Genomic DNA, 144179 nt, shown 5'->3' with positions numbered 1-144179 from the left:
GCACAAATCTTCACACAGAGGGTGGTGGGTGTATGGAACGAGCTGCCAGAGGAGGTAGTTGAGGCTGGGACAAGCGCTATGTTTAAGAAACAGTTAGCCTGGTAGACATCGAGATTTGTGGGACGATGATCAAGGAAATGTAGAATGCTACATTGTTAGCTGAGGGGAAGGTGACAACGAGGCACACAATCAGTAGAATTTAATCAGGAGGACATCAGCGAGACCAAACGTAGACCACTTCCCATTCCCACACTGACCTTTTTGTCCAAGGCCTCCTCCATTGTCAGAGTGAGGCTAAACACAAATTGGAGGAACAGCATCTCATATTTCACTTGGGCAGCTTACAACCCAGTGGTATGAACATTGATTTCTCTAACTTCAAGTAACCCCGGCATTCTCCCTCTCTCCATCCCTCCCCCACCCAAGTTGCACCAGCTTCTTGTTCTCACCTAGCAAACAGCTAACAATGGCCTGTTTCCTTTATCATTGTTTTTTTTGTTGCACATCTTTCATTCATTTGTTCTGCATCTCTCTACATCACCGTCTATATCTCTCGTTTCAGTCTCCACTGAATCTAGTCTGAGGTAGGGTCTCGACCAGAAACGTCACCCATTCCTTCTCTCCGGAGATGCTGCCTGTCCCGCTGAGTTACTCCAGCATTTTGAGTCTAGCTTCGGTTTAAAACCAGCATCTGCAGTTCCTTCCTGCACATTTCGGAAGCTCCCTATATCTTGTTGAGATGGCCACTTTCTCAGATGGACATAGCCTGAAGAGGGGGCAAGGAGCTGGCGATAATCACAGGAGCTGACCAGGCGATCTCAACACCATCAAGGCACATAAATAAAATTAAATCTGTAGTAAAAACGAATAATCTTCAAATAGCTGTTAATCTGGAACACTTGAGTCGGCAAAACTGTACCGTAAAATATCTCAGTGATCAGAAGCAACGGTATTGAATCCGACTAAGCTAATAAATTAATTAAAAATATAACTGACTGAAAAATTAAGTTGCCGTCCAACAATCCAGTCGTGATACCAGCACTGCTTGTGTTATAAACCTGCCTAGATGGATGTTGCTCAGAATTTCATTCATTTGTAAGTGATAGGAGCAGAATTAGGCCATTCAGCCCATCGAGTCTACTCCACTGTTGAATCATGGCTGATTCATGATTTTTCCCTCTCAACCCCATTCTCCTGCCTTCTCCCCATGACCACTGACATCCGTATATTCAAGAATCTATCTATAATAGGAAGGAACTGCAGATGCCGGTTTAAACCGAAGATAGACACAAAATGCTGGAGTAACTCAGCGGGGCAGGCAACATCTCTGGAGAGGAGGAATGGGTGACGTTTTGGGTCGAGACCCCTTCTTCAGACTGAGGGCCGGGGGAGAGGGAAACGAGAGACATAGATGGTGAGATCGAGAGATATGGAACAAATGAATGAGTCGGGGAGCAGGAGGAATCACAGAGGGGGAACAGCGAGAGGGGCAGCATCTCTGGAGGACATGGGTAGGTGATGTTTTGGGTTGGGGCCCTTCTTTAGACTGACTGTGGGGAGGAGGATAAAGTTGGAAGGGAGGAGGGGCTGGATAAAGCTAGGCGAGTGATAGGTGGATACATGTGAGGGAGGGGGAGTGATAGGCAGATGGTTGGTGAGACGAGGTGGGAGCATATGCCTTTGTTCAACAATCTGCCTGTCAAAACCCCCCTCACCTGTATCCACCTATCACTCTACAGGCTTTGTCCTGCCCCTACTCTCTTTCTCCCCCGCCCAACTTTCGAGAAGGGCCCGGAACCGAAACGTCACCCATCCATGTTCTGCAGAGTTGCTGCCTGAACCTGCTGAATTACTCCAGCACTTTGTGTCGTCTGCTGTAGACCAGAATCTGCAGTTCCTCTTGTCTTCTATGTCAGAAGCATGTTCCTCCTTTACCATGGGTTGGGATCAGTGCAACATTTGGTTAAACAGGAATAAGACCACGAGGAACACTGAACACCTCTGTGTGCCGTTAAAAATCTTTAACCATCCTAACAGTGAAATATAATCAATACTTCAGAAAAAAAATCTGATCTTAATTAGAAAATTAGAATCAGAGCGTGGAAAGAAGGCCGTGGGCCCAATTTGCCCACACCAACCAACATGTCCCATCAACACTAGTCACACCTGCCTGCATTTGGACCATATCTCTGTAAACCTGTCCTATCCATGTACCTTGTTTCTTATATCTCTCGTTTGCCTTATCCATAACCAGTCTGAAGAAGGGTCTCGACCCGAAACGTCACCCATTCCTTCTCTCCAGAGATGCTGCCTGTCCCGCTGAGTTACTCCGGCTTTTTGTGCCTATCTTCGGCTCCCTGTTCCTATAGGCGTGTCTAAACCCTTATTAAGGGCTTGGACACGCTAGAGGCAGGAAACATGTTCCTGATGTTGGGGGAGTCCAGAACCAGGGGCCACAGTTTAAGAATAAGGAGAAAGCCATTTAGAACGGAGGCGAGGAAACACTTTTTCTCACAGAGAGTGGTGAGTCTGTGGAATTCTCTGCCTCAGAGGGCGGTGGAGGCAGGTTCTCTGGATACTTTCAAGAGAGAGCTGTATAGGGCTCTTAAAGATAGTAGAGTCAGGGAATATGGGGATAAGGATGGAAGGGGGTAATGATTGGGGATGATCAGCCATGATCACATTGAATGCCGGTTCTGGCTCGATGGGCCGAATGGCCTACTCCTGCACCTATTGTCTATTGTCTATTGTTTAAACCAGCATCTGCAGTTCCTTCCTACACATAATTGTTTCTTAAACATTGCGATAGTCCCTGACTCAACTACCTCCTCCAGCAGTTTTGAATACTTTCAAACAAGAAAAATAATAAACATATCAAAAATGTCTAAGGCTAAACAGAATCAAACAACATTGTAAACCCTGCAGCAAAGTACAGAAATCCCTGGCGAGGTACAAACAGGAGGTCCATTTCCAAAAAGCTGAACAAGGGAAATTAAAATATGCAAACCTGGAATATTCTGTCAAATTCTTTTGCAAGAATTCAGGGTCTTGTACAAGGTCGAGGAGTCACATTACAGAATGGAAGGAGTGCTGAATGAGAGAGAGTCGGGGCGCTGGAGCAAGGTTATACATACACCCACCTCTCCCTTGTCTGTACCTTAAACAAGTAGATATATCAAACACGATTTCCCTTTCATAAATCCGTTGATTTTGTCCAACCTCGTTGATATTTTCGAAGTATTTTTAATCGCATCCTTTAATAGACTCTAATTGTCACATAGAAAACATAGAAAATAGGTGCAGGAGTAGGCCATTCGGCCCTTCGAGCCAGCACCGCCATTCAATATGATCATGGCTGATCATCAAAAATCAGTACCCCGTTCCTGCTTTTTCCCCCAGAAAGTGAAGATGGTTGTGAACGATTGCAGCAGGATCTGGATCGATTGGCCAGGTGGGCGGAGGAATAGTTGATGGAATTTAATGCAGAGAAGTGTGAGGTGTTGCATTTTGGGACGACGAACAAGGGCAGGACCTACACAGTAAATGGTAGGGCTCTGGGTAGTGTTGTAGAGCAGAGGGATCTAGGAGTACAGGTGCATGGTTCCTTGAAGGTCGTGTCGCAGGTAGATTAAGCTTTTGGCACTTTGGGCCTTCATCAGTCAGAGTATTGAGGAGAGAGGTTGGGAGGTCATGTTGCAGTTGTATAAGATGTTGGTGAGACCGCATTTGGAATATTGTGTTCAGTTCTGGGCACCATGTTATAAGAAAGATATTGTCAAGCTTGAAAGGGTTCAGAAAAGATTTACGAGGATGTTGCCAGGACTAGAGGGTGTGAGAGATAGGGAGAGGTTGAGTAGGCTGGGTCTCTATTCCTTGGAGCGCAGGAGGATGAGGGGAGATCTTATAGAGGTGGACAAAATCATGAGAGGAATAGATCGGGTAGATGCACAGAGTCTTTTACCCAGAGTAGGGGAATCGAGGACCAGAGGACATAGGTTCAAGGTGAAGGGGAAAAGATTTATTAGGAATCCGAGGGGCAACATTTTCACACAAAGGGTGGTGGGTGTATGGAACAAGCTGCCAGGTAGCTGGGGGTAGTTGAGGCTGGGACTATCGCATTGTTTAAGAAACAGTTAGGCAGGTACATGGATAGGACAGGTTTGGAGGGATATGGACCAAGTGCAGGCAAGGTAGTTGGGACATTGTTGGCCAGTGTGGGCAAGTTGGGCCGAAGGGCCTGTTACAATGCTGTATCACTATGACTTCTGTGTGACTATATTCCTTTTGTCCCAAGACCTAAATCTAATTCTCTCTTGAAAGATGCGCACTGCACGGTGAAATTCTTGCACCCATCGCCATATTCTGGCGCCAAAGATTGTCGGCCAGCGTGGGGCTTGAACCCACCACCCTGAGATTGAGAGACTAATGCTCTACCAACTCTGTCTAATGGTGTACGTCAAGGAATGCCTAAAGGTTGTACAGCTATCTTAAGCTTTGTCATTCTGCAGTTTCCACACCATCTCGCACTCTCCATCCCTTCCCGGGGCATCTATAACCCCAGCTCCCCCTCCTTCACCCCCCTCACCCTTCTCTCCGATACTTCACCATGCTCGTTGTCCCCCCCTTCCCCGACCTTCTCCGCTACAGTCTTCTCTCCTTCATTCTCCTCCTATTCTGCTTCCACGTCCCCTCCCCCCTCCCCCACCACCATCTGCTCACTCCTGCTATCTCCAGCTTTCCTGATACCTTCTGCTCATCCTGCACCCTCCGGGAGTCTTGAGCTGCTGAATCAGCCACCCACTGCCTGCAGCTGCAAAGCCAAGCGTCAACAGCAAATTTTCACAGAGTTGACTAAACCTTCTGCAGATCCTGGCAACTGTCCCCTAAACACTCAGGCCAAGACTTGGAGAGGTGGGCATCTTCCTTCCTCATGGGCATTCATTCGCCTGTCCGCTAACAGAGGCAGTGAGTGTACTCACCAGAACCAGTAAAGAAGTGACCTTCGTCAGAGCCAATCTGTAGAAGGGTCCTGACCCGAAGCGTCACCTGTAACCTCTTCAACACTCTTCCTAATCAAAAAGCAATCAATCTCCGCCTTAAAATTACCCAATGACTTAGAAAACAGGTGCAGGAGTAGGCCATTCGGCCCATTGAGTCAGCACCGCCATTCAATATGATCATGGCTGATCATCCTAAATCAGTACCCCGTTCTTGCATTCTCGCCAGAGAAAACTTGGCCTCCACAGCCGTCTTAGCCTCCTTTGCTGTAATCATTAGAATGTAAACCACATAACAGTGCCATAGATGAACAGGCCCTTCGGTCCTTCACCTCTTCCACAGCCAACAATGGACCATTGTGGGCTCCATCTTTCCTGGGTCATCGGTACCGCCTCTGATCTGTTCTGTATTTTTTCATACCTCTCGTTCCCCTCTCCCCCGACTCTCAGTCTGAAGAATGGGTCCCGACCCAAAACGTCACCCATTCCTTTTCTCCAGAGATGCCGCCTGACCTGCTGAATTACTCAAGCACTTTGTGTCTATCTTGGACAGAAACCAGCAATGTATGGGGAAAATCTTTTTCATCCAGAGAGTTATTATTCTGTGGAATCTCTGCCACAGAAGGCAGTGGAGGCCAATTCACTGGATGTTTTCAAGAGAGAGGTAGATTTAGCTCTTAGGGCTAATGGAATCAAGGGATATGGGGAAAAAGCAGGAATTGGTTACTGATTTTTGAATGAACAGCCATGATCATATTGAATGGCGGTGCTCGCTCGAAGGGCCGAATGGCCTACTCTTGCACCTATTTTAGACAATAGACAATAGACGCAGGTGTAGGCCATTCGGCCCATCAATCCAGCACCGCCATTCAATGTGATCATGGCTGATCATCCCCAATCAGTACCCCGTTCCAGCCTTCTCCCCTTATCCCCTGACTCCGCTATTTTTACGAGCCCTATCTAACTCTCCCTTGAAAGTATCCAGAGAACCGGCCTCCACCGCCCTCTGAGGCAGAGAATTCCACAGACTCACCACTCTCTGTGAGAAAAAATGTTACCTCGTCTCCGTTCTAAATGGCTTACCCATTATTCTTAAACTGTGGCCCCTGGTTCTGGACACCCCCAACATCGGGAACATGTTTCCTGCCTCTAGCGTGTCCAAACCTTTAATAATCTTATATGTTTCAATAAGATACCCTCTCATCCTTCTAAACTCCAGAGTGTACAAGCCCAGCTGCTCCATTCTCTCAGCATATGACAGTCCCGCCATCCCGGGGATTAAACCTTTTCTATGTTTCTATCTGCAGTTCCTTCCTATGATATTCGATATTTACTTATTTCTCTGCTCTTTCTCACCCCCCATTTTCTTTAACCCTGCCAGGGCGCGCGTAAACTCATGTTGGGTTGTGATGCCCCTGAGCAGAAGAGACGTCTGCAGTTTGTGTAATAAGGATTTTCTTTGGTGTGTTAGTGCTTCAAAAGGGAGACGGGGTCATGAGTTATTGCGAATGCCTCCCAGCTAAACCAGGGGTGCGATAGGGGCAGGGGGGAGGGGGAGGGGAATCTGCTTGTCCGTTTTTGCAGAGGTCAATCAGGATCAGTGATGCTTCCATCCGCACTGCCTGAGGTAGGATCCATGAGCCCATTGCCTCAAGACACTGTTTGATGCTGGATGTGGGAGAGAAATGCTGCTGAAAATGTAACAAGAACAGCCGTTCTTGCGTGAAACCAGGGCAGAGCGTTGGGAGAAGTGGCACAAGATAGACACAAGAATGCCGGGACAGGTACGGTCTCTGGAGAGAAGGAATGGGTGACGTTTCGGGTCAATAGACAATAGACAATAGGTGCAGGAGTAGGCCATTCGGCCCTTCGAGCCAGCACCGGCAATCAATATGATCATGGCTGATCATCCCCAATCAGTACCCCTTCTCCCCATATCCTCTGACTCCGCTATCTTTAAGAGCCCTATCTAGCTCTCTCTTGAAAGTATCCAGAGAACCGGCCTCCATCGCCCTCTGAGGCAGAGAATTCCACAGACTCACAACTGTCTGTGTGCATAAGTGTTTCCCCACCTCCGTTCTAAATGGCTTACCTCTTATTCTTATTCTTATTCGAGACAGGTTGAGAGTCGGGGGAGAGGGAGACTAGAGATATGGAAGGTAAGGTGTGAAAACGACAGATCACAGGGAGGGGGGGGGGGGGGAAGAGGATGATGCAGAACTCCAGTTGGAGAGAGGAGGAGAACTTCTTCAAAGAAGACATACCTTGAGGAGATATCGCAGTGGGGAGGACTGAATACGTAGGAAGGAAATGCAGATACTGGTTTACACCGAATATAGACACAACATGCTGGAGTAATTCAGCAGGACAGGCGGCATCTCTGGAGAGAAGGGATGGGCGATGTTTCGGGTCGAGACCCTTCTTCAGACGAAAGACTGCAGTAACTCCGACGGCGCAGCGGTAGAGTTGCTGCCTCACGGCGCCAGAGACCCGGGTTCGATCCTGACTACGGGTGCTGTCTGTACGGAGTTTGTACGTTCTCCCCGTGACCACGTGGGCTTTCTCCGGGTGCTCCGGTTTCCTCCCGCACTCCAAGGACCTGTAGGTTTGTGGGTTAATTGGCTTCTGTAAATTGTTCCTAGTGTGTAGGACGGAACGTGCCTACGGGAGCGCATTGGTCGGCGTGGACTCGATGGGCCGAAGAGCCTGTTTCTACGCCGTATCCCGTAAACAAAACTCCATACATTCCAAATAAAATCTTGATTTGTCAGATTTTTGGAAAGCAAGATTATAAATCTCCTTAACGTTGGCCTTTGTCGTTCACATTACGTTTCCAAAAGAATTGCTGAGTTTTAACTGCGGTGGGTAAAGTTAATGCAGCAACATCTCTCCGCGTCTATCCTCCTCCCAGGACTGCAGCGTCAGACATTGTTCTCATAAATACTTCCAAAAAAATCTGTCCTTGAAATGAAAATGAGTTTTATTCCCCTAACCGAGGCATTTTCAGACACACAGAACTGTGATACAAATAGAACACCTCCGCTCAGTCCGACTAGACCTGCCCGATCTCCCGGTTGTTAAACACTTCAACTCCCCCTCCCATTCCCACACCGACCTTTCTGTCCTGGGCCTCCTCCATTGCCAGAGTGAGGCCCAGCGCAAATTGGAGGAACAGCACCTCATATTTCGCTTGGGCAGTTTACACCCCAGCTGTATGAACATTGACTTCTCTAACTTCAAGTAGCCCTTGCTTTCCCTCTCTCTCCATCCCCCCCACTTCCTAGTTTTCCGACCAGTCTGATTGTCCCCCTGATTATATTGTATCTCTGTTTGCTCCGTTGTCACCTTCTCCGAGCTAACAATGCACTATTCTACATTTTCCTTGACCTCATCCCCTCTGATGTCTCGTTTTCACACCTTACCCTTTCCTTCTCTCCCTCTCCCCTGACTGAAGAAGGGTCTCAACCCGAATTCCTTCTCTCCAGAGATGCTGCCTGTCCCGCTGAGTTACTCCAGCATTTTGTGTCTGTCTTCGGTGTAAACCAGCATCTGCAGTTCCTTCCCACACACTTTCCTTCAGACCTGCTGTTTCCAACCTCATTTCAATTGCAATCTGCAAAGACAATTCAAATAGAGCAAGAGGCACGGTGTCGCACGATGGCAGCTTCGCCAACAGCCTGTCTCCTCCTTTACTTCTCGTCCATAGATGCTGCCTCACCCGCTGAGTTTCTCCAGAATTTTTGTCTACCTTCGGTTTTCCAGCATCTGCAGTTCCTTCTTAAACATTTTGTCTACTCTAATAATAATAATAATAATGGATGGGATTTATATAGCGCCTTTCTAATACTCAAGGCGCTTTACATCGCATTATTCATTCACTCCTCAGTCACACTCGGTGGTGGTAAGCTACTTCTGTAGCCACAGCTGCCCTGGGGCAGACTGACGGAAGCGTGGCTGCCAATCTGCGCCTACGGCCCCTCCGACCACCACCAATCACTCACACACATTCACACACATGCAAAGGTGGGTGAAATGTCTTGCCCAAGGACACAACGACAGTATGCACTCCAAGCGGGATTCGAACCGGCTACCTTCCGGTTGCCAGCCGAACACTTAGCCCATTGTACCATCTGTCGTCCCAGTACTCTACTGCGAAATCTCCTCAAGGTATGCCTACTTTGAAGAAGTTCTCCTCCTCTCTCCGAAAGAAGGGTTTCGACCTGAAACGTTACCTATTTCCTTCGCTCCATAGATGCTGCCTCACCCGCTGAGTTTCTCCAGCATTTTTGTCTACCTTTACTTCTCTTGTTGTTTTTAGTCTGTTTTTACAGTATATGTATGTTTTAGGGTATCTTTAGTTTTGTATTATGTCAGGGTTTGGGGGGGGGGGGGGGGACTTTTTTTCATCTCTTTCCTCGACAGAGATGTAACTTATTCCATATCGTATCTCCGTCCGCACTGCGGCCTAACATCGAGGAGCTGGGGCCTCTTGCTGGGGATCGACTTTGAGAGCTCCAACCGCAGGAGCTTCGACCGCCCCGATCGCGGGAGCTTCGATCGCCGGCTGCGGGAGCCACGACTGCGGACGGTTCGACTGCCCCGACCACGGGAGAAAAGGAGGGAATAAGATAATACGTTATTGCCTTCCATCGCAGTGCGCTGTGGTGGATGTTTATGTAAATTTTTATGCAGTCGTGTGTCTTGTTGCTTGTTTGCTATGAATTTATGGCAAATCAAATTCCTTGTATGTTTTTACATACTTGGCTAATGAATTAATTACAATACAATACAAATCTCTGCGTAGGAAGGAACTGCAGATGCAGGATTACACCGAAGATAGACACAAAATGCTGGAGTAAATCAGCGGGACAAGCGACATCTCTGGATAGAAGAAATGGGTGACGTTTCGGGTCAAGACCCTTCTTCCGACTGATCTGTATCTGTATAGGCGCACTGCACATGTATCAATTGTAATGGTGTATTGTCTTTCCGTTGGCTGGTTAGCACGCAACAAAAGCTTTTCGCTGCACATCGGTACACGTGACAATAAACCAAACTGAACTGGTCTCCAAATGCACCATGCAAACCAGCTAAAACACAAGGAGATATTCTTTAATTAACGCCCTGTCAGATGGAGACATGTCTGTACGTTGATCGTGACTGAGAATGTTCACCACCCACATCAGTGGGATTTGGCATTGTTGCGCTGTGTCAGTCAGAGCGAATGTCACTCTCGACGAGAAAGGCTTTCTTTGTGTTCCTATGTTGCTAAGGCAACAAAGGGAGAAGAATTAACTAACGCTGGTTACTTTGCTTCACAATAAATCAATGATGGTTTGCAGAGGCGGCTGCAGAGGCCAAGGCAACCCAGAGCTGGGGCGATCTGCTCGTCAACATGTCTTCCTGTATACCCGCTCAGCACTAAATCCTCCAACACTTGACACAACCATTCTTTAAACCTCCCCCACCTTACTCCTTCCATAGCCCGCTGCTTGCCCATCTACTGACTAAGACCTTCGAACAGAAAACAATATCACTCGAACTCCCAGAGGGTTGTGAATCTGTGGAAATCTCTGCCACAGAAGGCAGTGGAGGCCAATTCACTGGATGTTTTCAAGAGAGAGTTAGATTTAGCTCTCAGGGCTAATGGAGTCAAGGGATATGGGGAGAAAGCAGGAACGGGGTACTGATTGTGGATGATCAGCCATGATCATATTGAATGGCGGTGCTGTCTCGAAGGGCCGAATGGCCTGCTCCTGCACCTATTGTCTATGTTTCTATATCTCTATGAACAACAATCGTACAATTTATTGTGTAGGAAGGAACTGCAGATGCTGGTTTAAACCAAAGATAGACGCAATATGCTGGAGTAACTCAGGACAGGCAGCATCTCTGGAGAGAAGGAATGGGTGACGTTTCGGGTCGAGACCCTTCTTCAGACAATTTTTGGTGATAGTTTAACAAATTCAATTAGATTAATAGTACGGTTGCCAGGGTCTTCTCGTGGCTGGTAGCCAGAGAGTCTACCATGCGGGCTTTGGCAATGGTTGGCCTCTGTGATAGCTGCAACAACCTCCGATGTAGAGACAAGTCCAAAGACTCTCGTAATCGCTCTCCAATACTGAGCCTGAATCGATGCTGCCTGTCTGTCCCGCTGAGTTACTCCAACACTCTTTATCTATCTCCAAAACGCTCATCGATATGCTCCTGTGCCCCACACAGAGTTGTGAACTAAAATATCCCCAACCCCAGTAAGAGAGGGTGGCACGGTGATAGAGTGGCTACCTGGGACCCAGGTTCGATCCTGATCACAGGTGCTGTCTGTATGGAGTTTGCACGTCCACCCCCCCCCCCGTAATCACGTGGGTTTCGCCGGGTGCTCCGGTTTCCTCCCACACTCCAAAGACATGCAGGTTTGTAGGCTAATCGGCTTGGTATAATCGTAAATTACCCCTCTAGTGTGTCGGATAGTGTTAGTGTGCATGGATCATTGGTCGGCAAGGAAACAGTAGGCCGATGGGCCTGTTTTAACGCTGTTTAAACGAAGAATTAATGGGAAGAAGAGGTTTAGAGGGATATTGGCCAAAAGCAGGCAGGTGGGTTTGTGGGTCAGCATGGGCAGGTTGGGCCGAAGGGCCTGTTTCCACGCTGTCTGACAATGTGGTATGGAACCTTTGGAAAGAGTGCAGAGGAGGTTTACCAGAATGATGCCGGGATTAGCGGGTATGAACTGCAGGGAAAGGTTGGATACGTTTCCTCTGGGATACCAAAGATTTCGGGGAGACCTGATAATATATACAACATACAAACTCCGTGCCGACAGCACCGGTGGTCAGGATCGAACCAGGGACTCTACCGCTACGCCACCGCACCCTACCTGTCTCAATGGTTCTTAAAATGGCGAGGCCAGACCTGCAAAATTCTATGATTCTGGTCCCGGGAATCATTTAAATTACAGGGAATTTCAATTACAGAAAACACAGCAGTGGTAATAAATAGCTCACTGAAGCATTCGACTGCCCTCAATGTCTTTTGATATGTGGCTGGGACGATTGGCATTTTGCTTCAACCAGCCCCTTCATCCAAGCCTGAAGATGAATCTTCAGTAGTCACTGCTCCTCACCGCAGTGTGGGATCAGCCTTCCACTCCGGCACTATCAGACGTGGAAACGTTGACCTTGTGGGAATGAATTTAAAACACCTCCACCTGTCACAGTAATTACTATTTCATAAATCAACAGAGTGATAAGTCGACGCTAAGGCCCCAGCATTGTCCATGGTTAATCTACCAAACTAAAAATAACCGTCACCAGAGTGTTCCAACTCGACAGAGGTTGTAAAAGCTCCAGCACATTCATCAGTCTTCCAAAGGCAATCTCCGGGGTTGCGATCTGCAAGAGTTTCCTCACCCAGAAAATGAGTTGAGGAAATTCACGTAGGAATTTGCTGGATCAAAGGTTATTTCAAAGGTTATTTATTGGTCACATACACCTAGGTGTAGTGAAATGCTTCTGCTTTGGCCACAGAGCCTTAAGTTGTGTCGGGAGGGGATAGTTGTGAAGAAGTTGGCACAAGAGCCTGAAAACCGCAACGTCCAGGTACCAGGAGCATCTTCTTCCCGACAAACATCAGGCTATTAAACACCACTGGACATTAAACACTGGCGCAGCAGGGTGGCGCAGCGGTAGAGTTGCCGCCGCACGGCGCCAGAGACTTGGGTCCAATTATGACTACAGATGCTGTCTGTATCAAGTTTTTACGTTCTCCCCATGACTGCGTGGGTTTTCTCCGGATGCTCCGGTTTCCTCTCACACTCCAATGCATACAGGTCTGAAGAAGGGTTTCGGCCCGAAACGTCGCCTATTTCCTTCGCTCCATAGATGCTGCTGCACCCGCTGAGTTTCCCCAGCAATTTTGTGTACCTTCGATCTTCCAGCATCTGCAGTTCCTTCTTGAACACAGGTTTGTAGGTTAATTGGCTTCGGTAAAATTGTAAATTGTCCCTAGTGTGTGTAGGATAGTGTTAGTGTGCGGGGATCGCTGGTCGGTGCCGACTCGGTGGGCCGTTTCTGCACTATATCTCAAAACCTAAACACTACAACCTCCAAATAGGCTCCAAACTACATAGACTTGGGGACATTATTTTTGACTTTGCCTTATTATTGTCTATTTATTTGTCTTTTTTAATATGCACTGATCCCAAAAAGTTCAAAATAAGAACCAGGACCTCATCATTCAATTAGATCACCTTTCCACAACCAGGGAGCGGTGCTGAACTATTATCTACCTCTTTGGTGACCCTCGGACTATCCTTGATCGGACTTTGCTGGCTTTACCTTGCACTAAACGTTATTCCCTCATCATGTATCTGTACACTGCAAATGGCTCGATTGTAATCATGTATTGTCTTTCTGCTGACTGGTTAGCGTGCAACAAAAGCTTTTCACTGTACCTCGGTACAGGTAAGCTAAACTAAACCAAACTTTTTCTTTTCTTTTCTTTTTATTTTTTTATTTTTTGTATGGCTTTGTAAATATTTGATTAGTGTATAAATATAAATAATTTGGTGTACATATAGTGGCTGGTGTACATGTGGTGTACATACAGCAACTACATTTGTATAAGATCATTACAAGCAGTTGAATAAGGGGTGGGAATTAATAAGCTTTGGCTTCTTCCTGCTCCTTTTCGGACACATATGATTTCATTTATTTATAGATATTGTTTATGACACTTTATAAATATTTTTGTTTTGTTTTTTGTATGCTGTTTCACACTTGCTTTTTATTCTTTTATTCTGTTCGAAATAAATAATAAAATTAAAATAAAATAAAAAATAATCACTTCCATTTCTTAAGGAAAACAACGACAACAAAACTCACAGAAACGTATGGTGCAGGAGTGCGGTTTTGCAATGTTTAGCCCAGTAATGATGCTGACTGCTCTGCTGTAACCTGGTCTTTTCCTCTACCTCTTTCAACAGCACAGCCATGGAACCTGAGATAGACACAAAACGTCAGAGTAACTCAGCGGATCAGGCAGCATCCCTGGAGAGCACGGATAGGAGCCGTTTCGGGTAGGGGCCCTTCAGAACAATAACCAGAGTCTTGTTACGTTCTTGTGGACGAAGGAACGGCAGATGCTGGTTTAAACCGAAGATAGACGCAGAAAAAGCTGGAGTAACTCAACGGGACAGGCAGCATCGCTGGAAAGAAGGAATGGGGGAAGTCTCAGGTCTGAAGAAAGGGTCTCGACCCAAAACGTCACCCATTCCTCCTCTCCAGGGATGCTGCCTGTCCCGCTGAGTTACTCCAGCTTTTTGTGGCTATCTGTGGGAGGAAACCGGAGCACCCGGAGAAAACCCACGCGGTCACAGGGAGAACATGCGAGCAGCACACAGACAGACAGCACTCGTAGTCCGGATCGAACCCGTGTCTCTGGCGCTGTAAGGCAGCAACTCTACCACTGCCCCGTAATCGCTAGATATCCCACATGACCATCAGAAACTGCTAGCAAAAGATAAAGATGACATTTAATTACAAAAAGCTGTTCACAATCTGATAACTAACTGACTTTAAAGAAATATTTTGAAAGAAACCGATTCCCTTTGAAATGGGGAGAGGAAGTAAAATATTATTGTAAATCAGGAAACAGACGCCTGGGGGGATGGATGAGGTTGAAAGATAGAGGCCATGTCTGATGTGTCCAGTATAGAACTAACCCTGTCAGTGCCACCAGCCAAACCTTATTCATATCAGAACAGTCCGACATGGACTTCAGAGTGTGATTGTTCCCATTCTCCCACAGTTGCTGCAGCTAGAGTCACGCAACACAGAAACAAGCCCTTCCACCCAACTTGCCCAATGCCGACCAACATTCCCCACCTACACCCAAATCCCACGCCCGCGTTTGGCTCGTATCCCTCTAAACCTTTTCTGTCCAGGCTGCATCGTGCAACAGCAGTAGAGCTGTTGCCTCACAGCGCCAGAGAATAGGGGTTCGATCCTGACTGCAGGTGCCTGTCCAAATGCCTTTTAGATGTCGTTATAGTGCCTGCCCTAACTACCTCCTCTGGCAGCTCATTCCATACACCCACCACCCTTTATGTGAAAATGATGCCCCTCAGGTTCTTATTAAATCTTTCCCCTCTCACCTTAAACCTGGTTCGTGATGTCCCCTGGCTCTGGGCAAAAAACTCTGTGCATTTACCCTATCTATTCCCTCTCATGATCTTATACACCTCTCTACGATCACCCCTCATCCTCCTGGGCTCCGAGGAATCTGTTATCCATATATTTCCCGTTTACAAAATGATGGAATAGTGAACCCAACAATGTGCCCTAAAATCCACTCCTGAGTTTAGATATACAACGAGGAAACATAGAAACATAGAAAATAGGTGCAGGAGTAGGCCATTCTACCCTTCGAGCCTGCACCGCCATTCAATATGATCATGGCTGATCATGCAACTCAGTATCCTGTACCTGCCTTCTCTCCATACCCCCTGATCCCTTTAGCCACAAGGGCCACATCTAACTCCCTCTTAAATATAGTCAATGAACTGGCCTCAACTACCTTCTGTGGCAGAGAATAGTAAGATTAAACGAGAACTTACCAGTTTGAAGTTTGATCTGTATTTTATGAGGAGTTACGATGAGGGATTACGTGAAGAAGCCCGCCAGGACGCATGCGTGTCATTCTTCAAAGCAGCGGTGTGAAATCACAGATAACTGTAATGACTAAACATAGTAAGATTAGAGAAGAGATACCAGTTGAGTATATGATCAAGGGTGGGAGCGGAGGGCACGTAATCCCTCATCGTAACTCCTCATAAAATACAGATCAAACTTCAAACTGGTAAGTTCTCGTTTAATCTTACTATTTTACTTCGGAGTCACGTGAGTGACTACGTGAAGATTTTAAAGCTCTGTGATTTCATGCCGTGGAAACGAGTCCATGCATCACGTCTGCCTTGATGACTGTAGGAGGAATTGTGTTAACATAATTTGGACATGAAATCCTAAAATTTATTAACACAAAATTATAACCCCTTTTTCTGGGTTTAAATTAATTTACAGAACTTAAAATTGTTTCTGCAAACGTTCCAGGTTTCATTACTGGTTTATTGTAAAATAATTGGAATGTTTTTTCCCCTGACCATCCTGCTGCCTTGAGGATTTGGTCCATTGGTACATCCAACTGTATCGCTGCCGATGTAGCTGCAGCCCTGGTGGAATGAGATTTAAAAATATTAGTATCCATCCCCAGCCTGTGTTAGCACCTGTTTCAGCCATCTTGAGATGGTCTGGACCGTCACTCTTTTGTGTGGTTGCTTGTGGCTGACCAGAAGTGCCTTCTCATTGCCTCTTATGATTTTCGTTTTCTCCATGTATAACGACAAATGTCTAACTATACAGAGACGGTCATCTGTTGGTATGACCTAAATTGTATATTGAGGCCTGCTGATCCCTGTCTGTTCTGCTTTACTAACTCATAGATATGAAACGTAATATTTTCAGTTGAGGAAGTCATGTTGTCCAGTCTTAGTTTATGCAGTGACTGTACCCTCTGTGCCGTGACCAATGCCATTAGCATGACTGTTTTTAATGTCAGTCTGTGTAGGGACAGAGCTGTTGCTGGAGACCAATTCCTGAGCATCTTCAGGACAATACTTACATCCCATATTTGGGAGTACCTGGTTCTTGGGGGATTAGTATTAAAATTCCCCTCATAAGTTTTGTTACCAGTGGGTGAGTCCCAACAGAGTAACGCTCTGTCCCCTGCCATAGGTAAGTCGATAGGGCACTTCTGGCGCAGTTGATGGCACTGTAACTGAGCCCCTCATCATAGTGGAGGCCTGCCAGATATTCCAGAACAGACGGGATGTTCATGTCTCTGTGGGTGATGTTGTTTTTGTGACAATGCATCTCCCACTTCCTGATATAGACCAGATACTGTTTTTTGGTTGACTGTCTTTGGGCCGCCGAGATCATGTTCACTGTTCGGTCCGTCAGTCCCAGTTGTAGTAGAGGTGTTTTTAAACTTCTACAAATTAATAAGTTCAAATGGTTATGGCATGGGTGGCTATCCCTTGTTACGGGATGTAGCAATAAATCTGGTCTATGTGGGATGGTGATACATGGTTCTAATACCATGTTTAGTACCACTGGGAACCATGGTTGAGTAGGCCAATCGGGTACTACCAAAATACCAGACGCAGATTCTTGTTGTATTTTCCTTAATACCCAACTGATGAGGCAGAAAGGAGGGAATGCGTAAATAAACAATTTCCCCCAATGCAGCGAAAATGCATCTGTCGCCGCTGCCCCAGGGTCTGGTTCCCATGAAACATAATTTGCTAACTGGTGGTTAAGTCTGGATGCGAATAGATCGATATCTGGTGTTCCATATCTTGCTGTAATATCAGCAAATACTTTTTTATTCAACATCCATTCGGTGTTTTCATTAAATTTGCGTGACCTGGTGTCTGCCACTAAATTTAGTCTTCCTGGTAGGTAAGTGGCTGATATCCAAATATCTCTCTGGATACACCATTGCCAAATTGTATTAGCCAGATTGTCACATGATGTCGATTTGTTTCCATCCCATGTGGTTAATGTATGCTACCATGGTGGTATTGTCTATCTGTAGTCTAACATGCTGGTGATATGACTCAGTACAATATGACTTTAGGCCATGGAATGCACCCAACATTTCCAGGTAGTTTATGCCCAGTGTGAGTAATAATGATGCCTCCTGAGCAGTCCATCTACCTCCACAGCTGGTGATGGTATTGGTGGCTCCCCACCCAAGTGCACTGGCATCAGTTTGTAGTACCATGGAAGGGTTACTGACAATGATTGGATTGGAACAAAGCCAGATGTTATCTATCCACCATTTTAGTTCCATTTTAGCCTTGATTGGCAGTTTCATAGGTCTGTCAAAGTGACCTGCATTGATTTTGAGTGCTTGTATTTTTGCTCTCTGTAAGTTTTGGTAATGTAGAGGTCCAAATTGTGTGGCTGGAAAGGCAGCCACCATTTTGCCAATTACTTTTGCTACCAATCTGATGGATGGTTTGCTGATGTCAATGAGGTTATTGCAAGCCTCTATTAAATCTCTAGCCTTTCCCTTAGGCAGAGTCACCGACATGTGAACTGAGTCAATGGTGAACCCCAAATAGTCCATAGTAGTGGAAAGCGTTAGTTTAGATTTAACTGGATGGATAATAAATCCCAGTTTTTCAAATAACTGTTTTGTGGCTGTTACGGTTTGTTTGGCCAATTCCAAAGTTTTGCCCACAATGAGTATGTCATCTAAATATGCCATGACCATGTGTTTACGTTTCCGTAGAAACGCTAGGGCTGGTTTCAAAATGTTTGTGAACAGCCTGGGGCTGATGATAATCCATTTGGCAGTGCTTTATACTGCCAGTGTTGTCCCATCCAGTTGAATTTTAAGTAACATCTGTGGTCACCTCGTATAGGCACTGAATAGTAAGCATCTTTTAAATCGATGCTGGCCATGAAGTAACCTTTGGAAATGAATTGTTTAGCAGTAACAAAGGTTTCCATTTTGAAGTGAATATATTGTACAAATGTATTCAATTTTGTCAGATCTATGATGATGCGACAACCACCATCTTTTTTGTTTTTGGTAAATATATTGGACACGAATTCTAATGGTTCGTGTTGAGTTTGCTCAATTACACCTTTTACGTAAAGCCGCTCCAGTTCAGCTTGCGCTTCTGATTTTTCTTTATCAGAAAGCATGAACATTCGGTTCGGTATATGTTGAACTGGAGGGTTGTACTTGTGTATAAACTCTATTGTATATCCCTGGATACTGCTTAAGATGTAAGTATCGGTTGTTAACATGCTCCATGCATTCAGAAAAGAGTGTAATCTCCCACCAACCTCCATGCTCCCTGTATTTTGTAGGGAACCAGACCCACCTACCTCCATAGATACCAGTGGCAGGTTTACTTCTTTTTGTAGGTTCTTCGCTGCTGTTGTTGCACTGGTGTCTGGATTTGTGGTTTGGTTGGCGTTGGAGGTCCGCGCATCTTCCAAGAAGGCCGGCCTGGGCCATGGCCTAAAAAAGACTCATGTTTTGAGTACCGGGCCTTCGAGCTTTCACCAGTCATTCTTGTTCTGCTGGTGGGTGCGTAGGGGTGCTGTCTTTGGCTGTAGTGGGTTTTTGATGGAGTCCCTTTTATTAGTCCCAGGGATTTTGCTTCCTCATCGAGCTCCTTGACTTGCTTCGATAGGTTGCCTCCAAATAATAGTATTGAGTGTTGCAGAGTAATGCCAGTGCATCTTGCAATTTGACGTCCATACTTCTGACTCCTATTCCAATGTGTTTCCATATACAGGTGTTTACTATTGGAACATTCAGGGATATGCAGTTGCCCGGTGCCAGGTGTCTTGATGTGGTGTCCAGTACAGCCTGTTCTTGTAACTGGTTTAGAGACATATAGTCTATACTGGCAGCTAGCTTTGGCTCCAGATTTTGACCAGTCTGGTCTGGCTGTATGAAATTGGACACCATGTCCAGTAGGTTCTTCGTTCCTGCACCCCTTGCACACTTGTCTTACCTTCTGCGGACCCCTCTTCCAGGTCAGCCCAGAACTGACCCGCAGTGCTCCTCTCTGATGAGGTAGAAGCACTGTGCAGCCCTTCAAGAGGTACTGCTGTGGGTTTATCATAGGGCCCACTGTGACCCGACTCCATCTCCCGGAGTCTGTCACGTTGGAGCAAATGCTCCACACACCGCTCCATCCGGCTCCAGCGCTCACGGTCGCTGGCCGCCCGCGGTTGTTCAAAGTCGGACTCCTCTGAGTCCACGACCTTGTTTGTTTTTTGTCTAGCCTTACCGCCCGGCCGCGTGGATCTGGCCGGTGCGGAGGCGACATCGGGCACAGCTGATCCCACTATCGGTGATCCAAGTGCCGCTGGCTGCTGCTGGCTGCCCGCTGCTCCGCGGTCCTCCCTCACCAGCATTGTCGCAGACCTTGTCTTCTTTGTTTCCCGTTGGTTTCTCCACCTGTAATCAGCATGGGAAAACACAAAAAGACCGCAGCTCTTACCTGCAGGTCCTGGTTTAAATTGCCGCTACGGGGGAACGTCGTTCCACCCCGCCTCCTGCCGTTATCGACTTGTCTAAAGTCGACGGCCCCATTCTGAATAGTCTCCCGCCCGGCCGTGCTGTTCTGGCCGGCGCGGGATCAGAAGTCAGCACAGCTGATCCCTTACGGGGCTTGTGCCTTCAGCTGCTGCTGGCTCCCGCAACTTCGCGGTCCTCCCCAGCCAGCTTTACTCGCAGCACTTGTGGACACTATTTTGTCCAGCTTCCCCCCCCCTGTGTAAAACAGCGCGGGGACAAACACTACCGCAGAGTAAATCACTTACCTGCAGGTCGCGGTTTCAAACTTACCGCTGCAGGGGAACGCTCTACCCCGCCTGTCGTTTCGCAAGCGTGAAAGCAATATATGGCACGCATGCGTCCTGGCGGGCTTCTTCACGTAGTCACTCACGTGACTCCGAAGTAAAATTACAGAGATTCACCACTCTCTGTGTGAAAAATGTTTTTCTCATCTCGGTCCTAAAAGACTTCCCCTTTATCCTTAAACTGTGACCCCTTGTTCTGGACTTCCCCAACATCGGGAACAATCTTCCTGCATCTAGCCTGTCCAACCCCTTAAGAATGTTGTAAGTTTCTATAAGATCCCCCCTCAATCTTCTAAATTCTAGCGAGTACAAGCCGGGTCTATCCAGTCTTTCTTCATATGAAAGTCCTGACATCCCAGGAATCAGTCTGGTGAACCTTCTCTGTACTCCCTTTATGGCAAGAATGTCTTTACTCAGATTAGGAAACGGGCCCTAAGGCCTCCGAGACCAGCGATTGCTGTAAACTCGTTCCAACTGACAATTTACATGAAGCCACTTAACCTGCAAACCTGCACGTCTTTGGAGTGTGGGGGTGAATTTGTGAAATCACCCAGAGAGTTGTGCATTGTGAATTGTCTCATGGAAACATATAAGATTATCAAGGGCTTGGACACGCTAGAGGCAGGAAACATGTTCCCGATGTTGGGGGAGTCCAGAACCAGGGGCCACAGTTTAAGAATAAGGAGTAAGCCATTTAGAACGGAGACGAGGAAACACTTTTTCTCACAGAGAGTGGTGAGTCTGTGGAATTCTCTGCCTCAGAGGGCGGTGGAGGCAGGTTCTCTGGATACTTTCAAGAGAGAGCTGGATAGGGCTCTTAAAAATAGCAGAGTCAGGGGATATGGGGAGAAGGCAGGAACGGGGTATTGATTGTGGATAATCAGCCATGATCACATTGAATGGTGGTGCTGGCCTACTCCTGCACCTATTTTCTATGTATCTATGTATCTATGAAACCGGAGCACTCGGAGAAAACCCAAGCGGTCACGGGGAGAACGTGCAAACTCCGTACAGACAGCACCGGTGGTTGGGATCGAACCCGGGTCTGTGGCGCTGTGAGGCAGCGACTCTACCTGCTGTGCCACCTGACATTCACTCTGCGAGCTTCCTCATCTTCCGCTAGAGGGCTGATTCAGAATGGAACGGGGTGTTTCCATGGTAACTCCACAAGGCCGAGAGCAACACCTGTGGCTGCCATGGCGATGTTCCTACGTCTATGTCCGCAGGAATTGTGGAATCGTAAATAGCTTTTCCACTTGGGGCTTGGTTCAATAGACATCGCAAAACTTCCCCATGTCAGGCACCAGTTCAGATATTGTCCAATGTGTTCACCCACACCTGCATGATTAGTGTCACGAGGAACTGCAGATGCTGGTTTGCAACAAAGATAAGACACAAAATGCTGGAGTAACTCAGCAGGACAGGCAGCGTCTCTAGAGAGAAGGAAAGGGTGACGTTTTGGGTGGAGACCCTTAGTGGCAGTAACATATCATACGAGAATGGATAGACAAATCATCGAGTCTTACGGCATGGAAAGAAACAGGCCCTTCGGCCCAACTTTCCCACGCCGACATACATGTACCATCCACACTAGTCCCACCTGCCTGCATTTGGCCCATATCCCTCTAAACCTGTCCTATCCATGTACTTGTCTAAATGTTTCATAAACATTGTAATAGAACCTGCCTCAACTACCACCTCCGGCAGCTTGTTCCATACACCCACCACCCTTTGTGTAAAAATGTTATCCCTCAGGTTCCTATTAAATCTTTCCCCCCTCACCTTAAGCCTATGTCGTTTGATTCTTGATTCTGCTACTCTGGGCAAAGACTGAGCATTTACCCAATCTATTCATCTCATGATCTTGTACACCTCTATAAGATCACCACTCATCCTCCTGTGTTCCAAGGAATAAAGTCCTATCCTGCTCAACCTCTCCCTATAGCTCAGGCCCTCGAGTTCTGGCAACATCCTCTAAACCCATCCTATCCATGTACCTGTCCAAATGCTGTGGATAATCCCAGCTGAGTGGAAAGGCAGGTCCATGCATAGAGCCAAATGAATTAAATTGGGAATTCAGGTCAAAGTTTAGTTTAGTTTAGAGATACAGCGCGGAAACAGGCCCTTCGGCCCACCGAGTCCGCTCCGACCAGCGATCCCCGCGGGCTAAGACTATCCTACACACACTAGGGACAATTTACAGTTATGCCAAGCCAATTAACCCACAAACGTGTACGTCTTTGGAGTGTGGGAGGAAACCGGAGCACCTGGAGAAAACCCTCGCGGTCACATAGAGAATGTGTAAACTCCACACAGACAGCACTCGTGGTCAGGATTGAACCAGGGTCTCTGTTGACGTAAGGCAGCAACTCTACCGCTGTGCCACCGTGCTGCCCTTAGCTCTTTGTTCTTAAAACATTTTCAAGGTGGAATATCCAACACTGCAAAACAAGACAAGATAAGATGAAGAACTTATTATGTATTAATCATGTCTGGCAACAAATGGTATTTTATTGATAAGTTCAGTGAAAATTTCTGTTGTAATTCCAGGCAGAGCAAGATATTTTTTATTCGTTGTGTAGTTATGCACCGCCTGAAGGAATGGCGGAAGCAGAGCAGCATGGTGGCGCAGAGGCAGAGTTGCTGCCTTACAGCGCCAGATCCCCGTGTTCAACCCTGACGACGGGTGCTGTCTGTGTGGAGTTTACACGCTCTCCCTGTGATGGCGTGGGTTTTCTCCAGGCGCTCCGGTTTCCTCCCACATCTCAAACACGTACAGGTTTGCAGGTTAATTGGCTTTGGTAAGTTGTAAAATTGTCCCTAGTGCGTAGGATCGTGGCAGCATAAGGGGTGATGGCTGGTCGGCGCGGACTCGGCGGGCCAGAGGGCTGTTTTCACGCTGTGCCCCAAAAAATAAAATGAAGGAATGTTGGAAGCAGATTCGGTTGTGAGTTCCAAAAAGGAGAAAAAGTTCGGGGGAGAAGAGCCTGAGAACTTGCCTAACTAAATACTCGGACATAAAGCCAACACTTCCTCCGGGGGGGGGGGCAACTGCATTCCTTCTGCATTATAGAAAATAGAAACATAGAAAATAGGTGCAGGAGTAGGCCATTCGACTCTTCGAGCCAGCACCGCCATTCAATATGCTCATGGCTGATCATCCAAAATCAGAACCCCGTTCCTGCCTTCTCCCTTAACCCCATGATTCCGTTAGCCCTAGGAGCTCTATCTATCTCACTCTTGAAAACATCCAGTGAATTGGCCTCCACTGCCTTCTGTGGCAGAGAATTCCACAGACTTAGAAATCTCTGGGTGAAAAAGTTTTTCCTCATCTCAATCCTAAATGGCCTAACCCCTTATTCTTAAACTGTGACCCCTGGTTCTGGACTCCCCCAACATCGGGAACATTTTTCCTGCATCTAGCCTGTCCAATCCCTTAAGAAAGTTATATATTTTATAAGATATCCTCTCATCCTTCTAAATTCCAGTGGTTAACACCTATAGTTACAGATTAGTTACAAACGCTCTATTGCCCCAGCAAGGTCCAAGTAGTAGAAACTAAGAACTGCAGATGCCGGTTTATGTCAAAGACAGAGATAAAGTGTTGGGTGGTGAATCTGTGGAGTTCATTGCCACAGACAGCGGTGGAGGCCAAGTCATCGGGTATTTTTAAGGCAGAGATTGACAGATACTTGATTAGTACGGGTGGCAGGAGCTATGAGAAGAAGGCAGGAGAATGGGGCCTGGAGTGAAAGATAGATTGGCCATGATTGAATGGCGGAGTAGATGGGCCGAATGGTCTAATTCTGCTCCTATGAACATGAGATTCACTGGAATGGCACCTGGATGAGAGGGCACTGTTTGTCAGGGGACATTTGAAAGGCTGGGCATATTCTCCTCCGACAAAGGAGGCTGAGGGGTGAGAGACACAAAGTGCTGGAGTATCTCGGTGGGGTCAGGCAACATCTCTGGAGAAAAAAGGATAGGTGACGTTTCGGGTTGGGACCCTTCTTCAGGTTCCAAGGACTCAGGTGCAATACTGACGGTGGGGGAGGTGGTGAGAGTGGAATGGGACTGATGAGATTGCTTTGCTAGGGGCTGGCATGGACCTGATGGGCTGAATGGCCTTCCTCGCTGCAATAAATAAGTAACCTCATCAGCTATATAAGTAACCTCATCAGCTATATCACACCCCAGCGGTATGAACAACATTGACTTCTCTAATGGGCAGTTTACACCCCAGCGGTATGAACATTGACTTCTCTAATTTCAGGTAGTCCCGGCTTTCTCCTCCCCTTCTCAGCTCTCCCTCAGCCCACTGCCTCCGCATCTTCCTTTCTTCTTCCCGCCCCCCCCCCCCCCCCCCCCCCCCCCACCTTCACATCAGTCTGAAGAAGGGTCTCGACCCGAAACGTTGCCTATTTCCTTCGCTCCATAGATGCTGCTGCACCCGCTGAGTTTCTCCATCATTTTTGTCTACCTTCGATTTTCCAGCATCTGCAGTTCCTTCTTAAACAGCAATCTAAAGCTTGTGACTTACTCCAGCTGCCGAGAATATTCAATATTTAATTTAGCAGAAAGTCTCATTAAAATCAAACTTCAGGATAGAATCTGTGTACGTTGGCGCAACTTTTCAATTATACTAGTCGGCAAGCGGAGATCAAGATGTTCCTCTCAGATTCTGAAGGGTGTTCAGAATTTGAATACCAGAAATCTAGCAGAAGGATAATGGCGTCTGGTTGTTAAGGGTCTTGGAAGCTGCAGGTCAGGGCCCCCACACCGCGCACTTGTTCCCAAACCCACCGTGCTTGCTGCTCTCTAAGAAGGGGATGTGTCTTCGGGTCATCAAGTCACACAGCGCGGAAACAGGCCCTTCGGCCCCAACTTGCCCGCAAACCGACCAAGATGTCCCATCTGCGTCACTCCCACCCGCCTGAGTTTGGCCACTATCCTTCTTCCTGATCCGAAACGTCAACCCATTCCTTCTCTCCAGAGATGCTGCCAGTCTCGCTGAGTTACTCCAGCTTTTTTGTGTCTATCTGAAATAAGTTCAAGTTCAAGTTACATTTATTGCCACACACACCACATGGTACTGTGAGATTTGTGTTACCATCCAGCCATACGAATAAAAAGAACTCAATACAATAGACAATAGACAATAGGTGCAAGAATAGGCCATTCGGCCCTTCGAGCCAGCACCGCCATTCAATGTGATCATGGCTGATCATCCACAATCAGTACCCCGTTCCTGCCTTCTCCCCGTATCCCCTGACTCCGCTATTTTTAAGAGCCCTATCTAGCTCTCTCTTGAAAGTATCCAGAGAAACGGCCTCCACCGCCCTCCGAGGCAGAGAATTCCACAGGCTCACAACTCTCTGTGTGAAAAAGTGTTTCCTCGTCTCCGTTCTGAATACGCGAGAGTTTAACATGAACATCCTCACAAAGCGGAATCAACGTCTCCCACTGATGTTAAATAATGGGACAGACTCACAATGGCAGCAGGAGATGGAGAAACGAGGACCAGCTCAATATATCACCCTCAACCATTGACTACCAAGGCCACTGTTCTGCCCCTGCTCCGACCTGCAATGGTGGACTAAAGAGCCAATGGCCGTGAATGAACAACACGCCCTGTGCTGCACTGTTCAATGTCCTCGTGATTTACAGCAGTAAGAATCGTCAGTCAGTAATCCAAGATGGCGCCCAACCCAGTCAGAAGCCGCCCTGTGTGCTGGTCACAGGCGTGGATCTGCAATCACTCGTTACAATCGCTCCACTCGTTTAAATCTCTACCCTGACAGCAACATTTCCATTTATCTTGGATCCGTGCACCGTGGACGGCTCGACTGTAATCACGTGTGTATTGACTTTCCGCTCACTGGATAGAAACATAGAAAATAGGTGCAGGAGTAGGCCATTCGGCCCTTCGAGCCTGCACCGTCATTCAATATGATCATGGCTGATCATCCAACTCAGTATCCTGTACCTGCCTTCTCTCCATACCCTCTGATCCCTTTAGCCACAAGGGCCACATCTAACTCCCTCTTAAATATAGCCAATGAACTGTGGCCTCAACTACCTTCTGTGGCAGAGAATTCCACAGATTCACCACTCTCTGTGTGAAAAATGTTTTTTTCATCTCGGTCCTAAAAGATTTCCCCCTTATCCTTAAACTGTGACCCCTTGTTCTGGACTTCCCCAACTTCGGGATGGCACGCAACAAAAATGCTTTTCGCTGTACCTCGGTACACGTGACAACAAACTAAACTCAACTGACAGAGAATGACTGGAAGAGGCGAAGTGAGTGGGAGGAATTGGTCAGGGGTCTTCAAAGGTTCAAAGGTTCTTTATTAGTCACATACACCAATTGGTGTCGTGAAATGCCTATTGCCATTGCAGCACATACAAAAAGAATACAAACATAACACTAATAAAGAATTTAAACATAAACCCCCCCCCCCCCCACAATGGTTCCCACTGTGAGGGAAGGCACAAAGTCCAGTCCCCATCCCCATGTCCACCCATAGTCGGGCCTATTTTGGCCTCCGCCAAATCTTGGATGGATTTGGAATGCCTGTGCGCCATGGACAGTGGTAAACACTAGTTATTGGGTCTCGAGGACTTGTCACCACCTAGAATTACAACATCATTGCAACAGAGATCAGGATCAATGATTGGGAGCATTGGATACCGTAATATTCTTAAGGTTACAAGGTCATAAGTGATAGGAGTGAACATGCAAACTCCACACAGACAGCACACAATGTCAGGATCAAACCCGGGTCTCTGGTGCAGTGAGACCGCAGCTCTCCCAGCTGCACCACTGCACTTAGGAAGATAAAGATAGAAGAGATTTAGGGTCAATGAGGGATATTTAGAGTCACAGTTTAAGAATAAGGGGTTGGCCTTTTAGGACTGAGATGAGGAAAAAAAAATCTCCTAGAGAGTTGTGAATCTGTGGAATTCTCTGCCACAGAAGGCAGTGGAGGCCAATTCACTGGATGTTTAAAGAGAGAGTTAGATTTAGTTCTTAGGGCTAACGGAATCAAGGGATAAGGGGAGAAAGCAGGAACGGGGCACTGATTTTGGTTGAAGGGCCAAATGGCCTGCTCCAGCACCTATTTTCTATGTTTCTATGTAATATCAGCCCATATTGAAGCATTGAAGATGATTTAGTTGAATTCATTAGCTTGAATCTATTTGGCTGGATTAAAGAAAAATAGCAGAGCTGTAACATTAATGGGGTTTTTATACTGTAGCAGATCAACAAAGACTGGTAAAGATATGAAGGAGAAAATTTGCACTTAAATTATGGAAAGATGCAGGAAATATTTTTTATCTCTCTTTAGTAAAGCTGCCAGTGTTGCAGAATAAGAGCTTTCAGTGTTGATAATGCAGGAGCAATTTCAATTATCCTAATACGTGTTGGGATGGCAACTCGATGACGTGAATTAGTTCCTGAAATGTGCACCCGAGGAGTTCTCTGATAAAGATGTTTCCAATCCAATGAAGCAGGAGGAGTGTTGGGTCAAAGTATGGGAAGTGAAGTTGAGCAGGCAGATTATGTTTGGGACAATGAACATGAGGTTAAGTTTAGTTTAGAGACACAGCGCGGAAACTGGCCCTTTGACCCACCGAGTCCGCGCCGACCAGCGATCCCCGTCTTCAGTCTGAAGCAGGGTCTCGACCCGAAACGTCACCCATTCCTTCTCTCCAGAGATGCTGCCTGCCCCGCTGAGTTACTCCAGCATTTTGTGTCCACCGTCAGTGTAAACCAGCATCTGCAGTTCTTTCCTATAATAACTGTCTTGCATTTTACTTGACTGTAGAAGATGCTGTCAGTGCAGTGGTACGTGAGGTTGTGGTAATATTGATAAGATGTATTGATGATATAAGGAGGTGTGGAAAAGGTTGACAATCCTCAGAGTGGAAAACTCACACTACAAATTGGAGGCCGCTCAGGCTTGGGGTCTTGAAGGAGACAAGAATAGAAATTCAAGAGGGTCTGACAACATTCTTTCAACCTGAAGAAGGGTTTCGGCCCGAAACGTTGCCTATTTCCTTCGCTCCATAGATGCTGCCGCACCCACTGAGTTTCTCCAGCACTTTTGTCTACCTTCGAGTTTCCAGCATCTGCAGTTCCTTCTTAAACATTCTTTCAACCATCACTGGATGTGGGGCTGGTGCCACCAGCTTGCAGGACAGCAAATAATACTACCCATGTTTAAGAAAGGAAAGAATACCCAAACTTCAGCAGTCATCTAATTCGGCAGTGAGGTGAGATGGGGGTGCTTTTAAGCTGCATTGACATCGGCCAAATGTAACTGGTATTTGGAAAGGCACAGGCTAATAAATGGTTCTGGACACCCTAGGGAAACATTGGTGAGTAATTATAAGAGGCTAGATGACTGATAGGAAGAACTCAGGGTGGCACAGCGGTAGAGATGGTACCTTACGACACCCGAGACCTGGGTTCGATCCTGACTGCAGGTGCTGTCTGTATGGAGTTTGTACGTTCTCCCTGTGACCACGTAGGTTTTCTCCGGCTACTCCAGTTTCCTTCCACACTCCAGAGACGTTACTGGTGTGTAGGTTATTTGGCTTCTGTAAATTGTAAATTGTCCCTATCGTGCAGTGTACGGGGTACTTTCTCTGGATACTTTCAAGTCAAGTCAAGTCAAGTTTATTTGTCACATACACATACGAGATGTGCAGTGAAATGAAAAGTGGCAAATGCTCGCGGACTTTGTGCAAAAAGACAAACAAGTAAACAACCAAACAAACTACAAACAGAATCACATATTCTTTTCCATATTAAATATTGTGGGCGGAAGGAAAAAGGGAAAAAAACAGCAATTTAAAAAAAACAGTAGAGTGGTTCAGTAAAAGTTAGTCCCTGGTGAGATAGGAGTTTACAGTCCTAATGGCCTCTGGGAAGAAACTCCTTCTCAACCTCTCTGTTCTCACCGCATGGCAACGGAGGCGTTTGCCTGACCGTAGCAGCTGGAACAGTCCGTTGCAGGGGTGGAAGGGGTCTCCCATGATTTTATTGGCTCTGGAGTTGCACCTCCTGATGTATAGTTCCTGCAGGGGGGGCGAGTGAAGTTCCCATAGTGCGTTCGGCCGAACGCACGACTCTCTGCAGAGCCTTCTTGTCCTGGGCAGAGCAATTCCCAAATCAGATTGTAATATTTCCGGACAAGATGCTTTCCACAGCCGCTGAGTAGAAGCAAGAGAGTGCTAGATAGGGCTCTTAAAGATTGCAGTCAGGGGATATGGGGAGAAGGCAGGAACGGGGTACTGATTGTGGATGATCAGCCATGATCACATTGAATGGCGGTGCTAGCTCGAAAAGCCGAATGGCCTACTCCTGCACCTATTGTCTATTGTCTAACTCAGCAGGGCTTACAGCATCTCTGGAAAAAAGGAATAGGTGACGTTTCGGGTCAAGACCCTTCTTCCATCACCTGCCTGGTGGCTGTGAATATGTACCTGACAACGCTCCAGTGGGATTTGTCCTTTAATTGTACGGAAGATGGAATTAGTCACCTTCCAAGCCTGTTCCAGTTCAAATTATGCAAATTATAGACTTTTGTTATCACCTCGCTGGTGGTGTCGAAGATGGAATTAGCCACCTTCCAAGCCGGTTCTAGTTCAAGCTTGTGAAAAATGCAAAGCATTTTTCACAAGCTTGAACTAGAACCGGCTTGGAAGGTGGCTAATTCCATCTTCGACACCACCAGCGAGGTGATAACAAAAGTCTATAATTTGCATAATTTTCCCCTGCAGTCAGCTGCTTTTTATTATAACAAACACTCCAAAAGTTAATTTTAGGATAAATAATGAGCCTGGCAGATTTATATTTCAATGACATTTATTTAAAGAAAATTGAGGGTTGCTATATTATAGCTGTGGGATATCACATATCCCTTCATCTCACTTTGCCCCATCAATAGACAATAGACAATAGGTGCAGGAGTAGGCCATTCAGCCCTACGAGCCAGCACCGCCATTCAATGTGATCACGGCTGATCATCCCCAATCAGTACCCCGTTCCTGCCTTCTCCCCATATCCCCTGACTCCGCCATCTGTAAGTGCCCTATCTAGCTCTCTCTTGAAAGTATCCAGAGAAACAAAGAAAATAGGAGCAGGAGTAGACCATTCGGCCCTTCAAGCCTGCACCGCCATTCAATATGATTATGGCTGATCATCCAACTCAGTATCCTGTACCTGCCTTCTCTCCATACCCCCTGATCCCTTTAGCCACAAGTGCCACATCTAACTCCTGCCCTATGAGGCAGAGAATTCCAGACTCACAACTTCTCCCCATATCCCCTGACTCCACTATTTTTAAGAGCCCAGTCTAGCTCTCTCTTGAAATTATCCAGAGAACCTGCCTCCACCGCCCTCTGAGGCAGAGAATTCCACAGACTAACCACTCTCTGTGAGAAAAAGTGTTTCCTCGTCTCCGTTGTAAATGGCCTACCCCTTATTCTGAAACTGTGGCCCCTGGTTCTGGACTTCCCCCAACATCGGGAACATGTTTTCTGCCTCTAGCGTGTCCAAGCCCTTAACAATCTTATATGTTTCTGCCTGTGAATATGTTTCTCCCTCCAACACAACCATCTGAATTTCACATTCATAAGATCATAAGTGATAGTAGAATAAGGCATTCGGCCCATCAAGTCTACTCTGCCACTCAATCGTGGCTGATCTTTCTCTCCCTCCTAACCCCATTCTCCTGCCTTCTCACCATAACCTCTGACACCCGTACTAATCAAGAATCTATCTATCTCTGCCTTAAAAATATCCACTGACTTGGCCTCCTCTGTGGCAAAGAATTCCAGATTCACCACCCTCTAACTAAATACATTTCTCCATCTCCTTTCTAAAAGAACATCCATGAATTCTGAGGCTATAAACTCTAGTCCCAGATTGTCCCACTAGTAGGAACGTCTTCTCCACATCTACTCTATCCAAGCCTGTCACTATTCTGTGTGCTGCAATGAGGACCATTGTGGGCTCCACCTCCCCTGGGTCATCGGGCCAGGTCTGATTTGTTCTGTAGGTTTCCACATCCCAAGTATCCTTCTCCTCTAACTCTCAGTCTAAAGGAGGGTCTCGACCCCAAACATCATCTGTTCCTTTTCTCCAGAGATGCTGCCTGACCCGCTGAGTTACTGCAGCTTTTTGTGTCTATCATCCGACCATGATCTTGGCTGCAAAGATTAGATTTTGTGAGTACAGTGTTAGAGGAGATGTAATAAAATGTGTTTAAAAAAGGCACATACTCTGATCGTGTTGGTAGAAAATACCAATTCCACTGTTTAATATAAATTATTTACAAGACAGCAGCCATGCTTCACTTCCACTCCTCATCTGTTCATACATGGTCGACCATGGCATCTAAACCTCCTCAGTGTTTTGACACGTTAGCACCTAGAGTCTTAAGGCTCTGCCGGCTTGGACAACATGCGGCTCACTTTGTGATGGAGACCCAGAGATGAGTTCATGTCAGAACTGTGCGAGAATCCGGAGAACTCGATCCTTCCCTTATAGGATCTGTTCTGAGCTTGAGGCCGAAATATCCAGCAACCTCCAGGCTAAATATGGATTCAGCTCATCTTGATCTCTACAAAGAGCCCATACGTAAAGCATCCTCAATACTTTGTCCTGGGGGAGACACACAAAGGGGAGTGGGGACAGAGAGAAACAAATGAGTACAGGGCACATTACAGCAGTAAAGCTCATCCAATTTGCTAATTTATTGACATTCGAGTGAAAGAAGAACATAAATGGAACCTTGTAGACGATCTTAAGACGACTTCATCAATAGCGCGCTTTTAAGAGAAGACTAATCTAATATTAAAGGTTGACACAGCAGTCCTAAGGCAGACATCCTATATCCTGAAATGTAAATCAAATCAACCCTCCTCTTCAATTACTGAAAAATCACAGGCTTCCAGAAAATGCTTTGAAACTACTCATAATTATTAATTATTGATAAATTATAACAAACACGTTCAAATTGAAATATTGCTGCCCTCTCAGGTGAATTCTAACTAATTTCATTTGGCCTTACGACAAGTAAACCAACTTGGCGAAAGGCCACAACATCAGAGCGGAGGACATTGGTGGTCGAGGAGGTGCGGCGACAGGAGGAGGCCGCAAGACGTGCAAAGGCGGTCTCTCTTGCCAAACAGGGGCAATGGATGCAGTGTGGAGCGGAGGAAGATCAGCTGGAAAGAACTATGGGAAATGGAAGCAAGCAAGATCAGCTTCATCATCAGAGCGACTTATGACGTGCTTCCATCACCAAAGAACCTCCATCAGTGGTACGGCGAGGATCCAACCTGTGCCCTCTGCCCAACTCCAGCGACCCTCAAACACATCATGGTAGGCTGCAAGACCAGCCTCACGCAAGGGAGATACACGTGGCGGCATAATCAGGTACTAAAAAGCCTGGCATCAGCCCTTGAGAACAGGCGGTGTGCGACCAACTCCTTGCCTCCGAGAGCAAGCAACCCCCTAAGGGCAACAACCTTTGTCCGAGAAGGACAGAAAACATCTAAACATCCTCCCACCAGATCAGAAGAAGGAAACCTATGCAGGGCCCGCGACTGGAGGATGCTGGCGGACATCGGCCGACAACTAATTTTTCCACCTGAAATTGCTTCCACCAACCTCAGGCCAGACTTGGTGTTCTGGTCCCCTTCACAGAAGACTGCTTACATCATAGAGCTCACAGTTCCATGGGAGAACTCTGTTGAGGAGGCCTATGAGCGTAAGAAGCTGCGTTACGCAGAGCTTGCAGCAGAGGCAACGCAGCGTGGCTGGAACACCAAAGTCTATCCAGTTGAAGTGGGATGCAGAGGATTTGTTGCGTCATCTACCATCAGACTGCTGAAGGAGCTTGGAATCCACGGTCAGGCTCTGCGGAAGACCATAAGATCACTCTCAGAGGCGGCTGAAAGAAGCAGCCGGTGGATTTGGCTCAAGCGGAAAGACCCATGCTGGGCCCCAAGTACTTCAGGGTGAATCTTTGGGACGGTTTGACACGGGACACGCGCTGAGGGCTGATCATCCTGCAGCGGGCCGCCCTTGTGGAGGGTGTATAGTGTTAAAAGGCCGAAACACCCAGTGATGCAGGGGTACACTACTGATGATGTGTCCTGTTCCCAACTGTCCTGAAGGTTACCCAGGCCAAGATATACGTCTCCCCTCCCCCGCCCCCCACCGATGTTGAGCGTCTACCACTCTCAACAATCAACGAATGTCGTGAAATGCTCCCCACCTATTGGCACAAGGGACTTCTTAACATCTTGTCCTGTGTATTTGATTCTGATGCCTGCAACTGTTCTTGAATGTATTTGGTTATTTTGTTTAAAATTCAACAAAAGTAAATAGCTTCCATTCTGGCAGTCAGCATTGTACACTCATCCAACTTTCCTGAACATCACATTGAAAATCAATTTTTAAATTCATTAATTTAAGCTCAACTCAAGTTGCTAAAGGTATCAAAAGTTTTTGGAGATCAGCATGTGTTGCTGGAGTTTATAAGGATGAGAGGGGGTCCTCATTGAAACTTACTGAATAGTGAAAGGCCTGGATAGAGTGGATGTGGAGAGGATGCTTCCACTAGTGGGAGAGTCTAGGTCTAGAGGGCACAGCCTCAGAATTAAAGGATACACCTATAGAAAGGAGATGAGGAGGAATTTATTTACTCAGAGGGTGGTGAATCTGTGTCAATGGATATTTGTAAGGCGGAGATAGACAGATTCTTGATTAGTACGGGGGTCAGGGGTTATGGGTAGAAGGCTGGAGAATATGGTTGGGAGGGAAAGATAGATCAGCCCTGATTGAATGGCAGAGTAGACTTAATGGGAGCAGAATGGCCTAATTCTGGGAGCAGAATGGCCTAATTCTGCTCCCATAATTTAGGAATTGATGTCTAGGGACATCTGTCAAATTCTGTTATTACATTGCATATAGTCATTGAGGCAGAGTGATAGAGCATGGAAACAGGCCCTGTGGCCCAACTTGCCCACACCGGCCCACATGTCCCAGCTACACTAGTCCCACCTGCCTGTGTTTGGCCCATATCCCTCCAAACCTGTCCTATCCATTCACTGGCGCTGTAGGTGGCTGCTATTTGTGTACATTGTGTACATTTGCAAGCAAAGAATCTCGCTCTGCCTAGTCACATGTGGCAAAAACGTATTCCTATTCCTATCTGTCTAACTGTTTCTTAAACGTTGCGATAGTCCCTGCCTCAACTACCTCCTCTGGCATCTCGTCCCATACACCCACCACCCCTTGTGTGCAAAAACTAGCCCTCAAATTCTTATTAAATCTTTTCCCCTTCACCCTAAACCTAAATACCTTTTTTTAAATTATAGCATTTCCACAATTATATCAATTTCCTTGTATAAATGTCCCTATACTATCACACCTCCAGATTCAGGGGCAGTTCTTTCCCAGCTGTTATCAGGCGACTGAATCATTCTACAACTAGAGAGCAGTCCTGAACTACTATCGACCTCTATTGTCTTTCATAGAAACATAGAAATTAGGTGCAGGAGTAGGCCATTCGGCCCTTCGAGCCTGCACCGCCATTCAATATGATCATGGCTGATCATCCAACTCAGTATCCTGTACCTGCCTTCTCTCCATACCCTCTGATCCCCTTAGCCACAAGGGCCACATCTAACTCCCTCTTAAATATAGCCAATGAACTGGCCTCGACTACCCTCTGTGGCAGAGAGTTCCAGAGATTCACCACTCTGTGTGAAAAAAGCTCTTCTCATCTCGGTTTTAAAGGATTTCCCCCTTATCCTTAAGCTGTGACCCCTTGTCCTGGACTTCCCCAACATCGGGAGCAATCTTCCTGCATCTAGCCTGTCCAACCCCTTAAGAATTTTGTAAGTTTCTATAAGATCCCCTCTCAATCTCCTAAATTCTAGAGAGTACAAACCAACATCGGGAGCAATCTTCCTGCATCTAGCCTGTCCAACCCCTTAAGAATTAAGAAAGTCTATCCAGTCTTTCTTCATAAGACAGTCCTGACATCCCAGGAATCTTTCCGCTGACTGGTTAGCACGCAACCAAAGCTTTTCACTGTACCTCGGTACACGTGACAATAAATTAAACTGAACTTGTTTGCCAATGTGTTGAATCCCACATGATGCAGCTCAACTAAACAATATGGTTTTAGAGAGGACTTGGAGTTTTCTCTTTTTCTGCTCGGTTTCTATTTAAAAATCAAAAAATATTTTTTTTTGGTTATTAGTTACAAACAAAGAAATGACAGTAAATCATGCCTGCACATACTGCTATTCATGTTCTGCAAATCAGAGTTTTATTACATTCCCATCATGAGTTACCCAGTCAACTTACTGACTAGAGTATTCTATTACTAGTCCACAAACATTAGTCAACAGTCCATGGATCACACCTGCATTTTCAAAATCACATCTTGAAAGCAAAATGCATTTTAATATTATAAATGAATTAGCACCAAATGTTATTAACATGAAAAAATAATGACAGACTTTCAATGAAGTTAGTTCTAAGTGGGATATGCGTAGGAAGGAACTGTACTATCTTTGATCGGGAAAAGTTGTATTAACTCAGCGGGACAGGCAGCATCTCTGGAGAGAAAGAATAGGTGACTCTTCGGGTCAGTCTGAAGAAGGGTCTTGACCTGAAATGTCACCCATTCCTTCTCTCCAGAGATGCTGCCAGTCCCGCTGAATTACTCCAGTGTTTTTTGTGTTTATCTAAGAGGGATATTTTGTTTTCAATTATTAGCAATGAAAGTCTAAAACCTCAAGCCCTGTTTATAATGTGCAATGTATTATTCTGCTGCTAATGTGAAGCTGTGTTTCTTTATAGTCCACTAGTTGAGTTCACTAAAAGGTGAATGAATATGCAGGGTGAAAATATAGCTACGGGTGTTCATGGAATGATCAGTTAAGAACTTGACGACTCCAGTATTTTATTTCCATTCAAAATGACTGGAGGACATGTACAATTAGTCTGTGTCAAGATAGAGAGTGGGGAAGCATATCTCTCACACGAACGGAAGTGGATGTAAAAAGTTCTGAACCAACATTTTTTAAAGTCACGCAGTTTGTTGCAGCTACATAGAAACATAGGAAATAGGTGCAGGAGGAGGCCCTTCGGCCCTTCGAGCCAGCACATTGTGATCATGGCTGATCGTCCCCTATCAATAACTGTGCCTGCCTTCTCCCCATATCCCTTGATTCCACTAGCCCCTAGAACTCTATCTAACTCTCTCTTAAACCCATCCAGTGGCTTGGCCTCCACTGCCCTCTGTGGCAGGGAATTTCACAAATTCACAACTCTCTGGGTGAAAATGTTTCTCACCTCAGTCTTAAATGGCCTCCCCTTTATTCTAAAACTGTGATCCCTGGTTCTGGACTCGCCCAACATTGGGAACATTTTTCCTGCATCTAGCTTGTCCAGTCCTTTTATAATTTTATATGTTTCTATAAGATCCCCCTCATCCTTCTAAACTCCAGTGAATACAAGCCTAGACTTTTCAATCTTTCCTCATATGACAGTCCCGCCATCCCAGGGATTTGACTACCAGAAAAAGGGATTAAAAATGTTGTTATGATGGTTGAAACCCTGATTCTGTTCAGTACTGTTCAGTTTATTGTCACGTGTACCGAGGTACAGTGGAAAGCCTTTGTCGCGTGCTAACCACTCAGCAGAAAGACAATACGTGATCACAATCGATCGATCCATTTACAGTGTATACATGATTACAATCGATCCATTTGCAGTCTGACTGGCCTCAGGGCTTGCTTACTTACAGCAACTACATCTTAAAACCTTAAAGTGACAGGTGATTAAACATTTCCAGCCCAACTATTGCAAAAAGCCACCTATTGTGTTCCCATCATGACGGAATAGAGTATCTTATGGAATATAATACAAAAAAGAAAATGCTGAAATATTCAGCTTAGCAGCATCAGAAGGGAGGGGAAAGAGCCAATGATCCCCCATCAAAAACACATATTTCTCTCTCCATAGATGCTGCCTGCCCTAATGGGACGACAGATGGCACAATGGGCTAAGTGTTCAGCTGGCAACCGGAAGGTAGCCGGTTCGAATCCCGCTTGGAGTGCATACTGTCGTTGTGTCCTTGGGTAAGACACTTCACCCACCTTTGCCTGTGTGTGAATGTGTGTGAGTGATTGGTGGTGGTCGGAGGGGCCGTAGGCGCAGATTGGCAGCCACGCTTCCGTCAGTCTGCCTCAGGGCAGCTGTGGCTACAGAAGTAGCTTACCACCACCGAGTGTGACTGAGGAGTGAATGAATAATGCGATGTAAAGCGCCTTGAGTATTAGAAAGGCGCTATATAAATCCCATCCATTATTATTATTATTAATGAGTATTGCTCGCACTTATAATCAATATTTCCAACATCTACAACTTTAATTGCTTTTTAAGTTCTTAGTCATAGAGTGATGCAGTGTGGAAACAGGCACTTTGGCCCATCTTGCCCACAGCGGCCAACATGTCCCCGCCGCATTCGTCCCACCTGCCCGTGTTTGGTCCGTATCTCTCCAAACCTGTCCTATTCTAACTGTTTCTTAAATGTTGGGATAGTCCCTGCCTCAACAACCTCCTCTGGCAGCTTGTTCCATACCCCCTTTCCATTCCTCCTTTGTGTGAAAAAGTTACCCCTCAGATTCCTATGAAATCCTTTGCCCTTCACCTTAAACCCATACATCTTCTGAATTGTCCCAGAATGTTACACTTGCAACACAGTAATCAACTGGAAATTAGTCATTTGCACTTGATGGAAAATAAAATGTCTAATGGCAGTTCTTTTTACAGTCTTATCATTTTATATACAAAGTTAGTTACTGCTGCTGTGAAAGTGAGTGCAAATTTTGAATAATTTGACTTTTAAATTTTAATATTGATATATTAATCAACCAAAAAATAATTATTTGCATTTGCAGAACACAGAATGGAAAATAAAAATTTACTGGCAATTCTATCTTTGGATTTTATATAAGAAGTTGTAAATTTGTACATTTGCACTTTTATTCAACCTTAAACTAAATATCAATTATTCTTTAACAAGTTTTTTCCAAATAGACACTAGTTAGACCCTTGGCTCAACTTGCCCATGCCGACCATGTCAGGCCGACTTGGGACTACTGATTCCCCTGCGGTCTAGGTTTAAGCTCAGGGGTGACCCCGCTTTTGCGGTTGCAGCACCTAGACTGTGGAACAGCATCCCTCTCCTCATCAAAACTGCCCCCTCCATCGACTCCTTTAAGTCGAGGTTCAAAACATAGAAACATAGAAAATAGGTGCAGGAGTAGGCCATTCAGCCCTTCGAGCCTGTACCGCCATTCAATATGATCATGGCTGATCATCCAACTCAGTATCCTGTACCTGCCTTCTCTCCATATCCCCTGATCCCTTTAGCCACAAGGGCCACATCTAACTCCCTCTTAAATATAGCCAACGAACTGGCCGCAACTACCTTCTGTGGCAGAGAGTTCCAGAGGTTCACCACTCTCTGTGTGAAAAATGTTTTTCTCATCTCGGTCCTAAAAGATTTCCCCCTTATCCTTAAACTGTGACCCCTTGTTCTGGACTTCCCCAACATTGGAACAATCTTCCTGCATCTAGCCTGTCCAACCCCTTAAGAATTTTAAACCTATTTCTACTCCCTAGCGTTTATGAGTCCCTCTGAGGGGGCGCTGTAAACAGTTTATGTATGTATTGTTAGGTCTGTGTATGTAGCACATTAGTACCTGCATTGTACAGCACTTTGGTCAACGTGAGTTGTTTTTAAATGTGCTATACAAATAAAACTGACTGACTGACTGACCAATATGCCCCATCTATACTAATCCCACCTGCCTGAGTTTCGCTCGTATCCTTCTAAACACACCCTATCCATGTACCTATCCAGATGTTTCTTAGAAGTTGTGATAGCACCTGCCTCAACTACCTTCTCTGGCAGCTCATTCCTTATACCTACCACCCTTTATGTTTTAAAAAATTGCCCCTCAGGTTCCTATTACATCTCCCCCCTCCCCCCCCCCCCCCCCTCTCACTTTTAACCTATGTCCTCTGGTTCTTGATTCCATCAACGCTGTCATTAAAGACCACTTTTTGTTTGATTTAAGTGATTGATGTACAGAGAGTACTGAGAGTACTGTAATTTAAATGTATTTTTGTACTAGACTGGCCAGATACATTACAATTTAAAAGCAGCAAGCACAGTTCTATAGGTCAGATCCTTCCACAAGATAAATGAAAGATGTTCCTGTGCATTTCTGCACATTACTTCTCACTTTTGGAATAACAGTAGAAGTACTAATGGGCGTAGCGGTAGAGTTGCTGCCTTACAGCGCCGGAGACACGGGTTCGAAGACAGTGTTAATGTGCAGGGATCGCTGGCCGGCACGGACTCAGTTGGGCCGAAGGTCCTGTTTCCGCGCTGTATCTCTAAACTAAACCAAACTACTAATGACTCAAAGTGCTGGAGTAACTCAGCGAAACAGGCAGCATCTCTGGATAGAAGGAATTCCTTCTCTCCAGAGATGCTGCCTGCCCCGCTGAGTCACTCCAGCATTTTGTGTCCATCTTCGGTATAAACCAGCATCTGCTGTTCCTTCCAGCACAACTACTAATGACTCATTGGCCAGCGCTCTAATGGGTCCAACCACTTCAAACCCCAACCACACAACGAGATCAGGTTCTTTGAACCAATATGAAATTCCTTCTTGGTGCAGAATAAAATGATAATTGGGAGCCATAAACCTGGCACCCAAAAAAAACCCAAACAGCAGGAGTGCGAAGAGACGGCTTCCTCTGACAAATAATTAGAAATCAAGGGGAAAAATAATGGGTAAAACTAGAGAAGAAATAAGGATAATGTTGAATAATAATTAATAATTAACGTGCCTGTAACGAGCAAGATTTTCATCGTTGCAGTTCGCATGTGGTGCAAATGACAAATAAATCTTGATCGTGGGAGACCACAGTTCATGATCTGTTTGCAATCTCAGACATCTCTTTGTGTGAGGATTCGTTCATCACTGCGGTTCTCAGTTTCCTTAGTATATTTATAACGTGAACATCTTTCCGTCCCGGAGGCTTTCAAGGTGAAAGCGTGACTTCTGATTCTTTCCCCTTCTCTCACGTTTAAGGTGCTGCCCAAGAATCTGGTGCCCAATCTGTTTTTTGTGTTAACGTCTACCCGTTGAATGTCAATTTGGCCTACTAAAGTTGAAAGGGAAGGAATCGCAACTGAGATTAATGCTCAGTCCGTCTAAACCTACCTGATCTAATTTTTTTATTCTATTTTATTTTTAATATGTTTTATTATTTATTTATTTTTATGATACTGACTGTAAAGGGAAATTCATTTCGTTGTCTCTAATTGAGACAATGACAAAAAATTTGAATACAATACAATACAATACAAGATCTCCCGGTTGCTAAACACTTTAACTCCCCCTCCCATTCCCACACTGACCTTTCGGTCCTGGGCCACCTCCACTGTCAGAGTGAGGCCCAGCGCAAATCGGAGGAACAGCACCACATAATTTGCTTCGGCAGCTTACACCCCAGCGGTATGAATACTGACTTCTCCAACTTCCAATAACCCTTGCTTTCCCTCTCTCTCCATCCCTCCCCCTTCCTAGTTCTCCGACCAATCTGACTGTCCCCCTGTATGCTTCGTTGTCATCTTCTTCTAGGCGGACTGAGCGTTAATCTCTGTTGCGATTCCTTCCCTTTCAACCTTCACCCTTTTCCATGTTCCACTGAGTCTGCGCCGACCAGCGATCACCACTAGCAGTATCCAACACACAAAGGACAATTTACAGATGCCAATTAACCTACAAACCTGCACGTTCTTGGAGCACCCTGAGTGAAACGCACACAGTCACAGGGAGAACGTACAAACTCCACATAGATAGCACCTGTAGTCATGATCGAACCAGGATCTCTGGCATTTTAAGGCAGCAACTCTACCGCTGCGCCACTTTAGAGAAACTAGTTGATCTTTTTTTATACAAAATCAGCTGTGAACTAACTGCTGACCCTTCAGCAAAGGAAAGTTACTCACACGCGTGTCATACAACCCCATTTTACAAGATGCAACAGAGTCTCTAATGGATACTGCGCAAAGATGAAATTTGCACGACACTTGTCACTTTCATGATTTCAGAGACTAAGTATACATACCGGGTCTCCCTCCACCACCTCTCCTTTGTGGTTCTTGATCACCATGACTAACTGAGCCTGGAAGGTGATAATTAGAACAGGTCCCTGCTCCATCATTTTCCCCATTGCCAGCTGCAAGCAAAGAGAAACATGTCAGTCACAAAACAAAACACTATTAAAAACGAAGATCAGCGCGTCAGAATGGACCACTCACTCCCACAGACCTACAAATCATCAACACATCAACAGCAAGGAAGGACCCCTGACAGTTCAATTCAATCATCAGTTTGCAGAGGTTAGTTGGAATGGCTGCTGCAGTTACAGTGCCCTTCATAATGTTTGGGACAAAGACCCATCATATATTTATTTACCTCGGCACTCCACAATTTGAGATTTGTAATAGAAAAAAATCTTTGACCCAAACATTATGGAGGGCACTGCATGTAGCAGGAAACACATTTTCACTGTGGTGACACCAGTACGGAGTAAATCAATCAGTGCACCGAATGAGGTTCTTCTTCAGTGATTATAAAGCATAACGCTGTGTGCTGCACACTGTACAGAGCAGGATGTGCTCTTTACAATGCGATTCCAATATCATTTCTCTAATTTATTGCTATCTCAGCCGCGTGCAATGAGACATTTAGTCACATCACCCAGAAGTTTCAGATGGAATTCCAAATCTGTGTCGAGTTAGCAGACTTCTATTTTATCAGGGAGTACCTCAATTAGCATGTGGATTGGGGGGGGAAAAAGGAGAATAAATCTGTAAGAGTCTCCACACGCCACTATGCAAAGGTACCCGCTGAGAACTGCATAACTGTCATTAATCAATAGTGTTTTATTTTTAATGTTTAATGTTTTATGTGTCATTCCTAACTGTCAATGTATGTCATGTTGTCACTTGCGGGCGGAGCACCAAGGTAAAGTCCTTGTATGTGAATACTTGGCCAATAAACTTATTCACTCATTCAATAATGGGAGGATTTCTTGATTAGTACAGATGTCAGGGGTTATGGGGAGAAGGCAGGAGAACAGGGTTGAGAGGGCAAGATAGAACAGTTATGATTGAATGGCGGAGTAGACTTGATGGGCCGAATGGCCTAATTCTGCTGCTATAATTTGTGAACATGATTTGGCCTATGAAGGAGATACTGGCTGCTGATGTTCATTGTTTACAGGTCGCACATGTTAAGAGAGCAGTGACTCTTTGTGGAACTATTTTCCAAGCAGCATCGAGTGGAAAATGAGTGAAATAAAATCTAAATATCTAATGAATCCAGATTGCAGAATGGAACGCTGCTGGGGATAAGACATGGAGTGGGCATCCTGGAGATAATTTCAAGGTTAAAAATAAAAAGTGTCATTAGATGTCTTCAAGTACCTTGCATTTAAATCCACATCTTGTGATTCCTCTCCATCCAACCAGTTGCCTGCCACCCCCATCCTCATCTCTTTAAACTACATTTTCCCCATCTCCTAACACAATTTTTTTCCCTGTTCATCATATCGTTTACAGAGTACTATGTTTACATATTCTGTTGTGCTGCTGTAAGTAAGAATTGAATTCTTCAGTCTGGGACAGACGACAATGTGTGACAACTCATAGAAGATTGAGGGGGGATCTTATAGAAACTTACAAAATTCTTAAGGGGTTGAACAGGCTAGATGCAGGAAGATTGTTCCCGATGTTGGGGAAGTCCAGAACAAGGGGTCACAGTTTAAGGTTAAGGGGGAAATCTTTTAGGACCGAGATGAGAACAACATTTTTCACACAGAGAGTGGTGAATCTGTGGAATTCTCTACCACAGAAGGTAGTTGAAGCCAGTTCATTTGCTATATTTAAGAGGGAGTTAGATGTGGCCCTTGTGGCTAAAGGGATCAGGGGGTATGGAGAGAAGGCAGGTACAGGATACTGAGTTGGATGATAAGCCATGATCATATTGAATGGCGGTGCAGGCTCGAAGGGCTGAATGGCCTACTCCTGCACCTATTGTCTATGTTTCTATAACTCCTGGAACCCACTGTGGAAAGCTGTAATCTATTCTTTATCACAGTGATGAATGGACTTTTTGTATTACTCATGTAAGGCAGTATCATTATCTTTAATTGCAAATGTATTGTTAATGATTTGTTTACCTTTTGTCAATTTAAACTCGGAATACTAAGTTTATTCAGTACTGTACGGCAAAATGATCCATCCATTTCAATTCTAACTCTGTTTTTTTAGTCCAAGTCTGAGTAGATGAATCTTTATGAGTTCTGACTATATATTGCTCTAGACCAAGGGTTCCCAACCTGGGGTAAATTTAAGGTCCACAAAAATGCTGGAGAACTCAGCGGGTGCAGCAGCATCTATGGAGCGAAGGAAATAGGCAACGTTTCGGGCCGAAACTCTTCTTCAGAATTTACCCCCAGGAGTAATCCCGTTCTCAATGACCTGTAGACAATAAATTTACCCCCAGGAGGTAAATTTCACTTACCCAGGGGGTAAATTTGTTGATTCTGGATTTGTATGTATGTTTTTCTCATTGACTGACTGTGTTTGGTTCTGGTATACCGGTATCTGTTCATCATTAGTTGTTCATAAATAAGTGAAATAGCATTGTTATGTGCTGTTAAAGTTGCCTGGGGTAAACGGGACAGGAAAGGTTGGGAACCCCTGGTTTAGCCCATGTTATGTACGAGAAGGAAGCTGAACCTGATTGAACGCAAGCAGCAATCCGAGGAGAAAATGTTGAAAAATACAATAACAGAGACGTTTCAGATGGATGCATTTCAACAGAAAACTATTTAAAGTAGTAATCTATCATTTCTCAGATACCGATGAAGCAGTGCATTTTCAGAACACTCTGCCCATTTCAGACATTTACATTTTTCTTTGTGGACAAAATCCATTTCTCTTGACCATATAATTCTCACAAATATGGGTTCAGTATTCATGCTGTTTTGTCAGCCCATTCTTATTAATATTAAGTGCATGACATGCAGGGAATACCTCAGCAGGTTTACTAAAGGTCATATTATTGCCAGTCGTAATATTCAGCCGCTTCAGACAACCCGCTCAAAGCTCACAATAACTCACAAAATGATAAAGCAACGGTTTACTGAAATTTGGCTGCAAACCATTTTAGAATATTAGATCAGAGCGTCTTAATCGGCAGGAGATGTCATAGCAGGCTCATTATCACCGATGAATGCTGTGATCATGTTTATTATTGTCGTTTATTTGGTGACTTGGATGCAAAGAATGTTTGGAGCGTGACTGTCAAATAAACTGCTGAGCACTGGAAACTCTTTCATCACAGCTGGATATTTGCGAATGTATCCTTTCTGCTCAATAAGCCATATTTCTGAAGAACAAAAGTAAAGAACAAGCTCCTGCTTATTTGTTTAAGAAAGAACTGCAGATGCTGGAAAAATCGAAGGTAGACAAAAAAGCTGGAGAAACTCAGCGGGTGAAGCAGCATCTGTGGAGCGAAGGAATAGGCGACGTTTCGGGTCGAGACCCTTCTTCAGACTGTCGGGGGGGGTGGGGGGGGGAGAAAGGAAGAGGCGGAGACAGTGGGCTGTAGGAGAGCTGGGAAGGGGAGGGGAAGGAGGGAGAGAGCAAGGACTACCTGAAATTGGAGAAGTCAATGTTCATACCGCTGTATGAACCCAGCGGTATGAGCATTGACTTCATTCTCATAGCATCCTCCTCAGTTCACACTGCCACCCAGATTTGTGTCATCTGCAAATTTGCTAGTGTTACTTTGAATCCCTTCATCTAAATCATTGATGTATATTGTAAATAGCTGCGGTCCCAGCACCGAGCCTTGCGGTACCCCACTAGTCACTGCCTGCCATTCTGAAAGGGACCCGTTAATCCCTACTCTTTGAACCAATTTTCTATCCATGCCAGCACTCTACCCCCAATACCATGTCAGGATCGCACCCGGGTCTCTGGCGCTGTGAGGCAGCAACTCTACTGCTAAACCACCTTAAAAGTAATGTTTCAGCATATAGGAGGAACTTGCATTTATGGAGGACTCTGATGTAACAATATGCCCCAAGGAGTTTCATAAATGTCAAATTAGATAATATTTGGCACTGAGCTGTATCGCTTCTTGAGAGATTGAGAAGTTTAAAAGGAAGGCAACTTCAAAGCTCAAAGACAGGCGAGATGAATGCACTCATGGTAGCGGGAAGGAATATGAAGACTTAGAAGAACATTGAATTCCTGGACAGTTGTAAGCCTGGAAAAGGTTGCATGAAAAGTGGCCGGCACAGACGGTGGCCGAACGCAAGACCCGGCGGACCGTGGCCTGCAGGGGAAAGCGCTGAGCCGGCCCGCGCTCGGAAGACCCGGCGGGGTCTGCAGGGGGGTGGGGCACTGAGTGGACCACGGCCTGCAGGGGGAGCCACCGAGCTGTCGCCATTCATCCCCCGAAGACCAGAGAGCAGGAGGATGAGGCCGGTTGGAGAGGAGAGGGAACCAAGGTCTGGTCTACAGCTTCCTTGAGGTCGGTTGCAGGAGACACCCCCGGGTAACAAAGGTGGACGGGCGAGGAGAGGGACGTTGGTTGCTGGTCGACACAAGGAGGGCGACGGCTGGTGGCCCACAGCGGTCTGGGGCTCGGCTGGATCGGGCACCGCTCATAACAACTCTTGGAAAATGGTTCCAAAGCATGGCACCTCTTGCATGCGGGCTCAGTACACTATCTCTGTAGAATTGCTAATCCGGGACAGTCTAGTGATACTCTACTGGACTGTTTGAAAGAAAATAATTTCACTGTGCATTTGCACTTTGCACATGTGACAATATAGCACCATAGAGTGGTATATTATTACTCTACAAAAGATATTACTCTGAACCACCGACTAGTATTTGGCACACAGTGCTGCAGGATATCATTGCCTTTGAAAGAGGAAGCTGACATAACTTGGATTGTCAGCAATTTGTACTCTGAAAGAAGAATGAAATACTTATGTTTAATTAATAGAGAAGAATTTGAGGATAAATAATTCCAGAATGTGTAAGATTTAGTGAGCTAAAATTGTTTATGGTGGGTGAAAGCGGCAGAAGGAGAGAAGGAGAGAAGGAGAGAAGGAGAGGGAAACTATTTTCAGCCAGGGCAAACAATAACGTGAACAAAATAAAGACAACAGAGTCAAAGGACAATTATACGCTGAGTAAACTTCTGATTGATCGCGCACAGTAAGCCAGGGTTTAAAAAAGGCACTGGGAAAACGGCAATTACTTTAAAATAGCTAATTAACAATGAGCTTATAAATACACAATTTATCTGACATAAAGCTCACATTTCCCTACTTCAATGTGGTTACTAAATAAAAATCAAAACACTAAAAATACTGAAGAATTGAAACCAAAAAGGCTCCACATGCTGAGCAGGTTTATGTACAATTGTAAATTATTATCTGCATAAATCTAGGTCAGTGATTCTGCTCGAAGACCCTCTCTTCAATGCTGAAGAACCAACTTCTGAATTTCTGCAGATGGGACTTTACCAGTTGAGTACCCTTGGCCTTAACGTTTTATTCTTTAATTTATTTTTACTTGGCTTCATTTTGGGAACCGACTTCTTTAGCTTATCGTCACATGTGCCGAGGCACAGTGAAAAGCCTTTTGTTGCGTGCTAACCATTCAGTAGAAAGACTATACATGATTACAATCGAGCCATTCACAGTGTGCAAATACATGGTAGAGGGGAAAACGTTTAGTGCAAGATTATTCCAATTAAACATAGTCCGAGGGTCTCCAATTAAGTAGATAGCAGCTCTGGACTGCTCTCCAGCTGTTGACAGGATGGTTCTGTTGCCTGATAACAGCTGGGAAGAAAATGTCCCTGAATCTGGAGGTGTGCATTTTCACACTTCTATACCTCTTGCCTGATGGAAGAGGGGAGGAGGGAGTGGCCAGGGTGAGACTGGTCCTTGATTTTGCTGGTGGCCTTGCCGAGGCGGGGTAAAGGTGGAGTCAATGGAAGGGGGTTCTAATGTGGCAGACGGGTGTTGGGTGCTGGAGGGGCTATATTGCAGTGAATGGTGTACTGCAGAAACCACCACCTCTTACTTTTGTTTAAGAAGGAACTGCAGATGCTGGAAAATCGAAGGTAGACAAAAATGCTGGAGAAACTCAGCGGGTGCAGCAGCATCTATGGTGCGAAGGAAATAGGCGACGTTTCGGGCCGAAACCCTTCTTCAGTGATGTGGGGGTGGGGCGGGAAGAAGAAAGGAAGAGGCGGAGACAGTGGGCTGTGGGAGAGCAGGGAAGGGGAGGGGAAAGAGGGAGAAAGCAAGGACTACCACAGCTCTCCCACAGCCCAGTTTCCGCCTCTTCCTTTCTCCTTCCCGCCCCCCCCCCCCCCCCCCCCACCACAACTTCAGTCTGAAGAAGGGTCTCAACCCGAAACGTCGCCTATTTCCTTCGCTCCACAGATGCTGCCTCACCCGCTGAGTTTCTCCAGCATTTTTGTCTACCTCTTTCTTTTGGATCGCCATAAGTGCTTGACACTGCCTTCAAGGTTGAATCTAGATGGATAAATTCCTTTAAGGCTTCCTCCCAAAGCACTTTTAAAGCAAAGCATTAATTCTAATCACCTTGGGAAATTGGCCATTAAGAAGATTAAAAGAGAAATGTGACCGCTAAACTGAATAAAAGTCACCTCAGAAAGTAAATCAGGGATCTTAATTTTCGCAATCTCATCTGCCGCTCTGTAGCAAAATAATCAACTTATCTTCCTCGGAGGAGATGGTGTAAGAATAACATTGATGTTCGTCTTCTGCAGTCCATTTTATAAATAAAATGACTTCCCGTAGAAGAGAAGCAGAGGCTCAGTTTAGTTTATTGTCACGTGTACCGAGGGAGAGTGAAAAGCTTTTGTTGCGTGCTAACCAGTCAACAGAAAGACAAAGCATTGTTACAATCAACCCACTTACAGTGTAAAGATACATGATAAGGGAATAACGTTTAGTGCGGGGTAAAGCCAGCAAAGTCTGGTCAAGGATAGTCCGAAGTAGATAGTAGTTCAAGTCAAGTCAAGTTTATTCGTCACATACACATACGAGATGTGCAGTGAAATGAAAAGTGGCAATGCTTGCTGATTGTGCAAAATAACTACAAAACAGAATGGAACAGAATTACATATTCACATATTATATATTTGTGGGAGGAAAACCCCCCCCAGCAATTTTAAAAAGACACCACACAACAGTAAATAGGTACAGTAAAGTTAGTCCCTGGTGAGATAGGAGTTTACAGTCCTCTGGGAAGAACTCCTTCTCATCCTGTCCGTTTTCACAGCATGAGTTCAGCTCTGCTCTCTGGTTGTGGTAGGATGGTTCAGTTGCCTGCTAACAGCTGGGAAGAAATTGTCCCTGAATCTGGAGGTGTGAGTATTCACACTTCTGTACCTTTTGACTGTTGGGAGAGGGGAGAAGAGGGAGTGGCCAGGGTGCGACTCGTCCTTGATTATGCTGCTGGCCTTGCCAAGGTTGTTAGTGAAAGATAGAGAAAGCAAAACAGTTGTCGTAGTCATGTGGGGAGGATTGGGGAGTGGGGGGGGAGGGGAAAGAAAACCACTGTGACACCCCCCCAACATACCCAGCAGAGAGTTTGTGAGCTTCCATGTCAGACAGGGGAGGATTCCATTTTTTTGCCCTTGAGAGAGATGGGAGCTGGGAGTCTCCATAGGGCAAGCGGCAAGTTTGATTTAATAAAAAGGAACTTGTAGAAACGTACAAAATTCTTAAGGGGTTGGACAGGCTAAATGCAGGAAGATTATTCCCGATGTTGGGGAAGTCCAGAACAAGGGGTCACAGTTTAAGGATAAGGGGGAAATCTTTTAGGACCGAGATGAGAAAATCATTTTTTACACAGAGAGTGGTGAATCTGTGGAATTCTCTGCCACAGAAGGTAGTTGAGGCCAGTTCATTGGCTATATTTAAGAGGGAGTTAGATGTGGCCCTTGTGACTAAAGGGATCAGGGGATATGGAGAGAAGGCAGGTACAGGATACTGAGTTGGATGATCAGCCATGATCATATTGAATGGCGGTGCAGGCTCGAAGGGCCGAATGGCCTACTCCTGCACCTATTTTCTATGTTTCTATGAACCTGCCTTTGAAAATGTGGGGCCTGTCCCGCTTACGCGATTTTTTCGGCCACTGCCGGCCCCCTGGCATAGTCGCAGCAGGTCACCGAAAATTTCCAGCATGTTGAAAATCCAGAGGCGACCAGAAAAAGGTACGACCCTTTGGCCGACTACTCATGACCATACAGGCGTCACGTGTCGACATGTCGTTCCTTTTTCTGGTCGCCGCTGGATTTTCAACATGTTGAAAATTTTCGGCGACCTGCAGTGACTATGACGGGTGCCGGCAGTCGCCGAAAAAAATCGAGTAAGTGGGACAGGCCCTTGAGAATTCTGTCCATCCATTATATTAAACGCAGGAAGTAGTCAATCAAAAAACTGTTCCACACAAAAATAAAATAGGGATGAAGTCACCAATCAATCAACAAATGATGTTAAAGTAGGCAGCATATATAAAGAGCTGTCACTAACACAGACATGATGGGCTGAATAACATCCTTTTCATAAATTTGAGTCCTTGTTCAGTAAGAGCAAAATCCTTTTTTTTCCTTCTTAAGATAGACACAAAATGCTGCAGTAACTCAGCAGCATCTCCATTTTCTCCAGAGATGCTGCCTGACCTGCTGAGTTACTCCAGCATTCTCTGCCTATCTTTGGTGTAAACCAGCATCTGCAGTTGCTTTTTATTGCCTTTATTTGTTGCTAACTATAATGCAGTTTAATTCATACATCGAATTATTTTTCTTTCACGCCATTCTTCTAAATTCCTTGCGTAGGAAAGATCTGCAGGTGGTGGTTTAAATCAAAGACAGACACAAAATGCTGGAGCAACTCAGCGGGACAGGCAGCATCTCCGGAGAGAAGGAATGGGTGATGTTTCGGGTCGAGGCCCTTCTTCAGACTGCCGGTCCCACTGAGTTACTCCAGCATTTTGTGTCTATCTTCTAAATTCCTTGTTTATTTTACTATTAACATCCTCTAATTCCACATTTCTGCAAACAATACCCTTTCTTATTCATAACTTTTTAACCTAGTATTGCCGGTTAGTCTAAAGTCCTGTCTATTCTGCCCTTGTAAATTGTACTGCTTTACGAGTCTAAAGGTTAGGCAATGATGTTTTTCAAGACACAATGTACTCTGGAGAAACAGCCTCTGGTTTAATCTTTAAAACACTATGTTAGAAATATTGAGTTAATACACTGGAAGAAATAAATATGCAAAACCACTTGCTGGTCATGTATTTACAAGACAACTTGCATGTACAATAAAACAATATAATTCTCTTGCTCCCACTCTAATTGCAATTGAGACCCTGTTAATCAACTCTGTGTACATAAGGGAGGTACAAGAGACTGTAGTATAGATCATGGAGTCTGAACCAGCAAACAATCTGATGGAATCAAGATAGACACAAAAAGTTGGAATAACTCTTCAGACTGGAGAAGTGTCTCGACCCGAAACGTCACCCATTCCTTCTCTCCAGAGATGCAGGCTGTCCCGCTGAGTTACTCCAGTTTTTTGTGTCTACCTTCAGTTTAAACCGGCATCTGCAGTTCCTTCCTACACAGTCTGATGGATTGTTTGTGCTCCTTCCAGATGAAGGGTCCCGACCTCTAACGTCGCCTGTTCATTTCCCTCCGCACGCTGACTAACCAGATTTTAAAAATTCAGGTTTACACATCATCATTGCTTTACAAACCGCGCCTTATATTCTGCTTTGGTAGTTTGCAAACTGAGGCCATGAACATTAAATCCTCCAATTTTAGATAATTAATCCCCCACCCCGTCGTCCCCCTCTCTTCCCCATGCCCCACCCAGACGTGCACCCATTTCTCCCTTTCCCCTTCCCTCCATCTCCTTCAAAGTATTCCCTCCTCTGGCTTCACATTCCACGTCTCTTCGATCCTTATCTCACACTCGTTGTCTTTTCATCTCTGGCCATTGTCCAACCATCCGCCAATCAAATCTCTCCCCTCACCTGTTTCCAGTCAGAAGAAGGGTCTCGACCCGAAACGTCACCTATTCCTTTTCTGCGGAGATACTGCCTGAGCCGCTGAGTTACTCCAGCGTTTTGTGTCTATCTTCCACCTGTCACTTGCCAGCCTTTGTCCCACCCCCACCTCTCTTCCAGCTTTCTGTCCCCACTATAACAGGTCTGAAGAAGACTCCTAGCCCACAACATCGCCTGTCCGTGTTCTCCAGAGATGTTGCCGGACCCGATGAGTTACTCCAGCACTCGGTATCTTTTTTTGTAAGCCAGCATCTGCAGTTCCTTGTGTCTATCATTACTTTACAGGGACTGTTCCGCTTGGGCGTCATGTGCGCGTCATTTACGCGGCATCATTTACGCGTCACGATGCACGACATTACGCGCGCATGGTGCGTGGCGCCCCAGGATTTTGGGATTCACAAAATCTTCGCGCGCCACCTACGTGACGTGCAAATGACGCCCGAGTGGGACAGGCCCTTACTATTCCTTTCATTTATTATGGATGTTCTCTTTCTTCTTTTTCCCGTGGTTTAAAAAAAAAATCTATCACAACAACATGACAGTACAATCCGATAAATGTGCACCAATGCCTTTCTTTCAAAAGACGTCAGATAATGATCAGAGGCTGGTTTCCAGACACAGGACAATTCAAATCATGTGTAGGACATTCAGTTAAGGCATGACTGAAGATTTAGTAAATGTAGCCGAGCATTTGGTCAATAATTAGAATATGGTCAAGGTACATTAAAAAAATCAGTTATGGAATGTTTGAATATTGGATGAAAAGTTGTTCATGTTCATAAGGTCATAAGTGATAGGAGTAGAATTAGGCCATTTGGCCCATCAAGTCTACTGCGCCATTCAATCATGGCTGATCTATCTCTCCCTCCTAACCCCATTCTCCTGCCTTCTCCCCATAACCTTTGACACCCGTACTAATTAAGAATCCATCTATCTCTGCCTTAAAAATATCCACTTACAATAGACAATCGACAATAGGTGCAGGAGTAGGCCATTCGACCCTCCGAGCCAGCACTGCCATTCAGTGTGATCATGGCTGATCATCCACAATCAGTACCCCATATCCCTTGACTCCGCTATCTTATAAGAGCTCTATCTAACTCTCTCTTGAAAGCATCCAGAGAACCGGCCTCCACCGCCCTGAGGCAGAGAATTGACCTGACTTGGCCTCCACAACCTTCTGAGGCAATTAATTCCACAGATTTACCACTCTCAGTTAAGTACAAAATATTCAATTAAAGATTGTCTGCTTTTACGGCCACCGAGTGGCCAAGTATTCGGTGAAGACGTGCTTGTTATTCATTTAAAATGGGTCTGACTTTCAATTACTATGCACAGTAACTTCAGTGCTGGTGAAGCCTGACTCCTGGAAATCATTTTACTGTCTTGTCACAGGCAGCTGGGGATGATCCCGAGTCAACTGTCTTGAAGTAATAAATATCAGCAGCCAAGAGACAGAAATAATTTAACAGCCATCATACATAAATTGTGCCCCAATCCTTGTATGCTATTTGTGTTTGGATGACATTGACAAATGACCTCAATTGCCAAATCTCAAGGACATAAACGGGGTTTTCAGAATAAATCTTAAAAACGGTGGCAGTTTCTATTAATTCAGTGATGGTCTATAGATTGACCAAGAGAGGTGCATTGAGAGATTTAGTTGGATGCATCCCCTCACTGACTTGTAACACAGGTCCCATGCAATAATCCAGTATAATTTTATTTTAGGAGCTAAATCATCTGTTATGTATTTCCTAAATTGTCCCCCTTTGTTATAATAAAATTATAACTGGGAGAAATTATAGTTTGGTCATAGAGTCTTACAGCGTGGAAACAGGCCCTTCGGCCCAACTTGTCCAACATGTCCCATCTACACTAGTCCCACCTGCTTGCATTTGGTTCATATCCCTCCAAAGCTGTCCTATCCATGTACCTGTCTAATTGTTTCTTAAACGTTGCCACAGTACCTGCCTCAACTGCCCCCTCTGGTAGCTCATCCCATACACCTACCAGTCCTTGCGTGAAAAAGTTACCCCTCAGGTTCCTATTAAATCCCCACCCCCCCCCTCACCTTAAACCCACGCCCTCTGGTTCCCGATTCCTCTACTCTGGGCAAGAGTACGTCTACCCGATCTATCCCTCTCATGATTTTGTACAGCAAAATTAAGTACTTTTTATTCCAGAAATCCAATAACCAGATCACTAGCAGCAAGCTAGACAATACTCAATGGATCTACTGCTGCATAGTGTGCTGGTAGAGATTGCTAATGAAGGCAGGAACTTACATCAATATTGTCAATGTCAAGTATTTTGGATCGGAACTGAAGGTTCATGCCCTTGGCTTGTTGAATAGGTTGTGCAAGCTGGCTGTAAGTCTGTATGGAAGAAAAATAAATAGCAACAGTTATTGTTACATATCAATCCATTTAACTCTCTCTCTATACACACACACGCACGCACACACGCGCGCACACACACGCGCGCACACACACGCGCGCACACACACACACGCGCGCACACACACACACAAATATACATATATATATGTAAATGTGTCATTCAAGTAACAAGTACTCAGTGTCAGCATTAAATATTCCCAGGTCTGCTAACAACCTGAATTAAATGAAGGCTAAGGCTTCCAACAGTTTTCGCATTATCAAGCATTCACACCTTAGGCATAAAGTTTAATTCATGTGTCAACTAAAATATCTCTTCCCTCATCACCAACAATTCCTCGTGTCTATCAGCATGATAGCAAAACTGGAACCATTCTGTCCCTGATATAACTCAGGCCATTGTCTACACCACTCACCCTCTATGTCATTCACTGCTTGCAGTATGTAATGCAATTTGTCTGTTTATTCCCTATTCAGTCATGGGAAAAACAAAAGCCATAAATGTCAGAGAGAATGGATTCAGTCACGCCCCAAGTGTTATCAGTAGTTAGTTGTGCTGTTGACATGGTTTTAGATTTATTGTTTCTGTTGAATAAAATTAAATTCTTCCACACCCCATTAGGTAGGGAAAAGTGATAAAAGACATGCAGATGGATAACATGCTATTCAATTGATGCAGCCGCAATGTGTGATACAACAGTAATGTTTCAATGTCTACCACTTCTTTGCTTCCCATTATGTTTGGCAAGCTTCAACTGATACATTCGCTCTGAATCCAGTTCATCTCATGCCCTCCCTCGACCAGGTGCTAAACAAGAGGTCAGTTTGCATTAGGTTTGTTATGGCATAAGAGTTGGCCATGAAGGATTGCCACCTCAGTGTGGCCAGACAGAACAGGACAACAGAGCAAAAATAACATAGTTGATAATTGTTGGTTGACTGAAGGCCAGCATCTTATCAGTTGGAGGGTGTGGAGTTAAAATATGTAAGGAATTGGTGATGGTTGTGGAAGAGGTAGAGTCAATGATTCAAGAGATTCAAGATTCAAGAGAGTTGATTGTCATGCGTCCCAGACAGGACAATGAAATTCTTGCTTTGCTTCAGCACAACAGGATATCGTAGGCATGAATACCCACCAGACCTACATTTTAAATGGCCACAAATCCAGGAAACCTAACGACTGATTGGATTTCTGGAGGAAAAAAAAAATCAAAGTGGTGAGGAGGGATCTATGAATACAGTGAAGAGAGACACAAAATGCTGGAGTAACACAGCGGGACAGGCAGCATCTCTGGAGAGAAGGAATGGGTGACGTTTCGGGTCGACACCCTTCTTCAGACTACACGGTGAGAAGGCAGCTTTGTCGATGTGAAGGGATGTACCTACTTAGATGCCATTGGGAGATTGGGTGAAATGCTAAGATGACAAGTAGGTCTACCATACGGACATTCTAGTTTGTAGAGTTGGTCGATGTAGCCTTCTCAAGCAATACCTCATCAGATCAAATCTTTACCCATAGACAGACTAGTCAATTTATTTACCCATTTCTTTTTTGTGAGGCTTTATTGTAACTAATTGGCTGTTCATATCTTCAAATATAATTCCAACCGCCCCCCCCCCCAGTGCCTCAGAAGAAAGTACATTGAAATTTGCCAAGAAAATATGAAAGGCATGATATGAACGCAGCTTTTTGCTTTTCTTCCATTTTCACTGCTCACATTAAAGAAAAAGTTCAGTTTAGTTTCAAATTTTAAAATAATCTTATTTTTAAAACTCTTAATTTTTTTTGTTGAAAAATCCATTTGCTCAGCTTCCCTAAATAATCCCCAACAACAGACCATAGACAACTGCACAACTCAAGCCAATTAATTATGAGGATATAAATGCATATTCCAGTTTCAGTGTTGAGTAACAATAAATGAGCTGTAAAAAGTAAATTACTTTTAAGCATTTCCCCTCATTATCAAATCCCATCGCACTGTCCCAGCCTACAGTGATGCGTGATCTTAACTGTCAACATTCCCTGGAGACCAACTTGCTATCAAGAAGTAATCACAAACTCTCTTACATCAGGCTCACTCTCGAAAACACAGAACAGTTCCTCTCTCCGCAGGGACCAGAAACATGCATCTGGTTAGCAAAAATGATTCACAATTGACAAGCTCATTGTGCGAACTGTATTTCAGATTTTACGTTCACACAAACTGCATTCAATTGATGATATGCATCAGCTAACAACTCAAGTGCCAATGCACTAAAAATAAATCTTCATAAACATTCCAAATATGGGATAAATAACTAAAGGCTTACATGCTTTAATAAAAAAAAATCCTCTCCCCTCTTCACTCCTTCTGAAGGTGACTCCCATGAGCATTTGTCTCGACTGGCATTCTGGTACCTTGGCCAAGTACATCGAGGCAGCTCATTCACAAAGAGGAGCATACCCCCAAGTCTAATCCCTTTCTCACACAACACCCACAAAAGATGACATTACAGGGAGTCACCGTTCGTGATCACGGGATGGAAGGGTGTTTGTCTGATTTTTTAACTTCCTCTGGAGTCAATTGGGGAACTCTTTGTATTGTCCCAGTTGTGATCAGTTGAATCATTTTAGTCATTTCTACATCATTTTTAAAGCTGGTCGGAAATAACACACAAATAAAGTGGCGCAGCAGGGACATGTCTTTTAAAAGGTCACAAGCAGGAATGGAGAAATAAATTCTCAGAAAGCACAAAATAATGTAAGTAAATCAAAATGTGGTCTGCCACCTCTTTGCGGAGATAATGCAAAGCCAAGGGTTGAGCTGTGAAGTTAAATTACTTTTTAACTGTTTGAGGACTGGTTTAACTATTCATAGGTTGTAGGAGCAGAATTAGGCCGTTCGGCCCATCAAGTTTACTCCCCCACTCAATCGTGGTTCATGTACCTTTCGCTTTCAACCCTATTCTCCTGCCTTCTCCCCACAACCCTGGTAGACTCGATGGGCCGAATGGTCTAATTCAGCTCCTATGACTTATGGACTCTCCTAAGTAACACTGGGACAGTTTCACACAACAGTCCACCTAAGCAGTCATTCCTCATGAATACAACTAGCTTGTGTTTTCCAGTCACTTGTTACTGAAGGGTAGCTCAATTATGTATAATTATGTTTTCCCCGGACTTTCACAAGAGTGAAAACATACGTTACAGTGTTAATCTCTAACTCCAGGATGCTCATGTCAACTTAAAATTGTGAATTTCAAGGTGTTATTTAGTTTTAATTTCCTCTGGAGTCAATTGGGGAACCCTTTGTGTTGTCCCAGTTGTGATCAGTTGAATCATTTTAGTCCAAGGATTAAATCATAAACCTCTTCTGATTTGTATTGTTGAATGTGTGTGTGTGTGTGTGTGTGTGTGTGTGTGTGTGTGTGTGTGTGTGTGTGTGTGTGTGTGTGTGTGTGTGTGTGTGTGTGTGTTTGTGTGTGTGCGAGTGTCTGTGAGTGTGTGTATGTGTGTGTGTATGTAACATAGAAAATAGGTGCAGGAGTAGACCATTCGGCCCTTCGAGCCTGCACCGCCATTCAATGTGATCATGGCTGATCATCCAACTCAGTTTCCTGCCTTCTCTCCATACCCCCTGATCCCTTTAGCCTCAAGGGCCACATCTAACTCCCTCTTAAATATAGCCAATGAACTGGCCTCAACTACCTTCTGTGGCAGAGAATTCCAGAGATTCACCACTCTCTGTGTGAAAAATGTTTTCCTCATTTCCTCATTCCTGTAGGTGTGAGTGTGTGTGTATGCGCGTATGTGTGAGTGAGTGAGTGTGTGCGCGTGTGTGTGTGCGTGAGTGTGAGTGTGTGTGTATGCGCGTATGTGTGAGTGAGTGAGTGAGTGTGTGAGCGTGTGTGTGTGTGCGTGAGTGTCAGTATGAGTGTGAGTGTGTGTGCGTGTGCTCACCACATTATATAACAAAAGGGATAGACACAAATTGCTGGAGTAACTGTAGATGCTGGTTTATACCAAATAAAGTGGTGGAGTTACTCAGGGGGGTCAGGCAGCATCTTTGGAAAAAATGGATATGGGACCCAACCCAAAATGTCACCTAGTCTGAAAAAGGGTCCCGACCCAAAACGTCACCTGTCCATTGTCTCCAAAGATGCTGCCTGACCCCCCTGAATAACTCCACCACTTTCTTTGGTATAAACCAGCATCTGCAGCTCCTTCTTATTATGTAGAACAAAAGGGGTTTGGTTGACTAAAATACATACCGCTTCGTAACACCAATCCTTCAGAACATCGAGTTCACCTCTCATCATAGCCTGCAAGACAAAAGAGATTTCCGGTTATATTCTCTTTGCATCAATATTAAGAGTTTTTCAATTAGTAAAATCAATGCAATCAGACCTGGAACATGCTCCTCGTAAATCTGCTCCAATAAATGATTTCAAATTTATGACCTGTATTTGAAGTTTATGTCTATACCGTGCTGTACTGTTCTGTGTTCTAATATTATGTTGTCATCCATAGAAAATGCTCACTGATCTCATGAATGTAAAGGAAAATAATATGAAATGCAGATAGAAACATAGAAAATAGGTGCAGGAGTAGGCCATTCGGCCCTTCGAGCCTGCACCGCCATTCGATATGATCATGGCTGATCATCCAACTCAGTATCCCATCCCTGCCTTCTCTCCATACCTCCTGATCCCTTTAGCCACAAGGGCCACATCTAACTCCCTCTTGGCGCCGACCTGTAGGGGATATGGCTGCCTAGCCTGCAGCTGTCTGTTTTTCATTTCTTTTTTCTTATTTTTAGTAAGTTTAGTGTTTTGTTTTTAAGGAGTTCTAGCTTTTTATGTGTGGGGGGGGGGGAAGGGGGAAACTAATTTTCAGGGTCCCTACCTGGTCGGAGATGCAGCTTTTCTCCGGGCTGCACTTTCGACCCGTCCTCGCGGCCTACCAGCGGGCCTGGAGCGGCATTTCCTGAGGGGACCGCCTGGAGCCTCGGCATCGGCAGCACCGGCATCGGCGGCGGCGGCACCGGCATCGGCGGCGGCGGAGCTGCGGGTCTGAGGACGGCGGTGCAGCGCTGGAGCGCCATTGCGGGGCGGGCGGTGCCTTGCCTGAGTCGCTGCGCTGGAACTCCGGTGAGCTGGGACCGGCGTTAAAAACATCGCGGAGCTGCAGGCGGCAGCGCTGAACTTTCCATCGGGAGCCTGGGATCTCGCGACGAGATCGCCAGTTGAGCTCCATTCGGCGCGGCCTTGTCGGCTCCGGAAGCCACGGTCTCGAGTAGGGAGGCGGCCGTTCCAGGGTTCCCATGCCGCTGAGAGGACTCTCCCGACGCCGGAACATCATCACCCGGCGAGGACGGCCTGGAACATCGGGCCTCCGTAGAGGCAACTGTGGAGGCCTCAATAGGCCCGACTATGGGTGGACATTGGGGATGGGACTGGACTTTGTGCCTTCCCCCATAATGGGAACCATTGTGGGGGGATGTTTTTATGTTAAAGCCATTTATTATTGTTATGTTTGTATTCTTTCTTATGTGCTGCATTGGCAAAAGGAATTTCACTACATCTAGGTGTATGTGACAATAAATCAACCTTTGAACCTTTGAACCTTAAATATACCCAATGAACTGGCCTCAACTACCTTTTGTTATCCCCAATCTGCTGGTCATTCCACAGATTCACCATTCTCTGTGTAAAAAATGATTTTCTCACCTCGGTCCTAAAAGACTTCCCTCTTATCCTTAAACTGTGACCCCTAGTTCTGGACTTCCCCAACATCGGGAATAATCTTCCTGCATCTAGCCTGTCCAACCCCTTAAGATTTTTTTAAGTTTATAATTTTGTAAATTTTGTAAGATGATGGGATTTTTTAAATAGAGTATAAAATATTGGTATCAGTGCATATCTGTGGAAAGGGAAGTGGAATTTGACCTGAAATGTTAACCGTTTCTCTTTTGACAGGTGTGTAGGAAGGAACTGCAGATGCTGGTTTAAACCGAAGTCAGACACAAAATGCTGGAGTAACTCAGCGGGACAGGTAGCATCTCTGGATAGAAGAAATGGGTGACTTCTCTAACTTCAAGAAACCCTTGTTCTCCATCCTCTCTCCTCTTCCCTGTTCTCCGGCCAGTCTGACTGTCCTCGATTACATTTTATCGCTGTTTGCATTGTTGTCAGCTTCTCCAAGCTAACAATGATCTATTCTACATTTTTCCTTGGATCGCCGCCCCCTTTGTCTCGTCTTCACACCTTCCACTTCCTTATCTCTGTATCGCTCTCTCTCCCCTGAATCAGTCTGAAGGAGGTTCTTTACCCGAAAAGTGGGGTGGGAGATTGCAACCTTCACGTGGTCCACCCTGTTTCAACCAATGCAATCAACCTGGCGTGCTCAATCAAATAAGATCAAATAGAACAAGTTGTCCTACAACTTTAGGCTGTGCACGCCATACGCAAGAAGAAGAAGACCCGAAAAGTCACCCATTCCTTTTTTCAAGCGAATCTGCCTGTCCCGCTGAGCTACTCCAGTATTTTGTGTCTCTCTTTGACAGGAGTTGCCTGACCTGCTAAATGTCTCCAGCATTTCTGTTTTTAATCCAGAACTGTGAAGCATCTGGAAGGGCAGTGGTGTACAATCACAGCCCCAGCAGTCTGACTAAAGCACACAGAGACAACTGTTCCCAAATAACCTCACAGTGCAAACATTTTTATTTATATCAAAATAGAAATAGCAAACTTGAGAATAAATTTCAGGCAGCAGTTAAAATAATGATGACAGTGCCCCTGAGGTTAACAAAGGGCGCCACTTGTTATCCCCAATCTGCTGGTCATTCCAAAATGCTACACTTTGCGACATAAATCACCCAATGATTCAAAGAAAACTAGGGTGCCCAAATTTCTGCTTATTTTAAGGTCAATAGACAATAGACAATAGGTGCAGGAGTAGGCCATTCGGCCCTTCGAGCCAGCACCACCATTCAATGTGATCATGGCTGATCATCCATAATCAGTACCCCGTTCCTGCCTTCTCCCCATATCCCCTCACTACTATTTTTAACAGCAGCATAAGTGATAGGAGCAGAGTTAGGCCATTCGGCTCATCAAGTCTACTCCGTCATTCAATCATGGCTGATCTATCTCTCCCTCCTAACCACATTCTCCTGACACCCCTACTAATCAAGAATCTATCTCTGCCGTAAAAATATCCATTGACTTGGCCTCCACAGCCTTCTGTGGCAAAGAATGTGTCATATATTTTTATATATGATTCTGCCAACTTCTGCCTTGAACTGAACTATCCTATCACAACTAAAAAGCAGTCTTGAACTACTATCCACCTCATTTGGAGACCCTCGGACTATCTTTGATCGGACTTTACTGGCTTTATCTTGCACTGAACGTTATTCCCTTATCATGTATCTGTACACTTGTGAATGGCTCGATTGTAACCATTGTATTATCTTTCTGCAGACTGGGTAGCACGCAACAAAAGCTTTTCGCTGTACCTCGGTACACGTGACAGTAAACTAAACTTTATGTTCCCATATTTGTTTACTCTCCTTCAGTTGAATTTTCAAGAAAGCAAGGTGCAAACTGACAAATAAATATGAACGTAGACAAAAATGCTGGAGAAGCTCAGCGGGTGCAGCAGCATCTATGGAGCGAAGGAAATAGGCAAAGTTTCGGGCCGAGTGAGTAAACATATGATAATCAACAATCTTCAAAAGCTCATGAGATAAAGAGTCAAACTCCACTAATGTCAGACACATGTGAACCGGGCAGATTAATTCTCTTCCCAGTGCTGACACGTGCAAAGGTACGGTTCTGTAGGTGCTGAAAGCTCTGTGTTCACTTTACTGGTCTCAAGAAAGAAGGCAAATGCAATGCTAGCATTTATTTCAAGAGGGCTAGATTACAAAAACAGGGATGCAATGCTGGGGCTCTATAAGGCGCTGGTCAGGCTGCATTTGGAGTATTGTGAACAATTTTGGGCATCATATCTGAGGAAGGATGTGCTGGCCCTGGAGAAGGTTTACGAGAATGATCCCAGGAATGAGTGGGTTAACTTATGATGAGCGTTTGACAGTACTGGGCCTGTACTCACCGGAGTTAAGAAGAATGAGGGGGAACCTCATTGAAATGTGTCGAATAGTGAAAGGCTTGGATAGAGTGGTTGTGGAGAGGATGTTTCCACTAGTGGGAGAGTCTAGGACTAGAGGTTATAGCCTCAGAATTAAAGGACGATCGTTTAGGAAGGAGATGAGAAGGAATTTTGATAGTCAGAGGGTGGTGAATCTGTGGAGTTCTTTGCCACAGAATGCTGTGGATGCCAAGTCAATGGATATTTTTGGTTTTTATGTTTGTTGTTAAATTGTTAATTAAGTTAGATTGTTAAATTGTTGTTACGGTTTTTATGTTTGTTGTTAAATTCTTTAATGTTGTCTCTTATCTTTATTCATGGTGTCATTCAGACTGAAGGAGGGCCTCGACCCGAAACGTCTCATATTTCCTTCGCTCCATAGATGCTGCTGCACCCGCTGAGTTTCTCCAGCATTTTTGTCTACCTTCGATTTTCCAGCATCTGCAGTTCCTTCTTAAATACATATGAACTTTGACTAACCTGGCGTTCAACAAGAAACATGAAAACAGACACATGGCCTCAAATCCACCTCAATGTACAGAATCAATGTACATTCAGTGTGCATACACATGTACATATTGATGTCACTGCAACTCTACAACAAGAATAATTATCTTGCAAATGCTGCAGTTGGTGTGCTTGCTGGACAGAAATCTCACCTGTTTCATAAGCTACTATTTGTAAAGAAAGTGCCACGTGGGGCAAGTAGAAAATTGGCCCTTGGAAGGAAAAATGCTTTGGAAATGTAAAATGAAGGATAAAGGCATGCTCCTGGAATACATTTTCAAAGGAAATTGCAGGGTTTTTACAACAGCTTCACCTCAGAATATCACCATTTACATTTTTATGTGATAAATGTAACATTTTTACCATCTCATTGCCCCCTCCTTGAGTCGTGCAATTTTGCACAATTTACGCAGAGTTCTTTATCATTTTCACTCAGCTGCCCTTTAGCATCCAAATAACTGTTACATCATTTAGAAAGTAGACACATTTATCTTCATCTCACACAAAATTGACTAAGAAATATATCTTCTAATGTGAAATGCATGCAACCTTGAGAAGGCCATCGCTGGATTCTTCTGTCACTGCTTTTGTTTACTATGCAAATAAAACATTTACAATTAGGAATTATAGGAAAACAATTACAGTTTACTGGTAATGCCAAAGTGGCAGACCATGGTTAAGTACACAAATCCTTCAACGACAGTAATGGATGCTGGAAGATATTGACTTTCAGTGACCCAGTCTGCACGCTCTTAGTTTAGAGATACACCGCGGAAACAGGCCCTTCGACCCACCGAGTCCGTGCCGACCAGCGATCCCCCACACACTAGCACATCCTACACATGGGGACAATTTACAATTTTACCAAAGCCAATTAACCTGCAAATCTGCACGTCTTTGGAGTGTGGGAAGAAACCGGAGCACCTGGAGCAAACCCACGCGGGTCACGGGGAGAACGTACAAACTCCATGCAGACAGCACCCGTGGTCAGGATCGAACACGGGTCTCTGTAAGGCAGCAACTCTACCCCTGCGCCACCGTGCCACCTCGTGGAGGACTATTTCGAGCAGTTCTGAGCTGTGAAGGAATCCGACAGCTTGCAGGATCTGACATGTGATCACAATCAGTGAGGATAGGCGACAGAACAACCTCCACAATAATTCACAACAAGGGTGCCCTGCACGGATGTGTTCTTAGCCCCCTACTGTACTCCCCAAACAATCCCGAATATGTGACCAAACTGAGCTCTACCTCCGTCTATGAGTTTGCAGATGTAGTGGGTCGGATCTCAAACTATTACGAAACGGAGTGACCGGAAGGAAACAGGGACCTTAGTAACATGGTGTCAATAACTTCCCCCTCAATGTCAGCAAGACGAAGGAGTTAGTTGTAGACTTCAGAAAGCGTGGTGCAATACGTGTCCCAATCAGCACTAATGGAGCCGAAATGGACATGTCGAAAGCTTCAAGTACCCAGACTTAAATATCGAAGCTACAGCAAAAAGCAGAGCAACTCCTCTACTTCCTCAGCAGACTAACGAGGTTTGGTATGTCTCCAACAATTCCTACCAACTCAGGAACAGCTTCTTCCCCTCTGTTATCAGACTACTGAACAATCCTCCCATCCGGAAGTGGCGGCGCTGGGAACGGCTGCGGCTCGCCTGCAGTCCGTTTGTCTTTACTTTTTTGTGTTGTTCTTTTTCGTTTTGTGTAGTTACGTTTTTGGTTTTTAAGTTGTGTTTATGTGGGGGGTGGGGGTGGGGGGATGAAATGGGGCTTGCTGTCTCTCCCTTCGGGGGAATACGACTTTTTGTCATATCCCCCTTCTCTGCCTCTGTCTGCGCTGAGGCCTAATGGCGGAGCTGGCGACCTCGAGGCTCCGGAGGCAGAGCCTGTCAGGACTCACCCTGGGCTCGCTCCCGTGAGGGCGGCCTGACGAGGGGCTGAGACTCTCCCGTGAGGGGCTGTGGCGCTCCCGTCGGAGCGGCCCAGCTCGAGGGAGGAACGGCAATCACGTGAGGGCGATCCGGCTCGGGGCTGAAACGGTGCTCCGGTGGCTGGGACGGCGTTCTGGCGGCGGTGACCTGAGTCCGGGGTTCAGCCGCGGGCCAGCGGCTGCGTCCGCTGGACTGGAGGGCGGCAGCTTCGACCACCCCGGGCCGCGGTGTTTGAGCCGGCCCATTCGCGGGGTTCGGTGAGCCGCGGGACTGATTTACCATTGCCCGGTGGGGAATCGCCTCAGCGCAGAGGGAGAAGAGGAGGGAAGAGACTGCAGCCCTAAGATTTTTGCCTCCACCACAGTGAGGTGCTTGGAGGACTCACTGTGGTGGATGTTAATTTGTGTTTATTGTTGTTACTATTGTATGATTGTATGTATGACTGCAGGCACGAAATTTTGTTCAGACCGTAAGGTCTGAATGACAATAAAGGTATTCAATTCAGTTCAATTCAATTCAATAAGCTAGGGTGCAGTCCTGATCTGCCAACCGACCTCATTCCAGACATATGAGGTGGGAATTTTTCTCCGTCACAGTAACAGGACAATACTATGAAACGATATTCTGTACTCTGGCATTTTCCTCTTTGCACTATCTGTTGGCTTGATTGCACTCTTGTGTAGTATGATGTGACATGACTGGATAGCATGCAAACAAAAGCAGTTTTCTGTATCGTGCTACACAAGACTATAAGAGTCCATTACCAGCCTGTGAACAGTAGAGTTCTAGGCTAGGTGGGCGACAGACAAAAAGACACCTGCAAAGATTGGAAATAAATGCTGTAATCCTAGGGTGGGTCAGCAAATTGTCACCATGAAGCCACAGCAACTCTCTCTCATCTGAGAATGAGTGACCTCTGCAATGCATTGACTTGGAAAATATATTAGAAGGTACACAAAATTGCTGGAGGAACTCAGCGGGTGCAGCAGCATCTATGGAGCGAAGGAAATAGGCGACGTTTCGGGCCGAAACCCTTCTTCAGACTTCAGACAGGAAAATATATTATATTCTTGACATCATATGATTTACATTACATTAGTTTACATTTGAGATACAGTGTGGAAACAGACCCTTCGGCCCATCTGAGTCTATGCCGGCCAACCATCGCCTGTGCACTAGTTCTATCTTACACACTAGGGATGATTTACAGAAGCCAATTAACCGACAAACCTGCACGTCTTTGGAGTGTGGAAGTTAAATCAGAGCACCTGGAGAAAATCCACGCAGTCACATGGAGAACGTGCAAACGCTATACAAACAGCACCCGTAGTCAGGATCGAATCCAGGTGTCTGGCGCTGTAAGGCAGCAAATTTACCGATGCACCAGTGTCGCCTCTCATGTGATCATGTTATCACTGAAAACCTTGGAATCTATTGACAGAATGCTGAACCTTGTGGAATCCCAAAACGTCCTATCAAATAAATAACCAACAGCATCAAAGGCAGCAACTTGAGCATGCATGGTAAATGACTCTCTTAAGAGTCAGAAGAAGGGACCCAACCCGAAACGTCACCTATTCCTTTTCTCCAGAGCTTCTGAGTTGCTCTACCACTTTGTGTCTATCTCTGGTATAAACCATTGTCTGCTGCAATATGTTTCTACCGTTCCAACGCTCCAACTCCTCTGCCAAGGACAAATTTGCAGCTTTGGAAAACCCTGGAGCTCTCGCTTCCATGCGGTGCCAGTCCTAGTTTTCACAGGTCAGATTCCTCTTCATCGTGCAGTCACTCTGCACCTCCCCCTGGAGTGTAGATTAATTTCATTCCTCCGAAGAGGTTACGACTTTGCAGCCGATCATCGTGCAATTTGCTCCGGTCGCCCTCATTAATCATGACAATGCACGGGCAGCAGGGAATCCATGTTCTCACTGCATTGCAATTCCTCCGCCAGTTTTCTAGGGGCGAGCTGAACAAGTGAGCTCCCACGACGCAAAACACCAGGCTTTTCTGCTGATTGACTACTTTGTTCCTGCTTCAACATATTTCCTGCCAGGGAAGACTGAGCTTCCGCAATTCTTTGGAGTGTGTTCACCACTGCGGAGAATCTGCTCAGGGCCATTATTGAACGGGCACTAAACGTTGACCTTTCCTGCATTGTCCACATCCAATGAGAACATTTTGAAATAACGTTAACTGCCCTTTATTCTGTGTGTACTGGGTCACTGCAACTGAGAATGAGTGACCTCTGCAATGCATTGACTTGGAAAATATATTATATTCTTGACATCGTATGATCCCAAATGGATTTTTTAAATAAACAGCCGTAAACAAAAGTTAAAACTGATGGTGCTGGAAGTCTGAAATAAAGGTGGATGATGCAGCACTCAGCAGGTCAGGCAGCATATGTGCAAAGAGAAAGATAATTAATGTTTCAGGTCAAAGATGCTTGTCAGAAACATTAACTCTGTTTCGCTTTACATCGATGCTGCCTGACCGGTTAAGTGTTTTCAGCACTTTCCCTTTGTATTAGATTTTATGATTGGAACTTCAGAACGTTGCTTGCAAAAGTTTGCATCGAGTTATTTTCTAGAATTATTTCTTTTCACTTACTTTTTTTAGATGTGGTTTTCAGTTTAGGTAGCCGAGTAACCTTGGAAGGTGGCCCCATTGTAATTGGGAATTCCACTGTTATCGTTAGGGACCAGTTAATTGACAATTTCAGCTTCGGCGATGAAAAACGGAGGCCCCTAAAGCACAGCATAGTTTCAACAAAGCAGCTTTGTGGGAGGTTGTGGATAGCGATATGGAGCAGGGACAGTAACAATGGCTCAATGCAGGCATCAGCTGGAAAGTCGGAGTAATCGCAGAAGAGCTGAAGAGGTTCTTGTCTTGTTGATAAATCCTTGCTTACAAGATCTCAGTACAGGAGTTAGTGAAATATTTTTTGGTGTTTGTCTGGTAAGTGGGTCTCTTCACTCTCGAATGTTTAGGTGGCAAGGTAATGAAATACATAAAACAGGAAATAACTAATCATTTGAAATAATTTAGCTATTAATACTTGAAGCATGTTTAGTTTAGTTTACTGGGTGGCCCAGTGGCACAGCAGTAAAGTTCCTGCCTCACAGCGACAGAGACCTGGGTTTAATCCTGACTGACCATGGGTGCTGTTTGGACGGAGTTTGTACATTCTCCCTGTGATCGTGTGTTTTTCTCCGGGCGCTCCGGTTTCCTTCTGCATTCCAAAGACGTGCATGTTTGTTAGGTTAATTGGCTTCTGTAAATCGTCCCTGGTGTATAGAATGGAAGTAGTGTACAGGTGATTGCTGGTCGGCGTAGACTTGGTGGGCCAAAGAGTATGTTTCCATGCTGTATCTCTAAAATAATAACCTCTGGATATTGCACACAGGAGAAATGTGTCTCAAAGACTGAAGGTAGAAGTGGGTTTCAATTGAAGGGGCGCTGGGAGTGGGAATTTTACCTTTAGGAATGTCTAGACATGAACCATGCTGGGACCAGAGTCCAAATAAACCACATAGCTAGGGAAATAATGATTTTAAATTAACTAGTAGAGACAAATGAAGATGTTATAAATCAAAGACCAGAGACAAGGCTAAAGAGAAACATATTAAAAGGGGAAGTGATTAACAATGACAGGAAGTGATGGAGAGCATGAATCTATATCAGTTGATGAGGCTAAATGCTATAAAAATAAAATAACAAAATTGAAAGGCTCTTTATCAACAAGCATGTAGCATTTATATACCAGCACATGAAAGAACACAATTATAAATAAATATGATCTGACAGTCACTGCAAAGATATGGGTGCAAGGTGACAAAGATTTGTATCTGAACTCTGAAAAGTATCTTTAGACACACATACAGCGCAGAAACAGACCCTTCAGCCCACCGAGCCCATGCCGACTGGCGATCATCCTGTACACCAGCGCTATCTTATACACTAGGGACTTTTTACAATTTTGTTTACTGAAGCCAATTAACCTTCAAACCTGTATGTCTTTGCAATCTGGTCACAGGGAGAATGTACAAATTCCGTGCAGACAACACCCCTTTAGTCGGGATTGAACCCGGATCTCTTCCGCTGTAAGACAGCAACTCTACCACGGCACCATTGTGCCACGCAAAGTATATTAAGACAGGACCGAATGCTGGCAAAAGGTAGAGGAGTAGCTGTTAATTAATTATAGTTGTAGTACCATGAAGATGGATGATCCTGGTTCAGGGATCCAGATTGCAGAGGCTATACGGGTGGAGCCGAGAAATAGTAACGGCAAGAATTTGTGTCTGTGAGTGATGTACAAGCAATAACCACACAAAGTATAATAGAAGAATCGATGGGAGCTTGTCGGAAAAGTACAGCATTAATCACAGGGGATTTTATTCTACTTGTCGACTGTAAAAATAGGAATAAATCAAAGTGTGTTCAGGTTACGTTTTGAGAACAGCAGAACGTGACTGACTTTTTTTTTAAAACAACAGGTACTGAAAGAAGCATCAGGCACTGGTTGGGTATTTTTTACATCCAGGATGGAAGAAATTCTCTTGCAAAAATTAGCCACTTCACTACATACCAGGGATCAAGTGTGTCCATTTGGCTCAGGACCATGCTGGATGCTGCTCTATACGCCAGAGGACATGACTCTATTGCGGGCAAATGAGACTAGCCCAGAATGCCGATTTGCTCAGCATGGACAAATTGGGCCGAAGGGCCTATTTCAATGTTGTGTGACGTGACTGCCAAGGAGCAATATAGTCATAACCATCAGTGCAATATGAAATAAAATGAATGGCATGAAAATGAAACATATTTGGTATTAAAAAAAAACCCAAAGACAGTAAGTAAGTGCCCGAGTGATATTCGGTGTCATAACATTTCTACATTTTAATTTACTGATCTTTTATAATTCTTATTACATTTTCTGCAGAGTCACCCCCCCTAGTTATAAACAATAAATGAAATGTCTTCAGGTACCTCCAGAACATTGGGAATAATGTCCCTCTCACACTGCTTTAGAAACGTGTCTTTATCAAAGCTGGGGTCCACTTTCAGAATCTCTGTCAGCACCTCTGACATTTCAGTCTTAGAAAACAGCCCCCCTGGGAAAAGAACAAACTCAAAATCAGCAAAGATTTACTTGATCAAAACAAGATTATTTCTAAATCGAGCAAATGAGCACAAATGTCTAGACTGCAACCTTTCACAGACTAAACGCCACAAACAAGGTGTCTCACAGCTACATCTACGGACATCGCTGCAATTTTTATTTAGCTTAGAGATGCAGCATGGAACTGGCCCTTCGGCCAACCGAGTCCATGCTGACTAACTATTACTCCCGTACACTAGTTCTATCCAACACAGTATGGACTAATTCATAATGAATGGATAAATAATCCCATTGGTATCCTCATTATACAAGTGCCCTCCATAATGTTTGGGACAAAGACCCATCATTCATTTATTTGTCTCTGTACTCCACAATTTGAGAATTTTTATTAGAAATAAATCACATGTGGTTAAAGTGCACATTGTCAGATTTTATTAAAGGCCATTTTTATACATTTTGGTTTCACCGTGTAGAAATTTCAGCAGTTTATACATAGTCCCCCCATTTCAGGGCACCATAATGTTTGGGACACAGCAATGTCATGCGAAGGATATGCAACAAGATACTAAACATGACTACTTTCATTTACATGACATTGCTGTGTCCCAAACATTATGGTGCCTTGAAATGGAGGAACTATGTATAAACACTGCTGTAATTTCTACATGGTGAAACCAAAATGTATAAAAATTGCCTTTAATAAAATCTGACTTTGTGGACTTTAACCACGTGTGATATTTTCTATTACAAATCTCAAATTGTGGAGTACAGAGGCAAATAATTAAATAAAACATCTTTTGTCAGGCTGAATCACAAGCTTGACCACACTCCCTCCATCATATCTGAGGAAGGATGTGCTGGTGTTGGAGAGGGTCCAGAGGAGGTCTACGGGAATGGTCCCAGGAATGATTGGGGTAACAAATGATGAGCGTTTGATGGCACTGGGCTTGTACTCGCTGGAGTTCAGAAGGATGAGGGGAGGCTCATTGAAACTTACCAAACAGTGAAATGGCTGGATAGAGTGGATATGAAAAGTGGGAGAGTCTAGGACCAGAGGCAATCACCTCAGAATAAAAGGACATACCTTTAGAAAGGAGATGAGGAGGAATTTCTTTAATCAGAGGATGGCGAATCTGTGGAATTCATTGCCACAGACAGCTGTGGAGGAATCAATGGGTGTTTTAAGGCAGAAATTGGCAGATTATTCATTAGTAAGGGTGTCAGTGGTTAGTGGGGAGAGGGCAGATGCATGGGGTTGAGTGGAAAGGATAGATCAGCCATGATTGAATGACAAAGTAAAGACTTGATGGGGCCAAATGGCCAAATCCTGCTCCTATAACTTATGAACTTGTGATCATGTCCTTCCACTCATCAGTAGTAACAACCACTACCCTACAGAATTAAAACAGATGAGTTTCTTTGGTTTGTTTTTTACTTAGCTTAGTCTTCTCGAGAGGTTAATATACTGTAAGCATTTTTAAATATATAAACATTCAATCATTCCAAGATTAAATGAAGCAGCGCTCGATTCAGACAGCAGTACTTGTCTGCTGATTAATCACACAAAACACCGGGAGCTATCAAAGGGAAGGGCTGGGTTGAGACTACATCATTTTTAAAGCTGGTCGGAAATAACACACAAATAAAGTGGCACAGCAGGGACATGTCTTTTAAAAGATCACAAGCAGGAATGGAGAAATAAATTCTCAGAAAGCACAAAATAATGTAAGTAAATCAAAATGTGGTCTGCTACCTCTTTGCGGAGATAATGCAAAGCCAAGGGTTCAGCTGTGAAGTTAAATTACTTTTTAACTGTTTGAGGACTGGTTTAGTAGTTGTAGGAGCAGAATTAGGCCGTTCGGCCCATCAAGTTTACTCCCCCACTCAATCGTGGTTCATGTACCTTTCGCTCTCAACCCTATTCTCCTGCCTTCTCCCCACAACCCTGGTAGACTCGATGGGCCAAATGGTCTAATTCGGCTCCTATGACTTATGAACTCTCCTGTTGTGTGAAACTGGGACAGTTTCACACAACAGTCTACCTAAGCAGTCATTCCTCATGAATACAACTAGCTTGTGTTTTCCAGTCACTTGTTACTGGAGAGTAGCTCAGTTGTGTATAATTATGTTTTCCCCGGACTTTCACGAGAGTGAAAACGTACGTTACAGTGTTAATCTCTAACTCCAGGATGCTCATGTCAACTTAAAATTGTGAATTTCAAGGTGTTATTTAGTTTAGTATTGTTTAGAGATACAGCACGGAAATAGGCCCTTCGGCCCTTTGAGTCTGCGACGACCAGCTATCCCTATTTGCTAGCACTTTACACTTGTACCGAAGCCAATTAACCTACAAACCTGTACGTCCTTGGAGTGTAGGAGGAAACCAGAGCACCCAGGGAAAACCCACAAGGTCACGAGGAGAACGTATAAACTCCATATAGACAGCACCCATAGTCAGGGTTGAACCCGGGTCACTGGCACTACAAGGCATCAACTCTACTGCTGAACCACGGTGCCACCCACATCACACCATCTTATCACATCTTGTATCACACCATCCATAAACAAAAAAATCCTTACCGCCTCTGAATGACAAAATGAATAGACATTGCATTTTTGAGTCCCATTAATTTGAAGTGTCCCACGTATTGCAATGCTGACTCAGAATTCCTCGGAGACTCATTTCTCAAGCCCTTATTTTCATTCTTTATTAACTACAATAAAACTACATTTGCTGATTATACAGAATTATGCAGCTTAGTTTATAGTAATGGGGAAGTGGAGATCATCCAAAAGGATTACAAAAGATTTATTTCACCAGCAAGAGGAATCCAACTCGCACAGTGCTAAAACATTGAACCAAAAAAATCCTGCGGATTTAAAGGTGAGGGGAAAGTAAATGAGAGAACAATCTGCCAGTGAAAGATAATTACTTTAGAAACTTTTCACATGGTGTGAGAATTAAAAACGAAATTGTAGGCTCAATGGTAATTTCCGGAGTTCATTCAGTGACTGAATCATAGACGTGGATGTACAAAACGTGGAAGAGCAGCTTCCCGATGTAAGCAGTGTTTACATGAAATTAAGACAAAGCAAAAGTTGTTTGGCACAGGGGAAGAGGCAAAGCTTCTTGGAAGCATTCTGAAGAAGTGGGAGGCGCGGTGGCTCAGCGGTCGAGCTACCACCTGACAGCGCCAGAGACCCGGATTCGATCCTGACTATGGGTGCTGCCTGTATGGAATTTCTCCCCGTGACCTGCGTGGATTTTCTCCGGAAGCAACGGTTTCCTCCCACACTGCAAAGATGTACAGGTTTGTAGATTAATTGGCTTGTTAAAAATTGTAAATTGTCCCTCGTGTGTATAGGATAGTGTTCGTGTGCGGGGATCGCAGGTCGGCGTGGAGTCGGTGGGCCGAAGCGCCTGTTTCCACACTGTATCTCTAAACTAAACAGGGAAGTGAGAACTTTAATAGATATAAGGGAAACAATAATATCATGAATATTAATTAATGAAGCACTAAAGGTAAATTAATCGCAGGGAAGAGGTTGTAAATGATGATGGAGAACTGCCATCATCTGAGCCGCTGTCTGAAAAAAGCTCTTGAGAATAGCTAAGGACAAACTGCACCCCCTCCACACACACCTGGATCTCCTGCCATCAGGCAAGAGATACCGTAGCATCAAAGCCAAACAGCTTCGTGCTAACAGCTTCCTGCCACAGGCTGAGAGGCTGCTAAACAGTCACTCTGTACTCACAGTCACCTGATTCTGCGGCTTTGCACTGACATTTTAATAACTCTGGCACTGGCCACTCAAATCAGCTGCCCTGGACATTTTAATGATTGGTTTTACTGTATTTTAATGTTGCTGTTTTACCTGCTTTTAACTATTTATACTGTTTCATCAGGGACTGGATTGTTTTTAGTGTTATTATGTGTGAAATGTTTTAAGTTTCATGTGCGATGCTCCGGTATTCCCCGGGAAACGTCTGCTCATTTTGCACTGTACAACTGTTGCTTTGCAAGATGACAATAAAGGTTGATCTGATTTGATTTGATTTGATCAATCTACAGAGGAAATCAGGACATAATGATGTAGGCACAGAGCTGCACGCTGGCTGAAGTTTGTCAACACTAAGAGCAAGTAATGTGCAGTAGGGTGAAATAATCAGTAGAATAGCAGAACACCGAGTGGATGAGGTCAGTTTACAGATGGAACAGAGGGGAGAGAGAGAACATTTGAGAAACAAAAGCAAACAGCATCAAGTGGCAACCAGTGGACTATAAAAAAAGATGATTGAATGGAGCAGCAGACAGTGAAACACAAGTCACTTCAACAACAAAAATCCTTTCTTTATCCAATGTTGTTGATAAACGTCTCGCTGGGACACTGGAGACAACCAGTAACATACACCATGCCAGCAGATGAAGAAAACGACTACTGTATGACAAAGTGGTGGGAAATGTCAAGGGAAAGACCTACTAGAGTTAAGAGAGTTTATTGTCATGTGTCCCTGACAGGACAATGAAATTCTTGCTTTGCTTGCTGAGGGATGAGTTCCATGTTAGGACTCCAGTCATAGTGTGAACTGCATCAGGACTTCCTTCCTTCCTTTCTGGTTAAGGCATCTCAGTCTTCAGAACTGCTTCAGCTCAATCAATGTGTCGATTAAATACTGTACAACCAGTATTCCACCAAGAAAATCATTGGGCTCTTTGATCAATTATTCATGGGTCGCACGTCACAAAGTTAAGTGTGGCATCATCTCAAACCTTTCATCTCTGGCATAATATTATTTAAGGACTTGTGACGTGGCCTTGGGCACGATACCGATCACGATAAAAAGACGTATACAGTACTTTGTAAAGGCTGACATATTTTCCACTTCAGCCTATTAAATTGCATCCTACAACAACCTATCAAAAGATATATTAACTGCAACATACCTTCACAACTTTGTCATTAATTTTCTCAAAAATCACCAACTCCTTATCCAAAAAAACATCATTCATCATAAGGTGCAGTGAAATGTAATTTACCATGCAGCGTTACAATTAAAAAAGGACATAATACACAACATAATTCAACACAGACATCCACCACAGCATTCTTCACTGTAGTGGCAGGCAATACAGTTCAGACAGTCCTCCTCCTCCGCTTCCCTTGTTCACCCGTGGTCATAATCAAAAGTCCCCCTACAACTCTCCCAGCACCCAAAGCACTTTCTGTCAACGTCCCCTGCTATATCTACAACATAGATCCCAATTGAAGCAACGACCAAGAAAGCACACCAGCGCCTCTACTTCCCTAGAAGGCTTAGGAAGTTTGGCATGTCCCCTGCAACTCTCACCAACTTCTACAGATGCACCACAGAAAGCATTTTATCAGGATCCATCACAGCTTGGTTTGCGAACAGCTCCATCCAAGACAGCAAATAATTGCAGCGGGCTGTGGACGCAGCAGCCCAGACCATCACACAAGCCAACCTCCCTTCTATTGACTCCATTCATACCGCACGCTGCCTCGACAAGGCCAGCAGCGTAATCAAGGACGAGTCGCACCCCGTCCATTCCCTCTTCTCTCCTCTCCCATCGGGCAAAAGGTATAGAAGTGTAAATACGCACACTACCAGTTTCGGGGACAGTTTCTTTCCAGCTGTTATCAAGAAACTGAATCATCCTACCACAACCAGAGAGCAGTGCTGAACTACTATCTACCTCTTTGATGACCCTCGGACAATCCTTGATCGGACTTTGCTGGCTTTACCTTGCACTAAACGTTATTCCCTCATCAGGTATCTAAACACTGCAAATCAATGGATTGCAATCATGTATTGTCTTTTTGCTGACTGGTTAGCACGCAACAAAAAACTTTTCACTGTGACCTCGGTCACGTGACAATAAACTGAACTGAAACTAAAATAGTTCGCAGATGCATTTTCTAATTTCTAACTTCAAAATCCTGCCTGAAATCTAGCAACAACACCATTTCTTCAGTCACATCTCCAGTCTGTTTTTATCCATTTCCCAGAACAAATGGTATCTTAATATATAACGGCAAACTATTTAAATATCTATTACTAGGAAATGATGTAATGGAGCGGAATGAAGGTTGCAAATTCCAAGATAAATGTTATTACATTCTGGTGTTTTGAGAATAATGGCTACATATTTAGTTTAGTTTAGAGATAAAACATGCCTTCATCCCTTTCGAGTCCATGCCAACAATTGTTCACCCATTCACACTAGTTCTATGTTATCCCACTTTTGCATCTATACCCTACACTAGGGGCATTTTGTGTAGGAAAGAACTGCAGATGCTGGTTTGAATCGAAGGTAGACACAAAATGCTGCAGTAACTCAGCGGGACAGGCAGCATCTCTGGAGAGAAGGAATTGGTGACGTTTCGGGTCGAGACTGATCAGTCTGAAGAAGGATCTCGACCCGAAACGTCACCCATCCATTCTCTCCAGAGATGCTGCCTGACCCGCTCAGTTACTCCAGCATTTTGTGTCTACTAGGGGCATTTTTATTTACAGTGGCCAATTAATATACACCCCAACACATATTTGGGAAGTGGGCCGAAACTGGAGTATCTGGAAACAACCAAAGGGAGAACGTGCAAAATCTACACAGACGGCACCCAAGGTCAGGATTGAACCCTGGATTTCTAGAGCAGCAGGTCTACCTCTGTGCGCCCTATAGTCTGGTACGGTCTTCCTTGTTGATCTTAGACAGGGACCTTTATTTTTGAAATCTCTAGGTCTGATGTATTTCTTTCAGCTCCCACCTCCACACCAGAGTTAGCTCCCACATCATCCCACTTACCAATCAAATCAGACACTTTGTCAGTTAAGGCTCGCGATACTCGAATAAAAGTGTTATCACTTTCATCGTATTTCATTTTCATTTCAAAGAACCCTATAATGGAAGAGAGAACATTACATTTATATCGCTGTAAGTAACTGATAGCTTGATAAATCCAAATAGTGCCAGGAGAAAATAAGTGAACACAAAGAAATTGGTCTTAACTGTTAAAGACAACGTTATTATCCTTGAATTCCTTCCATTGCTGGTACCATTTTGAGTCTTTGTGCAGCACCATTCCCATCGCTTCTCTGTAAAACAATCATTAACATTTAACATTTTTGCTTGGAGTGTGGTTTACGAAGACAAATAACTATTTAACTCTATAAATTCAATTCAACATCTGAATAGCAAATTCTTCACAATTGGGATGGATTGGTCTATAAAAGTCTCTGTGTAGATTGAAAGGATTAGGGTTAGGTTTTTACAAGGTTGCAATGTGTAGGTGCCCGCCTGTGCTGAACTAGCTGATGTCAGCTAGACGTTAGTCTGTGCAACCAGTTAGCCACAGCATTAAGGATGGTGCCCTTTGATACTGAGCAATGGTTTGCTGAACATAGACACAAAATGCTGGTGTAACTCAGCAGGACAAGCAGCATCTCTGGAGAGAAGGAATGGGTGACTGTATGAAGAAGGGTCTTGACCTGAAACGTCACCCATTCATTCTCTCCAGCGATGCTGATTGTCCTGCTGAGTTACTCCAGCATTTTGTGTCTCTCTTCGGTTTAAATCAGCATCTGCAGTTCCTTCCTACGCATTGGTTTGCTGAAAGTCAGTTCAGTTAAACAAAATAATATTTTGAATTAGTAATCCATTGACCGTACACCTACTTTCTGCAATAGAGGCGGTTCGCTTCCTTCAGGAGTTCCGAAACAAATTGTTGACCCAGCCTTCCTTGCCATTTTTCCTAATGAGCCCTTGGCATCTAATGATCACAAATATTTGGATCTGCTGTGTTCAAGATTACAAATAAAATTCACAATGGCTGTATTTGCTTTTCTTTTCATCATTATCACCTCCACTTTGAGATATGGTCATTGATTTCCTCCTACGATACAATCTTCAAAGATTTGCTGTGTATAAACACCCATTTTCTGCACTTACCACATTCAATCCATATTACTGAGATTATATTGCAACTCTCATTACTTCTTCCAAAATGAATCACATCATAAGCTTTGTTCAACTTCATTTGCCACATCTTTCCCCACTTCACCCAGTCAATTTCCTTGTGAAGTCAGTTGTTAAGATCTTTATCAGTCGCGATGTTTCCAGGTTTCAGGTTATCTGAAAACTTTGATCCACTATTAGCAACTATTCTTTTCATCGCAGCGCTTTTGTTGGGAATGATAATGAAACCTACCTGCTCTTCCCTATTTATAACCCATTAAAAAAATCCTCTGAAATCATTCGTTCAGTCTTACCCACGGATCTCCCAATTCACCCTCATCCCTACTCCTAATCCTTTTGCTAAAGGGCCTGTCCCACTTTCCCGAGTTATTCAATCAATCAATCAGTTTTATTCGTCACATTGCACATAAAGTGCAAGTGAAATGAATTTGTATGATGAATTGAATGAAAATGAAAATGAAAATGAAATGTATTCACAAATTCTCCTGAGTTATTCACGAATTCTCCCGAGTTTTCAAATTCGCAGAATGTTCGTAACGAGTCCGTAGGAGTCCGTGGATATATCGTAGCGGCTCTTTATGCCAGCCTTAGGGCATCAGGTAAGTCGGAACGATTTTTCAGCATGATGAAAAAGGTCCACGAGTAAAAAAATAGCCCCGATTACTCTTAAGATGCAGGGCTGATATGGCAACTGAATCATCCTACCACAACCAGAGAGTAGTGCTGAACTACTACCTACCTCTTTGATGAACCTTAGACTATCCTTGATGGGACTTTGCTGGCTTTACCTTGCACTAAACCTGATTCCCTTCAAAGTCAAAGTAGCCTTTATTGTCATTCAGACCTTTCGGTTTGAGCGAAATTTCGTTGCCTTGCAGTCATACATATAATAAAATTGACAAAAACACACAATAAACACAAATTAACATCCACCACAGTGAGTTCACCAGGCACCTCCTCACTGTGATGGAATGCAAAAAGTCTTGTATCATGTATCTATACACTGTAGATGGATCGATTGTAATCATGTATTGTCTTTCTGCTGACTGGTTAGCACGCAACAAAAAGCTTTTCACTGTACCTCGGTACACGTGACAATAAACTAAACTGAACTGGTGAGGCTTATAAAAGCTGGTGATCTTGTTTTGTTGTGCGGGTGAAAGGGTTGTTCAAACTTTCATGACTCAAACTTTAAGAATGATCACATGGATGAGTTACCAGAGGTTGAGCTGCACATAGTTAAAATCGTCGAGAGATAAAGGTAGACAACTAAAAAACAAAGCATCACATACTCATTTGGTTCAAATATCTTTTCCTCCTTGGTTTTATTGTTTGAAAAGTCACTTCTTTTCCTCAGCAATGACGGTGACCGGTAGGTCCCACTCTGGCCAAGGACACTCTCATCTAGTTCCTTCTTCACAGATTCAACACTCTGCAGGAAGCAAAGGAGTTAAACTGATGATGGTGCGAAAGAATCACAGCAGAAAAACATTTCACTGTCACAATTTTCCATGTCATGTCCCTCCCTTCTAGTCTTACCAATAAATAAAAAAATAGCAGCATAAGCAAGCAAGGCATCAACGGGAATTGTGTGCATGTTATCTGGGTTTACCAACATTTTACCTAAATTAATGATATTGAATGTGAAGAAGTGACAACACAGTAGCAGGGCACTATAGTAGAGCAAACTGGACCAGTTGCATCAAAGATAAACCAAGAGTCTCCAATGAGGTAGATGGAAGGTCATGATCGCTCTCCTATCACCAACCTGACCTCTCATTTACCTCATTGGAGACCCTCGGACTATCTTTAATCGGACTTCACTTCACTGGACTTTATCTTGCACTAAACATTATTTCCATATCTTGTATTTGTACTCTGTGGACGAATCATGTATAGTCTTTCCGCTGACTGGATAGCATGCACCAAAAAAGCTTTTCCCTGTACCTCAGTATGCATGATAAGAAGCTATCTTAGCCTCACCCTCAGCTATTAAATACACACAGGCTATATCCAACCCATACGTCAGTCAATACTTATATTGTAGTCAAATTTCGGAACAATCATTCTTCTGCTCAGATGCATCTTATTCAGTGAGAAACTATTGATGTCCACGGCTGAATATGAGTACACAAACCTTCAGGCAGCTCAAGAAACAAGCAAAACAATATTTGATACTATACTATGAGATTCTGTTCTATGATTTAGTGATAAGCAACTATTATTTAGTGATGCTGATGAATTGTGGTATTTATGACATTGTGGAATGAAGTTACACAATTTGAAAGAAAGTTTCAAATCGTTTTTGCTCTACTCGAGGGTTAGAATGTCGATGAAGGTTCCTTCCTCCTTGCTTGCAAACTGGATTTTAAATAAATGATATGACACTGCGTCAGGTGATCCCTTGCCTGTTCTCATTGAACATTAATGAGTTAGATTTGGAGTGTCAGCAGATGCTCCAATGCACCATGTCTCACAGTAAATAATTCAAAACTCCATCACAGCTTATCAAAAATGTGTTTCATAATAGATATCAATTTATTTATTTTCTAAACCAAGTGATTAGTTCATGAATCTAAAGTAGGAGAAGGTCATTTGCCTGCGGTTCCCCATGGCTAACAAAAGAGAAAGAAAATTAGTGACCGCTCTGACAGTGAAAATTAGTGACCCGAGATTCTGGAATATTTAAGTCAATATCTGAGTGGACTGGACAAGTGTGGTTTGCCCATTTTTGAATAAATTAATGATACTTGAAGTGAGCATGATGAATGGCAACGAGTGAAGTAATTCTGTCACAAGTCCCAACAGAATCACGTCCCACACAGATCCCATGCAAGTCGATTGCCTCCAGGAGATGGAGCAAAGCGCTAAAAATCAATTCTCTCTTAATGTGTCCAATGTCTCTCTTCAGTTATTTAGCCTCCTTGCCAGATGGCGTCTTTATACACTGCATTGAGGCAAGCGGCGGCATCAGTGTGTTTAATTCTGTAATGCTTATTGACTTTAAGAAATGTGCACTAGTGAATAGAAAATCATTAGATGGATTCCATTTCAATAACATTTACATACTTACTTACTGCTCCAACACTTGGACAAAAATCAGTCATACTGTATGAGTATTATAGTAAATGATTTCAAAACTGTTGCACCATAAAGACCTCTAAAACACCCTTGATTTAAATATAATAGCGGAACCGAATTTCCATTTACTTTTGCCTGTCCAGGTACTTTTCCCAGGATGGCCAACTTCTGACTATGTGACTCAAGTCCCAATTTCCATAAGTACTGCAAATCCAGGCATTGATACTCAGCCAACTCAGATAATAGTAATGATTCCCAGAGGCGATTAAATGTCCCGGCACTCATGTTTCCTGTGAGACTTATCCAGATTTACTTGCCTCAACATCTTTGGTGTGATTTTCGAAGGAGCAGTCGTACAAATCTGTTGTAAAGTCTCACTGTCACTTTCATTTCTGGAACACTGCCTCAGCTGAAGCGCGGGGGCAAAGAACGACAAATGAGTCACACCGTGGCGCAGCGGTAGGGCTGCTGCCTCACGGCTCCGGAGACCCAGGTTCGATCCTGACCATGGACGTTGTCTGTACATTCTCCCTGTGACCACGTGGGTTTTCTTTGGTTTCCTCCCACACTCCAAAGATATACAGTTTTTGTTTAGGTTAATTGGCTTCGGTAAAATTGTAAATTGTCCCTAGTGTGTAGGTGTGTGTGTAGGGTGATCGCTGGTCGGCGCGGACTTGGTGGGCCGTAGGGCCTGTTTCCATGCTGTATCTCTAAAGTCTATCAGATGGTTGCAAAATGTTCATTTCTTTTTGCTGATAGTTTTGGGTTGTGGTCATTTGCTATTACACTCAAAGGTGCACAACAATGCTGGAGAAACTCAGCGGGTGCAGCAGCATCTATGGAGCGAAGGCTTTATCTTGCACTGAACGTTATTCCCTTATCATGTATCTGTCCACTTGTGAATGGCTCGATTGTAACCATTGTATTATCTTTCTGCAGACTGGGTAGCACGCAACAAAAGCTTTTCGCTGTACCTCGGTACACGTGACAGTAAACTAAACTTTATGTTCACATATTTGTCTACTCGCCTTCGGTTGAAAAAACATCACACATAATTCTGCACATATTTTAAGAAAGCAAGGTACAAACTGACAAATAAATATGAACGTTGACAAAAATGCTGGAGAAACTCAGCGGGCGCAGCAGCATCTATGGAGCGAAGGAAATAGGCAACGTTTCGTCCCGAAACGTCGCCTATTTCCTTCGCTCCATAGATGCTGCTGCACCCGCTGAGTTTCTCCAGCATTTTTGTGTACCTTCAATTTTCCAGCATCTGCAGTTCCTTCTTAAATGCTATTACACTCAATCTTGGTTGCCCATAACTTTTATCAAACATTGCAGTTTACCCGAAATGTCCAGACTATTGGCTACTTGGTTCCAGTCAGGCACAGTAATCACGGCAGCCACAAATACTGGAGTGTGTCAAGAAAGAAAGAGAGAATAATTATGTGCAGGAAGGAGGTGTAGATTCCGGCTTACACCGGAGATAGACACAAAATGCTGGAGCAACTCAGCCGGTCAGGCAGCATCTCTGGAGAAAAGTAGGTGATGATTCGGGCCGGGACACTTCTTCAGACAGAGAGTCACGGGAGAGGGAGCTTAGAGGTATGAAACGGTTCGGAACAAATGAATGAAAGATATCAATTTATTCTTTCATTCATTAGTTCTTTGTACCTTTTCATACCTCTGGTTTCTCTCTCCCCAGACACACAGTCTGTAGAAGGGTCTCAACCCGAAACGTCACCTACTTCTTTTATCCAGAGATGCTGCTTGAGCCTCTGGGTTACTTCAGCATTTTGTGTCTATTTAAGAGAATCATTATTTAGCTCAACTCGCAAGTGGTGCTGTTAGGAGAGTTTGTGTCGAAGGTGGATTTATGCTCTCTTCAAAGATGAGCACACAAACCAGACAATCACCTCCTCACAGTAATGGGGGAATGATGCACTACCTAAGATGCTGTCCTTGATTGCCCTGTGTAGGAAAGAACTGCAAGATCTGGTTTAAATCGAAGATAGGCACAAATTGCTGGAGTAACTCAGCGGGACAGGCAGCGTCTCTGGAGACAAGGAATGGGTGACGTTTCGGGTCGAGAACCTTCTTCAGACTGACGCTTGATTGCCCTTTCAGATGGGAATAAAAGATTCCATGAGACTTTCCCAAAATTGGGACGTTTCCCCTGGTAACTGAGACAATATCTAATCAATCTATCAATTGTTCTGTCATGCAAGTCAACTTCACAGTAAGAAAAACGATTGCACCAAATCTCAGCACATCATTTCAATGAATCAATCTCTTCTTCCGCAGAAACTACTTCTGTGTGATCGGCAGATTTATCTACAGCCTTTGCTAAACCATTAATGACCAATTCCCCTGAACACCTGTGGCTGCACAAACCAACAAGTGCTATGATTTTCTACAGAAACCAAAAAAGTGGTATATAAAGTCAACAAGTTATTGCTTCGGTATCTGTGGGAGGTAATCCTCATTTAAATAGACTTCATGTCTTTCTAAGAGCCTGCAGCCCCAGTCAACTGAATACTAAAGATGATTTCTTATATTTAAAAAATTGCGCAGCTGAAATGCTCAAACAGGAAAGGTCAACACACCACTGTCAGGATAAATTCACTGCTGGATAATTGGACCTTTCCAGTTTTTACCTTTGATTGAAGCAGCAATTTGTGTTCTCCTACTGAAAAATGCAGGGGAAATAAATTGTTCATGGCCTAGGCGAAAATCCCATTTATTTTCTGTTTAATGCAATTGCCAGGACTTTGTTTACACAGTGACAATATCGATTCATAGAATTATACAGTGTTGAAACAGGCCCTTCGGCCCAATTTGCCCACAATTTGCCCACACCGGCCAACATGTCCCAGCTACACTAGTCCCACCTGCCTGCGCTTGGTCCATATCCCACCAAACTTGTCCTATCCATATATTGAGTCTGATTCCACAATCGCTGTTTTATCACAGTGAGTCTTCTTCAGCTTTGTGTGTTAACATGTTCTAAAGCAGGAGAAATATCATATTTGTGTTTCCCTCAGTTCAGTTCAGAAGCTGGAGCCACAGCTCTATTTTTTTTTAATCAAAAATATGTATTCAAAAATTAAAATGATACAATACAGTAAAAAACAAAACAGAACCCACCACCATAATACACAACGAACGATAAACTATTATACAACTATCTTACACTCCTTGTCAAGGATACGTTCAACCCCCCGCGGTGCCCAGCGGTCCCAGAAATCCCCCAGGGCGCCCGTGGACAGTGCAAAGCCACAGGTCTATTGCTGCTGCCTAAATTGAGACATGGTGCATGGTGCTGTAGGTCATATTGCTACTTTATAGGTACTTTACAAATTGAAATTGCTTCTTTTGGAGTTGTCAATTCTGGAACCCATATCCCAGGAAGTCGTGCCTTTTAATGATGGTGGTGAAAGGGGAGGAGGAGGAGGCTACACAACAAATTTCACAAGTGGCACCAACGAGATGCAAATCAAATTGAAGATAGACACAAAATGCCGGAGTAACTCAGCGGGACAGGCAGCATCTCTGGGTAGAAGGAATGGGTGACGTATCGGGTCGATACCCTATTTCAAATCTGACACAAAAAGCTGGAGTAACTCTTCAGACTGGAGAAGGATCTCGACCAGTTCCTTCTACTCAGAGATGCTGCCTGTCCCCGCTGAGTTACTCCAGCATTTTGTGTCCATCTTTGGTGTAAACCAGCATCTGCAGTTCCTTCCTACACACATCAAATTGAAGGTTTCCATCACCATCTCATGCTCGATGTTGAAGAGAGCACACTTCCACAGCAATGAAACAGCTACATTATTAACCCCTGAACTGGGCATGTGCTTCAACACATCTATCTCCACTTAGAGTCACAAGAACTTGCTGTTGGTCAACACAACACAAGGCACACCCAACAAATGCAGAGCGGAGAATGGATTTAAACCACACAGTGGTGAAGTTCAGGAATAATGGCAAGAAACAGCATCTTATATATTAGTTCGACGGTTCAAAATGAAAACTGAATCTCGCAATTAAAGAGAGCATTAGTGCCCCCTGGTGCACAGTGTGTGCTGAACCACTCGACATTGAACGGAACCACAGAATGGGAAGTTCCTAAATTCCATTCTGGACGATTTAGGCAGTGCTGTTGGTGTTAACATTAGTATTTCAATATGCTGGATTAAGGAAAATACTTTTTTTTGTCTTAATCCAGTACATTGATGTATTTGTTTTAACACAAACACTGCCTAAATCATCAAGATTGGAATTTGGGAACTTCCTTTTCTGTGGTTCCGATCAAATACCATAAGGTCATAAGTGATAGGAGCTGAATTAGGCCACTCGGCCCATCAAGTCTACTCCGCCAGCCAATCATGGCTGATCTATCTCTCCCCCCTAACCCCATTCTCCGGCCTTCTCCCCATAACCCCTCATGCCCGTACTAATCAATATCCTTGAGTGAACAATAATTCATTTATGATGATCCATAGTCTAAATATCTGTCATGTTCTTTAGCATAGGTTATCTATACTGAATGGACAATGAAATGTTAGAGGTACATTACAACTAAAGAGTAGTGATCTAACAAGAGTCTGGCGTGGAGGAGAAGTGGAAGAGTATTAAAAGCAATCTTTTCCTAGTTGGTATTTTTTGGTCATTGATTTTGTTTTCTCATCTGTGAAACACAAGTTGCATTTCTTCTGTGCCAATCTAACCTTGGACCTGTTTCTGTTTAACACTGTGCTTATGGATAAAGCATATCAGCTTGTGCAATTTACCACAACGAACCAGAGATCAAGATATTGCATGTGCACATACATTGTGCTGGAACATCCGCATGCATTATCTTGATCTCTGGTTTGTTGTCAGAATTGGGGAAGACTGCATTTATCATTATTCCGTGGACTGTCACCTTGTCGTGGTGGAGAAGCTTGTGTGGACCTGAGATCCTGAGAGCGATGCCGTCTGGAGCTATGCTCCTGGTAGGGCCACCCATGGCGGTAAGGTCGAGGGGGAGGTCCCTGACAAAGAGCAATCCAACCAAGACCTCAATGGTGGAACAGGCGGAGGACGATGGCTGACCTTAGTGGAGCTAACGTCACAACGGCTGGGAAGGCGGATGAAGGCTGCAGCAGAAAAGAGTCTCTGGTCGTCTTGGACTCCATGCCACTGGATCCTGACCCAGATCTGTCAAGGACCGTGGGGTGGCTGTCTGTGCACCAGTCTCCCCACGTTAAACAAAGTCACGCACAGGCGTTCTCCATATAGGGAATAGCACCCTGGAGACACCCATGGTCAGCCCATGACCGAAGGGGGCCTAAGAATCCAATTATAGATTAATCTTAAATGAACTATTTCAGGAAATGAACTACAAGTAAAGCAAAGATGGATTTAAACTTTATAGGTGTCATAAGACTCCACACTCCACTTCTATATGGCCGACAAAGACAGCTGTGGTAACCAAATTATTACAAGAATAAGCTTTTCAGCAGCAGTATCCTAGTTTAGTTTAGAGACCCAGCATAGAAACAGGCCCTATGGCCCACCGAGTCCACTCCAGCTATCGTTCACACTAGTTCTATGTTATCCAGCTTTCACATCTTCCACCCTCAACACACTGGGGGCAATTTACAGAGGGCGATTAACCCACAAACCTGCTTGTTTTTGGGATGTGGGACAAACCAGAGCAACCGGAGGAAACCCACGCAGTTTCCTACTATTAACATGTATACAGTTAACCTACATGGCCTATATTTCATTTTATATAGATAAATTCTATAATGTATAAATTCTATGATGTATTCAAGAGAGAGTTAGCTCTAAGGGCTAACGGAATCAAGGGATATGGGGAGGAAGCAGGAACGGGGTACTGATTTTGGATGATCAGCCATGATCATATTGAATAGCGGTCGGTGCTGGCTTGAAGGGCCGATTGGCCTACTCCTGCACCTATTTTCTATGTTGAGCGCAATTTTGAACTTGGGTGTATCTTGCAGTCAACAGATTCATTGCAGCAATTTGCTGTAGCTAGAATTATTTACCTGAGAAATTGCTTTGAAAGCAGTCGTTTTCCCAAATATCTCCCCGCTCCTGCTGACAGTTTCTGCAGACTGTTTCGCTGCTTCTTCCACTCCTTCCCTGATTTTTTTACCGATATCAGATTTACCAACTTCATCGAGGCTCTGTGGTGTAGAAAACAACACGTGAGTAAACATATGATAATCAACAATCTTCAAAAGCTCATGAGATAAAGAGTCAAACTCCACTAACGTCAGACGCATCTGAACCGGGCAGGTTAATTCTCTTCCCAGTGCTGACATGTGCAGAGATACGGTTCTGTAGGTGCTGAAAGCTCTGTGTTCACTTTACTGGTCTCAAAAAAGAAGGCAAATGCAATGCTAGCATTTATTTCGAGGGCTAGAATACAAAAGCAGGGATGCAATGCTGGGGCTCTATAAGGCGCTGGTCAGGCTGCATTTGGAGTACTGTGAGCAATTTTGGGCATCATATCTGAGGAAGGATGTGCTGGCCCTGGAGAAGGTTTACAAGAATGATCCCAGGAATGAGTGAGTTAACTTATGATGAGCGTTTGACAGCACTGGGCCTGTACTCACCGGAGTTAAGAAGAATGAGGGGGAACCTCATTGAAACGTGTCGAATAGTGAAAAGCTTGGATAGAGCGGTTGTGGAGAGGATGTTTCCACTAGTGGGAGAGTCTAGGACTAGAGGTTATAGCCTCAGAATTAAAGGACGTTCCTTTAGGAAGGAGATGAGAAGGAATTTTGTTAGTCAGAGGGTGGTGAATCTGTGGAGTTCTTTGCCACAGAATGCTGTGGAGGCCAAGTCAATGGATATTTTTGGTTTTTATGTTTGTTAAATTGTTAATTAAGTTAAATTGTTGTTACGGTTTTTATGTTTGTTGTTAAATTCTTTAATGTTGTCTCTTATCTTTATTCGTGGTGTCATTCAGACTAAAGAAGGGTCGCGACCCGAAACGTCTCATACGTCTCATATCCTTTGCTCCATAGATGCTGCCTCGCTCGCTGAGTTCTCCAGCATTTTTGTCTAACTAAAAGGATGATGTCATTAAGCTGCAAGGGTGCAGAGAAGATTCATGAGATGTTACTGGGACTGGAGGGTTTACAAAAAAAGACTTTTTGCTGTTTTATGTGTTTTAGGTATCGAATATTTTAGCGATAAACACTCCTTCAATTAAAGCAGAAAAAGCATGCTTCTCCCTTGGAATAGTTGAATGTTGTGTGCGCGCCTGAGTTACCAGGTAAATGCTGCTGGGAGGGACGATGGAGTGTTCAACATCAGAACACACGCAGGAAACCTTTGGCAATCAGCTACATGGAAATTAGGGACCTCTGCTTTGCATGGGTTTCCTGAGTTTCAACACTGATACCAAGCAATTCTGCAGAAATTAGGCCATTTGTCCCATTAAAAGGATTTATGTAGTTAACAGCCCAAAGGTGAGTGATCCTTTATATAATTGCATAATATACTTGAATTCAACATCGCGCTCAAAAAGGAGAAATGTGAAATGAACTACAAAGACAGTAAACCCTCGCATTAACGGACCTCTATACAGCAAATTTCGGTTATAGCGGACCGAAGCTTCCGTCGCAACGCCCTCTCCCCACCTCCGCCAGTTACCCACCTCCGCCAGTTACCCACCTCCGCCAGTTACCCACTTCCGCTGGCACCACGTGACAGGAGCTACAAGTTGGGGGGAGTGGAGAGAGCGAGCAGCATGAAGGGGCGTGAGTACTGAGCCCGTCCCTGGCACAGCCGTGTGCAGCCGGGACTCTGCGGCTCCCTGGCCTGTGAATTGTTTATCCCTCCCCTCCACAACGCCACGTTTCTTCCCCCCCGGCTTTGGGTTAAAGTTTACACCCCTCTCTCAGTTATGGTGGACAATCGGCAAAACAGACACCATCTCCCCCACCCCCCACGTGGTCCGCTACTGTGATGGTTTACTCTATTGCATATTTAAATAAGCCTAGTTTCAAAAGAATGAAATACAGAATCCTCACGGTACACGGGGCAATTCTGTTAAAGCTTAAAACCAACTTCTATCCTTTAAGGGCAAGATAAGATCGACTTGAATGGATGATAAGAGTTAAAACCAGCGCATACGGTAAAGTTAAAACTTATCTGTAGGAAAGAACTGCAGATGCTGGTTTAAATCGAAGATAGACATAAAATGCTAGAGTAACTCAGCAGCAGACAGCATCTCTGGAGAGAAGGAATGGGTGATGTTTCCTGTCGAGACCCGAAATGTCACCTATTCCTTCTCTCCAGAGTTCCTGCCTGTCTCTTTGAGTTACTCCAGCATTTTGTGTCTACCTTCAAAGTAAAAACTTAAATGGATCCTGCCGACTAGGAGAGATATAAAGGGGATTGGAGGCTCAGGAAATGTACAGGTAGAAATTTGGTCTGTCAAATCTGCAACAGACAAAAATAAATTATCCATTCCAACGCTATCTTCCAACACAGGCCTTTAGGTCATGAATCAAGGTCGTGGCTCTTCAACTCCACATACAAGAGTCATAGAATCAATACAGCGTGGAAACAGGCCCTTCGGCCCAACTTGCCCACACCGACTATCATGTCCCATCTGCACTAGTCTCACTTGCCTAGGTTTGGCCCTTATCCCAGCGCTACTAAAACAGCATGAAAGTTTCCACCGCTACTTTTCAGGCTGCAAGGTCCAGATCTTTTGCCGAGAATAAATTCTGTTGAAATCCCTTCTAATCTTTTCAATAATTACTTCAAAATCAAAGTCCCTGGCTTTTGACCTCTTGCGAGAGATTTCAAAATAAATACAAAAGTAGACACTTGAAAATAGAGTAAAAGTGAAAACAAGCAAGAGACATTAAATGAATAAATACTTTGGGCTAGTATTTGAAGTTAGAGTAAGATGATACAATGATTAGTTGTGTTTTATTTAAATCTTATAATTTAATTTAATAAAATGCCTTCTCTTGGGCACAAGGAGATTATTTATGCTAGTTGAAGTATCTAAACTAAAGAGCATGGTTTAGAAATTAGAAGCTGGTCTTTCAGCAAAAACAGTTAGAAACACAGCCACAGAAAGAAGGTGGTCACAATTAAAGGCTTCTGTGAATGGCAACTAATGGTACATCAATTGTTAATTTTAAGATTGAGGCTGATGATTTTTTTTATTAACCAATATTGGATTTGGAGATTTAGATCCCAGATTAGCCATCATCTGATAGAATTAAATGAAGAACGTAAATGGCTCGCTGCCTGCTCCTTTGTTCCCATAATTAGGAATTGGCAAGAGTCAATATGCAGCATGATATGCCATTGGTTGTAAGGCAAGAAACACTAGTGCCATCAGTGCCATGCTACCCGATACAACAGAACGTGTGCTGTAAATTTTTACAGTTGAGAAGCAGTAATTGAGAAAATTACCAACTTTGAAAACAGTTCTCTGATATTGTCAGTTAGCTCATGAGCTAAACTCACCTCTTTTACTGTTTCTGAAAACTCTTCCAGTTTTTTCTTTAAAACTTCTGAGGTTTTTACTGTTTCAGATTCAATGGTTTTCTGAAAAAATAAACAATACTTAATCACAGTAAAATTCATGACTGTACCTAACATATGAAGAATTTAAAAAAACTTACATATTTTTTCCTTGCTCTTTGTAAAGCGTCTGATTCTTCTAACCTTTTTGCTTCGTCTCGAAATTTCTTAATACTATCTTTCATTTCTTTGTTTTTTGCTAGTTCTTGTTTGATATTGTCCAATAAACCACCGAGAAAACCCCTTCTCCCATCTGACGTGTAACTTCGAACCTGTAAAGAAATGAGAAAGTTTGAAACAAACTCCACTGCCTTAGCTTTTTGGACAATCAGCTTGGACACTCAGTCTTGCCACCGGTGGCATCCATCTCTCATTTGCTTCTCTTAAAGGCACAGGGATGGCGTGGAGGCTGCTACAGAACCTGGGACCAGCATCCTTACCAACTGCATCACAGTATGGTATGGCAACTGCTCTGTCTCCGACCGGAAGGCATTGCAGAGGGTGGTGAAAATTGCCCAACGCATCACCGGTTCCTCGCTCCCCTCCATTGAGTCTGTCCAAAGCAAGCGTTGTCTGCGGAGGGCGCTCAGTATCGCCAAGGACTGCTCTCACCCCAACCATGGACTGTTTACCCTCCTACCATCCGGGAGGCGCTACAGGTCTCTCCGTTGCCGAACCAGCAGGTCCAGGAACAGCTTCTTCCCGGCGGCTGTCACTCTACTCAACAACGTACCTCGGTGACTGCCAATCACCCCCCCACCCCCCGGACACTTATTATCACTTATTATTATTTATTCAAATCATTTGCTATGTCGCTCTTCCAGGGAGATGCTAAATGCATTTCGTTGTCTCTGTACTGTACACTGACAATGACAATTAAAATTAAAATTGAATCTGAATCTGAATCTGAATCTGACTGATATGAAGACTTTGCCATTTGAGAATCTGTTGATATTGGATATTACCAATAATAGAAACATAGAAACATAGAAAATAGGTGCAGGAGTAGGCCATTCGTCCCTTCGAGCCTGCACCGCCATTCAATATGATCGTGGCTGATCATCCAACTCAGTATTCTCTCCATACCCCCTGATCCCTTTAGTCACAAGGGCCACATCTAACTCCCTCTTAAATATAGCCAATGAACTGGCCTCAACTACCTTCTGTGGCAGAGAGTTCCAGAGACTCACCACTCTCTGTGTGAAAAACGTTTTTCTCATCTCGGTCCTAAAGGAATTCCCCTTTATCTTTAAACTGTGACCCCTTGTCCTGGACTTCCCCAACATCGGGAACAATCTTCCTGCATCTAGCCTGTCCAACCCTTAAGAATTTTGTACGTTTTGTAAGTTTCTATAAGATCATCGTCTAAATTCTAGCGAGTACAAGCCGAGTCTATCCAGTCTTTCTTCATATGAAAGTCCTGACATCCCAGGAATCAGTCTGGTGAACCTTCTCTGTACTCCCTCTAGGGCAAGAATACTCCCTCTAAGGCAAGAATACTAAGGCAAGAATTAACAATGCACAGGCAAATAATCAATACAGTGGAGGAAAACCTTCTACTGAACTACCATAGTCTTGTTTAAACTCTGAAACATCATCTGGTTTTAGCGACTACTAGAGCAATGTACACAGAGATTATCAGAATAATGCCAAGGATTAAATTCGGAGAGCAGATGCATAACCCTGACATATATTGGCTTGTATTTAGAATTTTGTAGATCCATCTAATTAAACTAAAGTGGCAATAGCATCTGAGAGACAGAATATAAAGCAGATGTTTCAACTGGAGGGGAGAATCCAGAATAAGGCACCATCATAAAAACTAGGCATTTAAAAAATGTAATGAGAGTATCTTTTCGAATTAAGAATGCAAGTAAAGGAATTATTATTTCTCAAAAATAAGTTGTTAGGAGTTTGAATTGGTTGCAATTTTCAAGATGGATTATAAAACAAGGCCATGTGTAGGAAAGAACTGCAGATGCTGGTTCAAATCGAAGGTAGACACAAAATGCTGGAGTAACTCAGCGGGACAGGCAGCATCTCAGGAGAGAAGGAAGGGGTGACGTTTTGGGCCAAGACCCTTCTTAAAACAAGGCTATCAAGGTTTAAAGATGGAAAATTGGTAACCAAAGGCACAGAACAGACCTTATCAAACAAAATACTGGAACAAGCTCAACGAGATGTGTTTCCATTCAGGCACTCCTACCGTGGATGAGGCAAAAGCATTAGTAATTGTAAAAGGAATGGAGATGAAGAGTCTGTAAATGGTAAGTAATACCCTCACTGGTTCAGGGTTATGACTCGTGGAGTTTTCGGTGCAAATAAGGCATCAAATTGGTGCAGCAAGAAAGAGAACAGGTGAGAGACAACCCATTGCCAGAATACAAAAGGCATCTATACAGATGCTCCCCGATTTACGATGCTTCAACTTACGATATTTCGACTTTGCGATGGTGCAAACGCTCTGCAATGGCAGCGGGCCGCACGCACGTCACTTCCGGTCACGTGACCAAATTGTATCAAATGTGTTTTCGACACGGTATTTTCGATTTACGATGGGTTTATCGGAACGTAACCCCATCGTAGGTCGAGGAGCAGCTGAACAGTATATTCCAAGTGAGCTATCGGGACACCGACCATTTGCCCAGCATGACCAACGATTGCCCAGCTATAACTGGCCACTCACGGGTTGCACACGATACAATATTAATTTTATTACACCTTCTTTCTTTGGTTTCAATGTTTACATTACCTTTTACTTTTAATATTTTATTTTATTAGAAGTAAGTACAATCATATGGCACCAAAGTGCCTAATATATATTTGCATAATACATTTTATGTACAGCTTCTTATTTTTTTTTGTTATATTAAAAGAAAGATTAGAATAAGAAAAAGAAATTAGATAGTAAAGGATAGAAAAGCGTGAGATATATAGTGTGTGAAGAAAAAGAAGAAAGACGAATGAGTGAAGAAAGTTGAGGAAAAGCCATTGGTGGCAAAAACAGGAAAGCAGACTATTATCTAAATGGTGGCCGACTAGGAAAAGGGGAGATGCAGCGAGACCTGGGTGTCATGGTACACCAGTCATTGAAAGTAGGCATGCAGGTGCAGCAGGCAGTGAAGAAAGCGAATGGTATGTTAGCTTTCATAGCAAAAGGATTTGAGTATAGGAGCAGGGAGGTTCTACTGCAGTTGTACAGGGTCTTGGTGAGACCACACCTGGAGTATTGCGTACAGTTTTGGTCTCCAAATCTGAGGAAGGACATTATTGCCATAGAGGGAGTGCAGAGAAGGTTCACCAGACTGATTCCTGGGATGTCAGGACTGTCTTATGAAGAAAGACTGGATAGACTTGGTTTATACTCTCTAGAATTTAGGAGATTGAGAGGGGATCTTATAGAAACTTACAAAATTCTTAAGGGGTTGGACAGGCTAGATGCAGGAAGATTGCTCCCGATGTTGGGGAAGTCCAGGACAAGGGGTCACAGCTTAAGGATAAGGGGGAAATCCTTTAAAACCGAGATGAGAAGAACTTTTTTCACACAGAGAGTGGTGAATCTCTGGAACTTCCTGCCACAGAGGGTAGTCGAGGCCAGTTCATTGGCTATATTTAAGAGGGAGTTAGATGTGGCCCTGGTGGCTAAGGGGATCAGAGGGTATGGAGAGAAGGCAGGTACGGGATACTGAGTTGGATGATCAGCCATGATCATATTGAATGGCGGTGCAGGCTCGAAGGGCCGAATGGCCTATTCCTGCACCTAATTTCTATGTTTCTATGTTTCTAAAAGAAAATAGAAAAAAGAGAATAAGACATAAAGAAAGAAAAAAAAAAAAAGATCATTGTTTATAATCTTGACCAACCCTCGTCCAGTCCTGAAACAGTTAGTTTTTACAATTGTGTTGCACCATATGATTCCAAGAAGACGACAAATGGAGACCAACTCGTTATGAATTGGTCTGATTTATCCATTAGGAGGAATCGCATTTCCCCAAGATGTGCGGTGTCCAACATATTTGCAATCCACATTTTAAGCGTTGGTATTGATGTATGCTTACATTACCTGACACTGCTCTGCAGAACGATTGCATATCCTGTAAATACGTGTTCTGTTGAGCACTGGCACTTGAGATCTTGTGGATAATAGTTTAATACTTGTTGATAGACATATCTGCAAATAAAAGATTTATAATAAAGACGAGTGGTTTCATTTTACAGCATCTTATATCCCTCAAGACACCCAAAAGTATTTAACTTTTATTGAATTACTAGATTTCTAATCACTGTCACGTGAAAAAAAAACATGGAAAATGGTTATGCTCGTAAAAGAGCATAATATAGATACAAAATGCTGGAGCAACTCAGTGGGTCATTGAATGGCGGAATAGACGATGGGCCAAATGGCCTAATTCTGCTCCTATCACTTATGACCTCATGACACTGAGGAAACTCCTACTTCCACTGTGTTTACTATGGAGATGTCCCAATAAATGAACCTTGGAAATGCAAGACAAACCTAAAGAAGGCACACATATTCTTATAATGCTAAAATGTATCAAAAGCTTTGCAACTGAATTATCATTAGTTTCAATTACCCGTATTCTGCAGAGAAATGCAGCAACTATTTTGTAACTAAACATTTTACTGTCAATTCAGATGTTACAAACACATTTCATTTCCTGACAATTTGTTTCTAGAACATTAAATATCTGTACATTGTGGCTTGCAGTGTTTTTTCATTGGGTTTTTAGTTATTTTAAAATAGACTGTTCTTTTGCTAATGTAGAGCTTGATCCTGCACATAAGCCTACCCAAACAGCAAGGATAGAGTCACATTACAAATCACTCAGAAGTCCAAGTCTGTAGAAACAAAGAACTGCAGATGCTGGTTTATAGCAAAGATAGACATAAAATGCAGGAGTAACTCAGCGGGTCCTGCAATACCTCTGGAGAAAAAGGATAGATGACGTTTCAGGCCGGGACACAAACAATCTCCCAGATGTACTAGTGGCCAGAGGACCTAGGGTGACAGAGGAACTTAAGGAAATTCACATTAGGCAGGAAATGGTGTGGAGTAGATTGATGGGACTGAATTCTGATAAATCCCCAGGGCTGATGGTCTGCATCCCAGGGTACTTAAGGAAGTGGCTCTAGAAATCGTGGACGCTTTGGTGATCATTTTCCAATGTTCTATAGATTCAGGATCAGTTCCTGTGGATTGGATGGTGGCTAATGTTATCCCACTTTTTAAGAAAGGCGGAAGAGAGAAAACAGGGAATTATAGACCAGTTAACCTGACATCGGTGGTGGGGAAAATGCTGGAGTCATTTATAAAAGATGAAATAGCGGCACATTTGGATAGCAGTAACAGGATCGGTCCGAGTCAGCATGGATTTACGAAGGGGAAATCATGCTTGACTAATCTTCTGGATTTTTTTGAGGATGTAACTAGGAAAATGGACAAGGGAGAGCCAGTGGATGTAGTATACCTGGACTTTCAGAAAGCCTTAGATAAGGTCCCACCTAGGAGATTAGTGGGCAAAATTTGAGCACATGGTATTGGGGGTAGGATGCTGACATGGATAGAAAATTGGTTGGCAGACAGTAAAAACAAAGAGTATGGATTAACGGGTCCCTTTCAGAATGGCAGGCAGTGACTAGTGGGTTACCGCAAGGCTCGGTGTTTACAATATACATTAATGATTTAGATGAAGGGATTAAAAGTAACATTAGCAAATTTGTAGATGACACAAAGCTGGGTGGCAGTGTAAACTGTGATGAGGATGCTATGAGGATGCAAGGTGACTTGAACAGGTTGGGTGAGTGGGCAGATGCATGGCAGATGCAGTTTAATGTGGATAAATGTGAGGTTATCCATTTTGGTGGCAAAAACAGGAAGGCAGATTATTATCTGAATGGTGCCAAGTTGGGAAAAGAGGAAGTACAACGAGATCTGGGAGTCCTTGTTCATCAGTCACCTATATTTTCTTGCATGGGCAGGCTGAAATGTTTTGTACCTCCATTAATGACCCAAAGTTAAATTGGTATGATCCATTTATGGCATTTTATTTTTTTTAAAGGGATCTTATTCCCTGGCAGCCTAATATATTTGAAGCCTTTTCATCTGTTTGTTCTGGCTAATGAAAAAAAATCATATATAATCCTTTTGCTGAAGAGAATTTATTTTATTTTATTGCAACAGTATAATCAAATTTTGTCGTCAATCCTTCCCTCAAACTTGTATCATTCATCAATGTCATGGTGGACATGGCTGACCACAACTGAATGCCAGATCTGAATGTAATTCACACAAATGGATTTGGAAGGCGAGACGAGATGGCCAGATGCCAAAACGCTGACAGAAAATCTTAACGTTCAATCGATTTCTTCAGGACTGCGCTACTGCTCTGAATTTTTCAATACCATATTTACTTTCAAGACCTCACCAAGTTCATCAAGGGACAAAGAACATGGCGTGATGAAACGCTACACTTCTCAAAGACACTTTAACATTTTAAACCGTTCAGCATGCCCTGTGAAAACACATCACTTTTCATTAAATCTATTAGTTGTGACTCGCTCTAATTAACACTCCACATAAAAGACACTTGGACAGGTACATGAATCGAAAAGATTTAGAAGGGGCAGAAAGTGCTGGAGTAACTCAATGGATCACTCCAGCTCTCTATGTCTTTTTTGTAAACCAGTATCTGCAGTTCCTCATTTCTAAGAAGATTTAGAGGGATACGGGCCAAACGCAGGCAAATGGGACCATTGTGGTCAGCGTGAAAGGGTTGGACCAGAGGGCATGTATCTGTGCTGCGTGACTCTGAAATATATTTTAACAGCATTGTGGCATCTTCATCGCCTAGAAAGTCAACTTCATACCAATGGAGTCAGAATTAAATTGCTCTGTTCAATGAGCATGAAACAAGTCTTCTTATCAGAAATCAAGTGAGGAGATATCCAACTGACATCCAAAATGCATCTTTGTGAACATCAAACAAGGACAAGATCAGGTTTGGTGGTAATGCTTCCTCTGTCTTATATGTATTACTTATTAAATTCATATCGTTTAGGATCAAGAATGGGCAACAGCACAAAAAGAACTGCAGGTGCTAGTTTACAAAAAAAAAAGGCACAAAGTACTGGAATAACTCAGCAGGTCAGGCAGCATCTCTGGAGAACACGGATAGGCAATGTTCGGATTGGGACTCTTCTGCAAACTGAATTAGCATAAATCATAGCGTGGATCATTCTGATGAAGGGTCCCGACTCGAAACTTCACCTAACCATGTTTTCCATACATGCTGCCTGACCTGCTAAGTTACTCCAGCACTTTGTCTTTTTTTTTTCACTGCACTGAAGTATCTGCAATACTCCAAAACAGGAAAGATATATATATATATATATATAATTTATTTGGAGGAATAAAGGCTTATTTAATGAACCAGCAATGTTTCATTATGTTGTTGACTGAGAGTTCAAAGATAACAATGTTTACCAACCAGAGGAAAGAAGTATGTTTCCACATGTAGGACTAAAGAAAATCCCAAGGCTTTTTATAAATACAGTAAAAACAAGAGGGTAACGAGAGAAAAGGGAGGGCCACTCTAAGATAAAGGAGGGTACTTTATGCTAGGTGTCAGAGGATGTTGGCAAGGAACTAAACTACTTTGCATCTGTGTTCCCCAAGGAAAAGAATATAAGACCATATGGTTCAGGAGCAGAGAGGTTCTACTGCAGTTGTACAGGGCCTTGGTGAGACCACCTGGAGTATTGCGTACAGTTTTGGTCTCCTAATCTGTGGAAAGACATTCTTGTCAGAGGGAGTACAGAGAAGGTTCACCAGACTGATTCCTGGGATGGCAGGACTTTCATATGAAGAAAGACTGGATAGACTCGGCTTGTACTCGCTAGAATTTAGAAGATTGAGGGGGGATCTTATAGAAACTTACAACATTCTTAAGGGGTTGGACAGGCTGGATGCAAGAAGGTTGTTCCCGAAGTTGGGGAAGTCCAGAACAAGGGGCACAGTTTAAGGATAAGCGGGAAGTCTTTTAGGACCGAGATGAGATTTTTTTTTTTTCACACAGAGAGTGGTGAATCTGTGGAATTCTCTGCCACAGAAAGTAGTTGAGGCCAGTTCATTGGCTATATTTAAGAGGGAGTTAGATGTGGCCCTTGTAGCTAGAGGGATCAGGGGGTATGGAGAGAAGGCAGGTACAGGATACTGAGTTGGATGATCAGCCATGATCATATTGAATGGCGGTGCAGGCTCGATGGGCCGAATGGCCTACTCCTGCACCTATTTTCTATGTTTCTATGGCATTGGAGCAGAATTAGGCTGTTCAGCCAATCGAGACTGCTCTGCCATTCAATCATGGCTGGTCCATTCCTCCGTCAACCCCATTCTCCTGACTTTTCACCGGAACCTTTGATGCCCTTACTAATCAAGAACCTTTCTATCTCCGCTTTAAAATACCCAACGACTTGGCCGCTGCAGCCATCTGTGGCAATGAATTCCACAGATTCACCATCCATTGGCTAATGAAATTCCTCATCTCCATTCTAAAGCTAGGTTATTTTATTCTGAGGCTGTGCTGTCCCTGGGCTCTCCCACTACTGGAATCATTCCCTCCACATCCATTCTATCTAGGTCTTTCATTATTCGGTAGGGTTCAATGAGATCTCCCATCGTCTTTCTAAACTCCAGCCAGCGCAGGCCCAGAGCCATCAAACACTCCTCATATGTAAACCCAATTATCCCCGGGATCATTCTCACAAACCTCCTCTGGACCTTCCCCAACGCAAGCACACACATCCTTCCTCAGATATGAAGGGCCCAAAATTGCTCACAATATTTCAACCAGTCAGACCAGTGCCTCTCAAAGCCTCAGCCTTGCTTTTATATTCTAGCCTTCTCGAAACCAATGCTAACATTGCTTTTGCCTTCCTTCTTACCATCTCAACCTGCAAATTTACTTTTTGGGAATCCTGCACCAGCACTCCTAATTCCCTTTGCACATCTGATTACTGAATCCTCTCCCCATTTAGAAAATAGCTGGTGCCTTTATTCCTTCTACCATACACTTTGCTATGCTCTATTATTCATCTGCCACTTTTTTGCCCACTTTCCCAATCTGTCCAAGTCCTTCTGCAGACTCCATACTTGCTCAAAACTACCTGCCCCATCACCTATATTTGTATCATCTGTAATATTGGCCACAAGGTAATCAATTCCATCATCCAGTTTGTTAAAAATAACGTGAAAGGTAACAGACCCAACAACGATCCCTGCAAGCTTCACTTGTCACTGACAGCCAACCAGAAAAGACCCCTTAATTTCATACTCTTTGCCTTTTGTCAGTCAGCCAATCTTCTATCCATCTGGATCTGGATGTAATAAGGTGAAAAACTTGATGATGGAGTTCGCACTGTGACTGGCTACGCAGTCATGAGTACAGAGTGAGTACAGCAGGGGGCTGAGCACGCAGCCTTGAGGTGCTCCCATGCTGATTGTTATCGAGGCTGACACATTTCCACCAATACGAACAGACTGTGGTCTGTGAATGAGGAAGTCGAGGATCCAATTGCAGAGGGATGCGCAGAGACCCAGTTCTGCGAGTTTGGTAACCAGCTTGGAGGGGATGATTGTGTTAAATGCCGAGCTGTAATCGATGAATAAAAGCCTGACATATGAGTTTTTGTTGTCCAAGTGGTCCAGAGCGGAGTGGAGGGCCAGCGAGATCGCATCCACCGTTGATCTGTTGTGGCGGTAAGCGAACAGCAGTGGGTCCAGGTTTTTGTCGAGGTAGGAGTTGATTTGCTCCATGATCAACCTCTCAAAGTACTTCATCGCCACCGGCGTTTGTGCCACTGGTCGATAGTCATTGAGGCACGTCACCTTACTCTTCTTGGGCACTGGTATAATTGATGCCCTTTTAAAGCAGGTGGGGACCTCAGACCTCAGAAGTGAGAGGTTGAAAATGTCCGTAAAAACTCCAGCCAGTTGGTCCGCACAGGTTTTTAGAACACGACCGGGTATACCATCAGGTCCAGGCGCTTTTCGGGGTTCACCCCTCTGAAGGATTTCCTGACGTCGGCCTCTGTGACTGAGACTGAAATACCATCACAGCGAATGGGGGCTTGGGAAGGCACATCAGTATTCTCCCTATCAAAGCATGCGTAAAACGCATTGAGCTCGTCAGGGAGTGATGTTTCGCCGACATTCGAGCTGCCTTCTGGTTTCGCCTTGTAGGAGGTTAGGGTTAGCGATCTTGGTGCCTAAATCCATAGCTCTCTGAAAGTGGCAACACAAGAATGGTAATGAAGGCGTATGGTTTGTTTGCTTTAAAATGTCGAGGCACTGAATATGTCAGGACGTCATGTTCAACTTTATAAAACTCTGGTTGGAGTAATGTGTGTAGTTCAGAAGTTCAGGGAGCAGAATAAGGCCATTCGGCCCATCAAGTCTACTCGCCTTTCAATCATGGCTGATCTCTTTCCCTCTCAACCCCATTCTCCTGCCTTCGCCCCATAATCTCTGGCACCTTTACTAATCAAAAATCTGAAAAATCTCTGCCTTAAAAATATCCTGGTCACCCCATTATAGGAAGGATGAATTTGGCCTTGGAGAGGGCGCAAAAGATATTTATCTGAACGCTGCCTGGATTTGATGGTACGTATTAGCTATATGGAGGGGTTGGACGAACTTGGAGTTGTTTTTCCTGGAGTGTCGGAGGTTGAGGAGAACTATATAACATTATGAGACATAGACTGGTAGACGGTCAGAATCTTTATCCCAGGATCAAATACTAGAGGGCATCACTTTAAGGTCAGAGGGAGAAAGTTTAAAGGAGGTGTGCGGGGCCAGTTTTTCTTTTACTCAGAGAGTGGTGGGTGCCTAGGCTGGCTGGGGGAAGCAGATATAACAGTGGAATTTAAGAGGTTTTTAGATAAGTACGTGGATTTGCAAGGAATGGAAAGATATGGTTCATGTAATGGCAGAGATTGACTTGGCATCATAATTGGCACAGACATTGTGAGACGAAGGGCCTGTTCCTGTGCTGTACTCTTCTATGTCCTATAGTGTATTGTTCTGTGCTAAAGCATAGCTGCACTTAAGTTGCCATGTTTCTTTTTATTTCATTTATTCTAATAGTTGCACATCCTCAAGGTCAATTATTGGTGAAATCTGCATGATGATTGGTAGGTGCTTGTAATGTACTGTTCCAGATTAGAAGAAATTAATCATCTAATTCAGATCACTGAGTCTATGCCAACCAGAAATCACTCATTCACACTAGTTCTATTCCAGGCTAACTTTAAAGGCTAAATGACACATAGACACAGACAGTAAACTTGGCATTGTTATGCATCTATGGGATATACACAAAAGAAGTGTTCTCTTTATGGGGGATAAAATTGCAAACTTTAACAAAGATCCTGGTGACTGGGAGATATACAAAGGACAAAAAGTGATAACATACGCTATGAGTTACAAAAGGGTACAATAAAAAAAAAAATTGCAAGCGACATCAAAATCAGCACCAAAGGAAAATACACACCAACAAATAAACTAAGGGCAAGAGCAAGTTACACAGTTCCTTGAGCTAGTTCTGTCAATTAATACCGAGAGTACCATTAGAATGTTGGCTTGAATGGAGCTTTGCTTTTATGAGGGGAGACTGGGTTTGTTTTTCATGGAGCAGATGAGGTTGATTGAGGGGAGCCCTGATAAATGTACATGACACGGGGCATGGATAGAGTCAATAGTAGGAATCTTTTCCCTAATGGTAGAAGTATAGAAAGCCTTGGATCAATAAATGGGATGCAAAAAGTTGGGTATTTAATAGCTTGGACATTTTGAACCAAAAAGTCTGTTCTCTACGACTCTAAATTCTACAATAGGGGATCATGAGCCCAACAGACTGAATTTAGTCACTTTATTGCCCATTCTTTATTACAAAATAACTCTTGCTAAAATAGGGTTTTAAATCTGGTGAGATAACATGGAACCAGTGTGAATACGTGATCAATGGTTATCGTGGACTGTGGGCCAAAGGGCTTGTGCTCACACTGTAACTTTAAAATAAACCATCAAATGTATTACTCTGGAACCCAGTACAATGGGTTCATGCACACTAGGAATTATTTTGCTACACATTAGAGCTAATAATTCAGAATTAGCCCGTGCGCAGACAGAAGTTTCCCTTTGCAACTCACGGATGGCCCTCATTGCCAAAAGGTCTCCATGTAACGAATATTTTGGTATGAGTCTGAACATCGCAGAGATTGCGAACCAAAGGACATAGGTTTAAATGTAGAAGATTTAATAGGAACCTGAGGGGTAACGTTTTCACATCCGAAGGATGTGCTGGCTCTGGAAAGGGTCCAGAGGAGGTTTACAAGAATGATCCCAGGAATGAGTAGGTTAACCTATGATGAGCAGTTGTCAGTATTGAGCCTGTATTCGTTGGAGTTCCAACGGAGAGAAAGCAAACACAACCTGAGAGGAACCTATATATTCGAATAACCGGCAATAAGAACTAATGCAAAACTCCATTGTGTTACAGCAAAGGGTGTTAGTCTCTGGAATAACTGCCATGATGAGCTGAAAAAATGTAAGACTCTATTCAAACTAAAAACACTCTTCAGAAACAAAAGATTGAATGGTTATGAGCTGGACCAGTGATTTTCTTTTCTGTTTGGTTATTTCTTGTTTGTGGGCTGTTCAACAGATTTTGGGTCCATTTGTTCCCATTATTTTGTTTTTCCATGAAAATGTATAGAAAATAAGAGGGGGTAGGACCAGAAATTTTTTCGAACTTCTTCTTACCCCTTTTGAACATGAACGATATTATTTGTATTATTTGAGTTACTTATTTGTTTGTTTTCCTTTGTGTTTTATTTTCTTTTTTTATTGCTTACAAGTTTATTTGTGTTTGTATTTTTTAACATGTTCAATAAATTAATAAAGTAAGTAAAAGTAAGTAAGAGTTTAGAAGGATAAGGGGGTAGCTCATGGAAACATACCGAATAGTGAAAGGCTTGGATAGAGTGGATGTGGAGAGGATGTTTCCACTAGTGGGAGAGTCTAGGACTAGGGGGAATAGCCTCAGAATTAAAGGACGTTCTTTTAGGAAGGAGATGAGGAGACATTTCTTTAGTCAGAGTGTGGTGAATCTGTGGAATTCGTTGCCACAGAAGGCCGTGAAGGCCGTCAGTGGATATTTTTAAGGCAGAGATAGATAGATAGATTTTTGATTAGTACAGGTCTCAGAGGCTATGGGGAGAAGGCACGAGAATGGGGTTAGGAGGGAGAGATAGATCGGCCAAGATTGAATGGCGGAGTAGACTTGATGGGGCCTAATTCTACTCCTATTCCTTATGACCTTATTTCCAGTTTCTTGAAGGTAAAAAGTAATCATACATGGATACCCTTGGCAAGAATGGTTATTAGTTACAAATTTCTGTTTCGATAAATAACATAAGAGTATTTCAGATGGAATAGAACCCAGATTTTCCTGAACAGTTAAATTAACCAACTACTCTAATTATTGATACCAATTGTGCTCAAGTTAATGGTCGCCAATGCAAATCACAAGTTTCTAGTAGCCTGTTTCCAAGCTGTATCCCTAAACTAATCTGAAGGAAAAGTGATAGCATACCACTGGCCTTAACACCATAGTTCTTACTGCTGATCAAAATGTCCAACCAGTGGTCAATGCAGGCTACTTTGAAAAATGCAGTGAACCAACTTGCCAGTAAAATTAACCCCAAGTACTTTGTTGAAATGCTGGGTGAGTGTGCTTGATTAAATTAGAAAGAGCTTATTTCACAAGGACACGCTAGAGGCAGGAAACATGTTCCCGATGTTGGGGGAGTCCAGAACCAGGGGCCACAGTTTAAGAATAGGGAGTAAGCCATTTAGAACGGAGACGAAGAAACACTTTTTCTCACAGTTGTGAGTCTGTGGAATTCTCTGCCTCAGAGGGTGGTTCTCTGGATACTTTCAAGAGAGCTAGATAGGGCTCTTACAGATAGCGGAGTCAGAAGATATGGGGAGAAGGCAGGAACGGGGGTACTGATTGGGGATGATCAGCCATGATCACATTGAATGGCGGTGCTGGTTTGAAGGGCCGAATGGCCTACTCCTGCACCTATTGTCTATTGTCAATACTGTACATTATTACTCTCTTGATGTTTGAATGTAGTTACCGAATCAGTAGGGTGTTTGATCCTGCAGACTAACATGGGCTTTTTTGATACCAACAGTGACCCAAACTGTGGGATACAGGTGAGATGCAGGCAGGTAGGACTAGTATGGATGGGATATGTTGGTCAGTGTGGGCAAGTTGGGCTGAAGGACCTGTTTCCACGCTGTATGACCCTATGATTGAAACAGTACATGTTCCGGGCCCTGGAAAGGAAGTGGGCCACTCTTCAGTGGTGATGTTCAGTCCCACACCGATAGAAACGCATGGCCACCATGTATAAAATCACAAGAGGAATAGATCGGATGGACACCAAATCTTTTGCCCAAAGAGGGAGAATCGAGAACCGGGGACATTGGTTTAAGGGGAAAAGATTTAATAGGAATCTGAGTGGTAACTTTTTCCACACCAAAAAGTGGTGGGTGTATGGAATGAGCTACCAGAGGAGGTATGTTGATGCAGGGACAAGCACAAAGTTTAAGAACAATTAGACTGGTACATGGCTAGGACAGGTTTAGAGTGATATGGGCCAAATGCAGGCAGGTGGGACTAGTGTAGGTGGGGCATGTTGGTCGGTGTGGGGCATGTTGGGCCTGTTTCCACGCTGTATCACTCTATGACCGAGACTGTAGATGGTCTGGGCCCTGGAATGGAAGCGAGACAACCTCCGGCTGTGATGTTCAGACCCTTGTGATGTACCTTCCCGTAAATCTCTCTGCTCTGACGATGGACACAGAATGCTGGAGTAACTCAGCGGGGCAGGCAGTATACATAGATACATAGAAAATAGGTGCAGGAGTAGGCCATTCGGCCCTTCGAGCCTGCACCGCCATTCAATATGATCATGGCTGATCATCCAACTCAGTATCCTGTACCTGCCTTCTCTCCATACCCCCTGATCCCTTTAGCCACAAGGGCCACGTCTAACTCCCTCTTAAATATAGCCAATGAACTGTGGCCTCAACTACCTTCTGTGGCAGAGAGTATCTCCAGAGATGCTGCTGCTGCTGCTGCTGCTGCCTGGCCCGCTGAGTCACTCCACCATTCTGTGTCTACCTTCGATTTAAAGCAGCATCTGCAGTTCTTTCCACTCTGTCCCCGACCCCCCCCGGCGCTGGCCTTGCCTGCCATCGGCCTCATGTCCACGGCCAGGCTGCCTGTGAGGGAATGCGGAGGGCGCTGGCTTGTGGCGGCTGAAGGGAGGGGAGAGATGGAACCACGCTGGGGAGACGCTCTCATCTTACCCGGTAGCTGCGGCTCCCGGACGCCGCCATGTTGCCGATGAATGACCTTCCACAGCGGAAATGACGCGGACGCGTGACGTCAGCAGAGGGGGGCGTGTTCGAATTCGGCGTGACGTCAGCAGAAGGGGGCGTGTTCGAATTCGACGTGACGTCACGGGTTGGCGCCAAATCTCCCATGTTACAACCAAAGGTTGCTACCTCGTGTTGCAGATATCCAGACACGAGGTGCTGGAGCAACTCAGCGCGTTTGGCAGCGTCTCTGGAGAGAAGGGAATGGGTGACGGGTCGCGTCGAGACCCTGCTTCAGACTGAGTCAGGGGAGAGGGAGATACAGAGATAAGGAAGTGTAAGGTGCAAGAACGAAACATCAAAAGGGGTGGAGATATTGAGAAAATCATTCTTATCCAGGAGCAGGTGACAACGAAGCATATAGGGTGATTTCACGAAAGGTCACTGGAGCATAGATCCTCACCCGCGTGACCGCAAAATCCAACTGGGGTACAAACGTCACTTCCAGTACATGTTATTGATGCTAGAAACGCGTACTTTCAAACCTGTTAAAAACCGCGAAAACGGCCCGTTTTGAGCTGTAAATAACTGTGCCAGTCGGGGTGACCGTGAGGCACAGCTATCTTACTTTAGAGTCCAGAAGATAAAGAAAAACGAAGGTAAAGACAAGAGAGAGCTGAAGGGAAAATAACAGCGGAAGTTGTTGGCCGTGCAGATATAAAGATCGAAAATATCGGGAATTATCGCGTTTGCTCGCTGCATTTCATCAAAACATTAATAATGCCTTAGTTTTGATGAAATGCAGTGAGCAAACGCGATAATTCCCGATATAAATTTTAATCAAGGAGACAGTCAGACTGGTCGGAGAACTAGAAAGGAGGGTGAGGGAGGGAAGGCAAGGGTTACTTGTTTTCCAGAGAGTTAGATTTAGCTCTTGGGGCTAAGGGAATCAAGGTATATGGGGGGGGGGGGGGGAGAGAGAAATGCCAGAATAGGGTACTGATTTTAGATGATCAGAATGAATGGCGGTGCTGGATCAAAGGGTCGAAAGGCCTACTCCGGCACCTATTTTCTATGAAGTTAGAGAAGTCAATGTTCATACCGTCGGGGGTGTAAGCTGCCTACGCGAAAATATGAGGTGCTGTTCCTCCAATTTGCGCTGGGCCTCACGCTGATGGAGGAGGCCCAGGACAGAAAGGTCAGTGTGGGGCAGTTAAAGTGTTTAGCAACCGGGAGATCAAGTAGATTTAGATGGACTAAGGGGAGGTGTTCAGAGAAACGATCGCCGAGCCTGTGCTTGGTCTCACCCCTGCAGAAGATACAGTAGATGAGGTTGGAGGAGGTGCAAGCGAACCATTACCTCACCTGAAATGCAATTGAGCCTCTGCCTAAATTTTTTTTACAAATACAGGATAATGGGAATAAAGTTTAGTGCAAGATAAAGTCACAATAAAGATGGTCTGAGTGTCTCCAATGAGGTAGATGGTGACTCAGGACTGTTCTCTAGTTGTTGGTAGGATGGTTCAGTTGCCTGATAACATCTGTGAAGAAACTGTCCCCGAATCTGGAGCTAGGCGTTTTCTGACTGTTGTATCTCTTACCGGATGGGAAAAGACAGAAAAGGGAATGACCGTAATGAAACTCATCCAGGATGCGTATCCTGGATTATACATAAGGCACTGCAGTTGCTGCTTTACAAAAAAAGACACTAAGTGCTGGAGTAACTCAGCAGGTCGCATATCTGGGGAATATAGATTGGTGATCTTTTGGTTCAGGATTGTTTGCTCATGCACAGAACTAACGTGAAACTATGAAAGACATGCCACGTAAATATTTTATCTACTAACTGCATTCTAACGCTTTCAAATATCAGAGAAAGCTATGAAGGGGTGTATACACAAAGATGAATTCTATTTAATGGTGGCAGGGAAACAAAATTTAACAGGTCCTGATGATAAAACACAAAGTGCTGGAGTAACTCAGCGGGTCATGAAGCATCTGTGGAGGATGTAGATCTGGGACTTCAGGTTGGGACCCCAGACTACTTTCAGACTTAAAGGGTCACCTATCCATGTCTGAGCGGCTGAGTTACTCCAGCACTTTGTGTTTCACCAAAGTTTCCAGCAGGTGCAGTTCCTCCAGGTTTGGATAAATCAGTCAGAACTCTGTTCCTTTCTCGAGATATCGAGTGTTTCCATTATCATTTGTTTTTAGTCACAATATTTTCAGGTAAAGCGAGCAAAGTAATTGGTGCTAAAAGGAACCACAATACAATAAAGGCACAAATATTCTCCGTTCACATTCCTACAGCAATATATTGCCCATGCCCTAGTCTTGCTCATTAAGGCTGGTACCAAACACGCCAGGGTTAACATTGTGATTGTTACATTCTGACCGACTGTGTTTCTGAACGACTGCACCACATGGTGACGGATCATATTGGATCCTATTCTCTCATCATCTCCGATTGGAAATGTTCTCACTGTGTCTCCTTCATTGCTGTAGTTCCCCCCCATAGCGAAGGGATTTCTCCGCAATAACAAGTTTAATATCCAGCGAGTTGGTAAGCATTCTGGTAAGCATGGGCTGTTAACTCTTTCCATCACATTCAAAAGGAAGTGAGGAAGCATATGGAGCGGGTGGTACCAATCCCCAACAATATTCCCCTCATTGTCAAGTAGACATTTCAATGTTGAGTGCATGCTTGCTTCTATAATAAGTTATTTTGCAAAAACTCAAGGAATATAGGAAAAGTTCCCAATATTTCCAAGGAAATAAAATGCTTCAAAATTGAGCCTAATGTCCACTGACTCCAGTACCCTCAGAATACACCAGTTTTTATGCCATAACTGCACTATATTAGAGGTACTGTTGTAGTGGGGAAAATCAGTTTAATCTCAACATTGCCTTAAAGTAGCAAATGTACAATTTACACTATTCATACATGCTGTCAACCTAACATTAAACCCATCGACCCGCCAGCATTCCTAAAAGGCAGTTTCGAGCCACTGTGTATTGGAACCACTGCAGTCACTCTGCGGCTTGTTCCCACTGATTTTGGATTAGAGCAAGCTCTCTCTCTCCACAAAACCCCACTTAATAAACTCTAACAGCAAAAGGAAAAAAAAACATCACTCGCATCATACAAGATGTAGCTGAACAGAATTTATTTAAAGATCCATGAATCCTATAATTGATGCCAAAATGTATGGATTTTAAAGACATCGTAAATGGAATTTAAACGTGCTGTACAAATTTAACTGCGGAGACTTCAATTAGTGTAAAGTTTAAATGTGATGCACTTCAAAATATACACTCATTAACTACTGCAAAATACTGGCAGGAACTTCCACATTTAATTTGTACTAAAATGTAAATCACAAAACTCAAATTTTCCTCAAATCACATTTATTAATGAATCACTAATACAGAAGCAAACGTGTATTTCCACCTAAAAAAAACAAAATGCAATGTGCACATTGTTAAACTGTCCATTCAATTGTTTTATGAATGGAACAAAAAAAACACTAAAAAGGGAGTTTTATTGTTTGGTCTTTAAAATTCTACTAAAAATGGATTTTAAACATTTCTATCAAGTCGAACATCAATTTCTCTGCCATAAAGTCGGATTCCATTCATCATCCGGCAGGCACGCTCGGCAGAATCTGTACTCTCAAAACGAACCACACCACAGCCCTTTGACTTGCCATTTTCCATCTTGATGTCTGCATAATGTACATATCCTAGATTAAAAAAAAAAAAAACATAAGTAAAAGGTCAATACAGCAGGCAGTGAAGATTTCATAGCGAGAGTATTTGAGTATAGGAGCAAGGAGGTCCTGCTGCAGTTGTACAGGGCCCTGGTGAGACCGCACCTAGAGTGTTGTGTGCAGTTTTGGTCTCCTAATTTGAGGAAAGACATGCTTGCTATTGAGGGAGCACAGCGTAGGTTCACCAGGTTAATTTCCAGGATGGTGGGACTGACATATGATGAAATAATTGGTCGACTGGGCTTGTATTCACTGGAATTTAGAAGGATGAGAGGAGGGTCATAGAAACATGCAAAATTCTTAAGGGAGTGGACAGGCTAGATGCAAGAAAAATATTCCCCATGTTGGGCGAGTCCAGAACCAGGGGTCATCGTTTAAGACACAGGCCATTTAAGACTGAGATGAGGAAAAACTTTTTCACCCAGAGAGTTGTGAATCTGTGGAATTCTCTGCCACAGAAGGCAGTGGAGGCCAATTCGTTAGATGTATGCAGGAGTTAGATATAGCTCTTAGGGCTAACGGAATTAAGGGATATGGGGAGAAAGAAGGAATGGGGTACTGATTTTGGATGATCAGTCATGATCATATTGAATGGCAGTGCTAGCTCGAAGGGTCGAATGGCCTACTCCTGCACCTATTTTCTATGTTTACTCATTCCCTTCTATTGGTTTCACATTTTCACACCTCTAATCTTGTTACATAGCACCCTTTTGCCATTTCATTTCTGGCCTTTGTCCAACCATCTGGCAAATCAAACCCCCCTCACCTGTATTCAGCTATCATTTGCCTAGTTTTGTCCTGCCCCCACCTCCCTGACAGCTTTCTTGCCCTACTACAATCAATCTGAAGGGTCATGACCCAAAACGCCATCTATTCACCTCCTCTAGAGATGCTGCCTGACCCGCTTAGTTACTGTCTTTTTTCCATGAGGAGAACTTCAATTTAGCAATCAAGTTTCTCAAATTCTGGAGTGAAGCTGGAGTTCAAATATTTTGACTTTTTTTGGCAAACAATAGGCACCACTTGGGCACTTTGTTTGAAACACTTTGGATTTAGTACAAAAACTAATACTGACAAATGCGATAACCTCCAACAATCCATAAGATTATAGACACTTCCTGTCTCCTTAACCAGTTGAATCCCTCACAAGTTTATCAGAGTTGAGGGTGAATTAAAAGGGGTTATTCAATTAACTGATTTCCCACAAGGTCAGTGTTTTTAAAGTTAAAAATCAATGAACTTACCAAATTCACTGAATTTGTCCTTCAGCATTTGCCAAGTGATGTCATATGGGAGCTAAAGAAAATAAAGTGAAAGGAGAGAAGAAAAATAAATGAGTTTGTATAGTTTGCCCTTGATTTTATCACATAACTTGAACAATTAAAAGTTTGGAAAAGGGTCCCAACATTAGACTAGCCAGAATATCTCATCTAATTTTATATACACTTTACGCTCTAGGGGAAACAAAAGTGCTACATAATATCTGGTTACATTTTATAAATGGAAGGAGTTGGGAGAAAATCAACACGGAAATTATGGAGAAATGCAAGTGTCAGGAGTTTAATTATCCCAACACTGGGGCAGTGATTGTGCTAAAGTCAGAAAGGTGGGAAATGTTGAAGCATTTAAGAGAACCTTCTTGATTCAATACTATAAAGATTACAGTTCTGAAATTAATTGGCTCAAATGAAAGTCATCAAAGCAACATTTTGGGGCCATGTGCCTATAACTAATCTAAGGGCCAAATGTGCAGCTGGGAATGAAGTGAAGTATATTGATGAAACACTAATAGGGCCATGGGTATTAAAAGCTAAAGCACACCTGATAATATGGGGTGTGTTGCTGGGAACAAGAGATCAAACTGTGGCTTGGAATTCAGGCAGGCTTGTCAAGAAGTGCAGGAGATCTTGGAGAACGATGAGGAAATGCGAGAAAATTATGTCAAGGTGTTCAGCACTGCATGGATTGCAGGGTGGGACGCATGGAGAAAGGCACTAAGCAAGACGAGCCTTCGAATGCAGCCTTAAGTATGTAAACATGTGCAGTGAAAGTGGACCGCACTTGAAAAATAGTGATTACTGGACTAGACAGTCCCTCATTTCATATTCCTGTTCAAATTGGAAGGATAAGGCTAGCAGACCAGGAATTACCGGTCGTGTTGTTTAAATCACTGGGGTGTGGTGAAGAGATGGAGAGAGAAAATAGTTTAGATTATGGATCTGGGTGAAACATAACAGGCAGAAGTGAACCAATAAATAGAAGCCATTGACTTCGGGAAGAGGATGTTTAACTTCACAGCTCGGAGAACCATTCCATAACCAGTCATTGGTGTGTGAAATGACTTCATGTTGGGTTGGATAGGAGTGCCAAAACCCAGGAGGTACCAGGTAGTCAATCAATTTATTAAAATCCTATTCCCAACTGATAAATCTCTTCAGCCTTCTCCACTTTTAAAGCACTTTATAACTTTCCAATCTGACCAAGTTACACAACTGAAACAAGCTTCTTTACCATTATGTTACTTTCAACATTCTTAAAAATGGATAAGATACTCACATTTCGAACAAATATTTGACAGATTCTCCTGGAATTAATATTTCCTGCAGCACTGCCCATGGAACCTCCATAGTTCCCACTGAAACGATTGCGATCCATATCTGTTGACTTGTCGAAACCGCCGCCCATTCCAGTACCCATGCGATCCATACCACCACCACCACCACCACCACCCATTCTTTCAGCACTCTGGCCCATCCATTCCATTCCAGCTCCCATGCGATCAATATTTGATGTCATCCCAGAAGACATATTGGATCCAATCCTGTCCATTCCCAGACCAGCACGATCCATACCGGGTCCCATGCGATCCATGTTATCCATGCCAATACCTCCACCCATTTTATTCATTGCACCCATTCCAATACCTAAAAAGGGAAAAACAGGGTAAAAAACTTAACTTGAAAAGGGAATTTGGGTGTAAATGTCTGCTCTTAAATGATTTGGGCCACAAAATGTCAGGATGAAGCACAATTATATTGTTGGTATCCAAATGGAAACCTTTAGGTCAGGAGTCGGCATCCTACAGCCCACGGGCCACGGCGTATTATTTATTTTCTGAGGACTTCCGTCATCTAGAATCCTAGAGCAAGCGCAGACAGTGAGCGCAGCAAAACTACGATCGCTTACTTTTTTTTGTATCAGCGGTGCTACAAGGTAGTCAATCAAAAATGTTATAAAAAACCTTATAAAAGTCTACAAATGTATTTATATGTTAAACACAAAGAAATATCCAAAACAAAAGAACTAAAAAAGAAACATTTAGAATACTAATATATTTGGTAATCAGTGGTGCTTTTTATTAGTTACTAGACCAAGTGCAGACCCGTTGGGTCTGTTCCCCCAATGCGTGTTTGTTAGTTCAGATATTCCATAGCTCCCGTTTTCTGTATGCGACACAGCGGCTGACGACACCGCGGCTCGCGTTGCATCAGCTGCTCAAAATATTATACAAGAGTGGCGCGCTTCTCAATATTTCATGACCTGCGGCTGGCTCATCTGTACGTTCTCCTCATCCACTGGTGCTCTTGCAAATTTTCAGATTCCGCAGATTTGGGTGAGTGTTGAGTGATAAGCATGTACAGTCGCCTCATAGTGTTTCTAGTATTTGTATCAACTGTGTGTGCGCACGTGCGCCTGTCGGCTCTGTCCCTATTCTCCCACCCCCTCTCTTCCATCCTCCAACCAAAACCCCCCTCTTTCACTCAACAGCTAATCACAGCGTGGATGTGGCCCGCCATCTGCTCAGACACGGGTCCTGGCCCCCATGCAGAACAGGCTGCTGACCCCTGCTGTAGGTTTTGGAGCTTGAAGCTCCACCAAGCGGAAGATGAATGTAGTTACATAATCTGACATTTCACATCCTGAATTCTAGCATTTCACAAGAATATAATACAAGAATTTAATTCCTACAAACATGTAACATTAATCCATAACAAAGCAGAAAATCAATATTTAATGCATCACTAATACTGTACTTTAGAGCCAGACTACAGATATCAACCCCAATGTGAGGATGGTCTTGACCCAAAATGTCACCCATTCCTTCTCTCCAGAGATGCTGCCTGTCCCGCTGAATTACTCCAGCATTTTGTCTAACCCAATGTGTTACAGTTAGCTCATCAGGTTCAAAATGAGTCAACTTTGTCAGCGGTGGGCGGGATCTTTGTCCTCAGACTGGAAGTTGCTGGTTCTTTAGAAACAAACTCGTGATCATGAGTTGTAGAATCTGATTTTAAATGTTGGGGTGACTCAACCAAATGGTTTCACAGTATGTGTGAGGGTTTCTTGGAAAAAGTCACCATAATCATTTCAGATCAGGAAAGGGATCAGGTTTTAATTCTGCACCCAAGCCAACCTCTACAACTCTGCATGATGGCATAACATTTGTCAACAATGTTAACTGCATAGTTCAAATAAAAGTGCCTACAGGGTTTCTATCACCATCCTGATCTGCTACTGGCATCCAAATTACTTCAATTCAAGTTTTTTTTTTTTAAATCAGAGATTACAAGCCCTTCTTTGACTGAAATAGAAGCCTGGAAAAACACTTGGACTTGCACACTTATTAATTTCTCATTTTGAAAAGCTGGTATGTATCTAATTTTTATTCTACACTATCCATATCACAATATTTGCAATACTAACATTAAAAAAGGGGACCAAATCATATAGCTGCTTACCTAGTTTGAATTTTCAAACAGAAAATAGGTGCAGGAGTAGGCCATTTGGCCCTTCGAGCCAGCACCACCATTCAATATGATCATGGCTGATCATCCAAAATCAGTACCCCATTCCTGCTTTCTCCCCATATCCATTGATTCCGTTAGCCCCAAGAGCTGTATCTAACTCCCTCTCGAATACATGGACTAACAAATACCACAAATGTTCTTACCCATTCCGGATGCCATGCCTGGCGTACCAGCAGCCATTCCACCACCAGCGCTCATTCCGCCAGCTAAATAGATTATGTGCAAATTAGAATTAATGTACACTATTCTCCAAATTAAGTGCTACTTTAGGAACCTATTTGGAGTTTTAAATCTACAAGATTTATGTTGGAAATATCCCACAAGTTTACTTTGACTTGGAACTGCCTAATTTATTTTATTTTTTTAATCAAATCAATGCATCTAAAATTGGGAATCTAATCAAGAGTGCATAACTTTTGCAATAAAGGTGACCTGCAAGAATCAGATAAATTCAAGCATCTCTAAGTGACCCAACTTCACTCATGCTAAAAATCTGTAAAATTTCGAGGGCAAGTTTTCAGAAATCTGACATTTATGTGTAATTATGCGTTATGCAAGTTACGTGTACAAAAGCAGAAATCAAAGGTGACAATGAATGTAAAAATGGTTTAAAGTAATTTAAGGGTATTTATAACAAAGCACTATTTATACTGTTGACGCATAGAATTATTTCCCTCAGCAATTTGAATGTATGCAATTAAAAAAGGAATGAGTGCTTAATGCTGAGTTAGAAAACGTAGACCTTATAACAGGTGCTACAAATGAATTTAAACAATTTTGGGCTGGATTTTCAGAACAGGCCTGATTCTATAAGCACGTTGGCACGTTTAAGGGTGCATACATGTAACAATTAAACCTTAAAGTATCTGCACTGCTTTGCAAAGAATGCAACTTACCCATTCCTCCAAAAGAATCGCCATAACCACGTGACATCCCCATATCATTTCTGCCAAACTCTCGATCAAAGCCACTGCCACCCATTCCTCCACCGCTGCCAGCCCCGTACATTCCGCCTTGGTACATATCTGTAATAAGTTTTTAAAAATGATAACGAGGTGAAAGGGTACACATTTTTGAATTATCAACCTCTATACTGGAAAACAAAACTGCAGATGCTGGAAATCAGAAACAAAAACAGAAAATACTGGAAGCGCAAAACAAACCAGGCAGCATGTGTGGAAAGACTTAACATTCCCTGTTGATTATGCCGTCTAGCCTCCTGAGTGTTTCTATTCTAACTCCAGTGCTTTCTGGTAACGATAATGGGTTAGAGGATATACATACTATACACCAGCTTGTTAATTTAACCTTTTATCCAGGTAAAAGGCCAATTGTTAATCAGTATATTTTCAACATAAGCTGGTATCACATCAATGTTCTAATTTTTCACACCCACAATCCACTAATTCATCTTATACACTCAAGGCCAATCATAGAATCCCTTTAACACCAATATTGTTATCCCAGCTAGTCCTTAGTTGTGTGCATCTACAAATGAATGTAACTGTACATTAATATGCAAGTCTTAACAATTTCCCTATCATACATTAAGGTCTTCTCAGTACAAAAATTAACCCAGACCTTTATACATTTGCTAATCTAGTTTATTTACAAGTTTGAAATAGATTTTGATAGGTTTCCAAGCACAGCAAATCCATGAGAATCCACCATCCAATTATTTCGAAATCCTGATGGCCCAATATCTGGCTCAGCAGGCAGTTTCCCCAGTCACCCAAGTTTGACTTGTCCCTCCACTCGACCAAGACAAACCAAGTTCACAGCAGAAAAAAAAAAAAAATCATTGGGGGTTTAATAGTGACATCCAATAATCTTGAAAATTTGCCGCCCAGCACCAAAGCCCCTAGTGTGCCGAGTAAAAGTAAAAGCTTGGCGGAGAAATAGGTGATCTCAGCCAAGGTAGCAAGTTGCTTTAATTAGTAAGGGTTACTCAGGGCTCCAAAAACTGATCTAATTACAATTCCTAATTAAGCTGTGATGAATTACACCCCCACCAACTAATTTAAAAAGGTCTTACTATTCCATATATTTAAGTGTAGGAGAAACTGTCAAATTAATTCTCATGCAATTGTTTTGGAAGTAAACCATGCTGCAATATTCGACACATCTCTTCAAATACATTATAACACCTAAAAAACAGCTCTTCTTTCACACAATTGGACGCAGCGTAGACTCATTCCAAGAATAATACTCATACATTGTTCCAGATCCACACTTAAAAGTTATCTTTCATTGCTGGACGTATGTTAACACATGAACACGTGTTTGGTCAGTCATCTACATCAAGATGTAATTAGTTAGAGGTCAATATGCGAGTTCGGTATTCCGATAAACGCAAGGAATCATGGGATTTGTCAAAGGTCATTCACGATTATTTTTTAAAAAAGCGAACGCAGCACTGTATAAACTGTGTACAAATTGTTAACTATTCTACCAAGGAATTAATCTAGAATTCTATCAACTCAATAGCTTCCTTTCTTGTTCTGCTGTTTACACATTACTTACAGTCCCAGTTCTAGTTCAGTTCATTAATCTGCAATTATGAGATATTCAAAAAGTTAAAGAATTTATTATTTTCATTTAATCCTTAATGAGTTTGCTACTGGAATAAGAAAATATTACTTGTGTTTGAAACATTTTCTTATCTTTATTGATAATTTATGTCTAAAAATGTTTATTCCGAGGCAGGCAGCGACTGTATCAGTGTGATGTGGGCTGATGCTTACCTACAAGCGGTGTGAATGTAATGTTAAGCTGAGCTGCCAGGTTTTGTCAGAGCATTTCAGTATTCTAGTACCTGAAAATCAGTTAAACTGACAGCGCTGTTTAAACCTGGAGCGGGACAGGCAGATTAAAGCTTCCAGATCTTGAAATTTAATATACAAATAGATTTGATCTGCTATAATTTTTAGAGGTACAGTATGACTTTTTATATCCTTCCATTTAAGCAACAAGATGAAGTCGGGCTGATTTTTAAAAAATCGGTATTTTAAAAAGCAAATCCGTACATCCGTATCCTGATCGCGTTCCGTACAAAATACGGAAAATCCGTACTACTTGGCAGCTCTGGTTAAGGCAAAGATTCATTTCCGAGGAAAACGGAGTACAGGGTTGGCCCTGTGAAGGAGCCGCCAATCCAATATAAGACATTTAACTGCGAAATGCCTGCCCTTGGAGGGCCTGTGCTGTTCCAAGTTTGCGGCGGTTGCGGTGCGTTTCCCCCAGCCATCTCGGGGTTCTTTGAAGGAGAGAGGCTCTTTGTGCAGGTGTTACCCGAAGCCCGAAGGGTTTGTGGAGGTTCTGCGTTAGGATCGGGCATGCAGCGAGCTGGCTGTCAGATCAGATCAGCCCAGGTTGCCGAGTGGCCGAAGGGCAGATTTTAATGGGTCGTGTTTAAACTGTTCCACAGCGTACTGCAGGCTGGGAGTAAGAGGGAGTACAGAGAAGGTTCACCAGACTGATTCCTGGGATGTCAGGACTTTCATATGAAGAAAGACTGGATAGACTCGGTTTGTACTCGCTAGAATTTAGAAGATTGAGGGGGGTTCTTATAGAAACGTACAAAATCCTTAAGGGGTTGGACAGGCTAGATGCAGGAAGATTGTTCCCGATGTTGGGGAAGTCCAGAACAAAGGGTCACAGTTTAAGGATAAGGGGGAAATCTTTTAGGACCGAGATGAGGAAAACTTTTTTCACACAGAGAGTGGTGAATCTCTGGAATTCTCTCCCGCAGAAGGTAGTCGAGGCCAGTTCATTGGCTATATTTAAGAGGGAGTTAGGTGTGGCCCTTGTGGCTATAGGGATCAGGGGGTATGGAGAGAAGGCAGGTACAGGATACTGAGTTGGATGATCAGCCATGATCATATTGAATGGCGGTGCAGGCTCGAAGGGCCGAATGGCCTACTCCTGCACCTATTTTCTATGTTTCTATGTTCCGTCTGGCATCGCCAGCTCTCTCTCTCTCTCTCTCCCCCCCCCCCAGATCCCCCAACTGTTGACAAAGTCTGACTGAGAAAATACTCCCACTCATATTACAGGTTGGCTCCACGTTTGCTCAATCGCTGGGGCGGGCGGCACCTCCTTCAAAGAGAGTAAGAACAGGTCCCGTCAGCTGGGGAGCTGCGACCCACTCCTGAATGAAGCTTCTGGTTTGGCTGCGGTTGAAATGGCTGCAAATTCCCATAATTATCACCGCCCAGTCACCTGTGTGCCCTGACAGATTGGGACCAACACCAGAGGTTAAAGCGACAGCATCTTTATTTAAGCCAACCCACTTTGAAAGTTTAACCAGCCTGTTCAAACCCAATCTAAACTTTCCAACTGAGCCCCCACACAGCATATTCTAGTTTCCTTCAATCCAGGAAGGTTATTTAGATATGAATGCAAGGAATGTCTGAAATTGGTTGACCACACAACTTGTAATTCATGTAAATTAATATCGAATTTGAATGCGACTCAGGCTATTGCCAGGGATATAATAGACACGGTTCGTTCGAGGCATTCTTGCGTTTTCAGGGCTGGTGCTGTATTGAGTCAATAATTTAAATAGATACAATTGTGGATTTGTGCAGCCTGCAGTACGCTGTGGCCTACTGCTGACAGATCTGACGGACACTAATGGGCCTTAGCGTTTAGGCGACTGCAGTATACTAGGCGGTCACCACATGTTTGCAGGTCGTTGCCGGGTAATCGCCTTCATGTTCGTGAGGAGTTCCCGCATTGTGGGAACTAGTCGCGGCTTCATTATGGTCGCCACAAATTTTTCATCATGTTGAAAAATGAGCGGCGACCAGAATGAAGCCGCCATGGAGAGTAGTGAGTTGCCAGGAGGTCGAAGGTTGTAGCCGATGCTGACCGGTGAATTTCATTGGCTCATTGGGAAATAAAAACGTAAGCAGTAGTTTTCCAGAGTGAGTGTGAGTGTTTGAAATGAATATGCAGGTCCGTACACACACAGCTCAGCTGGCGAGAATGTTTATCCGGAATGACCTATGACCTGGGCATGTGCAGTTGAAATACCGAAGTCGCTTATTGCAACAGGCTAACCATGTATTGCATACGAGTCCCATGTCTGCCGCGAAGACATCAATAAATGTATATTTCACAGATTTTGTAGCCCAGTTCAACTTACCTCCCATGCCACCACCCATTCCTCCTCCACCAGCTCCTCTGTAATCATCCATGCCTCCTGATCCTGGGCAGAAAGTTACATGAAGACGTGCATTGGAGGCTTTTTCAAAACATTCAAATCTATATTATGGCCAAGAGTCCGAACTTGTCCACGATTTCCCATCCCCAAGATGGAGCTGTTCACCATTAGAGCCTCACATACAGGATCACTTGGTCAGAAATGTAATGGCAATCTCCAGTGTGAATCCTATTTCATTGCTAGTCAAGGTAATACACTAGAGCTCTGGCTCATAAATAAAAACCTACTTCTGGAAGCTAAACTTAAAGCTGATGGATGAATTAAAACCACTAATGGTAACCCCTTTCACGTCAGACATCTTTCAATTGTGATAATGATATCCTATATTTACTCTCCTACAGCCTGATGGGCAAGCTTCAAAATCTGCAAAAAGGATTCTGGAAAAAACTTCCCCAAAGCATCAGGATGGACAGGACCCTACTGCCAAGTGTCTGCTGTGCCATTTTGAAGCATTAATGATTATATGGCAACTTCGCATCTCTTCTGCATATAATCCTTACAGGCCAGCATAGCCAGGTAGAAAGGAACTTTACTTTGCTCAAAATTCAAATGAATACACTAAAATTCTTACCTCCCATTCTCCCCATGTTCATTCCTGGGCCAAATCTCCCCATGTTATCCATCCTGTCCATCCCACCTCCGCCACCACCAAATGGACCATCCATGCCTGAAAGTTAGGTCCAAATTTTAAGAATTTTTTAGGTTTTGGATTATTTATACAGCCATAATAATTCAGCAAACAGTAGGCTACCTCTAGTATTGTTCACAGCAGGCCTACAAATCAATTAAAAAAAAACACCAATCGCAGCCCAATTTCTTCCCAATGGATACAAATTCCAGCATCGCCATTAATTTGCTTATGGGGCTAAAAGATAGGCATCAAAAAATACAAATCTGACTGATTAACAATTGAATATGAAGAAAGAGTATTAGGTACAAATAGGTCACCACAGCACTCGGTACAAAGCCAAGAAGAAAAACTCAAGAATGATAGTTTTTCCTTAAAGCGACACACAAATTCAAAGTGGTACAATAGATGCTTAAAACACATTACATGATATATCAAATGAAATATTAAAAACTGGCTTTAAATGGGGTTTGAACATAGACTAACAGATTAAAAGGTTATATTCTAAATCAAATCAACCAGTTGTGACATGAGTTCTGCATGTAATTCATGCTTAAATTGCTCAGTGGCAGCTTTGATAAATTGGGAGCTATTGACTACAAAATGCATATAAATCTCAGGTTATTTAAAATGACTGAAGCACAGACTTAAGAATTGCTCTTAATATCTGCAAGAATTCTTAACTCTACAAAATGTTGCCAATTAACCATTTCAGATTTCCAGTTCACAAAGTAGTTATCCCTTAGGTACATGGACACTTACCGCCTCCTCCCATACGGTTCATTCCTCCGAATCCCATTCCATCCATTCCCATGCCTGTCAAGAAGGAAGAAAGATTCTAATGATCAATGAAAATTTTATATTTTTAAAGGCTTACTCATTTTACCGTAAAGATCTATTTAATTTTTGTCCCCAAAGAAAAACTACAAAAACACAACTAATTAGTACAACAGCCAAGAAGGCACCCTTCCACAGGAGATTTGAGGGAATTCAGCACATCTCCAATGGCTGCAAAAAATTGCAGCTTTGGTTGTAGCTCAGTTGATCACAGACCAGACTCCACACCACTGCAACATTGACTCCAACTGCACCTCACACTGCCTCAGAGAACAGCCAACACTATCAGAGACATGTCCCAGCACCAGATTCAGGAACAGTGTCCCCCCCCCCCCCCCCCCAGACTTCTGAACAGTCCTTCCATAAGTTTGGAGACTGCTAACTTGCTTTTACCCCGTTGCAAACATTGAACTTGGACTGATGTTTCACTTCTGTACCGCAACTTACTGCATTGTTCCTAGAAACCAGGGCATCATAGCCAAACACTCAGCCCCACTAAATCACACAATTATTGGATTAGTGCATCAGTTGAAAAAGGAATGGAGTGTCTGATTTCCTGGTGACTATTGAAACTGAGGCAATAAAGTCCATCTTAATTTTCCAGATGCTACAGAAAAGTAGACCAAAAAGTAGAGGTAGTTTTTTAATGGACAAGAATTGCGGCTGGCTCATTAAATTATTTATTAATGGTTAAGGATCTTTGAGAATTAGTTATTTGACTTTGTCAATTGTGGGGCTTGGGTGTGCACAAATGGTCATAGAAACACAAAGTAAATGTTAGATAAACTATATGTGGAAGAGAAATAAAAGATCCTTCATCACAAATGTAAAATGTCTTTAGAAAACAAAAGTACATTCAGTTAAGAGATAATGGCATTCCAGGACTTGCACCGTAATGTCAGAGGGCCCTAAAGAGTCTTGTAGTACAGCAGAGCCATGAATACAGATAGAGTGCTCCAAATATGGCAACACAATGAGACACGGGACAGGTATTTCAATCAGTCAGGGCATCGAGTACAGTGTTAAGATATAACTTTGCAAGTGTAAACGTGGTTGGTGAGACGGCAGCAGTATTGTATGCAATTCTGATCACTCAGCTGGTGAAGGATGTCATCAAGCTTGAAAGGATGCAGAAAAGATATCAGGAGGATGTTATAGGCTGACCTATTGACGCATCATTTCTCCTTGGTGCGCAAGATGTTGAAGAGGAACTATACAGAGGTATTCAAAATCAAAAGGGGAGTAGATAAGATGGATAGCCAGGCCTTTCCCAGGGTAGGAAAATTCCAAACTAAAGAACAGATTTAAAGCGCGGGGGGAGGGGGAGAGAGGAGAGATTTTAAAAGGACGAAGGGCAACATTTTCCCCCAAACAGAAACGTGGTGGGTACATAGAATGAGGTACATTTACAATGTTTAAAAGACATTTGAACCGGAACATGGATTGAAAAAGTTTGGATAAAAATGGGGCTAGCTGGATAGACATCATCAGTTTCCATGCGGCATGATTATGACTTTAAGACTATTATTAAAGCAATGTGGGAAGTTAAACTGGAAGGTTTATTATATCCTTGGATAATATCGCTAATGCCATATTACATTTTAGGCCCCTCATACGGAGCGTGATAGTCCATCTGGAAGAGGTTTGAAGGAACACAAGTTGATTCAACCCAACAGATTAGAAAAAATGTGAATAGATTGCTGAAATTAAATTAGATGAAATGGAGCTGTAATTTAACATAAAGGAGCAGAACAAGGAAATCATACATCTGAAAGTAGAATCAATTTTGATCTTTTTGTGAAAATTAACCACCCATGAAAGAGCACATCAACTACAGATTCACAAGTGTTAAAAGATAGCTGGATCACTAGGCGACACCGTATCTGATCTCCTGGAATTATTTTTGATTAGGGTGTGCATTCATTTTTTTCAAAATCAGTCTGCAGATTATGGACCCTTGTGTGTAGGAAGGAACTACAGATGCAGGTTTAAATCGAAGATAGACACAAAATGTTGGAATAACTTAGCGAGACAGGCAGCATCTCTGGAGAGAAGGAATGGATGACGTTTCGGGTCAAGAAAAGAAAATTATTTTTTGTCATCGTGTGGAAGAAATTTCTATTTTATTAAGTCAATAGTCTGGACTTGGAATGATGAAGGAAAATACAAGTTTAACAAGATTAAAATTGAGACATTATATTATTTTTCAGCTATGTCTGCAGTTTGTTGCCATTCAGTTGACATAGGGAATCCAGTGGAGTTGTTACAAGCCAGGTGTTTAGTGAAAGTAGTCATTTGTCCTTAAATTCTGCTTGCAACAGCAATTTTCTCCAGAGCTCCAAATATTGCTGACATCCAATCCCTGCTTCGAAGTGTCCATCCATTACAAACAAGTGTCTCCAACCATCTCACACAATAGAAATAAATCAAAGTTGTGAATGTGGCTGAAGAAGGGTCTCGACACAAAATGTTACCCATTCCTTCTCTCCAGAGATGCTGCCTGTCCCACTGAGTTACTCCAGCATTTTGTGTCTATCTTCGATGGACTCTTGGGTGTTGGGCAAGAATAGCCCTGGTGATGTTGTAGAGACTGCAGAACAAATTATTCTTGGCCTACCCTTTCAGCTGTGTATAGGCACGCTTGTACAATTACAAATTTGTCCCACCCAATTCTCCACTTCCCATAATTTAACAGTGCATCTCAGGAATGACAAGTAGTTTTTTTTTTGGGGGGGGGGGTTTAAAATCATACCTATCCATTTAAAAAGGTTCAAAAAGATCAGCACCATGTTCAATTTCAATTACCTCTATAAACGTAAACTTGTTCTTACCTCCCATTCCGGGACCCATTTCTCTTGATCGAGCATTTCCCATTCCTGTATTAATTTCTCTGGCATCAATAGGCTGGCCACCTGGTCCCAGGCCCATACCAACCCCACCCAGTCCCTCTACATTTGGTTTAAAAGAAAAGAACACAATTTATTTTTCAAATACAATACACAGTTACTGACTAATCTTATGGAAACCTTAACCATCAGATCTAAGTATTGCAAATGTGAAACAATAACAGCACCTCTGTATTAGGATATTCTGCTGTTAGCAAAAATGCAAATCCTATTACTTACATGATTCACAACACTTAAAATCTGTATGTTTAATATTTGCCAAATCATGTCTTACGTAGCAGCATTTGACTTAAACATGTTTAATTTATGCATTTTAAATTCTTTGCTGCAATATATTTTACAGCTTCGCTGACGTATAAGATCCAAGCACCTTCTCCAGAGCTGCCAAGTATTTTTACGCGGTGCCATTCTGCTGAAAAAAATGTTGTTTTATGTGCAGTCATACCCATGTAAGAGTACAAGAATGCATAACTTTGCTACCAATTGACATGTCTTCCACGCACCTTACTTGACAGTGCATTCATTGCCATCTTTTTGTATACTGCTGTTTGAACGGCTGCTTCCTGCTTTTAGCACCAGATGATGTAGAAGCCATTTTGGAAGCCTCCCTCTCCCTCCTTCCTCTCTCCCTCCCTCCATCCCTCTCCCTCCCTGCTTCTTCCTTTTATTCTCCCTCTCTCCCTCTCTCCATCCCTTCTCCATCCTCTCCCTCTCTCCACCCCTCCCTCTCCCCCTTGAGCCCACCCACCGTTCTGTAAAATCAAGGCTAATCCCAATGTAACTGCAATCCCACTGGTAACCTTTCACCACTAGACTTATCCAGAATTCTACCACTGCCTGAAAAGGCTCAAAGAGAATTCCAAAGACTCATTGTTATACGAGAATTTTCCTGAAGTCTGTGACCCATAGTACTATGTTTAAAGCCCATAGCGCTCCGGCTGGTAGCACTATTTTTAGAACCCACAGCGCGCAGTCAACAGCTCCTCGTTTAAATTCCCACGCGCCAAACTACCAGCGCTCTGTTTAAACCTGGAGCGGGACAGGCAGCCTGGAGAGAAGGGTGAAATGGGTGACGTTTCTGGTCGAGACCCTTCTTCAGACTGAACTGAACTCCGTATTTAAAATCCGTATTTAACAACACAAAACCGTACATCCGGATTCTAATCGCATTTCCCTACAAAATACGGAAAATCCGTACTACTTGGCAGCTCTGCTACTGATACATTTTGCCAAATTGTTTTTCACTAAATTACTAATTGCATTGCCCAAGAACAGTGACACATTGGATTATCGATGAATTCCATATATATGTATGAGGCGTAAATGACCACTAACAGCATTTGCTAATTAAGAGATTCTATTTTCCCCCAATTTCACATTCACTGGTGTTTCATAATTGCAAACATTAAAGTGAACCTAATGTTTAAAATTTAAACCAAGATTTGGAATTCAGTCTACATTATTTTGTTCATTTTGTTCTTACCCTACAAATTAGTCCCTTTAGCTTAGGGCAATGGGACCATTTTAGAAAATGACACAAAAGATCTGTAAGGGAACAACAATACTAATTTTAAGCCCATATTGCACACTCTCTCCTTGAAGGTGTAGTGCATGCTAGAATATGTTATTCAGTTATTGAACCCAAGTGTTTGGACGATTGAGTCCGTCTTTGTAAACCCTTTGATATGCACCCCATTTATGTCCAAATTACTGCACACAGAATTACAGACATGTGCAATTCAGTCATGATCATTACATTAAGAATTAATCAACACATGCAAGGACTATATCCAACCAAGATCTCAATTTTAAAATCACTATAATCTCAAGTGTGGCAATCCGAGATTCTAGAGCTATCACCCCACTAAACTCATTCTGTTAAGTTCTTTGGTTGATATGCTATGATAGAGATAACATTTGGGCACTATCACAGGCATTTTAAATGCACAAAGATTCAATGAAATGCAGAAACAGCCCACTTCCGGTTACGGAGTGGTTACAATTAAATGGCCATAAACAAAATTAGACAAAAGATTTTAAGCTAGCAAAGCAAATTATTTTAAAACATTTGTCTGAAAACTACAAAAGGGGTTCAATTGCATTTGGAGTGACGTGAGCAATTATGGGTTGTATGCAGGCAGTAGGGATTAGTTTAATATGGCACCGTGTTTGGCAGACACGATGGGCTGAAGGATCTGGTCGGCCCTATGAAATCACTTCCAAGATTGACCCGAGTAAGACATGCCAATATTACGGGAGTGGGAATATTTGAAGGAAAATAATAATAGGATAGGTCATTTTGCTTTGTTTTTGGCTATGGCCTAAGTGGGGAAACTGTTTATAAGTTGCAATTTTTAATATATATTTAAAAACTAATTGTTTAGCTTGTTAGCAGCTGAACATGCTAAAATTGCAGTTATTGCATACATTAAGAAAATTATTACATACTAGGAAGTTGCGCAGAACGATCTGCAGCATAGAAGTTATTCTTGGGCATTGACTTGTCATCCTGTAGGGGGGAAAAAAGTGTCAAATTAAGAAATCAATTTTAACATCAGGTGGTTTTGCCAGCATTTAATTAAGCTTCAAAACAATAAATTGAAATGGATTCAACTGCCAGAATCCATGTATGCAGTCCTGCCACGCAAGACAGTGCTGCTCTATGATCAGGAATTAACTACTGAACTATGCTGATCTGCCCAACTCAGTAAAACACGTTATAAAGCACAAATGATTGTTTCCACAAGCTAGGTTTCTTTTAAACAAAATTGCAGCTTCTTAATGCAGATAAATTGGACCAGTTCTTCCTTCTATGTTTGGCACCAGAGATCAGACAAGGCAAGGAGCAAGCCTAATTGCAACACTTCAGTTTACCAGGGTCCATCAAGTTTTTACAAGCAAATTTAACCCCTTATGTTTGAAAACAATGAATAAAACGAAATCAAACATCAAGAAACATGGTTAATTTTGTTTAAATTAATTACTAATCTGTGACATTTTAAAAACAACCTTCATAGATAACCCAAAAGTCAGGTCTAATTTCAATACTGTGAAAAGCAAAATTAATAATTCCTATTTATACACAATCAAACTTACCATTTTAATATGCATTGGTCTATCAAACAAAAGCTGTCCATTGAACATTGCTGGAAAACAATTAAGGAATCCTCAACATTTCATATGCCTTGAGAATACTCTGGTTTGACCAAAAAGGATTTCCAAAATGAGAACCATTTACTAAAAATGAAGACTGTTCCTTGGTCAAGAATTAAGACCCTGTGAACTGAGATTGCAGGACAAAGATGTATTTTTTTTTAAAAAAGAAACCAGGAATGTGAAAGCAGAACACGTTATTGAAATCATTTCAAATGATGCCCTTCTCTAAAACCCTAATAAATCTGATTAACTGACGACCTATTTTGATTCATAAAGGATACAAAGAGCTTGAACTGATTCAATCGGACGGTCAAAGGTTACTGTGCCCATTCCACGACTCTTCCCATCTTTGTCTTCCACAATATCAGCCCGTGCCACAACGCCCGCCATGGAGAAAACCTCTTTCAACTTCTTCCATCCCACTTTGAAATCAAGCTGTAAAAACATCATTAAACTATTATACCTCTCTGTAGACACTCTATAAATTGCACATTTCCCACCTAGATCAGTTTTCCGTCCCTTAGCAAAAGCATGGGGGGGGGTCGAGGATGGTGTAATCTGAAAAATTATAAATCAGCATTTTAATTGGATGCAATCTAAACAATATCAAAAACATGATTTTATTTTTTTCTCACCAGCAAAACTAATGCAAAGATTATTGGAAAACTAAACAGCACATTCACAAAGGTTTCACTGAATAGGGTTCAGTATTATAGAAGCAGAACACGGAACCTAATTAATGATGCAGCTTTTACCCCGAAACATCACAATGACTTAAGCCAATTCTGATTTCATTTTAGTAGAAATTCAAAGTGAGAGGATTAGTCTGACTGAAAAATAAATTATATTGAAATGCCACAAGAATTTGATACGATTTAGCCAGGGAGTCATTTCAGTCAACAGCCAAAACCCATGTGAATAAATGTTCCCTAGATTCTAACACACCCAATAATTTTTAAAAGTCAATCTTGAACAGCATGGTATGATACTCAGTTAACAATAAGTAATCATCTGCTTTTATATCTTCATTGTTAGTACAGTATATGCAATATACTGCCATATATTTTATATGCTTAAATTATGAAGACAATCAAGACAGCAAATCAATATCAAAGTTAACAGAATCGTTAAAATGTCTACAACTTTGAAATATGAATCTGATGTCAGATTGATTATGCTCCCACCTCCTCAGCCACAAAGGAAACCATTTCAACCTTTCACAAACTAGCTTCATGGAGATTAGACATAAGATTCTGAAAATCTTATGTCTAATGGAAATGATCTCTTTAATGCCAAAGAAAGCCAATTATCACACTTTAGTAAATAATAAGGCCTCCCAACATTTCTTCAAACATTTCAAATTACATGCAACGTTTTTAAAAGATAGATTACTGTTTTTATGTTAGTGTTAATCACAATCTATATTTAACTCTACCATTTACAAAATGCAATCACAAATAGTGCCTTTTACTTCTAATCATTTTACTGCATTGTGCTTAAGTTATGTGAAATAACCAATTCTGCTTTAACTTCTGTACACACATTTCACTTAAGGCTAATCATTTCTAAAATTCATTTTACTGTTTGTACCTACAATTTATTTTAGCAGATACAGATTTTCATAGTAGTTATAAACTCACGTTAACAATGAAGATGGTGCTTCCGAGCCTGCCAGCTTGTAGAGCATTGAGGACATCCCTTGGGACATTTTGATTATTCATTAGAGCAGGAGGGATATTCATTCCAGGACCACCACCAATACCACCTCCACCACCCATACCCATCCTCTCAAAGCCACCAAACTTCTGCATCATCCGTCTTGCATGTTCACCATCAAGATCCTACACAAAGTTATAATTCCAGATATAAATACTGTCAATATTCATCTAAAAGATAGCCAATTAACAGATTGTTATGTCATTTTAGACCACCACGGCCTTGAGTTGTATTACTATATTCGCATGAAATTGATAATCAAGGCAAATAAATAGATATACTGGAGTACTATTCTGCACACAAAAATGGCCAATCAGTTTCCAAGCAATGAGTTGAAGGCTCCAATGATTGGCTCATTTTAGTTAGAACAGGTAAACAGCATAGTTTTCTATAAAATAAATGAAAAGTTAATCCATCTACTGCATAATTAATTTGTCGTACCTCTTTTACTTTGAGAGGCCTTCCGCTAAAACTCTGCTTGTCCATAACCTCCACAGCCTTCTTCATATTTTCTTCACTTTTGAACTCCACAACACTGAAAGAAATGCACATTACACAATTACCTCCAGGTAATACTTTGCTTGAAGTTGTACATCCAGCCAACCTTTCATCCCATCACTGCCTGTTAATGCAGTGTTTTTGACCCGTATTGTTCTAACAATACAATATGCAGTAGTATCTTTTTTTTTTTTTTTTTTATAAACGTGGCTAAAAAAAAAAATACAAGCAGCTCAAGCAGCATCTATGAAGGCAAAGCAGAGCTGCCAAGTTTTGTCAGAGCATTTCAGTATTCTAGTACCTCAGTATTTTTACACGGTGCCATTTTTCTTGAAATGTACAGCCATACCCATGTAAGAGTACAAGAATGCATACCATAAGACATGTCTTCTACGCACCTTACTTGACAGTGCATTCATTGCCATACTTCTGTTTGAACGGCTGCTTCCTGCTTTTAGCACCAGATGATGATGTAGAAGCCATTTTGGAAGGCTCCCGCTTCCTCCCTCCTCTCTTTCCCACCCTCTCCCTTTCCTTCCTTTTTTCTCCCTCCCTCCCCTGAACAGTCTGTGACCCATAGCACTACGTGTAAAGCCCATTGCGCTATGTGTAAAGGCAATAGCGCCCCAGCTGGTAGCGCTATAATTAGAACCCATAGCACTGTTCGTTTAAATTCCCACGCATTAAACTGACGGCGCTGTTTAAACCATTAGCGGGACAGGCAGATCAAAGCTTACAAAAATAATCGGATTTTGAGATTTTTAATACTAATAGATTTAATCTGCTATAATCTTTAGAGTTACAGTATGACTTTTTATATCCTTGCATTTTTTAGGCAGCAAGATGAAAGAGAGAGTCAGGCCGATTTTTTAAAAATCCATATTTTACAAAGCAAATCCATACATCCCTATTCTTATCGCATACAAAATACTGAAAATCCGTATTACTTGGCAGCTCTGGCAAAGAGATGGTCAATGTTTTGGTTGGTTACCCTGCATCAAGAGTGTGTCGAAGATTGCCATTAGGTAGAAGTTATAGGAAGGGGTAAGGCAGAGGCTGGAAGGTCATTGGTGAAACAAGATGACAAAGGAGGTCCAGAAGAAGATAGCAAAGGTAAACCAAGGGAAAACCCCAGGTGGTTAGGTACATGGATGAAGGAAAAAGGAACAAGGCAGAAGAGAGCAATTTGAGGGATAATGGAAAAGATGAACAAAAGAACTTGGATGGATTGAGTTAAAAAACGTGGTTTAACTAAAATTAGATAATTTAATATCCATTGAATATTATCCAATAGAATGTTACAAAAGAAAAGCATGAGGTGATATACTGCTAATGTGTGGCCTCATCTTGGTAATTAAGGCAGAGAACAGACAAATTGATATGGGAATGGAGAGTTGCAAGGCTTGTAACTGGAAACTCAAGATGTCTTTACAAAATGATCAGTCAAATCACAGCGCTGAATGGAATAGATGAGGTTGGGAAAGTGCACGCAAGCCATTGCCCAACCTGGAAGGCCTGCTTAGGTCTTTGGATGATGGTGACAGAGGAAGTGAAGGGACGGGTGTTGCATCTCCCTCCAGTCGCTGGGGAATGTGAAGAGGGAAGAGGAGGGGTCAGGGGAGTCAAGAAAGGGCAAGCAAACCAGAGTCATGAGGAAAGTGGATCTTGCAGAAAGCGGAAAACCAGGAAGGGGTGGATTTCTGTCCGAGCTTAAATTTTTTTTTTAAATTATCAAGATGGTGGAGGGCATGATAGTACAACTGTACAATCAAGTGAGACATACACAGCCCCTCCCCCCCCTCTTTCCAGAGATTGTACTCTGTGGCTCCCTGCTCCACTCATCCTTTCCTACTCATTACTCCCCATCCCTTGTAACCACAAGTGGTGCAAGAAGTTCCTCCACCCAAGCAGCCCTTCCAGGCAAAGCAAAAGTTCCATTGCACCTCCTCTAGATTTGCAAGACCAACATAAACTGGGCAACCTCAAATGCCAATTGCGTTTGTTGTAACCTGATCGAGTGAACGTTACATTTTCCAATTTCAAATATGCCACACTCCCTGTTCCTTTGCCAGTCCCACTCAGCTTCTCCCTCCTTTATGTTATATTTTCTATTCCATCCCCCCTCATTAACCAGACCCATTACCCTACCCCACCTGGTTCCTGCTGCCCATCACACATATACCTATCCACCAAAGTTACTTCTCCCATGATTCACCTTTCCTGCTTCCTACATACCTGGTTGCATCTACCCATCATCCTTCCAAAATCTGGTTCCACATATCAGTCTCTGTACCTTCCCTCTATGATGCCCATCTTCCCTCAATTCTCAATCTTTATACAAGTTTTGACCCAAAACGACAACTATCCCTTTGCCTCTATAGATGCTGCTTGACCCAAAGTTCTTGCAGCAGTTTGTTTTGCTCTAGATTCCAGCCTCTGCAGTCACTTTTCCATCTTGTCCAGCGGTTTTCTATTTCTAAAGCCAAGTTACTCACCACGCTACGTTAAGATTAAACTTCCATGGATATCTGTTACTTTCACATCTGCCAAATCCCCATTCACATCAAATTACGTTTTGTGATGAATTATATACTGGGAGCTTCATACCAAAGCCCAAATTACACCCATTTGCAATGTCTATATAAACATGCACTTTAGGCAGCAATCAATGAAAAGACACCAACACTAGAAAATCATAAAAACAGGACTGTGGAGACTAATTGAAGCCAACCCCTCCCCTCCCCCCACATAGTTCAAAAGCACTCGCACAAAATATGCAATAAACTTGGTTTGAGTATCCCTGTTATCTGGAACACTATTGCTACAACTTAATCTAACCCGAAAATAGAATTTTAGTGAACGGTAAAGAAACTTACCCACATCCCTTTGGTCATAGTTGGTAGCATGTAAAGAAGAAGAAAACGTAAAAATTAATTAACGAATTTTGAGATCAATACCAAAATTGAAATAGTAATATTTACATTTCAAGGAAAGTACAATGCTTTCCCCATTTATGATTAAGTATCAGTCCTCTAACTGTTTGTATTACACATTACCCTCTAAAAATTTGTCCTTGCATGGAATAGCGCAAATGAAGGATCATGAGCCAGTAACAATGCACAAGGAACAGAGGTTCCAGAGAACCGATACAACCCTATTGAATTCCCAACATTGGGCATAGCAAGTGGGACATACCAAGAAGAAGCTGGACATCACCACTCAGAGCTGGAATCTTGTAAAGTGACTGCCACAGGCCACTCTTTAAAGCAGCCAGCGGCTGATTCAAGAGGCCTGAGTGTAGGTCACATGCTAATATTTGCATGCAGCTCAGAAAGCGAGATGCTAAATGATCTCTCCAAAAATAAATCATGGTTCACTGCCAGGCTCTTTGACCATTCCAACCTGCAACTTACTAGGACCTGTGGGTAAATTCAGAGAACAAGTGCAGTATTGTGTGTATAAAATTACCGATTGAAATAAAATAATATTGTCGTGGTTTTTCCCATCTAAACCCAGAAGCTATTTCAATATGGGGACTGTAGACAAAAAATCCAGATTACATCTTGTCAAACTAACATGCTTTTAAAATTATTCCAAGACTTCACCCACTTTGGATACTATAGGGAGAACGCTACTAACGTGGCAGCTCTATACCATTTAGCTGACCAAAATAAATCTACGTTTTTCAGAAACCTTACAGCAACTTAATCACTTCAACCATGCTTCTAAAATCCATCCACTTTCACATTTCCATTGACAACTTATTCAACGTCCTTTACAATGTTTAACACCATTAAGAATCAAAATATTCTCCCCCTTTTGACAATTACAACCCTGCCTGGCAGAGCTTTAGGAAAGACAAAAATATTTACTACCCCCGAACAGTTGCTTGGTTAAGTTATATAGCAGATATATTTGGTAAAGTTTATTTTTTGACATTATTTTTACAAAGTGAACATCCTCTAATCGTCCCAATCTAAAGCAGAGCATCAAATCACGTGCCTGAATCAGAGGGCAAGAACCAACATTTTGGATAATTCATTCACATTACAATTTAAGGCACAGGGGTCTTCTATGAAAGCATACAAAGGATGAAATCAAACCTAGAATTACAAGATCAGTATGGTACATAAACCACATACTCTGTGGCGGGTTAAAAAGGTGAATATGGCACAATACTGCCATACAGACATGAACGTCCAGATTCTGATCAGTGTTGAACTGAACTGGAGGAGCAATATTGAGGGGAGCGTGTCAAAAAAGTTAGGAAAAAAGTAGTCAATTCTTGATAACTAGAGCAATCTCAGCTGAAAAGTGTAGACATGATACAATGCCTGTTTCAGACTCCATCGTGATGCTTCCCAATCAAATGGCTGGTTCTTTAAGGTGTACTTGTGTACAATTTTGGCATGCACCAGATCAGTGTCAGCATCAACAAAATTGTATCCTACTGGTCACTACGTTCAGGAGGCACAGGAGCAAATGTGGGGCTGAGAAAAAAATGAAATCCAATGCATAAACTTCTGACTACTTAACATACTGTACAACATTTTCATGTACTTTTGAAAAAACATGGGACACCCATGTCAAAGACAACAAAAATATTAAAATTCACCAATTAGATTAACTTTGACAAAATAGCACCAAATATGCCTGCTATAATCTATAACTTTACATTCAATCCTCTTCTCTCCCCCCACCCCACCTAGCCACATCCACATTTCTAAGCTTCAAATTTCAAAGTCTAACAAGGCCCACTTCCAGTATTCCACATCCTGTGTATTTTACATTTGCAATGAAACCACAGAAGAACTCATTCTTTATCACTTACCCTCGACTTTCCATCCGCATCCATAAAGAGTTCCACGTAAGTAACCTCACCAACTACAAACCAGATCCCAGACGAAACATACACGGAAGGAGAAAAGCCAAGAAAACAATTGGAATTCAGCAAAAACATTGACAACGTTATGTAGTAACCTGAGCCCTCTAAAAGCCCAGAATATCATTCCACATTCCTAAACCTTCTTACTATGCTATGTACAGGTGTGCAGTGATCCCAAGTCTAACCCAACCTAGAATGGTCATATTAAACCACAACCCTTAAAATCATTGTTACCAGTTACTAACAATGTTACATACAACAGCCCTTTTACATCTACCCAGTGTACTGAACATGTACTTCCCAAACTGGAGCGCTTCTCAAGTGTTCCCAGCCAATAAGGATGTCACTTTATAATATGCAAAATTCACATCTTCCTCTCTCCCTGGACCACAACCAATTAAATTACAAAACAAAGTGATCAAAAAATCAAACATGAAAACCATAAACATTCTACAAATTAAGATTTATAATGTTGTTAAACAAGCTATTGCATTATATATTGTGACATCCCCACCAGCAACCACCATAAGCAGCAGAGTCTGCTTCAGTTAAGATCACCATGTACCGGTTAATCAACTGTGAATGAATCAAACCATTATATGACCAAGTTCTTTTTAAAAAAAAACAAATTAGATCTGATCTTGAGTTCCCACCTACTACATGACTAGTATCCATTTACATATACAAAACACTAAGCCATCAGCCAAGACAATTTTAACAGTCAGTCCTCGTTAATAGCAAGCTGAAGATTCATGTTTGCTGCCATCAAGGTCCTTTACCTCTAACCCCATAGCTAACACTCAAGTGATTTTTTTTTCTTTGCTCCACAGGATTTCAAAAAAGACTTTCCAATTTCATTATAGTTCAAAATTGTTATTCTAACAAAAAAAGGAAGCCAATCTTTTGCTTGTGCAGAAAAAAACTCGCAGGAGATGAAACATTGCTACAATCAAACTTTAAGCTCAATTGTTCAAACAATTGGTACTGTCAGGGTTTCTTCTGTTTAAGACAGATGAAAAATGATTTTTTTCTGTTTGTGCAAGATAAGAATTCTGATTTGCAAATTTTAAAACTTGGAATAAGTAATTTGCATTGTCTACATTGTACACCCAATTGAGATACTGCTCACAGCATATTTTCAGCAACTGGCTCACAATTGTGTGGCATAATTTTGTTGGTATTATATTAATTGTTACACATGCAATGTTTGTCACTCTTAAAAGGGAACAGAACTTAACATGGAGTGAGGGGAGCAGGTGAAAGAGGCAGAAGCAAGAATGGGAGCGAAAGATGATAGTGTTGGGTACGTAGGATGGTATACATGTAACCAAAAGGCTTTTTTTTTTTTTTTTTTAACATCTTAATGTTTGGTGTAGAGTATTTGGGCACTAAATAGCAAAACATTTCCTGAAGTGACTTTTCTTCAATTTCACTTTCTTTTTGATAAACATCTATAATTAGTGTACTCGTACCATTATAGCGGAGCTGAGTCTCAAGCAAAATCCCACTCTGCACCACAATGCAGTAAAGATAAAATTTTAGAAATATTTCTCATCTGAGAAAATGTGTGGGGTAAAACTTGCTCTTAAGGAGAACTGCTTGTACTCTATAACTCTTCTGCCCTGGGCAGTGAGTTTCAACTGTTCTTAACTTGGCTTAGTGCAACACAAAGACTACATTTAGGCTGAATACCGAGTTTGGTTCCCTACACACCTGTACCACAATAATCCCAGCATTCTACTATCTAAATCATTTAAAGACATCGTCAGTATTCTACAAAACCAAAGACATGTGAATCTGCATGGGCACATTCCCAGTATTACACTAATTTTAAACCACCAACTTTTGAGTCTTACCGCTTGAAGCCATCACTACATCAAGAAAGGCAGGAGCGTACACAAACCTAAAAATGACACTTAGTGGTTTCACATGTAAAACAATGTCTGCTGATGTTTCTTTCCTGTCAGACTACTAAATACTGGTAACATCAAGTAGTCCTATTCAGCAGCAGCAGCATGCACCATGGCGGACTGTTCACTTCTGTTCTGAAAGACCAATAATCCTTTTTCACTCAGATACTGAACACACAATTGAATGTCAATCTCTAGGAAAGTTTATCAAGAATGGTTTTCCAGAGTCAAGTGAATCAGATGATAGAATTGTCACCAAATAGAATTGTCACCAAAAATTAGGCAATTAATGTACAGATTTTTAAAAAAGTTATAGTAGAAAACTTTGCATAATCTAGTAAATGGACTTCTGTCCACAATTTAGTAAGCGTGCACTATCTACCTCTTGTGTGAAAGATCGGATGTTAATTGGGTTGGTAGGACAGAGGGAATAAAGTGTGGTTGTGGTAGAGGAGACAATAGAAATTGTCTATCTCTTGTATGGGTGCAGTAATGCGGTTTCACATAATTAAAGTTCTTGCTGTAGCGATAACTCATACCTTAATGAGCCATGTTTCCATGATCTTCCCTCAATTTAAGGACATATGCTCAGAAATGTGTCCAACTTAATTTCAAAGTTTCAGATGTTCAGATCTAAAACATGTCTTCACCAATTTAAAGACAATATCCGTTGTGTCAGGCTAGTCAGGTTACCAAGCATTCAATGCATCACTTTGTATATAACACACCAACTCCTTACCAAATTTGCGAATTTATGAAATGCTGGCATTTCTCACTGACCTTCAACTCAATTGAAAAAAAAAAAAGACAAAATATTTTCTTCAGCATTGCTATTGTTTCAGAAAAGTTGCAAGTTAACAAAACTCCAAATGTGCAAAACAATCACGTAATTAGGATGTGTAGCCAGTTTACTCTTAAAGTAATGATAATTTTAACATTAAAGTTATTGAAAGGCACTTTGCCATCACTGATCCTTGCTGTTAATGGGGATTGAGAATTAAGTTTTGCAGGATAAAAGATCCCAACCAATCAACTTTGAATATTCTAACAGACATAGGGTGCGATTTCTTCCATTATAATCTAACCCTAACAATTTCATAACACAGCCTTCAAGGCGTTTGCACTTACAGGATTGAAATTCCTAAACCATACCAGAATAAACTTATTCTGGAGTTACAATTCAACACCAGTACTCCAACAAGGTACAGCCGTGTGTGTGTGTGTGTGTGTGTGTGTGACAGTACAAAGACCATTGTGTGAAATGTTCTTTAAAGGACGAATTCCGTAAAAAGTGGAAACGTCTCTATCAACTCCACATTATTTCCCCAAAGTAATGGAAAAAGATTGAGTCCTGGGGGTTATTTCCAGTATTTCGTTTATACAGCCAGCCTTAAAAAATAAAAATTGTGGAACGGCAGTAAGATTGTTAAATTGCATCTTGCTGCAATATATGCACAAGTAGTCATTTTGCGTGCCAAGTTATAGTGTGTGGTCGTGATTCAATTCTTGAAGGCTTCTGTCCAGGCTTGCCACATCTCACTTTCAATGCACAACTTTCAAACCACAATCTAGCCCACTGGCATTAAAACAAGATTGCAAAATTGTGGTTCTATCCAAACACTGTTATTGAACAGTAAGTGGAATATTATAGGGCATTACATGGAACAAAGATATCAAACCCTCTTAACTTAAAAACACCAACTGTCAGGTGTATTAAGTCAGGACAGAAGGTGTGCACCTTCAAAACTAAATGATATTGAACACAAAATGTAACAGAATGAGTGGTTGAAGAAACAGGATAGTCTCATAAGTGTGTCTTCTCTGCAGATACTGATTGTCATGCTTCACCTGTTTTCTTTTAAGTTTCCAATAGTTTTGTCACGCCGGCATTACAATGCACAAATAAAAACATCAAATATTAGAACAGTTTGAGTTCTATCAACGTTTGATTATTTTCAGTCAAGTATTGAATGTAGTTTTCTCACAGTAAAGTTACATTTATACAGAAAAATCAAGATTTTCTGTACTCACAAAAACATTTGACATAAAATTGCTGTACACATCCAAAACAGCAGCATCAGAAGGTACCTCAAAGTTGGTTACTACCATGAGGTAAACTGCGGCCAATTTGGGGCAGCAGTCCTTAAAACTCTCAAACATTATGGTCCCCGATTTCAATTACTAATTCTCAATCGCTCAACTAATTACTATTGGCCGGAGCTCTAAATTTTATTTTTCCTGGCTGGCAAAAGACGACGGCAAATTTTGCATCTAATTTATACCAAGGATACAAATTGTTTATTAAATGCAGATCCATGCAGAAGAAATGCGAGACGTTAACGACTATTCCTTCATGGTTAAGAAATTGGCCTGCTCACACAACAGTGATGACATCTGGTTTCCATGCTCTCCCTCAATCATAATAACTGTGACAGGAGCACTCAGATGAAAACAGGAGAGCATGCATCCTACCATTACAGGTATGGCCTACAAATCTGTGTCCACACTACTAAAAATATTGTGATGTTTGACCAGATCATTTCTTCCCTTTTGGAAAATCCTAAACTTTCAGTGACATTACAAATTCGATTCAAAATCCTGTTCTTCCCTTCCGGAATAGTGAAGTGATAACAAGATCTGCGATGATTTTACACACATGGCAGAGGAGGCTTGGCTCGTCAGGTCACATACTCCTGATCCCAAATCATTTGCCCCCAATAATATGATATCAATTTTGTTCACAAATATACTTCAGAATTACTGTGAAGACATGTAATTAAAAATTCTTCAATCAAAATTCTGCACGTCATTTCTTCAGTAGAAAAGGCTATTCTTCAAGGTGATCCATACTTGGCGCCAGGGATTGAAGGTGAAAACAAGTTTAGTTAGTACGTATCATATTGGGCAATGAAGTAACTCAACGGTAGTTTAATTTCCAATGAGCACAATTACACCTAACTTTACCTTTCTCTCTCATTAAATCTTTAAGGGTCTGCCATTTCATTTCAAATGGAATATTGCTCACAAAAACCCGGAATCTTGCATTTCGGTTTGTTGAATAAGGCTCAAAACGGTTTCCTCCACGCTTGCTGCTTTTTTCTTTTAGCTTATCATTTTTCTCATTCTTAACTGGAGCTTCATTTGTTTCACTGTAAAGAAATGAGTTTCAAAGTTAATAATTCAATTTACATGCTTAGGTACAGCTCCATCCAGCCTCCAAAAAATGTTTACAAAAAAGTTTAGTTTAGTGTATTATTGTTACATGTACTGAGGTAGAGTGAAAGGCTTTTGTTGCATGCCAACCAGTCAACAGACAATATCTGATTACAATCGAGCCATTGTAGTGTATAAAGGTTTTTGACAAAAAGCTTTTTGACGTTATATTTAAACAGAAAAGTTGAATTATCTTTAAAAATGTTGACTGATTGACAGTGCCATGACAAGAGTCAAGGATTTTATATCCAGTGTGGGGTATAGGCATGTTTGAATGGAAACAGCTCAGCAAAAGAAAGGTGAGGGGGCAAGGGGGCAACAGTGCTCCTTGGGAGTGCGAGATAAGATACCACAGTCCTGGTGAGGTGGAATGGTTGTAAATAGAGTGGGAATAAGATGGATTCTCACGAGAGATATGCAGGGATGGAGTGCGAACAGGCACAAGTCACCAAGGTGAAAAAAGATCGCGTGCTACCATTTGTTTGGAAAGTGAACACACACCGAATTTGGGATTTAGGAATCGACCAAGAAATACAAATTGAATGCTAAAAACAGAACATTTAGCGTGTGGTGGTACCGTCTTGGTTTAAGCGAGAATTTTGAGGCAAAAAATAAGATCCGACAGGGCAAAGAATAAAGCAGTAATATGATTATACTTCGAATTAAGGAGTTATATTTAATTGCTTAAAAAGTAGATGTGCCTTGATAATCCGGACTAAAAGTGCTCAAAAAATAAAATATTCTTAACAATCAGACTAGCAGATAAATATACAAAACTAAATCCTTCTGGCGATCCCCAATCTATTTGTTTCCAATACCATGCCCATTAAGAATAAAATAAACAATTTCTCTGGCTCCGAAGGCCGGCCGGCGGTGCACTCCGAGGCGGCCGCGCCGCCCTTTTGTTCGGCGCGCAGGCTGCGGCCTACAGGCCTGTTGAAGCCTACTGCGTTGCCATAGACACACGGCCTTCTCCCACCTAAAACTCCCTCACACCCCCGCACCTCTGGTTCTGATCTTCATCGCCGCCGCTCGGGATATTGTCCTCTTGCTTCTCCTCCAGCTCGAGGTTTGTGATCGCCGGCTCCTGGGACGTGGGCTCCAAATCCGCCATGGGTGCAGTGAAACGACTAAACGGGCGCCTGTCCACTGAAGTGCAAATGGCCGCCGCGTAGTGACGCGTGAAGGATCCTGGGTATTGCCACAAGCACCGCCCCGCCGTCACCCACGTGACGACACACAGGGGTGGGGTTTGGGCGCCAAACCGCCGCGTCGTCCATCTTATGGGCGTCCGTCCGCCCGCCCGCTGTCGATCTGAGGGGGCCGTAGGGGAGGCACCAGGTGCGGATTCCACAGTGCACCGCCACGCAGTCTGTTCAGTTTAGTTTAGTTTATTGAAGGTACACAAAAATGCTGGAGAAATTCAGCGGGTGCAGCAGCAACAGCAGCAGCAGCAGCACCTATGCAGCTCCATAGATGCTGCTGCACCCGCTGAGTTTCTCCAGCATTTTTGTGTACCTTCGATTTTCCAGCATCTGCAGTTCCTTCTTGAACTGTTTAGTTTATTGTCACGTGTACCGAGGTACAGTGAAAAGCCTTTGTTGCGTGCTAACCAATCTGCTGAAAGACAATACATGATTACAATCGACCCATTTACAGTGTATAGATAGATACATGATAAGCAAATAACGTTTAGTGCAAGGCAAAGCCAGCAAAGGCCAATCAAGTTCAGTCAAGTTCAAGTGAGTTTATTGTCATGTGTCCCTGTATAGGACAATGAAATTCTTGCTTTGCTTAAGCACACAGAAAATAGTAGGCATTTACTACAAAACAGATAAATGTGTCCATATACCATGATATAAATATATACACACATGAATAAATAAACTGGGAGTGCAAATAACAGAAATTGGTTGCTAATAATCAGAGTTTTGTCCGAGCCAGGTTTAATAGCCTGATGGCTGAGGGGAAGTAGCTATTCCTGAACCTGGTTGTTGCAGTCTTCAGGCTCCTGTACCTTCTACCTGAAGGTAGCAGGGAGATGAGTGTGTGGCCAGGATGGTGTGGGTCTTTGATGATACTGCCAGCCTTTTTGTGGGTCACCAAAGAGATAGATAGTTGAGCACTGCTCACTGGTTGTGGTAGGATGATTCAGATGTAGTCAACTGAAGCAGGCTTCCCGTAGGTAGAATTAAGTCTGAAGAAGGGTCTAGACCCAAAACATCACCCATTCCTTTGCTCCAGAGATGGTACCAGTCCCACTGAGTTAGTCCAGCATTTTGTGTCTATACCTTTAGAATTATCACGGAGTTGCTTCCTTCCTTTGCGGAGGGACATATCTGAGGATTTTGAGACTGGTAACATGACACAACAGTCTGAAGAAGGGTCTCGCCACGAAACGTCACCCATTCTCTCCAGCCTGTCCCACTGAGTTACTCTGGCATTTTTGCCAGAGTAACTATCAGAGTGTCTATCTTTGGTGTAACCCAGCATCCTACACAACCATAACTTGTTTGGTATGTATGTGAACGTTCATAAGTGATAGGAGTAGAATTACTTCGGCCTATCAAGTCAACTCCATTCAATCATGATTGATCTATCTTCCGCTCTTAACCCACTGCCTTCTCCCCATAACCCCTGACACCCTTACTAATCAAGAATCTATCAACCTCCGCCTTGATTTTGATTTATCTAACTTCATGTAACCCTTGCATTCCCTCTTTCTCTGTCCCTCCCCTAGTCCTCTTGCTAATTTAACTGTTTGTATTCCTTTTTTACCACCTCGTCCCCAGCCAACAATGGACTATTGTAGCCCTTAACCCAAAGAGCTAAATCTAACTCTTGAAAACATCCAGTGAATTGGCCTCCACTGCCTTCTGTGGTAGAGAATTCCACAGATTCATAACTCTCTGGGTGAAAACGTTTTTCCTCATCTCATTCCTAAATGGCCTACCCCTTATTCTTAAACTGTGACCCCTGGTTCTGGACTCCCCCAACATCTGGAACATTTTTCTTCATCTGCCCGGTCCAATCCTCAAATAATTTTATATGTTTCTATAAGATACCCTCTCATCCTTCCAAATTCCAGCGAATACAAGCCCAGTCGATCCATTCTTTCAGTCCCGCCATCCCGGGGATTAACCTGGTGAACCTACGCTGTACTCCCTCAATAGCAAGAATGTCCTTCCTCAAATTAGGAGACCAAAATTACACACAATAATCCAATGCGGTCTCACCAAGGCCCTGTACAACCCCAGTAGGACCTCCTTGCTCCTAAACTCAAATCCTCTCGCAATGAAGGCTTTCTTCACTGCCTGTTGTACCTGCATGCTTACTTTCAGTGACTGATGTACAAGCACACCCAGGTCTCATTGCACCTCTCCTAATCTGATACCATTCAGATAATAATTTGCCTTGCTGTTCATGCCACCAAAATGGATAACCTCACATTTATCCACATTATACTGCATCTGCCATGCTTCTGCCCAACCTATCCAAGTCACCCTGCAGCCCCATAACATCCTTCTTGCAGCTCACAAATCCACCTAGCTTTGTGTCATCCGCAAACTTAGAGATGTTACATTTAATTCCCTCGTCTAAATCATTAATATATATTGTAAACATCGGGTCCCAGCACCGAGTCTTGTGTCACTGCCTGCTATTCTGAAAAGGACTCGTTAATTCCTACTCTTTGCTTCCTGTCTGCCAACCAGTTCTCAATCCATGTCAATAAACTACCCCCAATACCATGTGCTCTAATTTTGCACGCTAATCTCTTGTGTGGGACCTTGTCAAAGGCTTTTTGAAAGTCTAAATACATCACATCCATTGGCTCGCCCTTATCCATTCTACTTGTTACATCCTCAAAAAAATTCCAAAAGATTAGTCAAGCATGATTTCCCCTTCATAAATCCATGCTAACTTTGACCGATCCCGTCACTACTTTCCAAATGCGCTGCTATAACATCTTTAATAATCAGCTCCAGTATCTTCCCCACCACCGATGTAAGGCTAACTGGTCTATAATTCCCCATTTCCTCTCTCCCTCCTTTCTTAAAAAGTGGAGTTACATTGGCTACCCTCCAGTCCACAGGAACTGATCCAGAGTCGAGAGAACATTGAAAAATTATCACCAATGCATCCACGATTTCTAGGGCCACGTCCTTGAGTACTCTGGGATGCAGACCATCAGGCCCTGCGGATTTATCTGCCTTCAGTCCCAACAGTTTACCTAACACGATTTCTGGACTAATAGATTCCCTTCAGTTCCTCCCTCCCACTAGATCCTCGGTCCCCTAGTATTTCCAGGAGATTGTTTGTGTCTTCCTTGGTGAAGACAGAACCAAAGTATTTGTTTAACTGTTCTGCCATTTCCTTGTTTCCCAATATAAATTCACCTGTCTCTGACTAAGGGACCTACAGTACATTCGTCTTCACTAATTTTTTCCTTTTTACATACCTAAAGAAACTTTTAGTCAGGTTTTTATATTCCCCACAAGCTTTCTTTCATGTTTTTTTCCCTCTCTTAATTAACCCCCTTTACCCTCCTCTGTTGCGTTCTAAATTTCTCCCAGTCCTCTGGTCTGCTACTTTTTCTGGCCAATTTATATGCTTCTTGCTT

General features: G+C 43.1%; 2 protein-coding genes across 10 annotated transcripts; both read right to left on the bottom strand.

Annotated features, from left to right (window-relative positions):
- Positions 1 to 31745: 31745 nt before the first annotated feature.
- timm44 (translocase of inner mitochondrial membrane 44) lies at positions 31746 to 106054 on the bottom strand. Its single transcript, XM_033047124.1, has 13 exons — positions 105996 to 106054; positions 94596 to 94703; positions 90634 to 90804; positions 90476 to 90556; positions 87019 to 87159; positions 79174 to 79313; positions 76916 to 77001; positions 76712 to 76804; positions 69752 to 69876; positions 58434 to 58484; positions 54072 to 54161; positions 41700 to 41810; positions 31746 to 32120 (listed from the first exon to the last, which is right to left on the bottom strand). The coding sequence occupies exons 1-13, from the start codon at positions 106023 to 106025 to the stop codon at positions 32001 to 32003; spliced, it is 1347 nt and encodes a 448-aa protein (XP_032903015.1). The 5' UTR covers positions 106026 to 106054; the 3' UTR covers positions 31746 to 32000.
- A 3095-nt stretch (positions 106055 to 109149) lies between these two features.
- On the bottom strand, positions 109150 to 140804 carry LOC116989588 (myelin expression factor 2-like). Of its 9 annotated transcripts, none has more exons than XM_033047114.1 (18): positions 140563 to 140804; positions 139310 to 139494; positions 134382 to 134434; positions 132427 to 132434; positions 129494 to 129587; positions 128977 to 129177; positions 127618 to 127771; positions 127277 to 127326; positions 126629 to 126689; positions 124106 to 124225; positions 121200 to 121253; positions 120381 to 120476; positions 119732 to 119794; positions 115479 to 115607; positions 114726 to 114788; positions 112331 to 112698; positions 111019 to 111070; positions 109155 to 109747 (listed from the first exon to the last, which is right to left on the bottom strand). In XM_033047114.1, the coding sequence occupies exons 1-18, from the start codon at positions 140670 to 140672 to the stop codon at positions 109584 to 109586; spliced, it is 2025 nt and encodes a 674-aa protein (XP_032903005.1). In that variant the 5' UTR covers positions 140673 to 140804; the 3' UTR covers positions 109155 to 109583. The 9 variants fall into 9 exon arrangements, with proteins under 9 accessions (XP_032903014.1, XP_032903005.1, XP_032903006.1 ...); XM_033047115.1 differs by having other exon boundaries at positions 109399 to 109747; positions 124106 to 124222; XM_033047123.1 differs by lacking the exon at positions 114726 to 114788 and having other exon boundaries at positions 109150 to 109747; positions 124106 to 124222.
- Positions 140805 to 144179: the final 3375 nt, after the last annotated feature.

The sequence above is a fragment of the Amblyraja radiata genome, chromosome 29, assembly GCF_010909765.2.
Source record: "Amblyraja radiata isolate CabotCenter1 chromosome 29, sAmbRad1.1.pri, whole genome shotgun sequence".
Classification (NCBI taxonomy): Eukaryota; Metazoa; Chordata; class Chondrichthyes; order Rajiformes; family Rajidae; genus Amblyraja; species Amblyraja radiata.
Note: the sequence above shows the minus strand (reverse complement) of the source record. Positions and strands in the feature narration are given on the sequence as shown.

Bases quoted from the DNA above. Each gene is read 5' to 3' on its own strand.
- LOC116989588 (XM_033047114.1), bottom strand. From the start codon at position 140,672: ATGGCGGATTTGGAGCCCACGTCCCAGGAGCCGGCGATCACAAACCTC. The intron at 124,226-126,628 runs GTATGTAATAAT...TTAAACCAAATG, and splicing joins TCGTTCTGCGCAACTTCCTA to TAGAGGGACTGGGTGGGGTT. The intron at 120,477-121,199 runs GTAAGTGTCCAT...CCTAACTTTCAG, and splicing joins GAACCGTATGGGAGGAGGCG to GCATGGATGGTCCATTTGGT.
- timm44 (XM_033047124.1), bottom strand. From the start codon at position 106,025: ATGGCGGCGTCCGGGAGCCGCAGCTACCGG. The intron at 69,877-76,711 runs GTAAGTGGGATG...TTCTTTTCCCAG, and splicing joins CAAAGTGTCTGATTTGATTG to GGGGGCTGTTTTCTAAGACT. The intron at 41,811-54,071 runs GTAAGTTCCTGC...CTTTGCTTGCAG, and splicing joins TTGACATTGACAATATTGAT to CTGGCAATGGGGAAAATGAT.